The 139,368-nt window shown below is 38.3% G+C and overlaps 16 protein-coding genes and 1 long non-coding RNA gene across 27 annotated transcripts in view; 8 read left to right on the forward strand and 9 right to left on the reverse strand.

Annotated features, from left to right (window-relative positions):
• Nucleotides 1-551, forward strand: part of LOC131324554 (ethylene-responsive transcription factor RAP2-3) — a 2,696-nt gene extending 2,145 nt beyond the window's left edge. The window contains exon 2 of the mRNA XM_058356549.1: nt 1-551. This exon is cut by the window's left edge and continues 113 nt beyond it. Within this exon, the coding sequence (XP_058212532.1) occupies nt 1-444 (444 nt within the window). The 3' untranslated portion in view covers nt 445-551.
• A 9,312-nt stretch (nt 552-9,863) lies between these two features.
• On the forward strand, nt 9,864-12,414 carry LOC131324555 (large ribosomal subunit protein eL19x). Of its 3 annotated transcripts, none has more exons than XM_058356550.1 (4): nt 9,864-10,053; nt 11,400-11,548; nt 11,972-12,018; nt 12,104-12,414. In XM_058356550.1, exons 1-4 carry the CDS (start codon nt 9,945-9,947, stop codon nt 12,126-12,128), a joined length of 330 nt encoding a protein of 109 aa, XP_058212533.1. In that variant the 5' UTR covers nt 9,864-9,944; the 3' UTR covers nt 12,129-12,414. The 3 variants fall into 3 exon arrangements, with proteins under 3 accessions (XP_058212533.1, XP_058212534.1, XP_058212535.1); XM_058356551.1 differs by having other exon boundaries at nt 9,864-10,025; nt 11,402-11,548; XM_058356552.1 differs by lacking the exon at nt 11,972-12,018.
• Nucleotides 12,415-18,859: 6,445 nt separating this feature from the next.
• LOC131324556 (phospholipase D zeta 1) lies at nt 18,860-37,446 on the forward strand. 4 transcript variants are annotated; one of them, XM_058356553.1, is made up of 20 exons: nt 18,860-19,291; nt 22,320-22,421; nt 22,604-22,719; nt 22,821-22,962; nt 23,074-23,244; nt 25,450-25,623; nt 26,687-26,929; nt 27,034-27,150; nt 29,471-29,610; nt 29,721-29,870; nt 30,792-30,948; nt 31,027-31,554; nt 33,037-33,147; nt 34,224-34,370; nt 34,445-34,642; nt 34,812-34,913; nt 35,583-35,714; nt 35,873-35,938; nt 36,423-36,484; nt 36,617-37,446. In XM_058356553.1, exons 1-20 carry the CDS (start codon nt 19,058-19,060, stop codon nt 36,861-36,863), a joined length of 3,339 nt encoding a protein of 1,112 aa, XP_058212536.1. In that variant the 5' UTR covers nt 18,860-19,057; the 3' UTR covers nt 36,864-37,446. The 4 variants fall into 4 exon arrangements, with proteins under 4 accessions (XP_058212536.1, XP_058212539.1, XP_058212538.1 ...); XM_058356556.1 differs by having other exon boundaries at nt 19,277-19,291; nt 22,609-22,719; nt 22,805-22,962; XM_058356555.1 differs by lacking the exon at nt 18,860-19,291 and having other exon boundaries at nt 22,805-22,962.
• Nucleotides 37,447-38,732: 1,286 nt separating this feature from the next.
• On the forward strand, nt 38,733-41,049 carry LOC131324558 (CST complex subunit TEN1). The gene is made up of 4 exons (XM_058356558.1): nt 38,733-38,986; nt 39,734-39,881; nt 40,251-40,401; nt 40,740-41,049. The coding sequence occupies exons 2-4, from the start codon at nt 39,778-39,780 to the stop codon at nt 40,857-40,859; spliced, it is 375 nt and encodes a 124-aa protein (XP_058212541.1). The 5' UTR covers nt 38,733-38,986; nt 39,734-39,777; the 3' UTR covers nt 40,860-41,049.
• A 3,120-nt stretch (nt 41,050-44,169) lies between these two features.
• On the forward strand, nt 44,170-48,640 carry LOC131324559 (probable protein phosphatase 2C 34). 2 transcript variants are annotated; one of them, XM_058356559.1, is made up of 6 exons: nt 44,170-44,317; nt 45,533-45,783; nt 46,267-46,578; nt 47,022-47,139; nt 47,235-47,467; nt 48,134-48,640. In XM_058356559.1, the coding sequence occupies exons 2-6, from the start codon at nt 45,541-45,543 to the stop codon at nt 48,341-48,343; spliced, it is 1,116 nt and encodes a 371-aa protein (XP_058212542.1). In that variant the 5' UTR covers nt 44,170-44,317; nt 45,533-45,540; the 3' UTR covers nt 48,344-48,640. The 2 variants fall into 2 exon arrangements, with proteins under 2 accessions (XP_058212542.1, XP_058212543.1); XM_058356560.1 differs by having other exon boundaries at nt 44,178-44,317; nt 45,536-45,783.
• A 786-nt stretch (nt 48,641-49,426) lies between these two features.
• Nucleotides 49,427-53,792, forward strand: LOC131324560 (uncharacterized). 4 transcript variants are annotated; one of them, XM_058356564.1, is made up of 8 exons: nt 49,427-49,843; nt 50,812-50,942; nt 51,206-51,283; nt 51,370-51,414; nt 51,508-51,552; nt 51,668-51,719; nt 52,400-52,448; nt 52,586-52,679. In XM_058356564.1, the coding sequence occupies exons 1-7, from the start codon at nt 49,540-49,542 to the stop codon at nt 52,417-52,419; spliced, it is 675 nt and encodes a 224-aa protein (XP_058212547.1). In that variant the 5' UTR covers nt 49,427-49,539; the 3' UTR covers nt 52,420-52,448; nt 52,586-52,679. The 4 variants fall into 4 exon arrangements, with proteins under 4 accessions (XP_058212547.1, XP_058212546.1, XP_058212544.1 ...); XM_058356561.1 differs by lacking the exon at nt 52,400-52,448 and adding an exon at nt 53,307-53,792 and having other exon boundaries at nt 49,431-49,843; nt 52,586-52,682; XM_058356565.1 differs by lacking the exons at nt 50,812-50,942; nt 52,400-52,448 and adding an exon at nt 53,307-53,792 and having other exon boundaries at nt 49,662-49,843; nt 52,586-52,682.
• Nucleotides 53,793-57,633: 3,841 nt separating this feature from the next.
• Nucleotides 57,634-63,838, reverse strand: LOC131324561 (uncharacterized). Its single transcript, XM_058356566.1, has 7 exons — nt 63,117-63,838; nt 61,664-61,861; nt 61,292-61,564; nt 60,393-60,495; nt 59,744-59,862; nt 59,463-59,618; nt 57,634-58,479 (listed from the first exon to the last, which is right to left on the reverse strand). Exons 1-7 carry the CDS (start codon nt 63,396-63,398, stop codon nt 57,772-57,774), a joined length of 1,839 nt encoding a protein of 612 aa, XP_058212549.1. The 5' UTR covers nt 63,399-63,838; the 3' UTR covers nt 57,634-57,771.
• Nucleotides 63,839-69,269: 5,431 nt separating this feature from the next.
• On the reverse strand, nt 69,270-76,913 carry LOC131324562 (pumilio homolog 24). Its single transcript, XM_058356567.1, has 17 exons — nt 76,561-76,913; nt 75,839-75,892; nt 75,166-75,227; nt 74,985-75,066; nt 74,772-74,895; nt 74,564-74,647; nt 74,122-74,236; nt 73,527-73,677; nt 73,315-73,428; nt 73,097-73,168; nt 72,410-72,460; nt 72,262-72,312; nt 71,389-71,496; nt 71,111-71,299; nt 70,744-70,818; nt 69,912-70,159; nt 69,270-69,830 (listed from the first exon to the last, which is right to left on the reverse strand). Exons 1-17 carry the CDS (start codon nt 76,846-76,848, stop codon nt 69,677-69,679), a joined length of 2,022 nt encoding a protein of 673 aa, XP_058212550.1. The 5' UTR covers nt 76,849-76,913; the 3' UTR covers nt 69,270-69,676.
• Nucleotides 76,914-84,737: 7,824 nt separating this feature from the next.
• Nucleotides 84,738-86,360, reverse strand: LOC131324563 (early nodule-specific protein 2-like). Its single transcript, XM_058356568.1, has 3 exons — nt 86,161-86,360; nt 85,962-86,046; nt 84,738-85,854 (listed from the first exon to the last, which is right to left on the reverse strand). Exons 1-3 carry the CDS (start codon nt 86,335-86,337, stop codon nt 84,974-84,976), a joined length of 1,143 nt encoding a protein of 380 aa, XP_058212551.1. The 5' UTR covers nt 86,338-86,360; the 3' UTR covers nt 84,738-84,973.
• Nucleotides 86,361-89,030: 2,670 nt separating this feature from the next.
• Nucleotides 89,031-90,723, reverse strand: LOC131324564 (pathogenesis-related protein STH-2-like). The gene is made up of 2 exons (XM_058356569.1): nt 90,258-90,723; nt 89,031-89,495 (listed from the first exon to the last, which is right to left on the reverse strand). The coding sequence occupies exons 1-2, from the start codon at nt 90,439-90,441 to the stop codon at nt 89,197-89,199; spliced, it is 483 nt and encodes a 160-aa protein (XP_058212552.1). The 5' UTR covers nt 90,442-90,723; the 3' UTR covers nt 89,031-89,196.
• A 5,574-nt stretch (nt 90,724-96,297) lies between these two features.
• Nucleotides 96,298-100,161, forward strand: LOC131324565 (uncharacterized). Its single transcript, XM_058356571.1, has 4 exons — nt 96,298-96,436; nt 98,528-98,747; nt 98,877-99,011; nt 99,134-100,161. The coding sequence occupies exons 2-4, from the start codon at nt 98,529-98,531 to the stop codon at nt 99,323-99,325; spliced, it is 546 nt and encodes a 181-aa protein (XP_058212554.1). The 5' UTR covers nt 96,298-96,436; nt 98,528; the 3' UTR covers nt 99,326-100,161.
• A 979-nt stretch (nt 100,162-101,140) lies between these two features.
• On the reverse strand, nt 101,141-103,962 carry LOC131324566 (zingipain-2-like). The gene is made up of 4 exons (XM_058356572.1): nt 103,800-103,962; nt 102,394-102,824; nt 101,439-101,652; nt 101,141-101,322 (listed from the first exon to the last, which is right to left on the reverse strand). The coding sequence occupies exons 1-4, from the start codon at nt 103,879-103,881 to the stop codon at nt 101,300-101,302; spliced, it is 750 nt and encodes a 249-aa protein (XP_058212555.1). The 5' UTR covers nt 103,882-103,962; the 3' UTR covers nt 101,141-101,299.
• Nucleotides 103,963-104,253: 291 nt separating this feature from the next.
• On the forward strand, nt 104,254-110,302 carry LOC131324567 (uncharacterized). Of its 2 annotated transcripts, XR_009199388.1 has the most exons (4): nt 104,254-104,421; nt 104,875-105,400; nt 105,849-109,039; nt 110,013-110,302. It is a non-coding gene; the product is annotated as an uncharacterized LOC131324567 (long non-coding RNA). The 2 variants fall into 2 exon arrangements; XR_009199389.1 differs by having other exon boundaries at nt 104,260-105,120; nt 107,597-109,039.
• Nucleotides 110,303-111,920: 1,618 nt separating this feature from the next.
• LOC131324568 (major allergen Pru ar 1-like) lies at nt 111,921-113,568 on the reverse strand. The gene is made up of 2 exons (XM_058356573.1): nt 113,184-113,568; nt 111,921-112,422 (listed from the first exon to the last, which is right to left on the reverse strand). The coding sequence occupies exons 1-2, from the start codon at nt 113,365-113,367 to the stop codon at nt 112,124-112,126; spliced, it is 483 nt and encodes a 160-aa protein (XP_058212556.1). The 5' UTR covers nt 113,368-113,568; the 3' UTR covers nt 111,921-112,123.
• Nucleotides 113,569-116,491: 2,923 nt separating this feature from the next.
• On the reverse strand, nt 116,492-118,122 carry LOC131324569 (major allergen Pru av 1-like). The gene is made up of 2 exons (XM_058356574.1): nt 117,237-118,122; nt 116,492-117,010 (listed from the first exon to the last, which is right to left on the reverse strand). Exons 1-2 carry the CDS (start codon nt 117,418-117,420, stop codon nt 116,712-116,714), a joined length of 483 nt encoding a protein of 160 aa, XP_058212557.1. The 5' UTR covers nt 117,421-118,122; the 3' UTR covers nt 116,492-116,711.
• A 4,914-nt stretch (nt 118,123-123,036) lies between these two features.
• On the reverse strand, nt 123,037-124,157 carry LOC131324570 (major allergen Pru ar 1-like). Its single transcript, XM_058356575.1, has 2 exons — nt 123,747-124,157; nt 123,037-123,572 (listed from the first exon to the last, which is right to left on the reverse strand). The coding sequence occupies exons 1-2, from the start codon at nt 123,928-123,930 to the stop codon at nt 123,283-123,285; spliced, it is 474 nt and encodes a 157-aa protein (XP_058212558.1). The 5' UTR covers nt 123,931-124,157; the 3' UTR covers nt 123,037-123,282.
• A 5,804-nt stretch (nt 124,158-129,961) lies between these two features.
• Nucleotides 129,962-131,024, reverse strand: LOC131324572 (major allergen Pru ar 1-like). The gene is made up of 2 exons (XM_058356576.1): nt 130,704-131,024; nt 129,962-130,491 (listed from the first exon to the last, which is right to left on the reverse strand). Exons 1-2 carry the CDS (start codon nt 130,885-130,887, stop codon nt 130,202-130,204), a joined length of 474 nt encoding a protein of 157 aa, XP_058212559.1. The 5' UTR covers nt 130,888-131,024; the 3' UTR covers nt 129,962-130,201.
• Nucleotides 131,025-139,368: the final 8,344 nt, after the last annotated feature.

Genomic DNA, 139,368 nt, shown 5'->3' on the forward strand with positions numbered 1-139,368 from the left:
AAGGGAGTTCGAGTCTGGCTCGGAACCTACAACACGGCGGAGGAAGCCGCCCGAGCCTACGACGAAGCCGCCATTCGTATCCGCGGCGACAAGGCCAAGCTCAACTTTGCTCCACCATCACCCCCAACACCGCCGCTATCGCCACCTGCCAAGCGTCGTTGTGTCGTCCCCGACTCGACTCAAGTAGGTACGGAGTCCACCGAGCCGACTCAGGTTATGGGTACTGGTGCACCGGATCAGCAGCTTTACTACCCAAGTCCAGTTCCTGCCATGGCTGATGAACTTGAGTTGAAAGATCAGATTTCCAACTTGGAATCGTTCTTGGGTTTGGAGTCTGAGTTAACTCAGTTTAACGGACTCAGCGAGTCGGAATCCCTTGACTTATGGTTGATGGACGACATCTCAATGACTCAGTATCATCAGACTGGTCGCCAGCTCTACTGAACTTGAAGTAGCCTATGTTTCTAGTGTTTTTCTACTAATGTGTATTTTGTGTTATGAATGCTACATATGCTTTGTTGCATCATATATGAATACAATATTTAAATAAATTTCTGTTTGTGTGCCTGAAATAATCCTTCTGGCCCTTCATCCATGTTCATCCAGAGGTGATTTTTGGATTTTACAATTTTGTTGTTCATCTCAGTAATCGACGGTTTGAATCTTAACTGATCCGAACTGTCTGTGTCGAGATGAACGGCTTGAACGACCGCTTTGCAGGATGCTGCTCTGCACTGCTTTCTGATTGTTGGCCAAACCATAGTTATTGATACCGTTCCGTACCGGCCGGTACATACCGTTTTGACGAAGAACCGGTACCCTAACCCCCCAATTTCGTTCCGGTCCCAATACCGGTCGGTACCGGCCGTTTCGGGAAATACCGGCCGGTATCGGGAGACCGGAAATTCCGGCCGAAATTTTGCAGAGTTTTTTTTTTTTACTTTTTCTGGTCCCAAAAAAAAAAAAAAAAAAAAACTTTTCAGGCCCAAAAAAACTAAAAAAACGTTGTTAAAAATTTTAGCAAAACACAGGCTTAACCATAGTACGTGCGCAAGGCTTAGATCCCGGATTTGCACCCCTCCTGCGCACGAATAACCCGTGACGCGCACCCGGTTAATTGGTTTCGGAATCAATTTTTTCAAATTGCCTTCGGCCACGGCACATTTTCCCGAGCACGCGAGACCTCTTATGGGGTTCTCATTCACAAGTTCACTAGTGTGCAAAGTCATTTAAAGTGGAAAAGAGTTTTGTAACTAAGCAATGTGGGACTAGAGAATTTCTATTAGAAATATTTTATGATGAATTGTATGATATGGGGGATTTTTTTGAATTATAATTATATATAATTATTATATATATTGTAGTTGCGGTAAATTCGAAACGGTACCCGGTACCTGACCGGTACCGGTATGTACCGTACCAATAGAAAAACCGGTACTCTGTCCGAAACGGTATTCAGAACTATGGGCCAAACACCCACAATTGGTTCAAAATCCAAAGGCAAAAATGTTTCGCCCAAACGGGGCCTTAAAATTTCAGTGGCATCCATTGAGGTTGCTTGTCTCTTTTCCTCTCCCCCTCCGTCTACGTGCACAAAGGCCGACATAGATTCGCACGATTTGCGAAAGATTTCAGAACGTACTTTTACCACTTGCATGCATGTTTGAAAAAGGAAAATGCTACGAACACAACAACTCACACAACCGCTGACGTCAGCTCAAAACGACGTCGTTTTGATAATTTAAAAAGAAAAAAAGAAAGAAAGTCGCGGAACAGATCAGTCGCTCTTCCCCTTTTCACGATCAGAATACAGATAAGAGGTGTGAAAGAGGGGCTCCCACCACCACCAGCAGCGACCAACACAACCCGAACCCCATCGCCGGCGACCAACAGCACCACCGGCCTCTGGGTACCCCGGTGCTGTTACCTCCACCACGAAGGTGTTCTCTCTCTCGAGACCGTTGTTACACTTTCTCCAACAAAATCGAATCGAATGAAACTTGAAGAGGTAAAAATCTCGAAATTATAAATCACTCATTTTTTCCTACTAATCTTCCCCATTTTGTGCTTCTTCCTGAGACTTCTTTGATTTTAATACAAATCAGTTTGCCCTAATTTTTCAAAAAAATCCTTTGCTCTGATATTAGGGTTGCTCGAAAATTAGGGTTTTTCTAAAATTAGGGCTTTGAAAACCTGGAAAGGAAATGGATGAAGATATTGTCATATCCTATCTGAAACAAGGACAGAGAAAAAGGGAGGGAGAGAGAGAGAGACCTCGTGGTGGAGGTAACAGCGTCGGGTGTCCAGAAGCCGGTGGTGGTGGCGGTTGCCGGCTATGGGGGAGCGCTGGGGTTGGGTGATGGTCGCTGGTGGTGGTGGTGGTCGGAGCCCGTCTCTTCTTCTCTCGTCTGTATTCTTCTTTTCTCTGGTCTGTATTTTGATCGTGAGAAGGGAGAAAGGGGAAGGGGAGGGGAAAGGGAAAGCACTGTTCCGCGACTTACTTTTTTTTTTTTTTTTAAATTATCAAAACGACGTCTTTTTGAGCTGACGTCAGCATGACGTCAACGGTTGTGTGAGTTGTTGTGTGGGAGTTGTTGTGTTTGTAGCATTTTTGTTTGAAAATTTATGGGGTGGTTTTGGGTACCGTCAAATGTCTTCCAGCTCCCTCTTTACCGTACATCTCAATAGAGTTTGTGTTCGGGCATTACGTGACGCCGGTGCATCAAGTCTGTTGAATAATTTCTCGTTTCTAGTTCTGTTTGACGTGGTTTAGTCACCAATCTTTCTAGCACCGCAACAATCCGACAATCAAACGCATCTATGATGCATTAGTGAATGATTAGTTACTCCTACTGGTAACATTTTTGTCTTGTAATTCAAAGCTAGTGCTGCTACTGGCTGGTGAATATGTCACACACTTGATAGAATGGAGTTAAACAGGACACCATAATCACGCTTTGACGAAGAAGCGGAGAAATTATCAAAGAGCCTAGGTGAGGCGCATCGTCCCAAAATCTATCTGCACCTCATAAATTCGATACATTTTGTGATGAATACAAGGGGCTAACTGTTGGGCAATACTTGTACGAAGGAGCATTGGTTTCCCTTCAAATGGAGAGAAATTGAATGCAAATAGAAGGGAAGTGAGAACGACATGCATGCAAATGAATTCAAGTTTATTATAAACTCTCTTTTTTTTTAAAGGCAAATTATTTTAGTTTATCTTTGAAGATGTTATTATAAAGACTAAAGGAACAAAGATTTGACGGTATCATATCACTAAACATAAAAGACAATCATGTGTCCAAGAATCCGAGACTTAAATCCAAGATTGGCAAGAAGCCAATCAAAGAAGGGAGACTTAGTCAAAAGTCCCTCATATTTTATATTTTTTGAGCTCAAGGACAATCATCTTTTGCAATCAAACATAAGGACAAATGAGCTTATAAAAGTGTCTAAAACTCTAGGGTACTCTATGAAAGTGCCTAAAAACCGTAGAGTACCTTATGAAAGTACCTAAAATCTTTAAGATACCATGTATATGAAAGTGTCTAAAATTCTAAGGTACCTTATGAAAGTGTCTAAACTACTAAAATCTTAAAGTGGGAAAGTGCACTCTAAAACATTATGAAAGTGCCTAAACACGTTTTGGCCCTATGACTAAAAAACTCAAAAAGTTGAAGGACTCTCGCTAAAAACTACTAGTGTCTTTTTCCTAAATAAAAACTATTTTTACTGTTCTTACAGCTAATTTTACATCAAAGAAATATACTTATTGAAACAAACCCAGAACATGGTTTTTTGGGTTCTGGGCTTGGCCCACTAGGTCAAGTTGCGTCGTAGGACCACCCACAGAAAACCATGGCAAATCTAGGTAGATGCAATGCAAAAACAGGGTACTCCGAATTTTAGAGCATCCTTTTAGGAAGCTACTACTAATATACTCACGGAAAATGCTTGGGGCACATATATCCAGTGACTAACTCACACATAAAGGAGTTCAGAGCCATCTCACGTGTCCGTGGATATAATATGCATTGTAGGAGACTTGTGTATCAGACAATTCTGAACGCATCTGTGTGCGACACTCCTATTCGCTATTGTTTCCAACTTGAACAGACAAGAAAAATTACTATTCCCTCAGTACATTTTTAAGTGTCATGCTTCGTAATTTCAACTTATTAAAAAGACATTATCATTATATCTTTCATATCAACTTTTTCCTCCACTTTCTCTACTTACCCATCATCATTACACTTTTACGCACTAACTTTTCAAAATGGAATCTACTTTTAGAGACAAAATAGACAATGCACCAACTTTTACTCGCTAACTTTACAAAATGAACACTTATTAAGGAACAATTCAAAATTAAATACTGAACTCTAAATAAAGGACGGAAGGAGTACTTGTCATCATTAGTTTTGTCGATAAAGACATCATGATCAGATGAAGCAAAATCTAATTTTGCTTCTTATTTAACCTAACAAGTGAAAAATACAGGTGGTCAAATCTGGCAATTGCATATAGTTAATTAATTTTGCTATTAATTAACTTCCACCCACACCAACACCAAATTCGTTGGTTCCACGGTTTTCCATATGGGACACCCTGAGAAGTTTGACAGGTTTTGAAATGCCGTGTGATGAAATTGACTAGGATAAAATATATAACACTTCTTAATTGTCAAAAGGTGAATGAAAGTGAGAAAAAAAGGGGTTGAAAAGTGAAAATGGAACTGAGGACAGAGTCACAGAAAGGGTGGAATATGCATACAAAATAATGAATGCAACCATCTAAATGTTCATGTCTAGGCCCTTATATGGATTTTGTCCCACATTACTTAGTTGGGAAAAGTTTTGGTGAATTATTTATGGGTCTGTTTTATTAGCTTGGCTCTAATAGTCTAATTATAAAGTGTCAAGGCTCTTCGCACCCACCGCTACACACGTATTTAAGGTAGCAGATTGTGACTCTGATATGTGGCGCTTTAACGACACACTTTGCACTTACATTGGTCTATGTGGCGCCTCTTCTTATTGCAGCTTAGCACAAAAGGTGGCCATGACATGGCACATGCGTGGCATTTGAGTCACGGAGGGCATTTTAGAAAGATCGTTGGTTAATTGACGGTTAGGGATTAGTTTTTGTTTTTATTTTTATCCGATTTGGGATTAGTTAACTGTGCATGAGGTGAGCTGTTAGGACAATTGCGATCATGGCCGTCGATCGTCATCTCTAAGACGAAGGTTGAAACCGAATGGGTACGTGTTTTCAACACACTGGTTCATTGAATCTACGCTATACGGATAGAATCCATTGTCAAGATTCAAGAACGACCAGATGCGTATCCCTTCAATTGGGTGCGTAGTTGGCCTATAATTAGACTTTTTTTTACATCAGTCCAATATTTAAACTGATAAATTCGTCACTCTCCATTTCCTGTCTAAAATTCATGCATATAACTTAGAGATGGGCAACGGACACGAGACACGATACGAACCGGATACGAAGTTAGCGGGTTAGGGTTGAACATTTCTGACACGAAACACGAAAATGACACGACTCGAGAACACGTATTCTAAATGGGTTGGGTTCGGATTGAACACGCGAGACACGAAATTGACACGATTAACACGGTTACTAATCTGTGTCACCCATTAACACGAACGTATATACATAATATATGGTATATCTATAATTCTATATAGAGTTAGGCAACAGACACGATAACACGACACAAACTGGACACGAAGTTAACGGGTTAGGGTTGAGCATTTCTGACACGAAACACAAAAATGACACGACTCGAGAAACACGAATTCTAAATGGATTGGGTTCGGGTTGGGTGATTTGTGACATGAACCCGACTAACACGACACGAACACGATCCGACACGACCTGTTACTCAGGTCTAATATAACTTACCCCCCCAAAAAAATAAAAATTCATGCATGTAACTTGTAAGCCGTCCTTACGAAGATTTTGTTAACGTGCAAAAACAAAATCAGAATGGTTCTTAGTTCTTTTACATTTTTTTCGATGGGTATTCTGTCTGTCAGTGTGTGCGCAAACGCAAATACTGTCTTTAAGAAAACGTAACATGATTCATGACGCAAGCTCGTAAATTAAATTATGCACTCAACGAGAGCAGAGAAAGTAATAAATTTTGATGGAGGACCTTCAAGAAAGTTGGGTGGGGTGAGAAAATGACATGAAAGGAAATCGAGTGATGTAATCCATATCATAAGGTACATGAACCAAACTCAGAGAATCCCAAGTGGGGTCCTCTAGAATTTTTCCTCCATGAGAGAGAATTTACTTGTGCTTTAAGATTTGAGAGATACCTCTGATTAGTACTGCTCATCATTTTCCTCCTGATTCGCGGCATCTGACCCCTGCAATCATCGTCAGCGAGGTTATTCGTCTTTTTCGGGGAGTAATCAAATTATTGTGAGCCCAACTTGGCCACTTGGGCTAGCTCGTGTCTCACGATTCCGCGTAGTTTCAGCCATTTATTTCGGTAATTAATTGTTCGAATTTAAAAAAAAAAAACTCTTTCAGCTAATGGTTAAACACTTAAACTCTTCGATTGAAATTTTTTTTAAAATCCGGACCGTCCAAAATATTTTTGAACGCGCACAATTGAGCGCCGTAAAATATATTCACGACTCCACCATAAAAAAGTTCTTTTTCCACTTTTACCTAAGAAGACACAAGTTGAGATATAATAAAGTCTTTAAATTTTGATTTATATTGCCCTTCGCATATCTAACAAATTACGTAAAATACCAACTTATACATACACATTATATACTCAAAAAATGATTTTGGCACTCCAAAATTTATCTTTTTTATGTGCCAAAATTATTTTCCTATATACGTACATATATAGGTCCATCTGATTAACATATTGTATATTACCTATATATACCAATTACTAACATATACTCCTTCCGTCTCCATTTTTTAGTTCCTTTTGAGAGTCTGTGTCACTTTTTAATTAATTACATCTTGCAAAGTATAAATTTTTTAGGTGATTTTGAAAAAATCGCTTGAAAGAGCTCATTAAGATATGTCAAACAAATTTGATATTGCATATAAATATTATTATCAATTAAATACTATAATTAATTTTTTATTCGATTGAGATAGGACGAAAGACAAAATAATAGAAGCAGAATGATTATACATATTGAGTGATTGAAGCGATGGGCTTACGCTGGGCATTAGTTAAAAGCGTTGGAATGGAACTTATCCAAAGTCATGAGTGGAGGCCCAAAGGGTGATGCGAAACAAGATGTTTACAGCCCTTCTGGATGAATTATTTGTTTTGGGTGGATATAAAATGAGGTAGGATTTGCTGGTGAATATGCAATGAGAGATGATATATGTTAAGGAATGTGGCCCCACCACTTAAGAAAAGTGGATTTATAAGGAGGTGTTTGGATGGTTTTTTGAGAAGGAGGATTTGAAGGGTGGATATGATGAGATAAGATGTCAAAAGACTAAATTGCCCCCACTTTATTTTTTAATGCTCAAAACTGATTTATTTCATATTAATTAGAATAAATTGATATTTACCATTAATTTTGGAATAAAATACCTTCAATTTATCTTACAAATGTTTAAACAATATGTGCCACACCAAAATAATTGGACTGTTAGATTACTGAAGATTCTAGGAAGCATTTGGACTATTTAGATTACTAAAGCTCCTAGTATTGCCACACTAAATAATTCCTCCTTTCTTCTTCTTCTTCCTGTAAATCGCTGAATTCATCCAAACCCAAAATCAAAACCCAAATTCGATTCATCACAGCCTAATTCATCCAAACCCTCTCTCTCTCCCTTGACCCAAACGTGTAACAAACGAAAAAAAGGCTAGGGTAGAGAGGTCATTCAACCACCACGCAGAGCTCTGCTTGCTCAACAACACCCCCCACTACTCTTGTCATTCACAAATCCACCTCGATCCCAAGTTCGCAAATTTGGGGGCAAATCCGCCAACAATTTTTGCTTCCCAAGCACCGGATTTACGTGGGGCTGAGACTCTAAATCCGGCTGATTACAAATCCAGCCTCCATCTCCCCCATCCAAATAGGCTGTTAAAGCGATCAATCGAGGAGAGGCTTATGTAGACCATAACTCAATTATTCTTTTTTTTTTTAATTAACTTGGTTTTTATAGATTGTATTTTTGTTCATGTTAAACGTGAATGTAACAGAGCAGCTCACTTGGTGGCACAAAAGCGCGGTTAGGTCAGAAAGTTGGTGAGGGGATTGCCCACAATGGTTATCTGCCCTTGGCAACTGATGATGTTTGTGCTCTTGGCTCTTTAGTTAGCATGGGACGAAATCTCTCTAGTTTTAGTAGATAAAAACGTAGTAATATAGTAATATAACTTACCAAAAAAAAAAAAAAACGTAGTAATATATTCATATTTGTTTACATATGTTATACTCCCTTCATTCCTTTTTGTTTTCTAAATCTTGACCTCAATTCCTATTTGATGGTGCATCTTCACTTCTTTTATTTATTTATTGTATGTTCCAAAGTAAATGTACAATTTTAAAAGTCAACTCAAAAAAGGTTCAAACTTTCCCGCTTTGGCCCATCTTCTTCAAAGTTGAATGCTAGACGGACTTTGCAAATATATGCGCATTCTTACCTCCAATTCGGTGCTAGATATTGCGCCAATAATTAGGAAGGAAATTTTGACTCTTACTACTATTGTTATCAACCGCCTAAATTTTTTGAAGTTTGTGAATTTTTTTTTAATCTGTCTTTTTTTGTTTTGTTTTTTTTGTAATCGAGGAACAACCCTGCAGCTAAATCACTATTGGACCTGACTGCACAATCCAAACCTCGGGGGAGACTAGCACAGCAACCCACCACCACGGCCTTTTAATCTGTCTTGAATTCTTAAGATCAATTACTTTTAAAATTGAGGGGCAATATAGCAAAGTGAAAAATCTATCTAAGTAGTAATAATATTGTCCCCTTCAAAATTTGGATTCCCGAAGCAGAACCAACAAATAGGAATGGAGAGAGTATGAAAAAGCCAACTCATCAAACTCCTACTTTTACACCAATCACTGATTTGCCTCATTATCATATGAGCTCCATCCTTTTGGCAAATCGGTTGTGTGTTATGTTGTAATTTGCAGTGCCTCAGGGGTTTTAGTGCCCTAGTAAGAAACATCAGGGCGGTCAGTGTAACTTTCCGAAAAAAGGCTCATCGGATACATGGCGAAGATTTGGGTTGGGTTTTAACCCGATTCCAGGGCTTGGCCAGTGGGAAGGCCCAAGAGACCACCGCCTTGGGCCACCATATTTTCGGTAAAAAATGAGGCATTCATTCTTAGATAAGTATATATATTTTTTGTTTGCGATTATAATACAAACTCTTTTGGTGGTTCAGTGGTAAAATATTTACCTTCCACATAAGATGTATGGATTCAAATCCTAGTAAGGTATTTTTTTAAATATCTTTTTGCAAACAAAATTTCTTCTATTACACAAATTAGGACTGCGGTGATTCAAACCTGAGTCCATTGAATATTATTGCAACCGCTTTTTAAATATCTTTTTGCAAACAAAATTTCTTCTATCACATAAATTAGGGCTGCGGTGATTCAAACCTGAATCCGCTAAATATTATTGCAACCGCACAAATTATTAAGACCGGAATATTTACCGTATTGAATAGTATAAATGAAAATTATATGTAGATAAGTATTTCTGTTTATTATTTTTAAATTAAAAAATTTATGTAAGATACTATTCCACCACTCACCTAGAACATCCAAATATTTTGGGCCGGCCCTGCCCGCTTCACCTCACCCGATTTGTTGTTTTCTCCCTTCACCGAATGCTATAAAGTCCTCTGCATTTGCTCTCACGAAAAACCCTCTGATTTTGGAGAGAGAGAGAGAGAGGCAATGGTATCGCTGAAGCTTCAGAAGCGGCTGGCAGCCAGCGTCCTCAAGTGCGGCGAGCCGTGCTGGATCTCTCCCGATGAGGTCAACAAAATCTCCTTGGCCAACTCTCGTAAGCTCCTCCCCACTTTCTCTACATATATGTATCTATGTGTTGTACACTAGGTCAAATAATGCGGGTGCAGGAGCGTGAACGTGAAAACGTCTTTCAAACCCCCCACAAATAAATTCGTGAGAGCGGATTGAGAGTGCGACGCGAGTATTGAGAGCGCGAGCGCATGCCATTGTAAAGGTTGTGTGACTAAGGTTGTACATATATAGGGAGTTTGGCTAGTGCTTTATTTGGGCTCCGCTAGTGAACAATGGGATTGGTGTGCCTAAATTGGTCCGGACATCTGAGTTATCATAAAACATAAGAATATATAACATATAAGCACACAAGCACATGCATGTATATGTTTTGTAGATTGTGATAGTATTAATCAGCATGCGTGAGATCAGCTGTTAATGAAATTAGCATTTGCAAAATATACAGATAAAAAACGGATAATTTCTCAGGGTGTATCCTTAGAATGTTCTAGTAAATGTACTTATCAGCTCAACAGTTTAGATCATATATAGGTAATCGAGAAGAATTTTGAGAGGACAAGAAATGGATTAAGCTTTATGGACTTGGGTTTGAGTAGTTTAGTAGATTGATGCATTCTGCTTTGTGATATTAGTTAGTATGCATGAGATGAGTTGTTACAATAGAAACGTGAAAAATCTGGCTAAGTAATAATATTGCCTCCTTAAAAAGTTGGATTCCCGAAGCGGGACCAGCAAATAGAAACGGAGAGAGTATGAAAAAGCCTACTTACACTCCTACTTTTACACCAAACTTATAACTGATTTGCCACATTAGCATTTGAGCTCCATCATTTTGATAATCAAAAACATTCCTTTACATCACCTTGAAAATATTATTCATGCCAAAATTCATAATTATCTGATATCGATAAATGCATGATCAGAACACATTTATTTTCAGTGTGTTAGTAACTTATAAAGTTGTTCTAGTCATACATTTATCAACATCCGATAAACAAGAATGTGGGCATTGTTTTTTTTTGGTTGACATTTTATAGAAAGTGGATGTTTTCGATCATCAAAGTGATGGCTCCCAGCCTCCCATACGCTATGTGGCAAGTTGGTTGTAAGTTTTGTTGTAATTTGCAATACCTCAGGGTTTTAGTGCCCTAGTTAACTGGCCAGAAAAGGCTAATCGGTTACGTGGCAAAGGTTTGGGTAACTTGGTTATCAACTCACCGATTTGTTGGCCAAACAAATTTGAACACAAACTTGTCGACTTGATAATTCGACCCTAAACCAGTACTTTTTTTTGTTTTTTTGGTTTTCATCAATGCTATAAAATCCTCTGCATTTGCTCTCACGAAAAACCCTCTGGTTTTGCAACAGAGAGAGAGAGGGAGAGAGAGAGAGGGCCGATGGTGTCGCAGCGGTTGCTGAAGCTTCAGAAGCGGCTGACGGCAACTGTCCTCAAGTGTGGGAGTGGGAAGGTCTGGCTCGATCCCAATGATGCCAACGAAATATCCATGGCAACTCCAGTAAGCTCCTCCCCTTCTCTAAATATGTATGTATATATGTATATATAGACCACTAGGCACTATCACAAGCATACATATGCTCAGTGAGAACTGCTATTTCATCTTAAGTGTTGATATCTGAATCTATGAATCTGATAAATTGAGGCTTTGAATTTGTGTTGTCTATGTTATTCTGTAGGTAGGAGCTACTTAACTTTCGGTGTTTGGCGCTCCCTATGAACTTTCGGTAGACTGTATGAATACTAAAGAGTAATAGTAGATTAGTTAGCCTTGTGTATTTGTTGGTGCGGTTGAAAGTCCCATCAACTCTGGCATGCATTCTAGAATTTGGACGTGTAAATGTAGTATCTTGTGAAATAATTTGTTGCCAAACATAGGTTTGTACAATGCATGTCCGGCCTTATGATTATTTTGTGGTATCAGGATTCAGGACCTGCAGCCGCAGTTGCTCCTGCACCCCAAGCTTCTGGGTAAAACCATAAAAGTGATTTGTAACTAAACTTATGCATCTCTCGTAATTGAGCATCTTTATCTGAGAAACTTGTTTGTTTGCAGGGGAGCTAATAAAGCGAAGAAGTAACTGTTGAGACACCATGATGAACAGCTGATAGAGATACAATTTTATGCTATTGACCATCATTGTTTGCTTTCAGAGCTGTTATGTTCAACTCTTTCGTGGCCAGAATCTCAAAACTCTATAAGTTCCAGCTTTTGGATCTTGTTTAGTAGCGGGCCAATCATTGAACCAAGTATGTTTTGCTTGGAGTCTTAGGACGAGCCTGTTTTTTGGACAATTAGAAAAAACTCCACTTTTTGGATTCGTTGTTTTCTAGCCACGTCTGAGAATGTTAATTCTAGTCTTTCTAGATATTGTTTTCTAGCCAAGTCATTTTACCCTGTATTGCTGTTACAGAACTGAAATCGATTTAGCTTTTGCCATTTTACTCTTATTCGGATAAGATTGGGAAACTGAAACAATTCTCAGAAAATGCAACTGAAGTCAAGGAGTCTGGTTTCCATAACCCGTGCTCCGATTTTATCCTGGATGGGGAGTTGTTTCTCATGCATGGCTTTCTTTTGATTTGGTCTGCGGAATCTGTTTCTAAAGGGTCATGATATCAGAAACTAATGTCCAAAAGAATTGTGAGCACTTCTTTATGAGAAACATGAAAAGAGTATGCGATGAGCCGGTGCATGGGTATCGAATTCTAAGACGCAATTGACTGTCGTTTGCATATTTTGTTCTCACTTTTGCAGGTTGCTAGATACAATTGCAAATGTTGTAAAGCTACAAACGTTGAACAGGCTGTGCTCATTCGGTTCCTGCTGGTGATTTTTACTACTTGGGTATTCTTTCTGGTTTTGTATCGTGCTAGTATGTGTATCGTGGTTGTCCAGTAGATATGCAATTCCTCCACCCATCTTTGCATTTTGAAATAAGCCAATCAAACGAGCTCTAAAAATAAATAAATGAAGGTGGATCGAAAAGAATGGAATTTCTGGCCTCATATTTACCAACCCCAGGTCGTCGGATGTCAAATTCCTTTGAATTTCGCTAGGTTTTGAAGTGATGCAAATATTTTGAAGCACATTCAGATGCTTCTGTATCATTGTCTATGGCCTACCAGATTGTTATTGTGGTCCAAGAACAAAAGGGCAATGGGTAATGTAATACCCGCCCCGGATATTTTGGTATTTCAATTACTTTTAATTGAACTATATGTTTTGGGGGTTAAAAACCGTAAACAATAGAACTTGTGAGGGTTTTTAGGTGATTTGCGACTAGAACATAAGTTAATAATAGGTCTCGCTTGCACACGATGATCTTTATATAGGTTTACAAGTATCCTGGGTAGATATATTTCTCCCAATTTCTCTTGTTAATTTCTGGCATTTTTACTAAGGGTTCAATAGTGTGTCTATTGTATTATGTTAAATTTTAAGAATTTTCTGAGAAATATGGAAAAAGATAAAAATCGTAAACCAGGCTGTGGTAGGATTCCTGTTTTTGAGCAGACAGCTTACAGGGCTACGTCTTTCATCAATTTTTTTATGGTTAAACGATCCTCCTGATTATGGGTCCTTTTGGGTTTGAAAGATTGATAAATTGGTGATATTTTGACGTTGAAATTACTAAAAAGTATTAAGTATTCGATTTTTTATGAATTTTCGAACACAAACTGTTCTGCTGGAAATTGTGTTGCTCTGCTCAGAATTTCTGAGTTCGGGGGTGATTTTGTCTAGGTTCCTTTGTTGTGAAAAATCAGGAAAAAATCAGGGATGAACTTTGATGAGTGATAATGGTGTGTACCAAATTTAAGGTTTATTAGATGCATATTCTAGGTTTGGCGGAATTTACAAGTTGGTGTGATCCTGCTGGATTTTGTATTTGTGCCTCTGATATGTCTTGGGAAAAACAGTCATATCTTTTAGCTCGGGTATCGAGTTTGCGCACCAATTTTTGATTTGGAAACTAGACTCATATGCCTTTCAGAATATGTAGGGTTTGTGACTTGTTTTGTTATAGGTTAAATCAGTTTTTGGTTTGAAGTTGGTGGACGTGCAAAATCTGTAATCTTAGACAGTTGTGTCAGTAACTTCGGACAAACATAACTTTGTCGTCCGGACACTATGTTGGGCAAAATTTATATCAAAATTCATGTACCGGAAGTGTACTTTCTAACGGTGGTGGTCTCATAAACTAGTTCTAAACCTATTAAATGTTATGATCATTCTAAGACAGATTGGTCGTGGAATATGTTGTCTTTTTGGAGAATTGGGTAGTGTTTGAGTTTCACACTTATCGTGGGATACTTTTAGGTATAAACTTGGACATATTTGTATCCGTTAGACATTGTTTAGCTTCTTATTAGCTTTATAACATTGTGCCAAGTATTCGTTGAATTAGTAACTAATATGAGTTAACTTGTGGCTAGGTAAAGAGCCGGTCATTCGGGAGGTGCCGAAACTTTAGTTTGGCATACTTCGGTCGACACACAGGTGAGTGTGTTTGATATGGTTATGTTCAATAAGGTATTACATGGTGGTGGTTGTGTATCATGCTATTTGGGAGTTAGCTAATGTTATGCATGTTTGTTGGATGTTGATTATACTGCTGAAGGTTTGTGTGTGAGGCACATCATGTCGTAAGCCATGCCGCCTAATTAACGGTAGTTGGGAGCATAATGTGTGGGACACCATTCCTGTGGTATATGGGATTATGGCAGACGTGCCACCGCATATGTTGTGATTATATGTGTGTTGTCTTTTTGAGTACATAAGCTGAAATTGTGTGAACTACGTTCAAGTGAGATATTCCTTCGGGTATTGTAGTATTTTATTGAATGTATTCTATATCTCACACACTCTGGTTTTCCTTTTTGGATTGTCAGGTCACAGGTGGTCGTAGAGTTGGTCCACTACCGGTCGGCATTTTGGGGACACTTAGATTAGTATCGAGTGTTGGTATTTTTGGGTCGAGTTGGTTGTAATGGATCAAACTCTAATTTTTGTTAAACTCATTTTGTGACTAAGGTTGTCAAGTACTTTATGATTTCAAGTTTTTAATTATGTGGAAAACTCTGTTAATGTTTAATTACTTATGTTAGGATAAGAGGCAACAAAGTGTTATGTAAGTTCGTAAAATTGTTGACACATTGTTTATGTTAAAGTTAAGTCTTCCGCTGGGGTTTTACTCTGTTATGTGTATGGTTTATCGTTTAGATTTTGTTCTTTGGTGTGGAATGCCACGTGGTCGTGTCGGTTCGGGCCCACTTCGGGTGTCGTTCCGGGACGGGACGTGACAGGTAAGAGATCCTATAAACGAGACCCAGTGTATGGTATTAGGTTGTGACTTGTGACCCCCCTCCTTAACATGAACAAAATCTCGAACCTGGGGGTCCGTCCAATTTCGGCAATGGACGGTTCAGATTTCATATTTATTTAGCAGAGATGAAATTTGAACCGTCCATTATCGAAATGGGACAAGACATACCCAGGACTCCCGAGTTTCAAAATCTCAAGGAGACAGATCACTTTTATGTTATGTTGTACGATGAATCTTTCAATTCTGATCATTTGATTTAAAGGTGTCTCACTTATTTTTTCCTGGCCACAGTTTAACATTGCGGTTGCGTCCACAGGAGGAAGATACAATGTTCGCCACTTTCCATCCTTTTTACTTGGCCAACAAAAAAAATGTCTGTCTTTTTCCCTTCCTCTCTGGTTTGGACTTTATAAAAGAAGATTTCCTTTTATACAATGCATCCTAAATAGCTGTAGCAAGTAAGACTTTTTAATAGTGTTATTGGGATTGAAATGTTTGTCCTATTTTTGTAAACTAGTAGGTGAACAAAAACGAGAACAGGTTTATAAGCAACTATAAAATTCAAACCCAAGCATCACGCTTGGTCTTTATTGTTGGAAATTTGAATGGATTGGGAGGCCTTTACTAGGGATGGCAATTTGAACCGAACCGATGGGTAACCGAACCGTAACCGAAAATTTTCCCCGAACCATAACCGAAATTTTCCCCGTGGGTTTGGGTATGGTAGAGGCTATGAGATAACCGAACGGGTTCGGTTCGGTTGTGGTTCGTCTGTTACCCGAACCGAACCCCGAACCGAAAATAACCGAAACTTTGAAATTACAAAATTACCCATGTATATATATATATATACATCTACAAGTTTTAGGGTATTTCTCATTTCCAGACCGACGCCTCCATTCCAGAGGCGATTTGAGGAGACCAGAGGTTTCTCTCTCTCTCTCTCTCTCTCTCTCTCTCTCTCTCTCTCTCTCTCTCTCTCTCTCTCCAGAGGTTTCTCTCTCTCTCTCTCTCTCTCTCTCTCTCTCTCTCTATCTATCTATCTATCTATCTCTCTCTCTTACACACACACACACTCGGCGAAGCGTCCATCTCCAGAGCCAGATCCATCACTCCAAGCACCTATTGTCGTTGTCGGGAAATCTAGAGTTCAGAAACAGCAAAAGGGTCTTTGTAATTGACGCATGTAGATGTGTGAGATGGGTTTTTATCTGTTATATCTCTAAAAGCATTTGGTAATTCACATTATGTTTTCGTTGATACACATTATCATGATATGATTTGGATTGACTGTGGCGATTTCTCTCACAAAGGGGCCTCATCTAGGTTTCTCTCTCCCCTGCTCTCCCCTCTTTCTCTCTCTCTTTTCGTCTGGTTCGGTTACCCATTCGGTTCGGAGATTATCCGAAATCCGTTTGGTTCGGGTATGGGTAGCTACTTCTCTCCCCGTTCGGTTATCGGGGCGGATTCGAGGTGGGTAATTATTTCGGGTATCGGGTACGGAAATACCCATATCCGCCCCGAACGCCCCGATTGCCATCCCTAGCCTTTACTTCCCCATATTCATGATGGGGGTTACCTCTATTCATTGTGGGGGTTTTTCTCCCCATTCATTATGCCATTTACTCCACGTATTGAAGGCTGCCAGAATTATTAGGGTCATGCTCTGCCTATAAAAGGAGTTTTTCACAGCATTGTTCAACACAAGTTTTCAGCCAAGAATTCACTAGCATTCTGATATTGTGTGAGAGAGAGACAGACGCAGAGTTAGTTCGCAAAGACGTTCTTCGGTGGTGTTCCGACGTTCGTGGTCCGAGCCGGATCAATCCTGGGAGACAGACGCCGAGTAACCTCAACGCCCTTCGGTAGGCGGTGAATCTGTTTTAAGGACACCGTGTGCAACACGGGTTTCGGTTCACAAATCCATATTCAGTATTTCGGTTCTCATTTCGATTTTGTAGTTTCATTATATTGTATTTCAATTCTTGTGTAAATGCAATAGAATTTGTATTCTGGATTCCCGATTGAAACTTTTGGATAACATTTATATGGATCTATTTGTGAAATGGGTATTTAGACACATATTTTCCGTCCGATGATACACATTCAGGAGTGTGAACGAGCCGAGTAGAACCGAATATTGGCATGTTCGAGCTCGACCAGAATTCGTATGGCTCGAGCTCGGCTCGAGTTCGAATCGAGCTGAAAAATCTCGGCTTGAGCTCGGCTCGCCAAGCATGTACAAAGATCGAGCTCGGCTCGTTAGTATTCGATTTGAAATAAACGAGCCGGCTCGGCTCGAACTCGAGCTCGAATTCGTTAATAGTTCAACCTTAATATTGAACATGCTCGAGCCGAGTTGAGCCGAACCTATATATTTCGAGCCGAGGTGAATCTGTTCGCGAACCTGTTCAAGCCGAGCCCTGTTAAGTTCGAACCCGGCTCGTTTATCAAACGAGCTGCAAAATCGGGCTCAAGCTTGCTCATTTATCTTTCGAACTGAGCCAAACCAAGTCCTTACCGAGCCGAACTCGCGAGCTGCTCAGCTCATTTACAGTCCTATACACATCTAATCGTAGGCTTCTCGACCTCTTTGACTTGGACGTTCATTGACGTGAGAGTGCTTGGTCTAAACATTTGGACGTGAAGGATTAAAAAAAACCATTTGGACGTAGTAAGAGGGACACCTCACTGGCCAAATAAAAATCCACTTTTGATGTGGTTGCCTCCAATCAAGAAAGACCACTATCATATTTTTCTATTCCATGATAGATTAACAAAAAACCAAACCCTTATTAAAATTACATTAACGACGCTCAGGTCCCATTTCGCTAAGCAAAATAGGTACACTTTTTGAATTATAAATATTGTGAAAGAATAATTTATCTCGTAAAATAAAAAATAAATATTTAAAAAATAAAAACGTTAGCAGAATGAGGCCTTATAATCGAATCCCCTTAGAAGATTGATTAACAAAATATGCAAGATCATTTCAAGTTTAAACAGATGCTCTTGTGATACTCGTTAAAAAATTCCAACAAATTCCCCAGACACATTAACTTCCGGATGATCATACATTCTTCTCGAGCCATGGGTTCTAATCGGATTTTTGCTAACTAGTTAAGAGCCACAAACGAACTGAGCAGCTTGACGCTCGTTTAGTAATTGAGTTGCGCTCAAACTCAAGTTTCAGGCTTGTACAGTAAATAAGCCGAGCCCAACACTCTAAAAGCTCGGCTCGAACCAGACTCGACTCGTTTACAAACAAATGAAGTTTGAGTTTTTGGTTCCTTTAGTGTACGAACTAAGTTTAAACACTACAAAACTCGGCTTCTACTCTAACCGGAATTCGTAGCATGTAGCCGTTCAAACCACCAGTCACCGGTTTGACAAAAAAAAGGTTCGCTTCACGGAGGAGCCAAAACACCTGTCCAAAACAAAATCATTTCAATTACGTCTAATTCTTTCTCTCTCTAGAAACCGTCCTCCCTCCCTCTCCCTCTCTCTCTCTCTCTCTCTCTCTCTCTCTGTGTGGATCCAAATTCCGTTGCATATACTACTATATACAAATTCACATACACGCAACCCGCAAATTTAATCATCCCCACACAAAATTGATTACTGTTACATACATATTCATATACATCGTGTATCTTCTCTCGATAGCTCTGTCATCGGGATCGATGGCAGCATCGGAGCAATTAATGACCGCCGGCGGCAGCCACCGGTACATGCAAATGCAGACGACTGATCCGTTGCCGTCGATGACGTCATCCTTCTTGTCGTCAGGTCTCGAGTACACCACTCGTGTTTTCGAGGAGCTGCCCAAGGCCAGAATCATATCCGTCTCTCGCCCCGACGCCGGTGACATCAGCCCCATGCTTCTCACCTACACCATTGAATTCCAATACAGACAGGTATAACATCATGCATATCGTCTCCTATTAGATTGTTAGTCACCGATTCATCAAAAAAGCTTTTTTTTTCTTTCTAATTTTTATAACTCTAGTGTCTGGGCTATTTTACGCGCATCTTGACTAATCGGGGCTCAATCCCACCACCTACTTGCGGAGAGCCCTATTAAAAGCCCTATTAAAGCTGGAGCAATTGCTCTGTATGGACCGGCGCCAAAGGAGTTGATAGCACCGGCGATGTTTTGAATCTGAAATCTTAGGAGAGAGCAAACCCCTAAGTTTCAAGCATTGACCACTAGACTAACCCCTTGGGGTTATTTCATCGAAAAGCTTAAGCCGTTAAAGAGAGGGTAACTTTAGTAGTTGTTGTATTCTTAACATGCCCGTCCCGACTTTCCTCCTAGGAACAATGGGACAGTAGTACCAACACGGGTCGCGGGCCATGGTCATGCCTAAGGTTCCAATAGTAAAAAGATGATCTCAAATAGGATTGGCTACCATGTATTTGAAATCTTTTTACATTAGAGTACTTAATTGGAGTCAAAAGGGAGGTTTTTTTTGAAAGAGAATTCGTCGAGGAGGTTAGTATGGGTTCAATTAGAGATGAACTTCATGGCACGAAGAGTCGTCGAGTGCCACTTTGATAGATAAATAAAGTACCTTTTGATGATGTTTTGTTGTAAAATATGTTATTAAGACGGAATAAATGTTATCTATGCTTCTTTTGTAGCAATTTTGGTTTATTTGTTGTTGTAAATTTTTCATGAACTTTTCGGCAACCTTGAGACTCAAATTGTGGCGTGGTCCCTGTTTCCTCCATAAGCAAGCTAAATACGTGCAAGTATTTAATTATCAGATGGGTGGTGAGGTTCATGTTCTCTCTGTTGCCATAGTCAAACGAAAATATTAAATTAAACTCACAGGTTGCAGAATCCATGCTAATGAAATTTTTAAAACCGGAAGACCGAAACTGAAACTTGAAACAGAAACGTTAAGGAGAATTAGATCGGGGCTTGTGTTTGACACAATCTCCTTAAGATGAAATAAGCCCTCACTACGGTGCTACGAGTTTAACAGGGCCCGTCTCCCAGGATGCAACGATCTCACCTTGTAGAAGCAGCACTATAATCTACAAGTCTGTCGAACCACATTGTGTATTGAAACTCTCTCTCGAAAGGAAAAATATTGCAAAGCAATATGAGGAGTAATGCAATAAGAGGGCAGGAATTTTTTTGGAAGTGTCTTGGAGTAATATGAGGGGTTGTTTAAATAGGCACCAAGTGGCTATTCGAAGAGATGCCAACCAAAGAGACATCACTATTCCAAGTGGTGTCCACCAAAGGGAAACAATTGTCCCAGCCGAAGGGTCACGTTGCTGTGGCAATTCAAAGTTGCAACAAATAGCTTATAATTTATAAACCAACCAACACAAAGATTCAAATCCAAACTAAACTTCTAGAAGGAAATAAATAACTACTTATTCAATAATTAGTTATTAATTCCCCACGAAGTATAAGCCCCGAATATTATGGACCCACTGCCACGATTGTCTGGCCAAGTGCAACAGCTCGCGCGGTGAATCAAACATTTCCAATCACACAAAAAATTTAATTATTTATCCAACATAACCAAACCAAACCGAGCCTTGCCTTATGTCCCAATCACTTGGGGTCGGCTACATGAATCCTTTTCCTCCATTGAGCTCTGTGAAGGGTCACTTGTTCACACAAACCTATTATAATCATATCTTTGTGCACAACATCTAATGTTAATTTAGGTTTACCCCTCCCCGTAGTATTGCTACCCAAAGCTATTATATCCGCTCTTTTAACTATTGCATCTACTGGTCTTCGGTAGACATGCCCAAACCACCTTAGCCTATTTTTCCTCAACTTCTCCTCTATAGGTGCTACACCTATCATCTCATAACCGTTTCATTTCTAATCCTGTCTCGTCTAGTCTTACCACACATCCATCTCATCATTCTCATTTCCGCGACACTCATCTTGCTCACCTGTTGTTTCTTAATAGGCCAACATTCTGTCCCGTAAAGCATCGCTGGTCTTATGGCATAAAACAAACAAATTATAAAACATCTCAAATGGTTTACTTTGGAGACAATTTCCAATTCACCCATAAATATGGTTACACAAACCATTTTTTCCAACACTTTATTATTAGTTATATAACTTATATTCTTAACGTCTCCCAACCTATGTTTTAGAGTTACTTAAGCAAATGATTAAATGGGGATGTGAATTATTATGACTATAAATGAATGGTAATCCATGGGTAGCAAGCTGAAATGGTTGTAAATTTTTAAGTTAAGAACAGAGGATTGAGTTTTTCGGCTATTCAATTAGCGAGGTTGGTATTGCAATAATGGAAAAGTTAGTGATTAAGAAACTGGGGGAAAGAAGGAAATGAAATGAATTTCGAATTACTTTCAATTGATTGTGAGCTAGAGAATTTATTTTATCAGCTGTAAACCTAGAACTGTAAGCCGATTACTCTTTTTTCTTTTAAATAAAAATCACAAGCTGATTACTCTGAACTCTCTTTTCTTTTTGGCCCGGATGTTAGTGGGATTATAGAGGTTTTATTGGATTAATTAAGAATTACCCATAGGAACAGTTTATCCCACATTTGGCAGGGTAATGGGGTGGCAGGAAAGTGCACTATATACCATGAACGTTGAATAACGCGATCCATGGGGAAGTTACATAGAGTGGAGTAGTACTAAAAGCCGGGTGAAAATACAGTTCTTCTTTCTGTTTTCTGCGGTATGCCTGATTACTTGATTGGATAGGTGTTAATTTTGAATGCGTGAAGATCAATGGAATTTAGAGAAGGGGATTTCCATTATCTATCTTGACATTTATGGTTAAACTGTATTACCGTACTAGCCATAAGTTGAGGTGCCATCTTTTTGGTTAATTCTTCGAAGGGTCGGATTAAACGTTTCTTTTTGTGGGATTCAAATTGCTACTTACAAAGTGGACTAATGTTACCTTGTTACTTCATTCACAAGTTCAAGTGGCAGTTAGTGAAGAAAGCTCCACAAGTATTTTATTTGCACTTTGCATTGAAGAAGCGCGCATTTATCGAGGAAATTCAAGAAAAGCAAGAGCAGGTGTGTATCAGTTGACGTGTTAGCAATCTTCTCCCTCTCATAATTGACCTGCAAACTTCTGCGACCTCTGTTGATTTCTATTATTTGATCTCATGCTATCGTGAGTAACTTTAATTATGATACTTGACGTGTTAGCATTGGGGAGTGTCAATACTCTTCTCATTGACTATGTTATTTTTAAGGTTAGAGAATGGCTTCAAAACCTTGGGTTAGGCGATCAAACAGCAGTTGTGCAAGATGACGATGAACCTGAGGATGAGACTGCTCCTTTACATCCGGACGAGATCACTAGAAGCAGGTGACCACTGGACACGTTAGTTCTTAGGATGGATGGGAAGCATGAATATTATCCTTTGCTACTATAATTGTAATAGTTCTTACAGGTGTTTTTTTGTTCAGAGATGTTCCATCAAGTGCTGCTCTGCCTATTATTCGGCCTGCTATTGGAAGGCAGCACTCCATGTCAGATCAAGCAAAGGTTGCAATGCAAGGGTACTTGAATCACTTCCTTAGCAACTTGGATATTGTGAACTCTCGGGAGGTAAGATGGTGGTTCTTATTCATAATTTTCTGTACAGTTTAACCTCAGGTACTTGGCCTTCGTTTCTGTACAATATTTGTACAGTTCACTTGGAGAAATCTTATGTTATAGGTTTGCAAGTTTTTGGAGGTTTCTAAGTTATCCTTCTCATCGGAGTATGGTCCTAAGTTAAAAGAAGAGTATGTATTGGTGAAGCATTTACCACGAATTCCAAGAGATGATGATCATACAAAATGTTGTTCATGTCGTTGGTTCAGTTGCTGTAACGACAACTGGCAAAAGGTAACACTATACTTACATATGAAGATTACCATGCACATTTATGTGGATTTGTTTTTTTTTTTAAATGGATTATTCTAACCTCCGCTCAAAATGGTGTTGGATAATAGGTTAAAAGTGCATTGATATCCGAGAAAGGTGTATTGATATTTGCGAAAGTGTATTAATATCCGTGAGATATGCATTGATATCTGAACTTGTTTGTAATTATTGGCATATTATCTGGGTGGAGGTTAGCAAGACCGTTTTAAAATTAGTATGTTACTTACCGATGTGTACCATCTAATCTGATACTGCTGAGGTTTTTCTTTCAACTAATATTGATAATTGTTTTGTAAATAGGAAGAGGACACTTATTTGTTTCTCGCCTTTACATTTTTCATGCCTGAAAAGGAAGATTAGTTTACTTCTCAATTTGGCACTTTCTGAAATTGGCAGCTTCAATAACTGGAACCATCAATGCTGCACACCCAAAAACTATGATTTGAGCATAATTTAACCTGGTAGACTTTTCTTCTGTTGTCATCTGCTAAATTGTTTCAACTTTAGTACTTTTGTATGTCAGGGATTCTTTAAGCATTGATTGGCATTTTCTGTGCACACATAAACTTCAGCATCATATCAGTTGCAGATAACAGTTTTGCTTTCTTTTGGCCCTGTTGTGGTCTTATGAATGCCTGTTATGTGCCTTAAAAGTATTTTGGGTAAATGGAGATAGGATCTGGTATATTCAGGATAGTAGGATGATGGGGCTTTTACCTGGTTAGCATAATTGGGCAAGAACTTTAAGTCACTGGAAGCAAATTCAAATTGCGTCTTGAGCAAGTGCTTGGTTTTACATTAAGTCACTTTATCTGTGTAGTTGTTTTAACATCTTTTCTGATCTCGAGTTGAAATGCTAGTATCTTATATCGTACATTATTGTAAAATTGAAGTTCATCTTGAAATGAAATTAAAGAAGAAAGAAGCCACAAATGTGTGACCTGGACTCTTCTAAAATGCATGAGGACACTTGACACTTGCTAAGGGCATGGGATATGTGGCCGCCATTTTAGTAGGAGTCAGGACATTCACCCAACAACATTGACAGTGATTCAAGTTTATGCTGCATAAAACTCGCTTGTAATGTATGAAATCCCTCTATGACACCCAATTAATAGAAGAAGAATTACGTTTAGGAATGTGAATATTTTGTTGTGTTCCCTGCTATTGGGCATTGTTAGAATATTGATGAGTATTAGTCTTAGTCAATATTGTTTTGTGTTAGGGGTTCATTAAAACCCTATACACTTTTCTTATCCTTCCAAACAACAGGCATGAAACTTATATGCATCCGATACTTGGACACATACTGACACTCGTATCTGAGTCCATGGAATAGATGTTTAAGATAACATGCTTTTGATGTGAGTATAATCACTCACCACAACATAGTTCCAACTTCTTAACTCTTGTAGCACTCCTTTTGCTCCCTCAGACTATGTCGTGCTTTGAATATTTAGATTTTTGGATCTCACCAAATTGAACTAGATGGTTCTTTGGGAGCGTACTTTGTTGGCTTACAAAAGACTTGGGTCAAATTTTAATAGCGAGGGTTGTTACACTGTCTTGGTTAGAACCCAAACCTTAAAGCCAGCTATTGAATCAAAGATGCCCTCATGCATTGTACTGCACATCACTTTCTTAGCCAGGTGTTTGTGGGGCTCAACTTCGTGTCCTCCCTCACGGGAAGCATGCTCACCTGGAAACACCTGTCTCTTGCAGGCCAGCCCAAAAGCTAGCTGTTTAGGAGAGGGTGTCCTCACGCAGTCGCGCTTATATGCCTCACAATTGTGTTGGTACCCAAGCAATGTGAGGTTTTGCTTCACATGTTTGAACCTATATGTAGTTTATCTTCTTTTAGGTTTAGGTGACTCTGTATATGTTTGAATTCCACAATTGGCAGCTGCAAAGTACTCCCTTGTATTTTAGATGGATGCATACATCTTTTTCATGTGCTAGTGTATTGCTACATGAGTTACTATCCCTGAATATTCTCAGTTGCGTATTCTTTTGTTTCCTTCAAATCCATCATATTGAAGTGAGAGGCATTTGTGTGATATTCTAGGGCATGGGACTGAAGTGGTCCTATATTTAGCTGTCCTGTCGTGGATTATTGTTTGTATACCCAACTTTTGCCAAATAGTTCATCTCTTTTTTCTCTTGCAGGTTTGGGCTGTTCTGAAACCTGGATTTTTGGCCCTGCTAAAAGAACCCTTTGATGCCAAGCCTTTAGATATTATAGTTTTTGATGTACTGCCAGCCTCGGATGGAAATGGAGAGGGCCGAGTGTCATTAGCGACAGAAGTAAAGGAACGTAACCCTTTACGCCATTCCTTCAAAGTACGGTATATCCTTCTTTGCCATACCTTTAAAGTACGGCATCGTTCTTCTTTGTGTGTGAGTGTGTGTGTACACGCAGGTTATTTGTTTTGCTCACGTGATATTCTTTGATTGGGCCAGTCGGTTATGGATCCTTTTGCATAAATTAGCTATTATATGCTCTAACTATAGCTTATAGATATTAGAATCTTGCACATTTACACATGTACTACTGGCATAGGTAGTTTGATACTTGAGCTATTGTTCTCAATACTTGTATATACTTATATAGTTAACTGTCTAAGCTAGAGTGTGATAGACCATGTGATTAAGGTTTTTAGTTGAGGATATAGCATTGGAATGAAAGCGGACTTACATTCTTGTGTTTCTGTTGGTTATAGTCAGGTTACAGGATCCTTCCAGAGGGATATGGACTGGGCTCTGAACTTAAACTTTTCAACTTACAACTTCGACTCTCAATTCTGGATAAAACTAGGGGTTTCTTTCATAATTAAGTGACTTTAAATTTTTTCAATACAATGTCAGCTAGACGCCCTATTAATTAACTCTACCTGGGAGTTTGGACGCATAGGACTAGAACAAATATCTTTGCTGGAGTTCTAATACCTACCTGAGCCCCCCTTTCTGATTGCCCATTACGAAACAGTTGACCTGTATTGGTGGCTGAAAATTTGTTAGCAGTGATTTAATTTTTGCTCTCAACTCCCTCGTCATTTGTGATCTTGCATTTCATAGTAAATTACTTACTCCCTCCGTCCCATATTATTAGTCCCTTTTGTGATTTCCAACTTTTCAAGGGAACCTGCAATTGGTGTACTTGAATGCAGTTTCAAGCATTAATCCGACGATACTCTTGTATTCTCATTTGCAAATATATTTGATAACCCCTTGTGATGGTTATTGGTTATTTTAAGATCCAAGCAATTTTTTAACTTTCAAAAGGACTAATTATTTCCCATATCCCAAAATGGAAGATGACTAACGATAAGGGATGGCGGGAGTACTACTTGTTCAAGTAGCCTGCAAAAGTTCATTGCCTTACCTCAGCGGAAAAATGTAATAGGTATCTTGTGGAGTCCGGAGCATAAAGTTGAGATCCAAGAGCAATGCTAAAGTTAAAGACTGGGTTGCTGCAATTAATGATGCTGGTCTTCGACCTCCTGAGGGGTGGTGTCATCCTCACCGCTTTGGTTCTTTCGCTCCTCCACGGGGCTTGACTGAAGATGGTAGTCAGGCTCAGTGGTTCGTAGATGGTCAAACAGCATTTGAGGCTATTGCTTTGGCAATTGAGGAAGCAAAATCAGAGGTCTATTTCTTGTAGCTTTAGAATTGCCAAAGATACTCTAGTAGACATTAAGCATCTTATGTTATCTGTATAGCATTTGTTGTGTGATTAAAAGTTGAATGCAGATTTTTATTTGTGGCTGGTGGCTGTGCCCAGAACTGTATCTCCGAAGGCCTTTTCATGCTCATGCATCTTCTCGGCTTGATGCCCTACTGGAAGCAAAAGCAAAGGAAGGTGTTCAGGTACCTTAGTTCATGAATATAAAGACGTTTTGTTTTACATTTGATGCTGACATTCTTGTTTACAAAATTGGGTTATGGTATGAGAATTCCACTTCTTACAGTACTGTTGTGAGGAAATCGCTTTGTAAGTGTCGTTTGGCTTCATAAATGAAATTTCCGATGTTCAAAAAAACAATAACCTTACTTAAGAATCTCTTATCGAGATACCTGGCATTAGAATGTCAACTCAACATTGGTATGTTATTATCGACTAATGGCGCATTTAGAATCTCTGTGATACCCCGTCCATATCGAAAGTCGACATGGGTGATTTACTGTATATAGGGAACCATGTAAACTATTTCTAATAACTAGGGCTCCACTTGGGTCATGTGGTTAGGTTCCAACAAGTTACTAGGCCAGTGATCTATGTGGGGCCTTAAAAAGGGTATCAGAGCAACCCCTGTGCAATATCATATGGGCTCGGGCTAGGGAAAAGACTCGTGAAATACCGTAGTGAATATGGCATCGCCGCATCTGGGCTCATGTGGCCATTAGGGAAAGGACTCGTGAAAAATCATGGTGACTCTGGTCACTAGCGATAAGACCCGTGAAATACCATGGGGATAGAAGTGCTCAACCCCTCATGAAGGTGTGAGGCCATAAAGGTGGAGAGATTGTGTTACCCCGTCCCACAATGAATGTCTACATGGTTATATTGAGATTTCAGGGAACCATGCAAACTACTGCTAGTAACTTGAGCTTAAGTATTTTGGGGCATATGGTTAGATTCCAACAAGTTACTGGGCTAGTGGTCCATGTGAGGTGTTACAATCTCAGTATCCAGAAAGCCAACATCAGGATCTCAACTGACACAGAAGTCTAAAAACCAGACATTCTAGTACATACTGTACAATTGTTGGGTTATGGCTTGATTAGCAAATCTTCTCATTGTTCTATCTCTGTCGTCAGCAACATTAGCGATGGAAAAATACAAATGTGGGTGATAATACTTTATTTTGCTCTTTTCAATACCATCACCCTTATTTCCAATGTTGGTGACAATATGTCTTTTAGGGGTTTTTACCTTGACACATCGCCAGCTTTATTTCCATTTGGGGTGACCATTTAATTTTGGGAGCTTTAGCTAGTATCACCCTCTTTGGGAGTCTTCTACCTTTATAGTCATCACCTTCATCTGAAATGTGGATGAAAGATCAGTTTGAAGATCGGTGACATAGTTATTTAAAGTTTCTTCGACTTCGTGAAGTATCACCCTGGTCTGACATATGGTGACAGATAATTATTTTGCAAAATTTTACACGTATCAGTTATCACTCCATCACCCTCATTTAAGTGTGAGTGACAAATCTTGTTTTTCTTTTCATCTTAAGATTCTATTTTCGAACATGTATGACAGTTTTTTTTTTCTTTTCAAATTGCTTTCACTTTTATTGATCATAACCGAAATTTGATTGACAGGATGATAAAAAGAAATATAAGCCACAGTTATTTTGGAAATTTCTCCAGCCTTTATAGAGAATCAGGGTGGCAGATTATTTTTTACACGTTTCATATTAAGATCAATCACTGTCAGTTCAAAGATGGATGGTGTGAAGTTCTTTACACCCTCGCCCTTATTTGAAAGATTGGTTACGTATTTATTTTGAAAATTCCTTCTACCTTGAAAGAGAATCACCTTCATTGGAAATATCGGTGACAAGATACTTTCTTTTGGAAAAAAATCATCTCAACATCCTATTATCCTGATTTCGAAATGGGTGACAGATCATTTTTTTGGCCTTTGTTGACACCATCATCCTCACCCTTATTTGAAATATGGGTGAAAAAATTATTTTAAAAGTTTCAACCAATAATAAGGATATAACTCCCCCGCAACAAAATATGTACATTTTGGGGGTATTTTCTGCTTTAGGTCAATTTGGTTTTTTAGAATTAGAACCTCTGCATGATAAGTAGTTATGGTTGATTTCCTCCTTTTTTTTCCATCTCAATTTGTTTATGAAATAAGAGTTGGCCTTGTCTTAGCGGTCTACAGTTGCTCTGATGCGACTTGAGCATTACTTTTAGAAAAATGTAAACATGAGCCTTTTGTACTGGGCTTCCCTTTATCTCAAGTCACTTCAACATCTTTTTACACCGTAGTGCATGATTTGTTTTTATCTAGCTTCACTTTCTCCAGTACCTTCATATCTGTACTTGATGATGGAACTAATTTCTTCCAGAGAGAATATCTCACTGGCATTGGTTAACCATTTTTTACAGAAACCAAAATCATCCACGTGTATGTATGTTAATTTTAAGCAATTCTTGTTTGCAGATTTACATTCTTCTGTACAAGGAGGTCGCTATTGCCCTGAAAATCAACAGCGTTTATAGTAAGCAAAAGCTTCTTGGCATTCATGAGAATGTCAGAGTACTGCGTTATCCTGACCATTTTTCCAGTGGTGTCTATCTCTGGTACGCAGTTTATACGGAAATCCCCAGATGTTCTCCCTGACGAGGATCTTTCTCTTTTTCAATTGCAACAGCCTTTGCATCTGCTGATAGTATTTTTTCATAACTGATAGGTCCCACCATGAAAAACTTGTCATTGTTGATTACCATGTTTGCTTTATTGGTGGCTTGGATCTGTGCTTTGGGCGTTATGACTCATCTGAACACAAAGTGGGGGATCAGCCTCCTATGGTATGGCCTGGGAAGGACTTCTATAACCCAAGGTATGTTCCATGTCTTTACATCAGGATCCAGTACGAAATGTTTTGTGCACGAAGCCTGCTAACTTTTGCACGTTGTTGCCATGCCAGTTTTTGTGTGTCAATCTGATGACAGACTGTAGTTCTGTACTCTTGAAACATGAATTAACCCCAAGGGGTTGGCCTGGTGGCCGATCCAGGGACTTAGGGGTTTGCTCCCTCCTAAGGTCTTAGGTACGAAACCCCTCAGGTGCTATCAACTCATTTGGGGCCCCTGCTTGTGGGTAGTGAGATTGGTCCCCCAGGATGAGTCAATGTGTGCGTAAGCTAGCCTAGACACCTAAGTTATCAACGAAAGTTCTGTACTCTTCAAGTTCCTTGAACAATTTTGGTCAAAGACAGTTTGGTAAAACTGAAAACAAAGCACAGGAGTTTTTACTGGAGTTTTTCAGTGCTGAAATATTTAAAAGTGCTGTAATTTTTTTTCTAAACAACAAGGTTAACAGTTTTGTTGAGAATAAAGTTGTAAACTACTCTCACCAAGCATTTTGACCTTTCTGTGATAGAGTCAGATTTTGAGGTCATATTTTAGATTTGTCAAATTCTCGTAATTGCAAACCCACTATATACATTTAATTTTAAACAGCTAATTACGACCCAACTGGGCCAGGGATAAATAATTCTAGTAAAGCACATTGCTTGATATACTTGCATCAAAGTTTCATATGTGATAAATTTTTTATGTGAACACGTTTGCCTCTGTTCTGCATGTCTCCTGATCAAATAAGTTGGATCATTCTTTCGTATTGCTGGTGAGCAGTCTCTGCCCTAGTAAAAAGCCTGTAGCTAACATTGCTGGTTTGTCTCTGTGAAGTACCGCTAACAAAAAAGTTTTTGTTTACATGTTTGCAAGTTGGTTAATGGCTTATAATTTCAATTTTCAAGGGAATCTGAACCTAATTCTTGGGAGGATGCAATGAAAGATGAATTGGATCGTCAAAAATATCCACGCATGCCTTGGCATGACGTTCATTGTGCCCTTTGGGGACCACCCTGTCGTGATATTGCCAGACACTTTGTTCAACGCTGGAACTATGCAAAGGTTTGTCTTTACGAACAATATTGCAGTTTTGTTATAGGTTTGGTATTCTAGTAGTCTTAATGATGCATTTTCTTTCAGAGAAACAAAGCTCCGAATGAGCAAGCAATTCCGTTGCTCATGCCTCAGCAACACATGGTTATTCCGCATTACATGAGTGGAAACAGAGAGATGGATGTCCAAACCCATAATGAAGACAATCATAAAGAGATCAAAAGACAGGATTCCTTTTCTTCTCTATCATCTTACCAAGATGTTCCTCTGCTAATGCCTCAAGAGGCCGATGTGCTGGATACTTCCAATGGTGACTCAAAATTAAATGGGTTGGATAAGAATCACAACTTCCATGATCAGCCAAGCAAGGGAAGAAGTCCTTTCTCGTTCCGAAAGCCCAAAATTGAGCGTTTTATGTCAGATATGCCCCTGAAAGGCTTTGTCGATGACCTCGGAACATTGGATTCTGGACGCAAGTTATATTCAGATATTCTGGTGTTGCCTGGCCCTAGAACTTCTGATAAAGAATGGTGGGAGACACAGGAAAGGGGTGATCAGGTTGTCTCTGCTGATGAAACTGGGCAAGTTGGTCCTCGTGTTACATGTCATTGTCAGGTAAGCTGCAAGTCTTAAGTTTCCAGACATTTCCGAAGCTGGTATTGCAAGACTGTGATCCTGCTAGAGACCCTTAGGAAAGCAGGGAACATTACTAGGGTTAGGGTCGGGTATGGGTGGATAAGGTGAACCTCATAAGGTTTGAATTAGGTATGGGGAACATTGACTCCGACTCGTGCTAGACCCTATATTGAACAAAAAAACCTGTGTACCCGTTTTATATTATTTTGTATCATTATCTCTTTATAATTGATGCTACTTAAGTTTGGTTTACTACAGCATGTATGCTTAATTACATTTCAGTAAATAAGAACGTGGTTTCTATCTACTTGGTCCGTCAATTATTAGTCGTAACAACAAATCAGTTGCATGATATACTGGCAAAGACAGCTTGAGGGGTCTCCGACCTTACCGACCCTGATAAGATTGGTTTGGGGCCACTAAGAAGATTGGGTGGGGCGGGGTGAATAGGAAATCCCTATACCCGACCCTAACTTAAGTGGGTCGAGATTGGGACTGGGGATCTCGACCTTACCTAACCTGTTTCCATCCCTTCCTGTGGTTTTGGCATGGATCAATTGTCTCCCTTCTTTTAAACTTTGTAATTTCAACCAGATGAACTTATTTACGAAGTTGGTCAATCCAAACAAGCATTGATACGTTATATATCCCTTTTTTATAAATGTTAAGAGCTTCTAAGTGACTGACCTTCCGGGAAGGGTTGTTTGAAATACAATCTTCCAGGGGTTTTATAAATCACCAGAACCCATTGCAGACGTTGCTTCTGATAATTGGAACCACAATTTGTTCCATTAAGTGCTGTTTTGCATATGAAAAGAGAAAGAAAAGGGAAAACAAACACTCCCACGGGCTTACTGGGATCAAGTCATATGTAGCATGTCATACTTTGACTTTTCTTTTTGTGGTTTTTAATCTTCTGTGCTATATCTCACCATTCTATTATGAACTGCACAGTGGTTACATTGCATTACATATGCATTTAGAGGCCCCTAATATAGGCTTATGATTTTGTTGCTGTGATGGAAAGAACATGATTATGGAGATATTGTTGCCCTTTCTCTGGAACTTTTTGGTGCGATTGCTATAATTTGCTTTTTTCTACTTATTCAAATACTGAACAAAAATGGCAGATTTGTCTTCCACGTTTATTTACCATCTTTCTGTATTTTATGTTCTCTTTGATTTTCCACAGAAAGCTATTTCAAGTACAGATTGTAATAGAATCAAAATAGAAACTTTTTTTAACAGACTTTTTTTACATTTTGTGTGCTATCAGTTTCATTCTCTTGAGGGTATCAGAAACTTTACATGTCTGAGTTTAGGATATTAACAAATTCCATTACAGTAGACAAGCATATTCTCCTGGAAGTTCTTGTTGGGTATACTCAAGCTCCATTTTTTTCTGTTTTTGTTTAGCAGTTTTTATATCATCTTCCATCATCAATGACCTCTCATTTCCAGGTCATAAGGAGTGTCAGCCAATGGTCTGCTGGAACCAGCCAAATTGAAGAGAGCATTCACAATGCTTATTGTTCTCTTATTGAAAAGGCAGAACACTTCATCTATATTGAGGTAAATAATGAGATTAGCTTTCTTTGAACGCAATAGTATTGGTGGATTTTATTTTGTCATGTCAATGGTTAAGCACACTAGAGATAAAGGAACCCAAAGAATTCCACAGAAGTTATACGCTTAATGGAGAAATATGGAATTCAAAATTCCTTCCATTCATGAAAAAAAATGGGGGAACAGCTTGGTTCTGATTATCAACAATTTCTTACATTGGGTTTTGACAATCTGAACACCTTCGGGTTCTGGTCTTTCTTTGAATGGTATGTTCTTCAGTATGCCACCCATGAATTAGGAAGAAGAGACGAAACATTATGTAATCATGCGTGTTATCTCCACGATAACCATGCGCTTTGTCAAGCTTAGTCATATTTTTCACCGATATGGGGACTGTGGTAGAAAAATACTTAAAAAAACATCTGTCAAAAGAATATCAGTTGCTTATTTATTCCCTTACTCAATTAGGTTAATCTTTCTTCTGACTTGCAGCTTGGGTTTTTGTTTCTTAGCCTTTCTCACTTTCTTCTAAAGCCAAACTCATTGTTATCCACTTACAAACGTATAAAGGAACAGTCAATGATCCACTAACGTGGTTGAACCATGTCAGATAGCATATTGCAGTCTTAAGTGTATGGACCTGAAACATGCTGAAAGGTATTTTTGAACTTTTAAGATTCTGTGTAACTGAAAATAGTTAAGTTTAAAGGGATGCGTAATGAGGCAGCTATTAGAATCGCACAAAGGGAAATATTTAGTTCCTGGTTGAAGCTTTAAAATTTAAATTGATTGGTGGAATAGGATAGGGAGATGCGGTAGAGAACATAAAGAAGATTCTGCCTTGAGCTGATTGGTTGCAGAGCTGTTTGTAGTCCATAGTTTGGAAGGACTGCACTCTAGACGATGATAGTTGTCTTCCACAACATTATGATCCATATGGACGCTTTTTTTTATATCCTTTTGAACGGATGGATAAACAATTTCCATTTTCATAATCCAATGTTTTCTGTGTCTTCCAGAAGTTTCAATTAACTTTTCTTGTTTCTGACAATTCGTTGTTTATGCATGGGCCATGTTTCCAGAACCAATTCTTCATATCAGGTCTTTCAGGAGATGATATTATAAGGAACCGTGTACTAGAAGCAATATATAGGCGTGTCATGCGAGCATTCAATGAGAAGAAGTGTTTTAGGGTTGTTATTGTCATACCACTCCTACCAGGCTTCCAGGTAATAACACGTGGTTTTTTTCTTTGAGTCTTAAATGTTAGAAAGGTGTTCATTCTTCATTATATGTTGAACAGGGGGGTGTGGATGACAGTGGTGCTGCGGCTGTGAGAACTATTATGCATTGGCAGTATCGAACAATATGCCGAGGACAGTATTCAATATTGCATAATCTTTCTGATCTTTTGGGGCCAAAGTTGCATGATTACATATCTTTCTATGGCCTTAGAGCTTACGGCAGACTTTTTGAGGGTGGTCCTGTGGCAACCAGTCAGGTAGTGCATTTGCACCTAAATGCTTATGTTTGTTAACACATACTCCTCGTCCTTGGTCAATCACAAAAGCTATGTAGAAGGCTATAAGCATTTCTTTCCTGCAACCGTTGGCTATCCAACTATTTACTACTGAGAACTCATTCCATTTTACACACCTTTGTTCTTGCAGGTTTATGTGCATAGCAAAATCATGATAATTGATGACTGTATATCCTTGATAGGATCAGCTAATATTAATGACAGGAGCTTGCTTGGATCAAGAGATTCTGAGGTATCAACACTCATCTTTGTTGCCCCCCTTTTGGATCCTTTCTTGTTTATAGTGTTGCATTGTTTGGCCTGCTATTTCAGTTGCAGAGCCTGATGCCACCCGATATAGTTAAAGAGTTTGTGAATTTTGCCTGTAGTGGAACACTATGATTTTCATGGAAGTTGATTGCGCAAGGAACTCATATTTTGTTTTCCATTACCCATTGAAACAATACAACTCGAGCTCAGAATTTGAAGGTGGGACAAAGAAACTCCACTTTTGGATTTGTAGTTTTGGGTGGAAAAATAATTTTTGGTTCCTATCATAACTGGGTAATGAATTGATTCCCTTGTTCATTTTCAAAATGGTTGTAGTCTTTTCGTTCACTTGTAATATTATTGGAAGTCAATCAGAAGAGTGGCAAATGTTCAATTCTGTAGGTTTGTTTGAGCAGTTCAGAGTTTACAGATGCTAGATAATCCAATTCTTAATGAGAAGAATCTTGTTTTTATTGCTTATTTCCCAAATGTTTTTTTATCTCAATTTTATCACAACCAATCATATAACCCCCAATTTAAGAGTCCTTACAAACTTCACTTATATCATAATATGCTCTTGAATTTCTATGCTCCAATATCCATCGTTTTCTTTGTAGTACTTAGTTGGAATAAAAAATGTTTGTGGATTCAGATTGGTGTACTTATTGAAGACACAGAATTTGTTGATTCGTGGATGGGAGGGAAGCCTTGGAAAGCAGGAAAATTTGCTTCAAGTCTTCGCCTTGCCCTATGGTCTGAACACCTTGGTCTTTCTGCCGGAGAGGTTTGGACATCTATTAATTCTTTAATACTGGCCTTGGTTCAAATTGTTAAGGAACTGCCCCTGGATTTTTTGGCAGCTTGACCGGAACTGAGTACTCTAGAATGGCATTGTTAACCTTAGTTCTGGGTAAAATTTGAAGTTTTTGCTTTTCTTTTCAGATTAGTCAAATAAAGGACCCCGTGGTTGATTCAACTTACAAAGACATATGGATGGCAACTGCTAAGGTGAGAACGATAAATGCTATCGTGTAGTTACAGACATGCATGTTGAACTTACTATCACATTGTTTTCCTAAGAAAACAGAGACTTTAAAGTTCAAGTTTCTTGAGAATTGGGTGGCTAAAAAGGTTCCTTTTTCGTCACTTTTCTTTCTTTCCATAATTTTTCCGTGTTGTTTAGGGTGGTTTTTGTTACACAGAAGACGATCCAATCTCACTTTTTTAATGTGAGAAATATTAATGTCATGTTTGGATCAAGGATTTGTTAAGGTTTGTAATGATGAAGAATAAAATGTCTGGGATTTCCCCTTACAAATTGAAGGTATGTTTCCCCCACCTTTTGTTTTCCCTCCACAAATCCATGATCCAAACGCAGTCTAAGAGTGGTGAAAACGTATGTTTTAATAGCATGAGTTCAAGGAAGCTTTTCTTCATGTAATTTTCGCCTCTATATTCCTTCTCCAACTGGTTATGCATGTTCTATGGACAGACAAATACCATGATCTACCAAGATGTTTTTTCCTGCCTCCCAAATGATCTAATACATTCCAGGTATAATGCAACTGGCAATTTCCTTTCATGTTTATACTTCCTTACTGACTCGCCACCCCACCCCACCACATACACACAATCCATACACACGCACTAGTTTCTAACTCATCGGCTTCATATGATTACATGCAGAGTCTCACTGAGACAATGCATGACCCAGTGGAAGGAAAAACTTGGCCATACTACCATTGACCTAGGGATAGCCCCAGAGAAACTAGAATCTTATCAAGATGGTAATATCAAGGGCACCAATCCCATGGAGAGATTAGAGTCAATAAAAGGACATCTTGTTTCCTTTCCTTTGGAGTTCATGTGCAAGGAAGATTTACGACCCGTGTTCAACGAAAGCGAGTACTATGCTTCTCAAGTTTTTCATTAGGAACATCTTCAGAGTTACAACAGAAGGCTGCTATGATGAAGGCGGCAGAGCCCCGTTATTGTGTCTAAGGTTGTAGAAGTGGAAGAAGAAAGAGGGAGGAAAGGAAGTCCTTAAAATCGTCATAGAAATGGTGAATATCAGCGAACACCATTTAAGAGACTAATGGACTTGTCAAGCCCTTCAACTCAACGTTGAGAAATCAAATGGGTACGACTCGAATATAATTTTCTTTAAACTATCGATTTTTTAGCTGAAATTTCAGCATCATTGGTTTTGGGGATGCATGTCAGCAGCAGCTTTGGATATTTTTTGTGAGCCAATGTTGCAGCTGATCTAATGGAAGTTCCCTGTAATTTTGGTCGATCATTGTTGTAGTAAAAAAATTCATTTATTCAGTCTTTCACGTATATGAAGATATTACACAACAATTTTGAGCGACCTAACTTTTACGGATGAGGTTGTAAATCAACTTGGGTTCTAATTAAACATTACCAAGTAGGGAAAGGGCATTCAAGGGGGGTTTATAGAAGTTACTTGGCCATATATTGTAATGGAAAGGGCATTGAGAAAGTTGTACTTTTCATTAGTCTCTCGTACTTCAATGGTTTTCCAGTGATGGGGTGTGCGCAGTAGAATGGAAAATCCATCCCTTCTCAAAGTTTGCAAAAGATAATGGAACTGGGGAATGCTAGCAAATTGTTTTACTTTTTAATTTGCTTGACCTGTGTTTGTTCAAATAAGTGATTTGAATTCTGTACGGGCCGGTATGTACCATTTTTTAGCAAACCCAGCACCCTAGAACTGTAACTCCGTTTCTGCTCAAATACTAATCGATTCAATTTTTTCTAAATCTGTTGAATATGGAAAAATAACAGCCACGATAAATTCGGGACAGTATTTAGTATCTTATCAGTAGTGGTACCTAGCACAGTAACAACACACTACTAAGAAACAAGTACTCAAGCTGGTACGATATGTGGAATTTTGGTTCAATACCCGGAATTTTGGTTTAAATTGCTTATTTGATAAGCAAAATCAAGAATAAGCAACCGTGTTTCGTTATCAGATTGTTTATTTGCTTGTTTTTTGTTGCTGAATTTTCTTTAATAAGCAACTAAGCAATCCAAGAACAGCCAAGTGTACCTTGGAAATTACTTCTCCTCCCATGGTAGGTGTCTCTTCGAAAACGACGTGGTTCGAAGAACCTTGCAGGTTGAAAAGGGGAGGTAGCTTGAAACTATTTGACAAAACGAGCATGTTGAGGACGGGAGGTACCATGAAATTGTTTTTCTCGCGGTTTAAATAACCTCAAATGTTGAAATTATTTTTGATAAAACGACTTTATATAACATATCCCTGTCTGTTGAAATTGTTTTGATAAGCGACTTTATTTAACATCTTTGTCTGTTAGAAATTGTTTTCACAAGGGGCTTTCTAAATACAACTGCAAATTTACTGCATACAACCTGTTTCCCTCATGTATGTGTACACTATCGGGCGCAAGATCTTTGATGAGTACTATGATGTCTTTGATATTACAAATCGTTGTAATCATCAAACATGAGGGCGTCGAGCTGACCAAACATGAGACTACCGTTTCAGAAACTTTCTTAAAAAATAAGCAGTTTATTTCATATTTTCAAACTAAAAAATAATGTAAATGAAAAATATTTTTTTAATTTTTTTTATATCGTATAAAAGATCTCATCGAGATCTTTCAAATAAAATTATAAAAGAAAAAATTGATAGTTAAAATAAAATTAAGAACTGTTCATAGGTTAGTTTAACTTTACACCGGTACACTTGCTCTAAGATTCTACACATTGGTGGCACATGTTTGGCACATGCTTTGTAAGCTTCTCTTGGAAGCCGAGAGAGTTCTTTCTTTTTTTGTATCCTGGAAAACCAATAGCATTAGTTCACTCGAGAAAGAAAATTGAAAAAGAAAAACGTGGCTGTGCACTGTGTGTTCGTGTGTTTCGGTGGGAAACGAAAAGGTGTAAGAGCAGATTCTGTTCTCCTGAGTTTGGCAGCTTCTTCGGATCTTTGGGGGCTGATTTGTTCTCAGTTTGGAGCTCTCCATTCCGGCTGTTTGTTGAGGGTTTTTTTTTCCATCTAATTTGGTGAGTTCTTCTCCTCTTGGTTGTTGTATTTGTTGGATACACCTTAGGGTGTTTGTGAGATCTTGTATCTCTTGTAAACCCATTTGTAAGAACCTTTGTCGATAGTGGAATCGGATTCCGGTCCCGTGGACATACCTCACATTTTTTGGGGAACAACGTAAAAATTCCTTGTGTTTGTTTGGTTTGTGATTTGCGCATTTTGGATTTGTTTCGCTGCAGTTTTATTATTTTCTTCGTGATTTACTTGTGGGATCCTTGCATATTTTTCCCAACAAAACTAAGAATTTTAGTGGAGAATTGGATTATGTTTTGTGTTCTAGTGTCAGCTTGTGCAGACATTAGATTAATCCCTACAGTCCCTCCTGCAATCATTTCGCACGCTTAAACATGCAGTGAGATGGTCTGAATATGTATGTTTTTGAAATACACGTACAAGTAGGATCATTTGCAAGTAGTGATGGCAAAACCGTTCAGTTCAAATTGACGAATCCAAACATAACGTAATGATATTGTCGACTTCAACACTATATGCGAATTGATTGTCGTGGCTTATAATTGAATCTTGGCTGTGTGGTAGGTTTTCCTGTTTTGCTAAGGTTTTGTGGTGGTCTATTGATCTTGGGGGAAGGAAGGAGTATGCAGTGCTTGATGTTGATTAGTTTGAGTAGATTATCATCAGTGCATTTGCTTAAGATTGAATGCCAGTTGTTTACTGACTTCTTACAATTCTTGCTTCTTAATTTGTAGGCGAGTTCTTAGCTTGTCGTTATCTGCCTGTTAGTGGCCCTTCAATGGCATCTTCTGCAATAAACTCCGGTGCCTTGGTTGCTTTACAAGAATTAAATTCTGCTTCTCCACACTTTAAGCAAGGGGCTTCTCTTCGAGTTACTGGGAGGTGAGTAATTCATTGCTTCACCACTTCTAGTTCTGTCAAAAGTAGAGATTCTAATGTTTTCGTTCATGTTTCGTTGTCTTTTTGTTAACCGTTGCAATGTTGTTAGTGACATAGGGAAGATTGTAGGCTTTGTAGCTAAGTCAATGTACTCACCAGTCACCAGAGAGATATAGCATGTGCTCATTTGAATGCTACGTACGAGAAGTTAAAAATAAAAAGAAAAAGGAGAAAAACAAAATGGACACACTTGGAATGCTATTTTGGATTCCATGAACTGATTCCATATCTAAGTTTATAGAGACAGCGTGAGTTCGGTATTAGATTTCTATTGCAATTTGAGAAATTTAACTTATCTGATTTTCCCTTCAGGCTGCAAGAGTATTCAGTTGAGAATGCAGCTGCGCTAATTATTGATGGCAGTGGTACCCTCAAAATTGACACCCAGCACCTAAATCTCAATCTTCGGCTCGGATCAATCTACCAGTTCATTGGAGAGCTACTTATTCAACCCAACAATGAGGTAAGAGAAGTCTCTTTTTCCTTCCATATGTTTGCTCACAAGTCACAACCACATAACGAATGGCTTCATAAAGATGGGTATACAGAATATGCTTGGCTGATGTCCATGCTTGACTATTGACCTTCCTTCAAAATAAAGTTTGTCTTCCCTTGTTCATCATGTCTATGGCTTAAATTGCTTGATATGTGAATCCTACCTGTTCATAAAGAGGCGTATGCAGTTTGTTGTAGTTGGTAGAGGTGATAAACGCTGCAGCAAACATAGTTTGTGCATAATCTACACACACTTTCAACAGCACGGGCGTTGGCTTTAAGAATAGTTACTTTTCTGTTCTCCAGGCAATCTTGAAGGCACGAGTGGGTAGAAATGTAGATGGTATCGACCTCAACCTCTACTACCAGTCACTGAAGCTTTTGAGAGAGTTCATGTCTGAACAAATGAGTAGTCGTACATCCTAGCGTGTTTATTTTTGGAAAACGGAGAACCAAGAATTCAGGAAGGTTGAAGTCTTGCAGCCTAGCTTTGCTGTAACAATCATGACTTGATAGTAGGAAAAGTTCGTGGTTTTCGAGGATACTTAAATATCATGTTCAGCAACTGTTGGTTGAAGCAAGAAAATGGAATGAAAATTTGGCGCCCTCTTCTTTCTGTGCTGATCCAGTAAATATTTGTGGTCACTAATTTAGATTGACTGTTTTCATTTTGGGACTTATTTTTCTGTATTGTACACGGTAAGGACTACGATTTATGTTATAAAGGTACATGGAAAAAGTATATCTTTAGGTCTAGGGCCTTGCCCTTGTTTAGGACATGGTTGGATTGACCCATTCATGCCGCCAGCAGCTGTCCATCACAAATTGTGTTGAACCAAACCAGTCCCCAAACAAGTTTGATCTGTTTGCCAAAGGCTGTTGGCATATTTATTCTGGTAATTTAGAGGGTTAATTTATAACTCAGCCATTTCTTTTATGCCTACAATCTAATTTAGCAATGAAAGCCATGCAAAAGTTGGCCATAACACAGTTTAGCTGATTTGAAAATCCTATGGCAGTGATTAATGGCCCAAGTTTGAATAACGAAAGGAAAAGGAAGCAGCCAGAGTTGTGTCCTGCAATTTTTGTGAAAAATGATGGTATCAGCGTGTCTATATTATTTTTATTAGATAGCTTGATATACAACTGGACCTATTTCTACCAACTTAAACTTTTGGGACAATTGATAACTTAAACTTTTAGGTTGAAGCCGTTGTGTTTGTATTTGTTCCCTGCTTGCATTATGCTTCTTCTCTTTGCTTTCTATTGTACTCTTATGAACGGAGGTTCACATCTCCATGTGTAAAATGGGATTGCACATGTAGGAGAAGGGTATTGGATAGCTTGATATGCAATGTTGGGTTCACTTTGTAATAACTTAAGCTTTTTAGACAATTAGTAGCTTAACAGTAGCTGTGTCCCCCCGCTGCTTTGGCAAAAAGGGCTCTCTTGCTGTCATGCTATATCTTCCAACCAACAGCTGTTTGCTAGTTGCAACTCTTTTCTGGAAATCATAAACGGGCATGACAGCTCTTGATCAACTGTCTTTGCCTACTACAATCCCCACAAGGGGGCTTCAATCCATTATAGTTGGTGTAGTATTGCAATTTTGTGTTGATCAATATCTGATCAACATCATGTCTTAACAGCAGATTATGTCTCAACGAGTTCTAAAACTTGAACACAAAGGGCCTGATACGACCATCTAATTGCAACATCTCCTCTCTTTTGTCATTTTAAAGAGCTATTCGAAGTTGGTTCGTGTATAGTTCATTAAAAACACATTTGAGCTAGTAATACCGACTTGAAATTGGGAACAAATTTGCTAGAATTAAACGATAAGAACAACTGAACTGTCACATTCTTGGTAAGCACATCATGATCTCATGATTAGGCAATTCATTTTGTTGTTAACAAGATTAGACAAGGTTTATTGAAACAGGTGCTAACAAGGGGTTTGGCCAAGTGGGCATAAGAAAGCTAATAAATATTTGTCTTTCACAAGGGCGCATGTTTTGAATTCTACGGAGGCCAAACATTCTAAACCTTGGGGCTGTCAGAGGAGTTGCCTGATCGTTAACTTTAGGGTCCCAAAATTAGTCGAGGGCACGCAAGCTTGCCTAGACCTATGGTTAAAAAAAACAGGTGCTAACTATTGGTATTTTTTGGACACATCTATCAGGCAAAATAAGAAATAAGAAAATACCGACCATTAGCCACTAGCAATAAATTAGTGTAATGATGATGAAACATTATGAGTAATCATCAGGCATGCTTATGTATAGTCATAAAGATAATGTATGATATCACAAATAACTACTTTTATAACCAAGTAACATCATACTCCATTTGATTTGAATTAGTTTCTTAGCGGCAAAATATTTTAGTTGACGTGTGCGTAAGTTGATTGAGATACCCGATTATTAAAAAAAAGTGCTCTTATTGCAACATATGAAGGTTGCACAACTTCAAGGGGTTTGTTCAAATGAGCATGAGAAAATAAATAGTAAGTCAGTCTTTGTCTTCCATGAGGTTGCATGTTTGAATTCCATAGAAGCCAAACAATTCAACCCTTGGGGCCATTGGAGGGCTTATTTGGTCGATAACTTCAAGGTCCCAAAATTAGTCTAGGCGTGCACAAGGGTTGCTGTTATTGCAACGCATTGGGCCCTTTGACTCGTGCCAAAAAGATAGAGCCAAAAAATATTTCCATTGCATTACAAGACACTAGTTCCAAGACAATGTGTCAACTTTGGATATATGTTATTCTAGGATTTTGATTAGTAGATGATCAGCATACAATAGTCACCACTAGTATTTGATCTTGTCATTTAACTGCTCATGTCATGTTCACACCTAATTCTCTAAATTAGGTCATTGAGGTATTTAGGTATCGAGGTATAGGGATGGATTTGACTTAAAAAAAAGAAGAAGAATGAATTGTATAATTGGATGGATATTTCCAATTTTGGAAACAAATTTGACCAGTGGCCAATTTTGATTTTTTGGGCTCTACTCTGAAACCACGTTGATTATTTAAATTTTTTATGTTGTAGAGCTCATTGAGAACACCAATATTGGAGGTTCAATTGATTAGGATTCATTTAAACTAATTTCGAAGCACATTTATCTTGAAAAAAAAAAAGTTGGGCACTCTAAATCGAAACTCATTTATGTCATGTTTAACATGCAATGACTATTTGTTTTTCATTATGTAATTAATGTGATTTCCAGTAAAGTTAAGCCTCTCGACAAACTTTACAAAATAAGCGATTCTGATTAGTAATTTGAGCTCACGATGAGGCAAAAAATAACATAAATTAGAACAGTCCAATTTTTCCAATTCTTGAGTGGACGGTCCTAAGATAGCTTAAAAAGATTTTCCAATTTGCAAAACAAAAATTTAAACGATAGTGATTTACGCACTCCCTTTTTTAATAACTGCACTTTTTTGTCTTCTGATGAGAAAATACACACAAGAGTTTCACTAAAAAACAAAAAATTAGTTCTTTTTATTAAAAAATAGTGTGAAAATCATTTTTCAAACTTAAAAAGAATATATTTCGTCCAAAAAATCAAATACTTTCATAAACTAAAACAATTCATTAATACTATCCGAGTAACTTGCAGAAAAAAGTTTGAACTTTTTTCAAGAAAACATATTTTATTTTGAAATTCTTTATTTACGGCCGGATTGTTTTTTTTAGTACTCCATCTTCGTGTATATAAACCCGCACAGCCTGCGAGTTTTTAAGACAAGAATGGAGTGCAAGCTACCTGAGGCTTCTGAGTCCATAAACTTCACTTTTGCCCGCCGGAAAGAGAACATCTCGAATTCCTGGAGTTCAGTAACTCTTTCAACCATCTTGGTCTGAAAAACTAAGGTGTTGTTTTCGCTCCCAAAACTCCTCTTTTTTTTTTTGTTTCATCTAGTTGATCATTATTGCTGGCATGAAAGTTGAGAAGTGAAATTTGACTGTGTTTGTGTTAGCTCTGTACCCAAGTTCTCTTTCTTTCTCAACCCCAAGGGGTTGTCGACTTGCCTCGACGGGGTTTATCACCCAAGGTCGCATGATCGATTTTCCTCGGCAGCGATTTGTCCTTGAGCCACCTCACCTAACGCAAACGCGCGATGGAAGGGGCTGGAGAGATTAGTCTGATTTATCGAGACACTCATCTTCATTACCCAAAAAAAAAAAAAAAGTTCTCTCTCTCATGCAACCAACCAGAGGTTACTATCGTTAGTTTTACTATGTGTAGTTTTTCTTCTGATTTTGGGAGCCGTTGCTAACTAGGGAGAACTATAATTTCTTTTGGGAAATGTTGGTTAAAGTCTTAAGGATATATATGTCCACTGTTGTTCATGAATACAAGAGCTTGTTTGTATTTTTTTTTTTTGAAATATTTGCCAATAGACCAAGCCGGGGGACCAATTCTGCCATCAACTAGTGGCCCCCTATTAAAGTGAGGAGGAGAAAGTTTCGTCTGGACGAACACAATACAGGAATTGAGAGCACGCGGGTGAGAGTTGAACCAGACCAAAGTCTTTCCTGAGGCTCTTGTTGTCAGGTGGCTAAATCCTGGGGGTTGAGCTTGTTTGTGTTAGGAGTTTGCAGAATCTAAAGTGATACAAGTGCAGAAAATAAAGAAATCGAAACCACAAACGCACAAGAACCACATCTATGTGGTTCTTCCAAGTTGGGATGCGTCGAAGGTCCTTTCGGTTATTTCGCTATGATGAAGATGAATACTTAGGATACGTCTGGCCATGTCTCTGTAACATATAGTTGTGGTCATAAGTTTGATCAATTCTGAAGTACCCTTATAACCAGCAACTTGTGCGACTTAGTGTACGTTACTATGATTATGCCTAATCTAGTACAGGTTTTGAAATTTTGAAACTGTTTAATTTATTGGAAAAAATAAAGGATTTGATTTCCATTTACTTCGATTAAATGCCCATACAGTTCTGTGAGAAGGAAAACAAGATTTTCTTTTATAGAACGGAAGAGTCAAGAGATAGAGAATAGACATGTTTTGTTCGAGTGTATTGTAGATTATGTGATACACTTTGTAGTCTGTGGGTGTTATTGAAACAGTAGTCAAGATGGTGCAATTCTCGTCTCTCTTCAATGGTTTGGCAAAAAGTATATCGATTAAGAACGGGAAGAAGGATAGGATTGATGTTGGAAGAGAAGCTGCAGATGTGTTGGCTAAGGAAGCGAGAAAGAATGAATTGATGTTGAGTTCTCCAGGCATTGTGAATGGCGAAGGGTCCAATAATTTTGCCTCAGTTTTCTCTAAAAGGGGGCAGAAAGGAATGAATCAAGATTGCTTTGTTGTTTGGGAGGTAAACCACGTGTTAAGTTTGCAATTAGTTTTTGCATTATAATTCCAAATGAAAACAGATTTTTTTAGGTATTACAGGAGAAGTCCTGACAAAACCCTTGTATGGCTACTTTGATTTCTCGATAAAGAGAAGTATGACCTGCAGTTGTTCGAATACTCATGTAAAGATTCATTGTGAACCTCGACGGGAGCTTCTCCTGGAGAAATAACATGTTGATCTAGTTGTCACCGGAGACTATCTACATCGATTTTCTTATTTCAATAAGCTCCGATTCGTACAATACGACAAAGAAGAGTTTCTTTTCTTTTTTTATATAATATCATTGCAAATCCATGTGGACTAGACCTATTTACCCAGAGTGGTCGGGGATTCTGCTTGTAAATGTGTATAGAGGATTAGAGTCCCCTAAGCATATCTTGAGTTGGCATTTGTACTGGTTGCTTCAATTCTAACTAGAAAATATAAACGGTGGTATTGTGCTAGGAGTTTGGATGCCAAGAAGACATGACCTTTTGTGGGATTTTTGATGGGCATGGACCATGGGGTCATGTGGTTGCCAAACGGGTTAGGAAATTGATGCCATCTTCTTTGCTGTGCAATTGGCAAGAAACTCTTGCGCTAAATCCTCTTGAGCTTTACTCTGAAAAGGACCTGGACAGAAGAAGCCTTCATCAATTTGCCATATGGAAGCAATCTTACTTGAGGACTTTTTCTGCCATCGATCAAGATCTAGAGCAGCATCCAAGTATTGATTCATTTCACAGTGGTACAACAGCTTTGACAATTGTTAGACAGGTAACGATTTTATTGACAATGATAAGTGGCGTAATATTTTTGGACAAGTACGGTAGATGCTAGAGCGGGCAACTTTAATGTTTGGTTGTAGTTTCCAGAATCACCAGTTGCACATATTCAGCTGTTGCACATATTTACTACTGTAATATCTAACTGAAAGTGGCTTTAGAAAATTGGGAAATATCTTTTTAATTTCTTCTCCCAAAATGGGTGGAAGACAAGTTTCACGAACTGTCAGCCAAACAAATTTCTGGAAAGTGGTCTGCATAACTGAGATTGTGGATTACAACCATAAAAATCTTTTTCTTGCAGTTTTGGATACAAAATTATGCTTCGAGTTTTCTGTTACTTGTATTTTCATATTCTTGGTCATTGTATGCGTTCAAGCCAAGATACAATTCTAATACAAGTGTGCTGATGTTTTTGTGATCCATGTTACTTAGGGTGACCTCATTGTTTTAGCTAATATTGGCGATTCTCGGGCTGTTTTGGCAACCATTTCTGATGATGGCATCTTGGTACCAGTTCAGCTTACAGTAGACCTCAAACCCAATTTGCCTCGTAAGAGCTCTCTCTCTCTCTCTTTCTCATTGCAGTGTGCCCGCACATTTCATGCTTTTAATTGTTTGGCTAAGGATTTTACTTCATGCATACAGAGGAGATTGAAAGGATAAAACAACGCAAAGGAAGGATATTATCTTCGGAGGATGAACCGGGTGTATACAGAGTCTGGTTACCAAGTGGGGAAACACCGAGTGGTCCAGGACTAGCAATATCAAGAGCCTTTGGCGACTATTACATCAAGGGCTTTGGCCTTATTTCTGAGCCCGAAGTTACACAAAGACAAATAACATGCAGAGACCAATTCGCTATATTGGCAACTGATGGGGTATGCATTTTTTTCTATTATGATTCGAAAATATAATTGATCACTCAAATATCAAAATGCTACTTTTATAATTGGTTTGCTGCGGTTACTCGGCTAATGAATTTGAGATGATGAGAGAGTATGCTAGGCTTAAAAGAACATATTAATCAAACATCCGGTATTTTTCCATGACTATTTCACAGAGTCATTTAAGTTTTGTGGAGGTACCAACCAAACACTGGTTCCTGACAATCAACAGAAATTTTGAGGAAGAAACCAAGTATATGGAGTGAAGTATTGATACTAGATCCAGCTGATTAATTCAGCGATGCAACACGTCATTGTGCTGACCAATGTTGTTTACGTATGCATCCCACGTTATACTTGAAAGGGTTGGAGGCCCTACACATAACCCATAGAGCTAATGCTTAATGGCTACTGGGATAGTCCCACCTCCAAAATAGTAGTGATATCTTAAAACAGTTCACATGCGCGCGCGCAGAGAGAGAGAGAAATTCATGTTACTAGTTGATGGGACTTTATATGATTTGTTGTATTGATGCTAGCCGTCAAGATATGCAAGGATGGTCTCTAATTGTATGTTTTCGCATTTGTGTTTGTGTCATTTTCTTGGAGGAATGATTGATGTTTTGATATTGGTTATGGACATCATCTTTGGTTATCCAGGTATGGGATGTCATATCCAATCAACAAGCCGTGGAGATAGTCTCCTCGTCGCCCAGAAGGGAAGAATCGGCCGAAAGATTAGTTGCCCATGCAGTTCGTGCGTGGAAACGGAAGAGACCAGGTCTTGCGATGGACGATATATCTGCTATCTGCCTTTTCTTTCACTCTTCTTCACCCTCTCCATCACCCAACCCTATCAAGGTCCCGTAGCAGGCTAGCATGAGAAAAAACTGAGAAAGAAGTGTGGAGTTCACTTATTCTCTCATCGACATTCGTCGTACATTCTGTACATAAAATGAATATTGTTGGGTGACAAGCTTATGGGAGGCCATTCTCCATTTCTGTCTGTATATATATATATTTGTAGGAAACAAGTGAAAATGTCCCAAAAAAGAAAGGATCAATATGTGTTTTGCATCTTCTTGTTGACTTGTGGAGGGTTCCCCACTCTATTATCAATCTGTAATATCATCCATCTCAAATTGCATATCTTTACAAGTAGTATAATTTTGTTTGTCCAAGTTGGCAAGATGGCAATCAGGAGGAAATCTGGAGATTATGGTTGTTTTCATGAGAGAATCCTGGATAGTGGAAAAGTGTGTTTTTTCTTTCTTTCTTTCTTTCCTTTTTCTTTTTTCTTTTTTTTTAAAAAAAAATGTATTTTTTAGTAATAGAATATTGAACCTTTCATTTTCTTTTCTGTTTTCTCTTTTATATGTTGACTAACAAAAAGGAAAATGTGTGAAACCACAGTTTTGCCTGTCCAAACAAAGATTATGGGAAAACATAATTTTTCCGTTGACAACCAATAAGTTATACAGTACTATTTCATATCACATGAGAGACCATCGTAGATTTTGATTTTTCTTTTAACGTGTTATTTTATTCACCCATTCAAAAGAGGATGATCATTTAGTCGTCCAGTGTAGTGTCATTTCGAGTGAGTACGCTAACACTAATGTCTAATGCTATGCTTGGAACTAGGGCCGTAAACGAACCATGAAGCTTGCGAGCTCGGCTCAGTTCGTTTTGAGCTCGAGTTTTTGGCTCGTTTAGTAAACGAACTCGGCTCGTTCGACAAAAGCTCGGCTCGATTAAAGAGGCTCGTTTAGTAAATGGCTAAACTTGGCTCATTATGCGCTCGACTCGTTAAGGTTTGACCCGAGCTCGAACTCAAATTTTTGGCTCACTTGATAAACAAGCTGAACTTGACAAAGCTCGGCTCGTTTACGGCCCTACTTAGAACTCGAGCAAAGTGGGAGAAAAGAAGAACAATGAGTGGAAAATGAGAAATTATACCGTGCACAATTTTAGATTTTTTTATTTTCTCTCATCTTTTTTGAACTGCAAAAAACAAACCCCTCGCCCAGTCGTCTTTTACTTCCACTCTTCTTGTTAAGGAGGAGATGAGTAATACTCCTCTACGAGCATCCTCACTCTATTCTCCACCTGGTCCCACCTATCATCGTCATCACCATCGTAATCATCTTTTCACTCTCTCCTTCCCAATCACTGGTTCAAATCCACACACTTCACTGCACCACCTAGCAACTACTAGTAATAATCCCGATCGCCGGCGAAGTGCCGTCATGTCCTCCGGCGACGGCCTCCGACCTCCGTTTCAACTCAACGACGAGTCCGATTTCGATCGAATCGTCTCTCCCGATGATGGCCTTCTCTCCGTCTGCGGCTTCGGTTCTCTCCTCTCCGGTACGTACTTACGATCATCATCATCATCATAATACGATTAGTTTTATGCTAGTAGAAGTTAATACATACTAGTGCTGATTAATGATAACAAGACTCGAGCAGTGAATTGTTCAAGCTTAAAAATATGTTTAAGCTGGTTTAGGTTATGTAATTTAATGGGGTGAGCCAATTTGAAATGAACTTTAATCGAGTTGAAAACGTGCCTATTAGTTTCAGTTCTTAAACATGACGCAACCTGTAGGACGGCTAAAAGCAAACCAAGCTATTTGAGTTCATTGCTCGTGTTCGTTCATTAAAAAGAGAGAGGAAGGTTTGTTTCATCTTGTTATAAAACAGATCAAGCTTGAACAAATTTTTTTTGAAACTTCATTAAAGTTTCAAACCAAGCTCGAACAAGCCACTTCTTTTGGCTTGATCGGCTCGTGTTCAGCTCAATTAAAGCTCGTCTGTGATCGGGTTGTCTCATAAATAAGCTAAGCTTAAACATTGTTTTTCAAGGTCGTTAAGCTTTCAAAACAAGCCTAGTCAACTGCCTGCTCGGTTCGTTCGGCTCATTTATCACCCCTACAACTCTACTTTAATGAGTTGAATGGTAACTTGGTTTGAAAGCTTAACGAGCTTAAAAAAATGTTAAAGCTTGATTTTGTTATGTAACATGAATGAGTTTTAGCGAGCACGAGCTTGGGCTTGAACAGTTTGGTTAGTTTGGTGCGTTTGTGACCCTATATGTACGCAAACATTAAAGACATCGAAGGAATCACATAGTATAATATCAGAGAGCACAAAGATGTACGTGATTTGGAAGTTTGCTTACGCCTGGAAGAACTATCCACTGTAATTTGTGAAAGGCCAGATATATACTACGTCAGGGATAATATAATGCTATTTCAAAAGTATTTGGATCCTATACAACAGTTTGTAATTTGTGTTTAATTTGAGCTTTGTGTGGTGATTCCTTGTGTGACCAGAGCGGAGTGCGAGAAGCACATTTCCTGATTTGGTCGATTTCAGAGTCGCGAGATTGAACGGATTTCAGCGCGTTTTTGCACATACGGCTCCAATTTTCTTTGAACGTGGCATCGCCAATCCTGAAACAAAGGTTGCTCCCATGGATTTTCTGAAATCAGTGCTAAGCATTCTTGTTTGCTTGCTGAGAACGTGAAAGGGAAGAAAGTTACTTGTCTATAATTCATCATCTTTTGGCTCCGATCCTTTTAAGAGTGAAAATTGTCGTTTCCTTTCCTTTCCTTTCCATGCCATCTTAGCAATTGAATGGACCTTTTCTATTTCGTTACTTGTTTCTACGTAAGAACTTGGATGTAAATGTTTTGATGATGTGCTAACTGTATTTGTATTTTTCAGGAAATTTCAAGCTTGAGCGTGGAGCCATCTGAAGGTGAAACCCTAATTGTTACTGTTTTCAACATCAGAAAGTCAGAGGTATGAGACCTGTTAGTGTGTTTATTTGAAGGCCAGAACCTTAATGATGAATGTATATTGAAATATGAGTTTCTTAACATAGTCAGATTCCTTCTTTTATCGAGAGGGAGCACGAGTTTCGGTTCTTAGCTGTAAGTTGTTCTATTCTTGAGTTGTCAGTTATTCATTTTTTTTTTTACAACATTCATGAATTGCAATCTTAAACATAACTGTTGATTGTGCAGGTCTTACCTGAAACACTTGATGGAAAGCCATTTACTAGTCCAGCAGTTTGTGAAACTGGAACACTTTGCTGTTATTGTTTGATTTTCACTGGAAGTGTTAGTTTTCCTTTTCGTTGTGTGATTCTAAGTCTGACGACTATTGACTTGGCTGTTGCTGTAGGTACTTTGCGCACGTTTTAGCGACGAGGAATATCTCCAAATAAGATGCAAAGGTACTCCATCAGCAAATATCTATTTGGTAGTATTATCACAATGGATTAAGGAGAAATGTTTTTCATCTTACTTTCTACCATCCTATTTGTGTTTTGAACCAGATTGAAAATTAGAAGTACTTTACATGCATGCTTACTCAAATCTCAAGATACTTGAGAGTGCTTGGGAGAAACAAGAATCCAAGCTTTCTATTGCCTGTTTTCTGAGTTATTACTTCAACTTGTTCGATGTGCCCCAGGAAATCATACCGTGAACTGTTGCTAGGAAATGCTGAAAAGTTTGTATCAGTGATTTGTGATGTTAATCTGCTTGTGGCTGCATGCGTATGTATTGGTTTGCCTTGGTAGTACTGGGACTATGGTTTATCGAGGGACATTGAAATAGTATTCAGCTTTTTTTCTCTAACAACATTTTTATTGAGGTTTCCTATCATGAGGCTCAGTTTGGTTTGTTTAATTTCCTATAGTGACTAGACAATGTTGCTCTTATAGTTGTAATGGAAGTATGGCATTCCTGTTTCTCTTCCATTTTGAGGATGGAAGCAATTTTGGCTTTCAACTGTTGGTGGTTCTATGAATTTATGTTTTGGCCATAGACATTAGGAGGGTGCACCACAAAGGGCGATGAACTAATGCACTTTCAAACAATAGAGTATTTTCTTTTGACATTTTACTTTCAGTTACAACTGGATATGAATAACTATTATAATGTACAGGCAAAGGCTCCGAGTAAGCCAGTTCTAAAGATAGAATCATCAAATGTTATCTACACATGTTTCATTGCATTCTATCTGTATGTATCTCATGATTCCCATTGTACTGGAAAAAATATGTGAGGTTCAAGGTATTCTGCTGGCTCTCTGCAGGCAGTCAAGAGGTCTATTTCCGGCGATATGGACGATATAACATTCACAAGATTTGGCGCGATGATATCTTACCTTGCCGTGTTTATCTTCGGCACTGGTAAGTGCTAGTTACCTTTGTCAACATTTTGAGTGAGGGACAGAGAGACAAAATGCAACAGATGACTGTTAGGTGCCTTTATCCTTGTTTCGAGTGAGGTGTATGCAAATGATATGCAACAGATGAGGATATGAAACACAATGGCAGGACTCACTGGTCACTAGAGTGTGCACCATTTCTCGTGTTATTGTGGGCTCACTGCAGTGTCCACAAAAGGCAGGAAATTTTTGTTTGAGCCATTCTTATTCGAGTTAGACTTTGTAGGGTACTTGCTTATAACAGCTGTGGTTTCCAGATTCTATCTTACTTGAATTGTTTCATGATTTGGCTGGATGATTTCAACTATAAGCTGGTAAATATATTGTGGAAACCATATTAGAGTGGTTTCCAAAACCTAAGCGGGTAAACGTTATTGGGGGAGCCACAGTGGAACGATTAGGGGCATTTGCCCCACTGACTGTTCTCAAAGTTTCACTTTCTATCCATAAATTTTACCGAAAATGCAACTTTTTCCCCTCCCTTAGATGAGGAATATAATATGTTTGTGACTTTGTTAAAAGTGCCTCAATGGAATCAAGTGACTATTAGGCTTACATGAACTAACGATGATGGTATATTTTGAAGTGTTTTGGCAGCAAAAAGTCTTGGTGATGCAGCCTACAACAACTTTCTGGATCACACTTTCCTTGGTGACCGTAAAACAACTATACGTGAATACTTCATGACAACAGGTTCAGGCATAATGGAAGAAGACCCTCCAGAACCACTAAAGACTCGGTATGGTGGTTGACGGTGACTAGTCCGCAGAGTGGCTATTTTTGCTGCTGTGACGGCTTGGTTCCGTTTGGGATGCGAAATTGCTCGAAAGTGCAGTATGCTCAAGATCGGGCGAACGATTGGGTGGGAAACTAGAAGATCCAAACTACATTCTTGGTCAACTTCTTCTTCTTTCATTCGCTCTGCCAAGTGGGAGAAATTTACCTTTTGATTAACGGTCTTGCTATTGTCAGCCTATTGGGCTGACGATTAACATACTAGAAAACAAAAAAAATATGTATTTCTGTATACTTTTTACACCTTTAATACGCATTCATACGCTTATTATTATCAGTCCATTAGGCTGGTTTTAGAATTTTTCTTTTCTATATTTGAGTTTGAAATTACATTTTTTTGAAAAAGAAGGTTTTCGGAGAAATCGGAACGGGTTAATCCGATATAAGATGAAATCACATTCAGCGGATGATGTATTATAGACGATGGAAGATTATATATAATCCAATCAAGAATTCTTTATTAGCATTCCAATTCAGTTCTTCCTACCCTGTGCATCATTACGACCATGTTTTACTTCCATTACTCAAAAACCCTAAACAACAATAGAGGTAGAATAATTAAGTCGAATGGGAAAACAACGAAGCTAATTGTGAACTCTTTTATTGGGTCCATGATTACGGCTGCAAGCAAACTTGAGCTCAAGTTTTAGGATTGTTCAGTAAACGAACCGAACTCAATACTCAAAAATTTGACTCGTTTGTATATGCTCGACTCGTTTCAAGAAACGAATCCAACTCAAAGTTTTTTAGGCTTGTTCAGTAAAGTAAATGAGCTGGACTCAATACTCAAAAACTCGACTCATTTAAGACTCGTTCGCGCTCAAATTTTCCGCTCATTTAATAAATAGGGCTCGTTTGCGCTCTCATTCATTAATAGGGGCTCGTTTGTGAACGATAAACATAAATGACCCGCGCTCTCATTAATTAATAGGGGCTAAACAGGGGCTCGTTCGCAATAAACATAAACGCTCTCATTAATTAATAGGGGCTCGTTGGCGAACAATAAACGTAAATTACCCGACCAGCTCGGCTCGTTGGCACCCCTACCCAATAACTAACCTATGAATTAACCGGGCCAAGCCAATGGGCTGTTCCCCTCATTTGTCACAACTAGGGGTGACAAATTGAACCCAAATCTATTAAAAAACCCAAATCCACACTCTAAAAAATAAATCCAACCCAGCCGATTTTAATTGAGTCAAAATGGATCTAATCCATCTAACTCATATTAATTGGATTTTAATTATGTCTTAACAGGTCTACTTAAATGACTCAATAAGTCATGCATATAACCCATCAAAAAAAATCCAGTCTAAATTAGTCGACGCAATTGGCAATCGGTTGGAAGTCTCTCTCTCTCTCTCTCTGATTCCTCTGCCGAGAAGAGAACACAACGAATCTTCAACAATGTAAGAGAAGAGATTCCTAAATCACGAGGCACCGTGAAGTGGTTCCACGACCACAAGGGCTACGGCTTCATCACCCCCGATGACGGCGGCCAGGACCTTTTCGTCCACCACTCCTCCATCCAATCCAACGGCTTCCGCACCCTCCGCGTCGGCCAGCTCGTCGAGTTCCACATCGCCCTCGAACAAGAACGCACCAAGGCCGTCCACGTCACCGGTCCCGACGGATCTCCCATCGACAACAAGACCCCAAACGGCGGTAATAGACGCCTTGATAGTAACAACGGTGGTGCGTTGGGGTGAAAGATTTGGTTGAACCTATCTCTCTCTTTCTGATCAAAAAAAATAAAATAAAAATCTCTCTCTCTCTCTCTCTCTGTTTCCATTTGTATCTAAAAAAAACAAAAAGTAGAACAATTTTGTCAATAGTTGAAACAGAAAGTCTGAGAATCCCGACCGAGGATTCCCGACCGAATTCCCGACGCTGCGCCGGGTCCATTCCGGCCACCGGACGGCTGATCGGAGCCGACCAAAAATTCTATAAAAAAAAACCGAGTGGATTCACGCGAGAATCAACGGCATCCGATATGTATAGATGACCAATCCAAACACTCCATTTGTATACATACAAATGGAGTGTTTGGATTTACAAATGGAGTGTTTGGATCGGTCATCTACACACATTGGATGCCGTTGATTCTCGCGTAGACCCACGAGGTTTTTTTTTTTAGAATTTTTGATCGGCTCCGATCAGCTGTCCGGTGGCCGGAATGGGCCCGGCGCAGTATCGGAAATTCGGTCGGGAATTCGAGATCGGGAACTGTAGTCTTGCTCTAGTTGAAAGAACCAGAAAAATGAAAAAACGCAATGAAATATTGTCTACATGCCTGTCTCTATGGTAATTTTAGTATAAATGGGGTATTTTAGTCATTTAGATTTACCGGGGTAATATAGTCACTTTAGTATAAATTGGTATTTTAGTCATTTTAATATATAATATGTAATTAAATTAATGGACAAATCGAATTTCATTTCAAATAAATAGATCGAATTGAATATAAATAATTAAACTCATAATTAATAAATTCTAAATAAGTTAATGATCCATTAAAAATCTAACCTGCACAACTTACTCATTTTGATTCAAATCTATCCATTTGCCACCCTTAATCACAACTAATACAACTTACTCATTTTGATCCAAATCTATCCATTTGCTGTGCCCTTAATCACAACGAATGAACTCCGAAATGGGCTGGGCATTTTTTTGGCTTTGTGAGTGTTGTTAGTAAACCCCACCTTGCACAGATGAGGCTTCCAAAAATTGACGGGCAAGTCCGCCTAAAAGTAGGGCAGACTCACTCGCCTCATTGGTTTTTGTGTTCGTCATATAACAGGCGTTGGCATGACCAGCCGTCACTATACGTTCATTGACGGGTCACCCCTCACCCAGACAGGACGGGTTACTTCTTCCAGAGATGCTGCAATTATCTAATTATATTCACCCACTAGCCCCTCCATCTTCAACTCCTCCGATGTGGGATTTGAGAACATGCCTTTTTTTTTTTTACTCTTCCTTCAACCGACTCTTATGCTTCTCTGATTCTTCCCTGTTTTAGGTTAGGACATCTCTATTTGGAGTCCCGTGATCCGTCTATTGCCTTCTTCTACCTCGAGTAGTGGGGCGGTATGCGCCTATGGATTTTGAATATTTGTCGGAGGCTCCCGTTGTTGGTTTGGAATCCCTGTGGTCATACTTGGGGGAGGGTAGCTACGCATGGTTGCAGTGTCCTCCGACATTTTACCGAGGAAAAAATAATTGTGCTTGAATTTGGGTTCATGTTTGCTCAATAAATCTCACTTAAGATTGAGTTTTTGCGTACACTGTTGGGCTTGTTTTGAAGCTCGTTAAGCCTTCGAACGGAAGTTTGAACATACTACTAATCAGCTTGTTCAACTTGTAATGTCTAAAAAATTCAAGTTACTTGAGACCAATACGTGATCAGCTCGATGAAAGAAGATTTGAGATCAGTTCACCTGATACAAACTAAGTCAAACTTTGACGATGGGTTAAACTCGTTAAATTTTCAAATCAAACATGAACAATCCACCACTCGTTTTCATTCTATTGGGTGTTGCTTCATTTACCTTTCCACTCGCATTACCTTTGGATCTAAAATTTGAGGAGGAAAAGAAAAACGGAAGTTAAATCCGTTTTTTCATCGCATTTTTCTGGGTTCCTAAAATCAAATTCAATCAATCCAATGGCGCTAGTTGGGTACACTGGATTTGAACGTTCATTTCAATGACTTCAAACACCGCCACCAAGAGAGGAAATGACGTAAATATACAATGAAAATAAAAAATAATTTTTTAAAATTTTTTTTGTAACGTTTAAAAGATCTCAATGAGATCTATCAAACAAGATTCATATTTGTAGAAAAATTATTTGCGTAAACACATGATTTTTAAGCTTGAAATTACTTTCTTTTTCAAAAAAAAGGTAAGAAAGTGGAACGGCCCCTGACCTGATCTTGCTACCCTACCAACCAAGGTTTTAGATCTCAGTATCGGGAAACATATTGACTAATACACAAGTAAATAGCAGTAGAGGAGGGTCCGAAATCCCATTACGTAACAACCTATACAATATGTAACTGCCTTTATTTAAAACTTTGCTACCAACTGAAAAAGAGCTGAAAAGAAAAGACCTACAGAAAATTAGGCACATCATATTACTGAGTAAAATAAACCACTTCGCGATAACATCGACTTTGTTTGAATGATAAATACATCTCTACTAACACAAGGCGTATCCCATACATAAATCAACTATACAACAAAATCATTTCATGTTGTACAACTACAAGCTTCATCCATTTCCAGTTCCCTAATCAATCGTTCCATCGTCCTTTTGTACATAGGCATATAATGATCGTTAATCATTGTTCTCGAAAGTCTGAGTTTACTATACAATTCTCTAGGAGTCTTGTAAATACCAACACTTTCCTCGGCGGAACTGTCGTTACCAGAATCACTAGTATCCGAGATAGGAATAGAAACCATATGCATGATTTTCCCAGGTGGAAAAAATCGGTGGCTCTCTGAAACGTCCGATGAAGAGATAGGCTTCTTGCTTTCCAATGCATTATGGGCAAATGCCTTTTCCTCTTCAGTAATTTCTTTTTCTGCTGCGGCTTCTTCTTCTTCTTCTTCTTCCTTTGCTGTAACATTGGCTTCAAAATTGTCCCCGTTGAGTTCCTTCTCCAGTTCAAGCCATAACTCACTTTCAGCCATATCTTCTTCGTCTAAGTCATCACCATGCCCTGACCCACAAGTCACTGCTCTGGTCATCGTTGGATCGCTAGTTACCACTTCAGTCACGAGAGATTCTGAAGTTCTTTCAACTATAAGAGCCGTACCAGGCGAATCCTCTTCTTTAGGGTTTGATAGAGGTCCCACCGAACGGCGTCGTGCACCTATGCAACTCCATGATGACAGTGATGAGCGGGTCTTTACAACGGCCTGAGCTACATTCCGTGCACGCTTCATCACAACCTGTAATTGACCCAGCAATTGTATGAAAAGTAGAGAGCAAAGTGCATGCAGTTGGCACTTACCAAGGTTGTTCCCTTTATGTTCTTTTTTTTTTTTTTTTAGATTGGAAAATTTGGCAATAATAAGATTGAAAACAAATTTTCAGAAAATTTGCGTCATTGGTGATGGGAATTCATCAATGAGTGCTCAAGCCAAAGGCAGTAACACTGTACAAATGTTGTATTTGGATCTTGGATTTGTGGACAGATTCATGGAGGAAAGAGAAGAGGTAAGGGATTCTGGATCATCTTTTCCTACGGATGAAGTAATCCATTACTTTCTCTTTTCCCTCTGCAAATTCCGCTACAACAACACACCTTAAGTGGGGGGATCAGAACAAAAATTCAGGACCGCTTGTTAATTGTTCAATATTGAAGGATGCAACAGTGTGAAACAGTCCATTAGAAAAAAGTGTGAAACAGTGGAATTTCTCAAAACTAGTCTGCCTCAGGATCAAGTACTTTACTCCAATGAACAGTGGCCAACCAGGAGAAGTGTTGGGGAGGATTTTTTAAGTGAGTACAGCTGGTTGAAGGGAAGTCAAAGCCTTTTGCAAGGGCAGAGCCAGAATCTTCATTCAGGGGACCAAATTGAGAGGACTAGATTTTCATCGACAAAATGCACTCATTGTTATTCTGTATTCTTTGCTTTCTCGTATAGCATTCTGTAAATAGTTGTTTATGTGTTGGGACATTGGGAGAAAATTTCAAGAAGGACAATAAAATTGTGTAAATTGAGGAACAAACCAATCTTATTTAAATTTTGAGAAATCAATTCACTAAATCATACTAAAGCGTACTTAGTAACATATAATTAGTAATTACACCACCTCTTCAAGCATGGACACCTTGAAATTGTGCAAAGGGTTGTATTCTTCATTCGAAACGATTAATCATCACTATCATTCAAAGGACTGTAACCCAACAAAGTTAAGAAGATGTTACCTGAGTACTGCTGGAGACAGGTTGCAAAAGAGCACCAGCAACAGCAACCCTCGGCAGATGAGATCCTAAAGCAGTTGCAGAGCGGTAGACAACATTTAGGACTCTTGTGTGTTCAATTTGATCACGCATATCATTTAACCAAGAAGATGCTGTGACCTGATGACAAAATCTAAAGAATTTGAGAATTCAATAATTAATTTTCCCTTCAGGACTATGATAATCAATAAATGAAAATCTTCCAAGTAAAAAATATCTCATATCAGGAGAAAGGGAGACTGTACCTCAGTCCGAAGATCATCAATAGAAGAAGTTGAGAATGTAGGAACTAGATCAGAGCCATTGATAATTGTGGTGACGAAGTGTTCGCCTGATTCCGCCAAATCCCATGTCATACAGGCAGCTGCAAAGTTCGCAAACGTAGTTAAAAATTCCGGAAGAGCAATAGAGCATCAAGTCATAGAAATGGGAAACCACGTTGACAAAAAGCAAAAGAAGAAGTACATATTAATTTATGATGTAAAAGACTCATGACAAGCTGAAAGACTCTTTGTATTCTCGCATTATATCTCTCTAACGCAAACTGACCTCACACTGACAGTGCTAAATACTCCAAATCTTAAAAAAATCCGAGCAGATGTTCATAATTGAGATCCTCTGTATGAAAAACAGAAAGTAGGGGATGTCCATGATTTAGTTGTAGTAAACCGCTCGAGAGAAAGTGGGATATGATGACCAATCATCATCTCATACTGTATACTTCACCAACATCTTCTTATGGAACATAACAAGTAGATCTACCTGCTTCCATCTTGCAATGATTATGTTATATAGGTATCCAATGCCTGATATACTCCATGAACAAGTGACCAGTTGATTGCGATCTGAGAAGCAAATAACGAAAAGTCGAGCAACAATTTTAACATTACATACCTGGGGCAAATGAGACACAAGTGCTCGAAGAGAACTCTTTCTGCTCTCGAAGAATATATGTCAACAATGCAGCAGTGCCGCCACCCAGAGAATGGCCTACAATCTGTGTTGAATAAGTAAATTTCAATAGCATGTTTGCGGAGGTACAAAGTTATTATACTAAGAACATAGAAAAATCTGAAGGCCTGGAGCTTATAATGATATGGCAGAGCTACAAATCACTGCTATGCATAGAGTACACAAATTTTAGCGATCTCAAGAGTCAATGCAACCAGTAGCAGCAGCAACCAATTCCTATTTGGATGACAACGATAAGCCTCTCCCAAAAAGAGCGAGTAGTGAAACAACTAGATGGTCTGTGACTTTCTAACTCATTTAAAGGAGTATTAATAACGGAAAACAGAACGTCGATATAGCTGGAGCATTCAGATTTGGGAAAGGCTTCTGATGCATATGCAGCCAGTATAACAGCAGACCAGTTACGCACTACGCACCATGCCATGCGGTGCATTGTCATATGAGACAATACAAGTGTAACAAGCATAGCTGAACTGAGGGTGAGGATAGATGAGTGGCAAACAGTGTGCAAAAGAGCTTACATGGGTAATAAATGCTCAAGAATACTGAAAGAAGATCAAAGATTTACTAATGAGAACCCACAAAAAGAGGGCCAGAAATCACCAAGGCAATATACATCAGAAAATGACAGAGGTAAGCTACTAAACTATATCCAAATATGTGATCTAATCATCATCAAAAGCTTAGCCTTAGTCACCAAGTTGGTAAATTGTACTACATTCTCTTGTTCAGACCCTGAATCTATAGTAGAACGAAGAGGAGATCAAGAAGAAGAAGACAACAAGGACAAGAAGAATCAATACTTCAAGAAGAAATAATACCTTAACTTTGTAGTCGGGATATTCATCAAGAGCCTTCAGAAGGCAAGGAGTGCTAAGCTTGGCGATCCAACGAGCAGCAGCAACCATCCCACAGTGCGCGTATCCTAAAACCAGGTTACTTATCCCACCATCATGCAAAACTGAATGGTGAAAAGGGACCACCGCACCTGTAGCTGCAGTGAGTGTATCCTTGATACTATGAGTACCCCGAATCAGCAGAAGAAAACTCCTTGAACTTTTGTCGCACAAAATTGTAAAAGCAGGCTTCAGAAGCTGCAAAAATTAATGAAATGTTCAAAGGATAGTTTACACAAGTAAATAGAATGTGTAGGGTGAAGGTTTTCAAAGAGTCATTCGTAACAATTGGCTTACCCCTGCTTTGGGCTTCTGAAGAAGGACATCTGCCCCAGAGAATCCAGCAGATTCCAAAAATACAGGAAAAGGCTTCTTTGAGAAAAGCATGCAGAATGTTAACAAACTCAAATACTGATTCAAATCAGCAATTATTTCCGGGCCTCTGAGTCTTACTCCCTCATCTCCTGCATATACACTTGCAACTTGTACATTACCCTACAAGAACACCAGAATTAGCAACCTAGAAGTTACCAAATTTACAAAGCCTTGGACCATGTTAGGGCAAAAAAGAAACGAAAAACAACACCATGCATGAACACAAAAGTATGACAAATAGTAATCAGAGAAGGAAACACTGAGAGGTATAAGACTAAAAGCGCAGTGAATTGCAATGTTAGAGATTTCGACAAGCAGCTGCATCAGAAATGAGTAATTCATGCAAAAATAATATTCACACCTATTGTCACACTTTATGGGTTCAACATTCCAGGAGTCATGAAGCACAGTACTAGAAGAGCAGCTCTTTTTTTATCTGATCGGCAATGAAAGAAACGACCATTGGTACATAAAAACAGATTCCAAAACTGAACCTCCTCATGCATAGTATACCAAAATGTGCTGATGTCCAAAAGGCTTGTTCTTTGAGCTACTAGAAAAAAATCTTTACAGAATTCAGCAGAAATGCAAAGGGACACGCAGATTTCTAACTTGAAAATTACTGAGAACTTGCAGAAGTCCAGCCATTTACTGAAAGTATCAGACATGAGTACGTCATGCAGAACTAATGGTAACAGATACAGGTCATTGAATTTGAATCAATTACTTAATGTTATACAGGTGCTCCTAAAAGCTCAAGAATCAAACAGCCCGTTTTTAAGCAGGATAAGTTTTGGAGGGATACGGTGTAAGGGGATAAGAGGTGGAGGGATATCATCACAAGTCACAATGTGTAAGTTCAACTTCAAGTGTCGTGAAGCAAAGTAATCCTTCTTCCTCGGAATCCAGACTTTTAACAACTTCCACTGACAGCTTGCTTGATCAATTAGCAAGGGGATGAGCAGGAAACATAAAAAGGGCAAAATATGACCACAGACAACGAACCAAAAAAAACCACAAAAAACAAAAAGCTCTTTCGGATGCGTAGTTGACACAAATGTGCTTCAGACCAAAAGACCATCTTTGGGCAAGTAAAAACACAAAACTTGCGAAAAAATAATATTTCATGTTAGAAAATTAGAACTAGCAAAAGTCTGACAAATTGCTAACAGTACCAGAACCTGGGAGGGACTAGTCAAGGCGTGCATAAACTGGCCCGGACACCCTCAGTCCTGACCGTCGAAAATGAAAACAGATACCAAAAATGAGCCTTCACATGCATAAAATATTATCCAAATTTGCTGACAAATAGGACGATAGTTAAGCTCGTAAAACCCTACAAAAAATGGAGATGAACGACGAGCATTTTATATACCTGCCGTCGCATGAGGTACTTGATTCCAAAAGCCAAGTCGCCTATGGGCCATTTACCCAACGTCTCCGAATACGTAAACCTAAGCGTCTCGGAGACCATAGCCATCGCCTCGAGCCACGTGGCAGGCGCCTGAGCAGGCCTCCGCGGTACCCTCCTCTTCGATCTCAGGTGCTCGCCGTCTCTTCTTTCCTCTTCTCCCTTAGACGCCGATAACCTACGAATCAGCACGATGTACAGGATCACCGCCGCGCCCGCCGCCGTCGCCATTGCCGCCGCCGCCATCAGATCAGTTTAAAATTCAGTGACGGCGACTTGAAATCATGCAAGTCACGGAGAGATTTGCAGCTGATTTGAGAGATAGTTCGAAGTGAAAGAACTCAAAACCAAAAAGGATGAATGAATAAACTCGTGAAAAAAACCCCCCCAGAGGAATCGAGTAAAATTAGGGGATTTGTTGAATGGAGAATGAGGAAGACAAAATCGTTCTTTGAGAGAAATGTATTACTACTACTACATATACATTCTTTTTGCTTGTATCTGTCAGTCTATGAACATGTTTGCGTGTCTAACGTATAGAGAGAGAGAGAGAGAGAGAGAGAGAGAGAGAGATGCCGCGTCGGAGAAGATGGTGGGAACAAGGAACCGGGAACGGAGGGGAGGTAGAGTGCAAATTACGCTGTTATCCTTGGAGGAGAATCTAATCGAGGGGGGTTACGTTGACGTGATAGTTGAAGGGTCGTACTAAATAACCAGCATAAGCATTTTGTTTTGTTTTTGCCCGCTCTCACGCTACTATCTAAACAGTATTTTTGTTCGGACATACCTACTATTTAAGGCAACTCGTTTCTCTTAATTTTATTGTTTGAATGATATTTTTGATACTTCTAGTAAAAACAAATGTTATTTTAGCATCTATCTAAAGATGAAAAGTATAGCGTGAAATAATCGTTGGTACTGGATGAATGAGTAAACGAAACCTACAGTTTTTTACATTGGTGGTTTATATTTTAAGAAATACCCTTTCAAGATTGTCCTTCGTTGTAGTATGATCAAAAGAAAAATTATTTGTAGTATTTCTTAAATAAAATATAGGTATTGCTCGATAAATTTCAATTAGATTTATCAATCAAGAAGAATTACAGTATTATAAATATTCGTCTTTTAACATGTTATAGATTTAGACATATTTTTGTTGAGATAGTGTAGAATATCCTTGGGACCATGGCTCGTGGGTGGAGTGGAGCATATTGTCAAAAGAAGGCTGGTCTGGGGGAGGGTTGTGGGCAAGAATTGGGGCTGGCGGGACCAGGTGCATTTTGGACTTTTGGGTTACTTAAAACAGAGAGTAGTTGGGTCCTTGTCTTTTTACTGAGGTGGACCCACACGTCGCAATTGCAGGTCAACCACATTGCTGTAAACCACACCACATTGCACACTTGTTATTATTGGGGTGGGGTTGGGCCCATCTCAAAGTGAAGAAGTCCCGAGTGTAGTGAATATGGTCCAGTTCGAGTCCCGTCAATTCTTACCGGGACTAAACATACTCTTAACATCGTACACATTTGTGATATTTTAGTTTCGGCTCCGATATAAGTGTGGTCAGATCTCCTACAAATAGCACTGTGGTGTGATGAGGCCATATTTTCTGTCATAAGTAGACTCCGTTCCAGAAGCCTTCTTAAAAAATAAGCAGCTTATTTCACATTTTTAAACTCAAAAATAAAGTAAATGAAAAAAAATTTTAAATTTTTTTTTGCATTGTATAAAAGATCTCGATGAGATCTTTCAAACAATATTCATATTGCATATTTTTAGATTTCAATAAATCCATAATTTTTTAGCTTGAAATTGCTTTCTTAAAAAATAAGGACTTTTTTTACATTCCGGAACGGAGCCGTAATGGGTTACCAATTACCATACCTGTTCTGTTTTTGTTTTTAAAAAAAATAGTGTATTGCAATTAGGGTTCCGTTTGTTTCGATGTAAGTAAAATATTTTTTCAGAAAATAAATTCTAAATTTTTATTTTTCGGCGTTAGTTGGCATTTGAAAAATACTTTCAAAAAATGGACAAAATAGTGTAGAGAGAGATGGGGCTTAAACGATGGATAAATCTGAGCATATTGAAATTGAACGTGGGTCATGAGTAACAATCGATGAAATTGAGCAGTGAGAATTGCAGTAAAAGGCAGCGGATTCATTTCGGAAAATAACTCACGGAAGATTTGAAATTAAGTCATTTCATCCAATTAATGAAAAATGTTTACATGTAAAATATTTTTCTCATTTTTTACACAATCAAACACCAAAAAATAGATAAAACATTTCACCGAAAAAATATTTTATGTCCAAACAAACAGAGCCTAGATGTTGGGGTTTAGCGCGAGTCCAACCTTCAAATAACTTGTGATTTACACCTTTTAAGCGGGGTAAACTATAAACCAGCAAAAAGTTAAACAGTTCAAATAGATTAAAAAACCTGACGGGTTTTGAAAGCATGTTAAAATAAATTTTTACGTTTAGTAGTTTGGATTTTTCAATCATTATATAAGCTTATCAACCCGAGTAAAGAGATTGTTAGAAATTTAATTTGTTTATGTAACAAAATTGGTGAAGAAGAAGTTTTAAATGGAAGTCGAATAGTAATTCGGTTCGTCCATAAACTCTAGTATTAATTAAAGAAGTAAAGGTATCTGCACCAGACTCTCTATATTTTGGATCAATTTACAGCTTAAAAAATCACTTTATTACTTTAGCTATTCATTTTTAAAATAACTACTGCATCAGATTCTTTACTCTCACTCTTTTCTCAATAAATAATCAAACCCATCTCAATTAAATACTCTCCCTTGCCTCGGAGAGAGAAACAAAAGCAGAAAAAGAATAAAAGTCAGAGAGAGAGAGAGAAAGAGATGGAGTACAGAAAGAGGGATTTGGAAACAATATAAAAATGAGAAGCAAGTGAACAGTTGCTTGGCTGTCCAAACAAACAACTGTAGAAATGTTAGAGTTTTTTCAAAGTAGAGACGAAAGAAGAGAGACTGATGCAAGGGTTTTTGGGTGTTTTTTTTTTCTTTTGGTTCTTTAATTTAGTTTGAAGAGGGGAGTAAAGAGAAGAATGTGGATGCTCTAACCGAAGTCGGTGTCACCATCATAATTAAACTTCGCCTCTTCTTGCTTCATCGTAGGAGTCGGAAGATCTGACAGTAGATACTAGATAGACAAGCCATCGTAGGCAAGTTTCCAAAACTTAAACTCACCACTTACGTCCACTAATACGATGAACACCTTCTTCATAACAGGATATTCACGCCAGCTTGAGCGCATTTATTAGGCCAACAAACTTATGAGAGCTGCTATTCCCGTTTTACCCTCTTCCCCCAGCTCCTTCTTTTTCTTCTTATTTTTCTTCTTCTTCTTCTTCTTTTCTAATTTTCAATTTTTTCTTTATTTTCTTCCTTTCCCATTTTTTCTCCTTTTTTTTTTGTTAACTAAAATTCTATTTTCAATTAACCACCCCAATACCATATTTTAAGACCAATGCTCTGTGCCCAAGCTAACATATTTCTATGCTTTCAAAAATCTATATAAAAAACACAAATATATATAAGTACAACATTAATCAGTTCAACGAGCACCCTAAGACTCCTTATTTAGTTTAGAGCTCTTAGGGTACCCATTGAAAAGTTTTAGAGTCAAAAATTTATTAGAACCATTTAAGATGAAATGATTAAAAAAATAACATCTTTGCACTGATTCAAACGGATTGAAAATTAAAACACTTATTTTTTTAAACCCGTTTAAATATTAAAAAATATAGTTAAAAGTTAATCTGACTATTTTTTTCCTTTTTTCCTATATATATATTAAAAAATATAGTTAAAAAAAGTATTTCAATTTTCAATCCGTTTGAACCGGTGCAAAGATATTAGTTTTCTAAACATTTCATCCTAAATGGTCGTAATAAATTTTAGAATACACTTATTTTTTTAATATATAAATGGTGTAAAAAAATAAGTGTTTTAATTTTTAATCCGTTTGAATCGGTTCAAAGATGTTATTTTTTGATCATTTCATCCTAAATGGTCATAATAAATTTTTGGCTTCAATGCCTTTTAATGGACACCTTAAAAGAGTCTTGAAACTAAATAATGAGTCTTAGGGTGTTTGTTGAAAGACCTTAAACCAAAAAATTCATTATGACCATTCAAAATAAAATAAAAATCTTTGCTCTGAAACGGCAATCCTAAAACGGCAACGTTTTAGTTTAAAAAAAAAATTTCAAAACAATCGATTTGCAATCCTATGAAGCAGAAACGTGATTATGAGAGCCCTAGAGACAAAATTTGATTATGTCTCTTTAGAATAAGATGATCAAAATAATAAGATCTTCACATCCGTTTAAACGGATTAAAAATTGAAGCACTTAATTTTTTAACTATATTTTTTAATATATAAACGGTCTCAAAAAATTAAATGCTTAAATTTTCACTCCATTTGAATCGGTGCAAAGATCTTGTCAATATAATCAAAATAACAAGATCTTTGCACCAACTTAAACGGAGTGAAAATTTGAGCACTTAATTTTTTGAGACCGTTTATATATTAAAAAATATGATTAAAAAATTAAGTGCTTCAATTTTTAATCCGTTTGAACGGGTGTGTAGATATTTTTATTCTGATCATATTATTCTAAAGGGACATAATCAAATTTTGTCCGTAAAGTCTTCATAATTATGTTTCTGCTCCATAAGATTGCAAATTGATGGTTTTGATTTTTTTGTTTAAATTGCCGTTTTGGGGGTGGGGGGGGGGGAGAGCCGGGGGTAATCCGGGAAAAGTGTGGAAAAAATGCTGTGGGGTCGGGGGGGTGGGTGGGGGCGTCAAGGGAGGGGGGAATAGTAATTTACCAAACTTATTAGACCAACCTTTAATAATATTCACTCCTTCTGGCATAGATGTCCTTGGTCTGTCCTTCAGCACATTCTACATCTTGCATTATCCACGGGCAATTTAATTACTAGTTTTTTTGTGCGAATTGGATGTTAACAAGTCATCAAAACCACATTAGTGCAGATAGCATTATTATTATTATTTATAAGGTGGATGTTGAATCTCAAAAAACAAAAAGAAAAAGGAGGTGGTTGTTTTAAGCCAATAAAAGGCTTTGCTATTATTTTTTAAACTTTGCTTTTGTTAATTCATTCCACCCATTCATAGATACGAATCTTTTTTGGTGGACATAGATGTATCTCCAATTTAGTACTCTATCTTCCCTTTAATTCTTTTATTTTTCTTTTGTCGTACATTAAACATTTCATACCACGTACCTAAATACCTTCTCAATTCATTAATGATTGTGTCAACTTCCTCTTCTTAAGGATTGAACCTCATCCCAGTGACTAGGATGTCAACTTCCTCTCCAATTCTCTATTTGAGAGTGCCAAAATAATATATTTAATAACAAAAATAATTTCAAAAGAAAATACTATTCAAGCTAACTCCAACTCAAATACTTTATTTTCCAAAAAAGCTCACCATTTAAGTCATTCAACACTTCCTCTCCAAATTTTAAGTTACTAACGTTTAAAAAAATTCCTATTAGTCATTTTCAATATCGGTACTTTATTTAAAGGCATCGTCTATATCTTATGATACTAATACTAATATTATGAAATCCAAATATAGATTTACCCACTTGTTGAATAAAAAAAATTTCAAAATTGATGACGTGTCACCATCCAAATGATATACACAAGAAGCAACTACAACCCACTAAATTCACGTCCCTATAAACTACGAATTTTAAAACGATACCCTCAACAATTACATTCAACTATTTTCTAATAAATAAAAAAAATTCAAAAAATTGATGACATGTCACCAACCTCCAAATGATTTCCATCTCAAAGAAGAATTCTCACCTACTCCATGCTTTCCCAGGGTTAGATGTTTGTAACTACGACAGGTGTCGAGTACCTCCATGAGGACTCAAACTGAGGACATCTCTCTTACAAGAGAGCAACAAACCAACCGCACGTGGCGTGGCGTTCTATTTATAACCCAAAACACAGGATTATCATCTCCATATCAACGAATTAAAGAAACCTAAGCACCAAACGATTTTCCAGCCATCATGTAAAACACAAGGCAATAAAGAGAAGCAGAAATCATACGTTCATCTCAGTGTAGTATACATGAAATTGCAGCTTTAAGTAAAGTGATAATATTAGATTGTCATTTTGGTAATAATATGCTTCTTCCAAGCTTTTACCTCTATTACAAAATTGAAAGAAGAGCACTCGGTTACACTTCCGGTCCTTCAATAACCCCAAGGCCGCGTTTGGATCAAGGATTGCATAGGGACTCCTAGACAGAAAAGAAAATGGAGGGAAATTTCCGTCACATATTGGACATACGTTTCCCTCATTTTGTTTTCCCTCCGTATTACTTCAGAAAGCTTATCCAAATACAGCCGAAGAGATCAGAGTATGACAAAACAAAGGTGAATCCACCAGGGAGATTGAGATGTTTGATCGACTGAGACGAACATTTTACATGTCACTTGGCTTTAGAGACTTTAACCTGCTTTTCCAACTGCTTGTTCTCTGGTAATTTGAGGATACCACCATCGACTAGAGGCTGTAGTTCTTTTCTAGCCAGCGCTTGTACCGCAGAATCCGAGGACTCCATGAAGGCACATACTACCCTAGAACTATGAACAGAACAAGAATTCCATCAGAAAGCGTGAATAGATCTATCATAATAGGAAAGCAACATATGGAAACAATCTAACCTGTGACCTTGGGCCCATGTTTTACACTTCCCTTTCAAAGCTTTTTTCCATAGGGTGGAAGCAAAGATGGGGCAATCCAAAACTAATCTTCTAATTGTCCTGCTAGAGTGGAAATTCTCAAGTAGATGATCCTCTTCTTCTTCCTCTGAGTTCGGCTGCGCAGCAAGAGATGCTATCGCTTCGTACAAGGCTTCCAACTTTGCATCCAAAACCGGGCGGAGAATGCCACCAGCACCCCCAGTTGCAACCTAAGCGCATTATCGAAGTAACAAAAGTAAGACAATGATCTGAACAGTGGAGAGTTGGGAGTGGCATCAGTAGAAGAGAGTTGAATGCATTGTATCTAAACTCAGAGATGGAAAAATCTATTAGACTTAATCAAGACAAATCGACCATAATATTAGCCCGTCCACAACAAGGGAGGCATGAGCGAAAAGTGAAAAGCTTTGCAAACATAATAATAAACTTCGGAAGAAGCGATTGGTAACCGAGTTGTCTTATTAGGAAAGAGTAAGGCGCTTTTGCTGGTCTACCAGGAGACTGAACTGCTTTCTAAACTCTTTTCTGGAATTGGTAAATAATTCAGATAATCAGGTTGGTATGGGTGGAAAATGGAAATACTACATACTTCTTAAGTACTAGGCTGCATCCATTTGGGCGCTTCTTAATGCGGTCAACTCACTCAAAATGAGATAAAGTGAATCAAACATATCTCCTGTTGCAGCTAATTAATACTTCCTAACAGAAAAGCAACCACAAAAAAACATATCCATGGAAGAATATTTAACTTCAAATTGACATAGAATCCCTTGGTAATACACAAGATTACTACCTCATATATGACCTCTTTGCCAAAATTTGATCTAAGCAATTCTCCTGCACTCTCAATGCATGTATCAATGAGACTCTGCAAGACAGATAAGCATCCAAATTAACCTTACAAATCAATTTTTTTGAGTTCCTTGCCGAATCCAGAATCAGATTCCTAGTCTAATCACGCATTGTTTAGTTGTCATACAGTTCAAAAAGCATTAAACAACAGGTTAGCTGCAAATTCTTTTGAGAAGTGGATTAGTTGCAGATTATTGACAAGAAACATCCTTGATAAAAGATGAAGAATAGCAGAAATAACGCAAACTGCAACTGTGGAGAAAAAGAACATTCGTAAATGTGTGCAAAGGTGCAATGGAGTTACCAACCTCAGCAAGACCACTATTAACCAACAACTCTTGTCTTCGCAAGAAAGGATCCTTTTTCCCGCCCTCATTTGCTCTTTTGTCAGACTCAGTTGTAACATCCTCTGTGTCACTGTTGTCCTCTTCAACATCTTCACCAACCTTTGAAGATTTTTCCAGCTTATCTAAGTCAGAATTTACTTCTAATCCACCCTGATAAAGAGGGAAGAAACTTTCATTAAGTTTCAATGAAGCAGCTGCATTTCTTGACTGGGAAAGTTAAAAAACAGTTTTGCATTTGCCTTGGTACAGAGAGAAGGGATAGATAGATCTAAAGAAGCCAGATCATCAGGACTGAAATAGCGGGGGCAATTGGGATGCAGTAGCTGCAATAATGGACGCCTTCCATTCTGAAATCGACAAAAGGAAACCAGCTAAGAAGAATATTTATTTAAAACCACAAGATAACGAAGAAAGACATGCAACAACGTTCTCTCTAAGACTTTTCACAATAAAGAAGAGCTACCAACGAGTTCAAAAAGAACAGTCTCTAAAGAGCAAGATAGTTATGCAAACATTTTCCATAATTGCATCAATAAGTAGGGAAGGAAATCATAAGTTTGTCATGCATGAAAAGGTAATTCTTCGGTTGACGTCAATGTTGCACGACGCACGGATTCGGGACACTCCAATTGTCAAAAATTGGGGATGCGGACACGGCCGAGAACACGACAATTTTTTTTCCCCTTTTAGGTATCCATACCTATATTGTAACCAAAAAATATTTAGGTTAGAATATGATAGAGACCAGGAAGTAGTACTCCACTGCTCCCACTCCCACGAGCCATAATAACTCCAATAAGGGTCATATATGATCCGTGAGGATGCTGATATATATACAATATATGTCCCTGATATATGTATGTATTGTACAACCTCCACTAAAACCCTTATTATTGTTTATTAACACAACAGTTAGCCCTCTCAAATAAGAAAAAATTCGTATTCCCCCTGATTAATCAGCCTAATTTGCCAATTAATCTTGCCTAGACTATTACTCCCGCCTAGCCAATTAATCCCACCCACCTAAATCATAGGCCAATGTCATGCTCAAAAATACATTGATATTGCTTTGAAATGCCAATGAGGTGGAAAGGGCTAAGAACATTACAAACCTTGTCCAAAACAAGCTCCTTCAAAATTGCTTGAAGCTCCCTAACAACAACCTGTAAATAGGAGAATGTCAGGGGAAAAAAACCCCAATGAAGAGAGATAATCCATCAATAATACAGGCAAACTATCAACAAAGCTTAAGAAACAAACCTTTGCTCCAAGTTTAGTGTCATCAACAATAGAAAGAATGCACACAAGCACCTGAAATGTAAATTGTATAAATGGTAGATCCGAATTTAAATAGGACGCGAAAAGGAGAGCAGCAGAACTATAAAAAGGGCATAATCAACTTAGGCCTGGAATAAAAGAGGCACAGATGAACCATCAGCATATTGGATGCTACGAACGATGAACAAACAACCATGATAGCATCGGGTTAGCAATATTTTAAAGTCTAATTACAGTGTCCCACATCTGAAACTGAAAAATAGATTTGGCACATCTCCAATTGAAGAAAACAACAAGCATCTGAACTTCTTGGATACACAGTAAGGATAAATCTAAGATGACTATTCTCCCTCAATATTACTGAAAGAGGTAGCCAAAGAGAGGGAAAGTACAATAAAACAGGAACCCAAATAATCTTTTAGCCATGACGACAGCGACTGCAGGGGCATTTGTATATTTTCCATGTAAGAGAGGTAAAGCAGACTATGGCCAAGCCCCAAGGAGGTAAAATGGATATTGCCCAAAAAATTACATAGAAAGGTAATCATCCTTGACAGACTGGCACATTACTTTACTTATTTGATACATAATTCAGTATTTAACTTTCCAAACTAAAAGAAACTAAAATGTGCCACAAAGCAGAGTCATTGAAACTTATAAGAACCTTACCATGTTTCCACGTTGATCATTAGCTATCTTGCCCACGAAACCTTTCATCCCTTTGATGAATTTTTTTCTTTCCTGGAACAAGAGAAAACATCATAAGGCAATTTAGGAGTCCACAAATATCGCGAATGATTCCTGCCATTATCCCTCTAGGGAAAAGGTCAAATTGAGGAAAGACAAGTTTCCTTGGATAAGATACAAACATATCAATGTCAACAAACCTTCGCACTCCCATGCTTGATACAAAGCATTGCAATCCTAGACCCCTCCTTGCTATGGACCATTCGAACAAGGAGCGGACCCGACAACTGTTCGATTACATCTGCAGCAGAAGACTTTAAACGAACTTGATTCAGAAACAAGGAGACAAATAAGTGAAAGCCTCCAAAGATCAAAGTTTACTTCCATATTGAATTAGATAAGTATGCCATACCGGGTCAGCAATGCTCAAGTATTCAATCAATGCCTTGTGTATGATAGAGTGATCCACAATTCCTTTCTCCAAAATTGGTTGGATCACAGAGCTCATGTGTCGTAAGACTGAAGTTTTTTGCAGGCCCAGCCTAGAAATCACATCAACTAACCTGGAAATATCATCAACCGTGAATACAAATAAAAATAGCAAAAGACCAACTCATCTTAATAATCATGCATTTATCTCAACCCCACAGTTCAATGTAAACCCACTCCAGAACCAAGACCAGACAAACATTATCCATCCAAATTTCGAAATGGGCCATATCAAGGGTTTCCAATTTTCAGATTGACTCAAAGATATCATGCTCCCGCCAACTCCACTAAAAATGTAGATGGATATCCTTGCATCAACTATCATGTTTGATCTTGTCTCATACCATGTAAGTATGTAACAGAAACGAGGGTGAATGGAAAACACCATGCTTCTTGTGCAACTTAATTGTTCAAGGCTTACTGCCTAACACTGAATATGACAATAAAGAACGTAAAAATTAATAAATGTAAGATTTCCACTTCAAATGACAGAGTATTTATAAACACCAGTCACTTACTTGCTTTCTTTCATAGAAACCAAATCCTTAAACAATTGAAGCTCGGTAGAATACAGTTCCAGCAGAAGAGCTTGTTTTTGAGTTGTGTTCCCCAGCTGATAGGCATGCTCAATAACTGCAACAAGATAACTAGTATAAACCCTAGGTGTTTTAAGCTAAAACTGGCTACAAGACCCAAAAAAGTATCAGTTAAACTTCAGATCCACCGCGTAATCTGTGGTGCCCTGTACAACTACGAGTATAGTCCTCTCAATTCTCAAATGCCTCACACCTAACAGCCTCAAAAAGTACAGAGAGCCAAATATCAGGCTAAGCAGTTTTTGGAGAGAAAAAAGAACTCAACTTAAGATAGGTCAAATACTTTTATCAGCTTATGCCATTTGAAGAGTAGGTACAAAATCCCAACACAAGTATTACTAATGCCAAAATACATTTTGCATACCAACAGAGCCAACCATATGTCGAAGAAGAGCAGCAACATGCCCATGGAGGAAGGAAATAAACTCTGCCAACTGTTTCTTTGAGGCTGCAAACAGAACGAAAATTACTTAAGTGTAACCTTGACTATAGTAATTATGTCTTAGAGCAACGTCTATGACATATGAACACCTCTCATTAAACTTCGGATACATAACTAAAATGAATCATACCATTGTCTAGCATCTTCTTTACTAGATGGACTGCATAAGTATTGCACGCAAGAGTGATAAAATGTGGGCGAAGCTCCTCATATACAGCATCTCGTTCAGCTTGTGAACAGTTCTTAACACAAGTCTAAGGTCGAAAATCATTTTACTACAGGTTAATGCAATCAATGAAAACTTTATATCAGTATGACATCAGAACGGTCAAGGATAAATCACCTGCAGAACACGAGAAGAAACATGAGAGCTTGCGATTTCGTGAATCTTCCCCTTCATCTTCCGTAAAGCTTCGCTCACCAACCTTAACAAAAAATTTAAACGAGTTAATCTTTTATAAACTAGTTTTAAACCCTATCAAATGGTTATGATAAAACATGTAATATTTATTGCAAAAACACACTTGGATCTATCTTGTTTGGCAATATTACGTTGCCTCATCTTTTCCCACAGTGATGCAAGCTCCTAGTGAAAAGGCAAAAGAAATTGACTTAGACAAAGGCACTCAGCCACATCACAAAAATTTCTAAACATGTCAGCGAATAAAAACCAAGCTTTATATGGACTGGTATATAATGGCACGAAGAGGCTCAATTTCCAGGACCTAATTTACCAATGCGATAAATAATACCCAATGTAAACCAAAAATCAACAGAAATATGCAGGATTGGACTGTTTCCACATTCAAAGCCACGGAGAAAAACTTATTGTTGAAGCAAAAATGTTACAGAATAAACCCAAATTGCACACATGAAATCATTCCTTCTGGTTTTCACGTAATATCTGTTGTTGCACAGAGTAATATCTATTGTTGCACGGAGACATTTGCATACATGAAATCATTCCTTCCGGGTTTCAAGTATCTCATAAAATATTGCATCCAAGAGTAGAGAGAGGTTACCATTCATCCTTTGGGAGCCAATCTTATATCATTGCCCAAAAACACCAGGTACCACAACCATATGTTCTTCAAAACACTACTAGGATATACTACTGCTCCTTACACATAACAGAACTAAAAATGTAAAAATTCTGCTGAACAAAGATGAAACATTAATGAACTAAATGTTACATACTTGTTCAAGGGTGTAATGCGGCTTTCTCTTCTTCTTCCTAGCTTCTGCTAGTTCCTGCAAAACAATCCACAAACGGAACAAAATGAAAATGCAATGCTAAATATATGCTTCACATACGCTCTCCATTCGTTCATTTCCATCAGAACCACCTCAAAAAGTTTACAAAGTCAATAATACCAGAGAACATTAATATCAACACAAAAACAACCCAGCAAAAGCAACCAAAAAATAAAGATTCTCCTGGCTTTGGAATAGAAGTGTAGTAAGCATCAAGCGAATTGCATCTTGACAGCTAAATCGCTAATTATGAATGAATTCCAGGCAGGGCCGGCTCTGGGTGTTTGGAAGCACCATGCGAACTTTTTAAACGGCCCCCATATAATTCACAAATTAAATATTTTTATAAGATAAAATCACACTTTTAAGACAATCCTTGCAATATTCAAAACCATCAGTAAAAAAATACTTGAGAATCATTTCATCAGTTAGAAAGGCATCACTATTTTCGTACTTTTAGTAGTAACCAAACTCTTATGGAGTACTACTAATTTCGTGTACAGACATAAATTAAAAGTACAAAATTTGTTAGGCACGGAAATTAGGTAAAATTGAGTACTAATTATTCAATGCCCCTTGGGACACAGGGGCCTTCCCAGGCTCCTTCTCCACCATACATTATCCCATCATTTTATCAAGTATATACGTGGGAAGAAAGATTTGACCTTTGCTTGTAAACGGAGCTCACGCTTGGTTTTGGGCACCGTTTTCTCCCCATGGGTGTCCGATTTCCCAAACTTCGACTTGAACTTGAGAGGTTGTTGTTGTTGTGATTGTCGTTTGGTCGATTTGAAAGGTTTATTTGCACCTTTGTTCGGGTGACTCGACGAGGGTAACTTCACTTTCTTCGGGTTCGACGGTTTCTCCCCCTTGCTACTATCTGTAGCTGATGAAGAGGTTAGCGGCCTCTTTCTCTTCTTCGATTCGTTGCTTCCTTCTCCCTTCGCCGCCATTGCCGAGGATGTTACTGCTCTCCTGCGCTTTGATCTCTCTCTGCCTCTTGGGGTTTTTGTGAGGGTTTGGCTGTGGATTGAGAACGGTGAGACTGAGAGTTGGTCGTGGGCCTCGTTTTTTTTAAGCCTGTGGACTGGATTGGGATTGGTCGTGGACCTCGTTTTTGTTACCGGGCCGGGCCGGTCCTCTCTAACTCCGACAAATCCCACGCGGTCCCAGCCCAATTAGTTAAGCAAAACCCATGTTCCACGCGGTCCTGTCCATATATTTTGCCCAAAAATACCCTTAGAACACGTGCGTTTGATACGCCCCACTCACACACATTAATGTTTGGGAAAATGATGGCTTATGACGTGTTTTGATAATTAATACCCGTTAAAAATATATTGAGAATATTTATTAATGTTGAAAATGTTCTTGGTGAGTATTAATTATCAAAATACGTCATTAGCCGTCATTTTCCCTTAATGTTTCACGCGGACCCTGAAATTTTTCTTAAACTTGAGGTGCTTGTTTCGGCTCAATAAGTCAAATGATTTATTTTTTTGACTTTATGCAATTTTTTTCCGTATTTGTTAATTTTGTGTCAAACTTTTGTGACTTATTAATTCGTCTTTTAGAGAGAAATCGGAAAAGTCAAAAAATATTAATTGAAACTCATAATTTTTTTAAAAAGACAAATAAATCAAAAAATTTGACGCAAAATAAATAGGCCAAAACTGTAGTGCATAATTTTTTTGTACCATATGCAACGTGTAAGGCTTTTATGCACGAGAGTTTTGGTACAAACAAAAACAATTTTGACATTATCATTTCTCAATAAATAAACGTATAACAAATGTGTGGTAGAGAAGAGTTTAGGGCACCGCCACGTGGTGCCTAAGGGCATAAAATAATTACTTCATCAGTAGGGTAAGGAGTGCACCGACATACCATTTCGGATTTGTCGTTATCAAATACTTTATACTTCTCAAATGATGTGTCATGCATCTACCACGAAAATTTAGACATAAAAATAGATCAACATAACTTCTAAGGCAATTTTCAAGAAACAAATCATAAGATTCAAGATCTCTTTAACAATCAGAGTAGCCTCAAAGTGACCTGAGAGTCGATGATCAAACTAACACACCTGAGAGTCATTAAAAAAGTTCAACAAAAAAAAAAAAAACGAAGCTATTACTGGACGAGATCGATCAGGGAAATGACCAAGAGGGACCCGAACACCGGGTACAACTTGGAACATCCGGAACAAGGCAGTATTTGGATCCGTGCGGGAGAAGATTATGGGTGTCCCGATTTGTTGTTGGTAAGAGACGTATCGGTTAGTACAATACGAGATTGATTGCAATTAGAATTAGGAGCTAGGGGATTCTGTGACTAACCGCTTTGACGGAGTGCCCTTACTAGGTCTGAACTCGATGATGGAATGGTTGGGCAAATGATAACTTTCAATTTCACTTCAAGTTCTGTTTTCAATATCCTTAGGATTAGAACCTAAATTAATACAAATTATATTTAGCTGTGTTAAATAGTTGAGGTGTTATTAAATTTTTACTTTTGCCCTGTAAAATCGATACTGATGGAACCTCAATCAAAGAGTTAGCCTAATGGTCAAGACTAGAACTTAGGAATTCGCTCCCTTAAAAGGTCTCGAGTTTGAAATCTCTCTCAATGCTTTCAACTCTTTTGGAGCAAGTCTATACAAAGCAAGAATTTTGGCTTTAGTTGGGACTCCTACAAGTGAGCGGTGGGATTAGTTCCAAAATTAGTTGAAATGCGCTTAAGACTTAATCTAGCCCGGACGGACTGAACACCTGAGTTAGCAAAACTATGGATAAGGATGTGTAAACGAATGTGTCACAACAGATAAAAGGATAGTAAGCGAAAGTAAAGCTTCTTGTGTAGCATTATTTATTTGATGCATGAGCTTACAATGGTACAAACTAAGAGTCGGACCAGCTATGTAGTTTCTTCCACTCTGACTTATCACCACTGATATAGAAACCGTCAGGTTCCGCACATCAATAGCAAATGCACGCATTATCAGTCGAAAGTCTACAATATTGGCGCACGCTCCCATCGTATACATTAAAAGATTTGTCTTTGGATTGCCAGTAGAAGTGACAGGAGTAGAGAGCACTTCCGGAGGCACTGGCCCCAAATGTCCAGTTAAGTTCTTGGCCTTTTTTGAGCGTATGATTTCCAGCATCAATATCATTGGATTTGGATACGCAACTAACTTGTAACGGTTCAGGAATATCAGGCATGTCGCTGATTAAATCCACCTGGTTCTTGGGAACGGAAACAAGCTGTTGTTCGACGTCGCAAAAGGCACCCGAAACAAAGAAAAATGTTAGGATGAGTAACTGAAGAAGAAAAGAAGCCATTGTTCCGCTCAAAGAGTAGATGTGATCGATACTGTTGGAGTAGTGATATGTGATACTGTTGGAGTGTTGCAAATTGTTGCTTCTCCTTGGACACCTTATATATATATAGTCATAAAAAGCTAACAAAACCTTTGGATGTATGCAGTGAAAGTAAATATGATTTTTGGCAATCAATGAAAGTAAATACTAGTATGATTTTGGCAATCTATGAAGATTATGTATCTTTAATTGCCTGAGCTGTCAACAATGGGAAAGTCTAGTGACGCTATATTTTTACTCCCTAGACACAAGTGTAGTGGGCTTCATACATACTGCTATTAGTCTGTTTGTGTGGAGCCACCACACTTTTGTCTATGCAGTATAAAATACGGTGTCAGTTACAATGCTCGTTAACAACATAATGGCATAAGTACATTCTACTTCTTCTCTTTTTTGACGTACAAATTGGTATATATATAGTATAACAAGAAGAAGAGTCCTATAATTTGCGTGTATGTTGATTAGTTTTTGCAAGTAACAGCACTAGAAACGTACACTTATAATTTTCCGAAGCTCTCTCCTACATTTCTTTGCTTATTGTAATCCGTTCATCCTTTGTTTAAGTTTCCTCTACAAGTTCTTTAATTTGATGCAAAGAAATTGAAAAAAAAATTATGCAGGGAAGTAGGTAAAATTTTTTCATAAAAAAGTTTTCAGGCACTTCTTTTCGTAGGGACCACTTAAAAAAAGGACGAAGGGAGTGCTCAATTTTATTTTTCGCATCAGTATTGCATGAAGTTTTCCTTTACTGATAAAAAAAAAATGCTGCATTTTCTACACTCAGCTAATTACGTACAAAAAAAGTTAGGGAACAATGAAAAAACCATGAGTGCAATTTTCCAGTTAAAAAACACAGTAGACAACTAACACGAAACATAAATGAGTTCTGATCCGTTAAACTTTCACATTAAAACGATACCTGGGTTGCGTTCCGCCGAGTATTTTTTGAGTTTTTTGTTTTGTTTTATTTTGTCCTTATTCAATTTTTTTTCGCATTTGTTAGTTTTGCGCTTCACTTTTTTGGTTTTCCAAATCGAAAAAGCTAAAAATTATGACTTTTACCCTAATTTTATTTGGAAATATCTAAGATAAGTCTTTTTATCTTAGATATTTCAAAAAATATCGGGATAAAAATCATAATTTTTTACTTTTCGATTCGTCTTGGTAAGACGAATTGGAAAACCAAGAAAATGAGGCGTAAAACTAACAAATGGGATTTTTTTTAATAAAAACAAAACAAGAAAAAGCCAAAAAAACAAAAACAAAAGTAGATTATCAATACCGCTTAAGATCTTCGCAAACTTCCTCCCTTTGGTGAAGTAATTTCAATCCGAGCTCCTGGAATTGGAATAAATTCGCCAGTGTATCACGAAAAAGTGACCCTGCTCATTTATAGGTTTTGGATTCTAATCATTATTTTATTTTTCTCCAATTATTATTTTCATTTTTCTTTCTATCTTTCTCAAATTATTATCTCTATTTTCAATCATTACTCTATTTCTTTCTACACTCATTACCTATAAATCCAAATCCAAAATTCCAAAACGAATTGGATCCAGTGATCTTCTCTATTCAAGGTGGCTCACGTACATTTTTTTTCTCTCTTTCTCTCTCTTAACTTGAATTGCATGATCCGACCCGTCAATCTTTGTGTGTTGTGCATTTTTGTTACTTGACCAACCATCGAACCGTTTAAAATATGGCTGGGATTGTGCACCCATACATTACAAGTCCGCTAGACTCAATTTTTACCTTTATTCAATTTTTTTCGCATTTATTAGTTTTGCGGCACACAACTATAACACTACTTAAGGCCCCGTACCGGAACGCAAATTGAGCACTTATTTTTTAAGAAGGTAATTTCAAGTTCAAAAATAATGTGTTTGCGCAAATAATTTTTTTAGCAATATAGATTTTGTTTGATAGATCTTATCGAGATCTTTTATACGATGCAAAAAAATAAAAAAACCTATTTTTTATTTACATTATTTTTGAGTTTTTTTTATCCGCATTATTTTTTAGTTTAAAAATATAAAATAAGTACTTATTTTTTAAAAAGGTATTCTGGAACGGAACCTGCTCCCTAAATTCACTTCCCTCAAATTACAGTTTACACCCTGACCTCACACCCTACGATTTAACCCGCCACAACGGAACGGAGTAACCATTGTGAAAACAAAAGAGGCGCTCTAACCTCTAATTCCCAACCCCAACGGTAATTACTGTTAGATTCTGGAATACACTCTCCCGCTGCGGCGCCGCCGCTCGTCGCCGGAACGCACGCTTTATCCTGCTGTCCACTGCGAGCGCTTCGACGCAACTTTTCAAAGTTCCAACTTCCAAGATTTCAATGAATATCCAAATATTATATAGCCCTCTTGACTTGTTCGCTATCAGTTGCGGAGATGGCGGACTTAGAGGTAACGCAAAGATTCCCTTTTTCCAGCCTTAGTAATGAGAATTCGAGTGATGACTGAAACCCCCCCGGTTAGTTGCAGTTTTGTTGGTATTTCTCCATGCTTTCATTCTTGATCGTCCGTGCTTCCAATTCCGAAATTAGGAGCTGCATGTCTTTAGTTCGTGATAATCTGTTTAATTGCGTCCCATACTCCTATGCTGGCCTTTTTGGGAATTTTTTATTGCAAGTTTACTGTAACAACAATGTTTGGTTTTGAGAATTTTTTTGTGTGGTAATGAGTGGAGTGAAAAGAGATAGATAGAGAAATTTATTGGGAACCGTGCAGAGAGAGGAAAAAGTTTTTCTCAAAACTTGTAAAAGAACAAAGTAGTTAGGAGTAATCATTGCCACATGATGCCTTAGCCTTTCTCCACCATACATTGTGGTGGAGTTTATACACTTTCTGTTGGGTCCCACCACTGTAGTGGAGAAAGGGCTTGTGGCACCACGTGGCAGTACCCCAAGGGCATAGAATAATTTTCCGTAACCCTTAGCATTATTCATGAAAGTACTGTCTACGTATGAAGTTACACGCTTATTTGGTTATGGGTTTTATGCTTTTTAGCTCTGAATAAAGTGTATATAACCGAATGTAGATAATCTTTTGGAGGTCTAGGCATATTTTTTAAAGTGATAGTCATAATTTTCTGGCTAATGTTAGATTTGGGTCACCGTAAAGGGCTGGGTCTAGATGAATTCGAGATAGGGTGTTTTGATCGATGGTTTGGTAAACTAGTGTTGGGAGTCTGATCCGCCAACGCGTAGGCCCAATCCATTGGAGAGTATCCACGGAGTTCGCACCACATTGCCTAGACCCAATATACATAGAATGACCCATAAAGTGGTGATTCATCCAAATGTATATTAAGGTCCAACCCTCTTTCTATTTATCCGATGTGGGACTCAATCTTTCACACATGTTACATATGCAGGTTGACACATAGAGATTTTCGAATGCATTCCAAGAGAACATCATCAGTTATGAATCTTATGATAGAATGTTCCCTTGTAATCAAAAGTACACATAGACTCACTCTGCAGTTGATGTCAATATTCAAACCATTTATCATATCATATGATTGGTTTTAATGGTTATAGGTTCACTTATGTGCAACCGAGTTTTTTGTTTTCCCTCTATGTAATGATTCAATTATGTGCACGTACAAGAGACTTTGCTAGAGCCTGGAAGATAAACTTGCACTTAATTGTGGCACTTCATCATCTTGCCTTTGACTTCTTGTCAGACATTAGTAATAATGTTGTGTTCTGATTATCCTTCAAGCTTACCAGGTCCAAAGGAGAATCTGTTGAGTCTCAATTGCAGTCGTTGGGTCCTTTGCGACTATTTGGTAAACATACCAAATTCCTTTTTCCCAAACAGGTTTGAATTTCTGATTTGGGAAATTGTTGTTATTTATTCTGTATTATTCTTTGCGTAGATTGACAATGCTTTTCAGGACTGAAGTCATAGCTTTCCGCATGATCACCAGATGGAAGTCAAGTTGTTGTCGATGAACTTCTTCATGGTGAAGAAGACAAAGGTTCCCAACAAGTAGTCGTGAATATGCTGATTACGTTTTTTCCCATCTAGTAAGAGGCGATTATTTATTTGTTGATCGAATATCCCTTTGAGCGTCAGTCACTCTGTAGATGCTTCCCTGTTGGTACTAGAAAGTGCTTCAGTGAAAATAATAGACACACATGTACAGATACAGTTCTAGAAATGACACATTCCATTGCATCATCTATTCATATTAATCTGGTTTGAATCATTTGATGGAGATATTTGTGATGAGCTTTTATGATTAAGCGTAGGAATATTAGGATTTTTTTTTTTGGCATCTCATTACCGACCTGATTGTCTGGAAACTTACTTTACTACATGGCTTTTATTCTATCCCCCTTTTTGCATCTAATAATTTCCAGAAGCTCTGATGTATAAGACATTATGATTACTAAGATAGTTCTATCGTTTATGTTGTTGGGCTTCGGCTGTGTTTACGGGTAGTTTCTGCAGAACTTGTCCTGATTGCTTTTAACTCTTAAAATGCTTCCATGGGTTTAACAATTCTAAATCCGAGTTACCGTGCTCTCAACCCCTTTCCCTCCGCTCCGCCCAGCCCAGCATATAGCAACCCTTTACAATCATACATTCCATTTTATTAATTTCATCTTGTAGATAAAGCTCTGACGGAATACCATTCGTTGGGTTTACTCAAGTGCGTAATAATCAGAATGTCTCATTTTAAGCTCTTGAAACATCTGAATAATGACCTCATTCTGTAACGTGTAAGATGGATCGTAGTACCATCAAAAGCAGTCTAAATCTGATCATAGTGCGTCTCCAAGTTCTAGATTGTGATCTTGCCAAGTCTCTGTGTTTGGCGGATACTGCATTCTGCATTGGCCCTGAATGAATATTTTGGGCCTTTCCTGGATTGAATTTGCACGTTCGTATCTCGGAGATGTGTGCAACCTCTACTCTAGGAACTTAGTTGTTTGTTTGCAGCTCATATTTTGCATCCATAAATTCCTCTACAGATTCTTGATCCATACACAACCTAGCTGATTTTGGAGGGAAATGCATTGGAGGGGACTTTGTATTGTTATTCCCATTTCTGGCCAACTTCAAGGAACTTTAAAATGGGAATAATTTGTTTGACATTAACGTAATTTTCCTTGTCCTGTTTCAAGCTTAGAAGCTCCCAATGGACTTGAAAACCCTACAGGGGCCACAATGCAAATCACAGATGTCCAAGAGTGTTTTCAACGATCTGGATTTAAAATAAACTCTTCTAGCGAAGAGTTTATTTTTAAATCCGGACCATTGAAAGCACGTTTGGATGGCTGTGATGTGCACTACGATGATCTGCCTTGCAGGATCCCGGGTCCGCTCCCAAGGTATGTTACACAGATATGCAGTCTAGAAAACGATAATATATTTTTTAATGAAAGGCGTGTAAAGCTTTTCTAGAATAAATTATCTTTGTAGTATGCTTGCTTTCACAAGAAATGAACACACGGAATTTGTATTAGCCTCAATAGTAGTGGAATGTAGGATATATTCTTCCCACACTTACAAGCTTGGCATCTGATTCTTCACTCTGCACTCTCATAGGCTCATTTGAAAATATCATTGCCAACAAACACTATGATGATTTTACTTCTTATTCTACAAAATTGCATTTGGGTAAGTCTTTAGGTGCTCCTTTTTTCATGTAGGCGTCTCCGTTTCTTCTAGACTATTCTACACGCATTTGGATTTTCGTCGCTGAATACCGAACTGATATTTCCATTTCCACCGTTGTTGGTATTGTCAAAGTCATCCCTGTAGCGCTCTGGTCTACTATAATGCATCTCCCGTGGTGGTGACCTGATATGTTCGTATTCTGTAACATAAGGTGATGGCCTGTATGTATTGTAGCTGTGGGTGACACTAGGAGATGGCCTATATGTGTTGTGGGTGTGGGTAACGTAAGGAGATGGCCTGTATGTGTTGTAGCTAAGAGTGACATTAGGAGACGGCCTATATGTGTCGTAGCTGGGAGTCACATAGACGGGTGCAAATGTGGGTTCATGGACGGGTGGGGGTGGAGTTGGGGGTGGTGGTTGTTCTTGTCGAAACCCTGGGCCATTTTGGTAATTGTTCCAGGGTCCACCATAACTATTAGCATAGTTATGGCCATAACTGTGACCATAGCCATGTCGATACCCATAATCAGGTGGGTGGTGATATATCACATGAACCTCTTCCACATCTTTTGGTCTTGAGGGTTGTCCTGGGTGGCTTGCAGAGGCATCATTGGCAGCATTTGGTGGTGGGTATTCCTGTGGTGGTGGCGGGTCTCTTGGTGGGTCTGCTGATGGGGTTGCTTCTTCTGGTGGAGCTTCTGCTGGAGGTGGTGGATTTGCCGGGTCAGGAGGTGGTTGTTGTTCTGGTGGCTGATCTGGTGGTGGTGGGTCGGTTGGCTGAGGTTGCTGGTCCGACGGTTCTGAATGGGAACAGATAGTGGCAGTTTTCCTCGTCTTCTTAATGGCCTTGATTATTTTTTCAGGATCTGCCCACCCGATTATTGTCAACTTTTGTTGTGGAACGTCGATGTAAATATCATATATCCCTGAAGAAAGTTATGGCAGCAAAACCAAATTAACAAACTTACGAGAAAAGAACAGGAAAGGGGGATCAAATTGAAGTAATTTGGGATTCGAGTCGCTCATCACTTACCATTTATGCCATGCAGAGCCTTCTTGATCTTCTGCACGCACCCGTTACAGTCCATCCGAACCTGTATCTCTGTGACTCTAGGTTTCTGCAATTTTCAAGAAAATTGAATGCTTAGAAATGATTTTTTAGCTAGTGAATGGTTAGAGATATTATGTAGATGAAACCTGAAATTTTGAATAATGCTAGTTTTGATACCTACCTCCAATTCTGGAACCATGAATGAAGAAGAAGAGGAGAGAAATAGAGAAACCCCTAGAAACAGATGTTTTACTATGGGGATGGAGAGAGAGGGTGAAGAGTGGGAATGGAGAATCAATACATGGGTTTTATATGCAAATGGGGAAGGAATATTTAAAAGGAAGAGGTTGTGGGACATGTAAGGAATCTCTTTTGAGAGAGAGAGAGAGAGAGAGAGAGAGAGAGAGAGAGAGAGTGTGTTGTTATTATAGATTGGTATTCAGAAGTCAGTGTCTATGGGTAAAGTAAAGATGAGGGAGGGAGGGTGTGTTCAAGAGAAAAAAAGGCTGGTGTTTTTGTTTGGACCCTTGAATGTTGAGGCCAAAGGGAATTTGCTTTGTTGTGGATGGCTTTCTGTGTGCAGTTATGATATCCAAAACCGACCAAGAAAAAAGAATATGAGAGAGAGAGAGAGAGAGAGAGAGAGAGAGAGATGATAAGTAAATCATTCATGGCTCAATGGTCAAACACAATCAAAGTAGCTTTATGAGGATATCCACGCTTTAGGAATCCTTTCCTTACAAGAAAGAGATCACTGAAAGAAATTTCCAATAGCCAAAAAATGTGCAGTGTGTTTTTTCTTTGCCAATTATTGATGTACAAAAAGAGTTCCAAAGCACAATTCCACCTTCCCTTTTTATCATAGAGGTTGATAGAAACCAGATTCCCTTGTTCAGCTGGAGGTATTTTAGCATTAATGCTTCTGGTTAAGGACAACCTTGGTTGAGTCCATATGTTTCTGGGACCGCCGTTACTATTTTATTTGACCATGCATTTTCTGTACCGATGCTTATTTTCATAGTTTATTATCGAGATTACATCATTGAGCCACCAAACAAATTCCCTAGGACTGCTATAACTCACATAATCCAGAGTCATAGACGACGGAAAATATGAAGGTGCTCCCAAGCGACCCTGGGATCAAATGGAGGTCATTACCATACAATACCCGAACTGATTCTTTCATATTCTCTATGCTTTGCTGGAGAAGACGGTTAGGATCACTTACTTGAAACACAGAGCCTGAGCGGTGAACAGCTTTGACCTTCTTTTGGCCCTCTTTCTGTACTATTTCTTACATATTTCAAAAGTTATTCTCTTTCTTACTTTGTGTGTAGACATATTAAATTTGTTTCCCTGCATAGACATATTAAATCACTGAGACGAAAATCAGTACTGCATCAACACTTTGTATCCTGATGTAAATCGTTCTTTCAAATATTGCATTGCCATCCTAGCAAGAATTCGCATACAATCCATAGGAAGAGACTTTTAGTTTGGGAAAAGGATTCATGTAGCTGATCCCAAGTGATTGGGACATAAGGCTCGGTTTGATTTGGTTTATGTTATGCTTATTGGAGTATGACTTTGGACTGCATATGAAAACATATTCTTTTGCCAAACAAGTCAAATTCGACTCGACAATGATTGGTTCCTGAGATTCTACCAAACAATTCCTTGATGCGTTTATCTTTAGGTGCCCGCATGTCTTTGCAACTTTTGGAAAACATTGCATTAGTTGTGGAGGCAATTCATGGCAGATATTTTGCAGACTAAAAAGTTCTGTATTTGTAACATTAGGCAGGACTGAAATAGTTGGCTCTAATTATTATCTGTTTGGCAGGCATCTTATACTCTTTGTTTCCTTGACTTGATTTGCATGGACTGAAAGATCTGTATAGATACTTTAATCAAATTACGATTAGTGGGTTTAAACCTTGAGTTAGAAGAGTGGAAATTGTCTCATCTAGAAAGTGTTTGCTTCAATTTTGCAAACAGAAGATATTGCGAGTGGACTCAGGTCAAGGTTGAGGAACTCTGCAGAACAGTTCTTAATGTGAGATATGTCAAGCTCTGTTACTGAACTGGCTGAGGGTAATGGAGTGAATTGTTGCCTGAGATTTTTTCTTTTCTAACCATGCTTTACGATACGTTTAGGCCCCTATAATAGATTTGGATAAAGTTGAAACCCATATGTTCAATCGAATATAGCACTAATCATAATTTGGTATTGTTGTTTCATACTACACGAGAAACAATAAGGGTCTTTTGCGACGAAGATTTCCCGTTTCCTTGCAGGGAAAGTAGGGAGAAAGATCGTCAAACGCATAGATGTCACCTTTTATTTTGGGTTGTTCGTACATGGTAGTTTGTACATGGTTGTTGCTTTCATTCGTCCTATAGTCGTGTAATCTATAAAAACCACTGCCATTTTGGGGCAACTTCTGTTCTCTTTTCGTCACCCATGAAGATTTTGCCTTTGCATCTTGAAACCATCAAGACTACTGCATTCCAGGTGATACTGTAGTGGAATTGGAAAGGGAAGGGGGGCAATAGAGAGCTGAACTGATCTTTTGAATTTTGTCTAGGGGATGTCAATTTTCTGGGGGGAATATACAGGCTGGCTGGATGCCTTGTGGCTGTACATGTCTTTGCTTGGATGCTTCATGCCTCGTGTCGCATTCCCGGAAAAGAAAAGGAAAAGCAAAATTGTCTCAGCGCTACATAATCAGCTACATTATTGTTTCGGTTAAATATCATAGGACTAATAAGAAAAATAGAAAGTATAAAAATGCGGTAAAGAAGAGAGAGACATTCGGTGGATAAGTGCTGAAAATTTTCTAGCACAACTTGTGGTTCAAGTCTCCTTAGCTGCTTGGTGAGGTTAGATCGACTTTTTACTCCTTAGGGCACGCGATGGGACCTGAGGTTAAATCTATTTGCAATCCAGTCGTCTACCGAGAAAACGGAATCCTCCTTTCATTTCTGTTTGCATTAGGAAGATTGCAAAAGCAGAAGACAATTTGGCCCAAAGTAAAACAATTTTGGATATCTGAGAAATTGTTTCAGTGCTATTAGCTCTGTCTTATTTTTTTTTTAAGGAGTTCAGAAAGAAGAACTTCATCCAATTTCAACATCAAATTTGGTCACACAATCACAAAGAAAACTCTCGCCCTGTCGCTATCTGGTAAATATATAGGCAAGGAACTAGAACAGGCTAAGCATAGACATGAGGATTCTCCAGAAGATAGGCTTCAACAACTCTGTAAATCCCCATGGCGCTGTCCTTTCCGGACTTGATTTCTTCTTCCTTGACCTCGGCCTCACCAATGGTGGTGTATTTGCTTGTCATCTTACAAATACAACCTCCACTGCCAGCTGCTTCAAATCTCACATCGTAATCAATAGATTCGAGCTTGTCACCAACCGGGCCACCCTCAATCATGGTGTACTTGCACACAAAGTTCTCTCTGTCGAGCTCATCAATCCGGTGCTTCACATACTTGAAGTGGCTAGCTGCACAACAAATCATACACAAAGTTGTTCTAAGTACGTATTAGTAGTGAATCATGTCCCTGGAGAATTAGATCCTAGTTCCTCTTTCTGAAAAATGTATATGTTCCTTGTCTTGTTATTTTCTCCTCTATGTGACAAGGCACGCTGTAAATTCTAGATGGAAAATTTCGTTAAAAAAGTTCTGGTTCGGAAAATCTTGAGGATATGCTTTGATAACGAGAAAAGTTTCTATATGTGCGAATGAATCGGCCAAATAACAAGCTTCCGATAAAAGCGAGCACTGAGCAGTTCTCGTATGATTGGTGTTAGAATAACTTTATGCTTGTAGGCATATATGGTGTCACTCTCCGGTTCTATTTCCTAGCTACCTTAGTAAGAAAAGGGATTCCAGGAAGCAAAGTGAAAGGAATGGCGGGACTATCGAGCAGAGCCAAAAAAATAGGCAGCGTCGTTAAAGTACAAGGTCAAAAAGTGAAGCATCATTCGTTTGGTTAGCCGTTGAGGACTCGACTGAAGAGTACCATATAACGTGTCACCAAATTCTCTCCTCTCTGGGACAAGGGTGCACATTAATTTTTCGACAGTAGATCCCATGCTACACATAATCAGGACTAGCCTGGAAAGTTGTTTTTCGGAAAATGTCATGTCGCTCGTCTCGAGCTCTGCCCTCCAAGAGCCACGGGCATGTCAAAATTTCGGGACAGAGGATTCTGTGCTACATAATTAGTACGGGATGGGAGCATTATATAGGTTTCTGCTTACCTTCACTGAAGTTGACCTGTTCAATGCTTCCTGCGCCTCCATCTCCTTCGATTACTTCGACGCTTTTTATGAATTGTGGCAAGAGCTTTGGGATTAGGTTGCTGGAGTCCAAGATCAAGGCCTTGAACATGCGAGCTGGTGCAATTGGGCACGCGAACTCCTGGGTAAAACACGTGACGCCCATATTTTATTTTTACGGTAAAATTTTTTCTGAAACAAGAACGGATCCACCGGAAAGCTTGTTTATGGAGATGAGAGCTACCACTTGCACTTATATATTAGTTGAAGAGAGCATGAGATTTGGAAAATACGTATAAGAGAAGCAAAACAAATGATGTACAAGGTTTGAATACTGTGGTCATATGTATGACTTGTTCCTACTCTTTTGCCTTTTGATCTGATTTTTTCCAGTTCAAAAGTCCTATTCAAAAAGAGAAGATTTTGATCCACATGGGCGGCTTTTGGCTGGTTGGAAAATAAACTTGAGAATCAAGATTGTACCATAAATCCTTCTTGGTTCATTATAGCAAAAACATGGTTTGTTGTGAACTTGTGATGGATTTTGAAGCTCTATAGCCATTAGGTGATGGAGTTAGCAGGCTATTATGCTTTCACTGTTGGGTGTGATTCGGTTTGGTTTGTGTTTCGTTGACTCTTACAGTAATTGGTGATGTAAACCTAGTTTATTGATCTTTGCTATACTAAAAAAACCGATGTAACTTTTGTACTTTCTTCACTGGATACGTTATGAAAGCTGATGTGAGCCTGGATGTACCAATTGCCCATCTTGAAAACTATGTAAAATATTTGTCTTTCATTCTTTATTTCTAGCTTGATTGTTCTTCGTGCATTGTATGTTGTAGTTCGCTTGATTTCTCAATAACCACATTTTTTTTGCATTTTAAAACGGTAATTCATGTAGCTCAAATCAGGCCAACACTATGTTGTCGTCATTGCATTAGATCATGTTCCATATTTCTATCCTTTTCCGATTCGTCTTGTCGAAACGAATGATTAATCCTAAAAATTACAATGAAAAGCTGGATAAAATTTATGAAAAATTTCCGATTTATCTTGTTGAGACGAACGATTAACTCCAAAAATTACAACAAAAAGCTAAAAGAAAAGTTACGAAAAATAAAATAAAAATTAAAATAAATTTCAGACTTATAAGTTTACAAGAATCCAATACAGAAGAAGGCATAAAGTTCGACACAAAAATTGGTCCAAGGGAAAGGAGAGAAAAAGGAAAGTTGGCTTATAAAAGTCTGCATAAAAAGTAGGCTGTGCGATGAATACCAGACTGGCCCACTTGGGTTGGAAAGTACTCCATATGCATTTGCTTCGGCAATTTCCCAGCGATGCTTGAAGAGAATTTTCTGTCCCAAAGTGACAAAAAAGGTCTACTTATGGGAGAAACCGAAGAAGGATAAGCTTTGGTTGGGCCTCCCAAAAAAAGGTTAAACCCAAGTGTGTATATATATATCCGGCTCTTATGAGAACCACCTCATTTTAATAAAATGCGGACCTTCCTTTTCCGATCGAATTTCGATAATCCGAGCAGCTCAATGTGTTCAGAACGTGATTTAAAAGGTACCCGCGAGAAATCGGCAAAAAAAATGATCGGGAAGGATTTCATCCGAGCAGTTTTTGTTTATTTTTTTTATCGAACGGTTCAAATATAAACTGCTCAGATGAAGCCCTTCCCAATCAATTTTTTTGCTAATTTCTTGCGAGTACCCTTAAAATCACGTTTTGAACACATTGAGCTGCTCGAATCATCGAAATTCGATCGGAAAATGGGAGAAATGAGGAGGTCCGCATTTTAACTAAAATGCAAACTCCCTCATTTGAGACTGACTGTGTGTGTGTGTATATATATATATATATATATATATATATATATACACACACACACACACACTAGTGTTAGCTCGTGCCTACGGCACTACACATTCCAGTTGGAAGGGGATGACAGTTATGTGATTTAGATGAAAATCATGGGCACTTAATCGGGAAGTGGGAGGATGCACTACAGCCTTTGGATCAAATAAATTTAAGCCGTTCTAACAACTTGTCCCCACACCCTTTTGTTTTATAATAGAGATATATATATATATACGGGGCGGTTCCGGAGACACCCAAAAAACACATAAAAAAACACCTCATAGTTCCCGATCAAATTTTGATGATCCGAGCCGCTCAATGTGATCAGAATGTGATTTTAAGGGTACTAATGAGAAATCAGCAAAAAAATTGACCGGAAAGGGCTTGATCTGAACAGTTTCGAACAGTTTTTTATTGAACGGTTCAAATAAAAACTGCTCAAATCAAGCCTTTTCCGGTCATTTTTTTTGCTAATTACTCGCGAACACCCTTAAAATCACATTCTGCACACATTGAATGGTTTGGATCATAAAAATTTGATCGGGAACTATGAGATTTAGATTTGGGGTGTTTTTTTAGGTATTTTTTTGGGTGTTCCTTGAACCGTCCCGATATATATATATATATATATATATTAAATCTAAGTTTTCTCTATAAAAAAAATGTCAAATACAAATTTTGTAATGGTAAATCTTTTGTAATAGAATTTTTTTGTCAACCAACCTTTGTATAAAAAATATAGAGTGGGCTTCATTAAAGAAATTCGTTTTCGGCGCCAGAAAGTTATGAACCGGCTCTAAACTTATGAAAACCGTCAGTTTTGTTGTTCAAGCTTGCCTAATGAAATATGGTCGACAAAGAGAGATTTATACTACGAGAAATTGACATAAGATGATGTTAAAATGGTGCTTCTGAAGGAGGGAAATATAGGGACACGATGTAAAGTTGCATTTTGAAAAATATGATGTTCGATACTTATGGTTGTCCAATCAAAATGATTTTTTCATCATTCATCTATTCAGTGATATTTAGGGCCGGAGTGTTTCTAGTAGCGAATAAATTGTTGAGAAAGAATTTTTTGCAATCAAATTGTTAGGTGTTTCCAGTAGAGTGAAAGTTGTTGAGAAATGTCAAGTTATTTCCGGTATTGAATAAGTTGTAGATGGTATGTGAGTGAAAAAGTTATTGAGAAAGAAATTATTATTGATAGTTGTTAGTTAGTGTGAACAACAAGTTAAAATGTCAAAACTTGTTGATTAATATGAACGAGATGGTAAAATGACCTAAGTTTTTTTTCAAAAAAATTAGTGGAAACATGGCCTCACGAGAGGATGAGTAAGGGGTGTTTCCATTAATCAACAAGTTGAAGACTACAGATTTTTTATTTTGTCCTTATTTAACAAAATTTTGTGTCAAATTTTTAGAAATTATTGTTTCGTCTCAACGGAGAAATCAGAAAAGTAAAAAGTTATAAGCTTTTACTCAAGTACTCTCTATTTTTGTGAAATATCAAAAAAAAAAAAAACTGATCTCCCAAAAAAATTTGGATAAAAGTAAAAAAAAATTTTTATTATTTTTTATTTTGCTCGTTAAGATGAACTAATAATACAGAAAAAATTGGTGCAAAATTAACTAACAAACATTAAATTTTTTGACTGGGAAAATTATTCTGAAAGCGGGGATAATTATAAAAAGGGAAATTTATAGAAATGGTCTTCCTAGTTTTATCCGAGTCTCATTTTCGTCCTTTAAATATCAATTGCAACTCTTTTGACCTTCAAGTTTAGTTTTCGTATCAAGTTGGTCCAATTGACAACATCTGTCAGCCAAATTGGACGGAAAAAATCAGATTGAGGGCAGACATTATCAATTGGACCAACTTGGTACGAACTGTAACGTCCAAACTGCGATCAATCTAATTTTTTTCGTCCATTTTTATCTGATAGAAGTTATCAATTGGACCGATTTGGTACAAAAACAAAACTTGAAAGTCAAAAGAGTTGCAATTGATACTTGAAAGACGAAAATGAGACTCGGATGAAACTAGGAGGATCATTTCTATAAATTTCCCTTATAAAAAACCCTCTCCTCAACTATGTGTTTTTTGGAATCCAAGACACATGTGAGGTGTTTGATACGCTACTTTTTAGTTTTTCATTTTCAGCTTTTTGTCGCCTTTTTGGATTATAGTCAAAATGTATTTTGAGTATGGTAAGAGCGCTTGGGAGATATGTGCAGAATGTATTTTAGAATAGTAACAGTGTTTGGTAGATAAATAATGAAAATGAATTACGGGTTGATTTTTTACCAGGTTGCCCTTAGTTATCTTGTCTTTCCTGTTGCACCTTCTAACCCTAGGAGTCTGTCTTTCTCTCTCATCATTTTCCATCTCGAATGCTCGCGTGCCTATTTGAGATCAGTGGTAAAAATCGTATACATCTAAAATCCAAAAGCCACCCCATAAGAAAATCCAGTTTAAGAAAGACCAATTTGTTCGAAATCGGAAACCCCCAATTCATAGCTGGGTCATTAGAGAATTCTAGTGAGAGGGTACAAGAAGAGTTGAGTCATCATCAACATGCAATTGATAATTTTGGTCACTAGAATTTGGGTGAATCCTGATTTTCGATGGCAAGATTTGGGGTGGTTGATTGTCGATTGGTGGTGGGTCTGGTGGCGATGCTAGGTGGAACGGTGGTCTGGTGGCACGCATCTTGACCATTCAAAAGTGTTTTGGACAGTCTAAATCTGTTTGGACTTGAGGGAGTGTTTTGGTTATTTTACACTAAAAAATTACCCAAACAGATTTGGACCGTCTAAAATGCATTTGGACGGCCGAGATGGTGCTCGGCACCACGTGGCCCATGCCCACCCGGCATTGAAAAACTTCTCTCTCTGTATTGCTCTCTCTCTGGTGTCAGTAGAGGCAGATAGGTGTGAGGAGAGAGATAAGATGTGAGGTTAAAACTGGAAAATACAAGAGTAGTGTTAGGATATTTTGATAATTGACCACAAAATGGAAAAATGACACAATGCAAAAAGGACCTCTTAGCCTCTTTTTGACTTCTGTCCTCCAAACCAAAAATTGGAGAATGTGTCCTCTGAGTTTTAAAGGGAACAGCCAAACAGCTACAACTCAAAAAGGAGAAGTTGAAAATGGAAGGCGACCAAACATGAACTAATGTCCGTTCGGATTTTAGATTTGAATTTATAAGTAATGAATATAGAGAAAAATAGAATAATGATTGTAAATAGATGTAATAATTAGAAAGAGATAGAAATAAAAAAATAGAATAACGATTAGAGAAAAATAAGATACTATTAATAATTAGAATCCAAAATCCTAACCCAAAACGAATGGGTCCGGAAGTCCAAAAAAATGTACTCCCGTTGGATGAGGGAGAGGATCCCGTCTATTTTTTTTTTTTCCGAAATGCTACGGGTACATACAATCTGTGCACAGATTTTGTGATAGGGCCCACCACGGGTCCACACAAATGATCCGAGCGGTTCATAAATGAAAAACATTTTTTCAAGAGTTCCTGTAAAAAATTAGCTCAATTCAATATCTATAGGTGCTTGATCTGACAATCTAACTTTTCATTACCCGAAAATCTGAATGAAAATTTAGATGATTGGATCGAGCATTTATAGGTATTAGATTGAGCTGATTTTTTACGGGAACTCTTAAAAAAATATTTTACATTTAATGAACGGCTCGGATTATTTGTGTGGGACCCGTGATGGATCCCACCATAAAATATGTGCACAATCTGTGCACAGATTGTCTGTACCAGTAGCATGGTTCTTTTTTTTTCCAACCACCAGTTTTGAATAATTTATTGGTTTTTCCCAGGCTCACAACATGATCGGAGCTGTTTATTTTTTATATATTGTTGAGAACATTAACTCTGTCAAAAATCATGTTTGATTGTTTATCGTTTGATATGATTTCGTAATGCATTAGTTTTGTAAGAATTGTAACCCATTTGACACACTTTTCTGAAGATCAATGCATTTTGATATCATGTCAAACAATATCCGCTTAACATGATTTTTATCATGATCAATATTATCAACTAGCTCTAAAAATTGAACAGTTCTGATTATTGTTATGGGTCCAACAAGGGCCCAATAATGTTCTAAACTGCACTGCACTGCACTGGACTGGACTTGTTGGAAGCAAATTGGACGGGATGCCCCCGACGGGGGAGGCTGGATGTGCATTACTTCACCGATCAGAGTCGGGTGGACCGGTGGAGTCGTAGACGAACCATCCCCGAAAATCACAGGTACCCCTCTCTCTCTCTCTCTCTCTCTCTCTCTCTCTCTCTATATATATATATATATATATATATATATATATATATATTTGTGTGTGTGTTCTTCATCTCTCTCTATCACGGCGCCCACGCTATTGATTCTTCGTTCTCTTCATAGATCTACTATGTCGTCACTCGTTCGTACCCCGCTGCATCTCCTTACGCGTCTTAACTCTTGCCCTCTCCCCTCAGAATCTATTTTTCAATTGTTTAAATTTCAAAAAAAAAAATTGATAGTACATGCTTCTTCTTTCTTTCTTAATTTTTTTTCCCCCTCTGTGATGATTTTTTGGGGGTAAGTAAATTTTTTTGTAACCATCACAAGAAAGCTCAACAAACCTAGGGCATACCCGAATTGGGTGATGGTGCCGTGCTACGCGCTTCCAAGCCGTCGAATCGTGCATCCGACTGGTCGGATCTCGTCTCGGCTATGAATGGCTCTCGATTGTTGGTTGCCGAGATGAGATCCGAGCTGATCCGACGGCTCGGAGGGCTCTTAATAGTTGGTTGTCGAGACGCGACCATGATGTTCGGGCCTCTTATGGATGCCCTTCACTCCACTCTGCATCCTTTCCTTTATGAATGCCTTTCCTTTCGACCTCTGAAAGCCAGTCTTCCACTTGGCCAGCCAAGATAGACGAGAGAAGACTACTATGAAAAAGACAATAGTTGGACAGTTACTCAACATAGAAAGACAACAAGGCAGGCACAACGAGGGTGGGCGGAACGATCAGGCTTCCGCGTAGCATCAGGGACAGCGAGAAGTTTACCCGAAGTCCGGGCATACCCATAGGCAAAACACAATCAAACTATAGAGCATCTCCAGCCTTTTGCCCAAAATTTAACCCAAATTTGAATAAAAAATTGTGCAAAAACTCTATTTGGGTGGGGCATCTCTAATGGAAAAACCCAATCTCTACCCCAAAAAAGGCTTTCAATGGCAAAATGGTAAATAAGCGGGATAAAGTTGAACCTTAGAAAGAAGGGTAAAGGAAATGGATCAAGGCTTGGATTTTCCCATAAGGGGGGTAGAGAAATGGGCAGAACTCATTTTGGGTAGAGAAATGGCTATGCCATTGGAGATGAGTTTTTGCTTTTAACTTCTACTCTGCTAAACATCTCCTAACTTCTACTGAAAATACAAGGAGCAATATTCCAATTTCTACACAACATATTATGCTCATCAGAATAAAGCACTTTGTACCTAGAACAGACCCTACCTCTAAGCAACAATGGCTCTCACAAACCAACTCAGAATTACTGCATTTCTGGGAAAATATCCTATCATTCCGTTCAAGCCAAATATATGGTATAAAGCAGTAGCAACCGAGAGCTTATACAAAGAAGAAGTGAATCCCTAATAGCCCAATCCAGCTCATTATCCCAGCAGTTAGGACACCTTTGAGTCAGATTTCTACCCAGCAAATCATCTCAAATACATTTCGAGTTAAAAAATTTGTTGTCATTTAACGGAGCTATATTGTGAATAACCTTTGGGCTTGACTTGGTCAAATAATGAAATGGATAGACATGCATAGAAAATGGTTTTTGTGGAAGAGGTGCACGTGAACTTTTGGATGTGTGTGTGTGCTGGTGGCTTGACTGGCATATCACATATGTGTAGATATATGTCTCTTGTTATCTAGGAAGAGACAAGAAAGTAAAGAAAACAGAGAAAAGGAGAATTATTAGGAGTAAAAGGAGAATTTCTTAGATTTCTTGGAATGAGTCAGCTTTGTAGTATAAATAAGAAGAGATTGACAGAGAGCAGAAAAAGAAAAGAAGTTCCCGGAAGAGGAACTGGCTGGTTATATTCTGCGGAGGAGAGCAAATTAAAAGGAGAAGGGTATGTGGAGGTGTATTTGTAAAATTATGTAAATGTTTAAGGAAGTGGGTTCAATAATTGTTTGGTGATTATGTAGAGTTGGTGGCGTACAACAATCAATTTTGTTTATGTTTTGGAAGAGGTGCTTGAGGATCGGGTTACACATCTAGTACTTGTGTACTCGTTTTAACATGATTCATCAGCTGCTTCTATTGATCTCCTTCCGTTTTGATTAGGATGTCTGATTTTCTTGAACCGGGTCAAACTGCAACTGGGACGAATGATGAAGAAGTCAGACGTACGGAAGTTAACTTTGGAAAAGATCTATTAGGGGAGGAGAGAAAGAAGAACGAACAGAAGGAGAATTATGATCCACCACCACCACAGCACCATACTTGGTGCTATCTTACATCCACGCAACTGCAGGATTACAACAAGAGGTTTGAAGAGAGTGGGGTACGTGAATGTATACATATATTTTGATGTAGAAAAAGGAAGAAAAGAATGTGTGCATACCTTAACACATGTTGAAGGATTCTCTATTCTTTGATAGCATAGCATGGCTTTGCTTTTATATATCCGCAGGGGTACGATGTTGGGGATGTTCCGTATGATGCTGTCGATATTCCTATTAAACCAGTTTGCCTGGACAGCCCGAAGCTATTGGAGAGGATGGAAAAGTACTCAAACTTAGCTCTTGAAGAGCACAACAGACATAACGTATGTGTGTGTGTGTGTGCTTTTGTTGGATCATTAAATCTTTCCATAATTCCATCCTCACCTCTGCGATCAACTCCTCTTTCTATGTATTGGGTCTTACTACTTCTTTCTTGAAATTGTAGGATACAAAGTACGAGTTTGTGAAGGTCCTCAAGGCAACCTTCAGTACAGGTGGTGCTCGGCGCTACTTCATTACATTTCAGATCAAGGATATGGCTGATCCTGGTTCTCCCACTCTCAACTCATACCGAGCCAGAGTGTACGATGGTTTTAAGAGTGAAACAATCGTCGAGTTCTGCGCACCTGAACCATAATCCTATCTACTCCATGGTACTTTTTCCCCTCTATGCACCTTTCGTGAGAGGAAAATCAGTTGAAGCCTACGTGCATTTTGTTTGTTGGTGACATTGTTTATTGCTTGTTTGAACACTTCAGGTTTATGGGCAATGTTGTTTGTACCATATGATATTAATAGATATGAAAGGCATTTGTTCGTTCCTCTAAAAGTTGAATTGTTCTCGGAGCTGAGTGGTTAAAAGATTATATGCAACGAAATTGTGGAATAATATTGTAACTTTCGCAACTTTTTAGGGCTAAACAATGCAATTAGGACATGTTATGCACATGATGTTTGTTAACCTTTCATTCTTGTGCTGTTTTCAGGTTAGCGCACATTAGCTATATGCTCATGGAGGCTTTGAGGTTTATTCTGATTTTATTTGGTCAAATATAAAGTCTGAGTTTCTTTACTTTTTGGTTTTAAAATGCTACCATTGTTAAGTTTAGGGTGGTTGGTGCTTCCAAACTAATGGTTTAACTATCAATATGACAGGACCATTATCTTCTGTTCATCAAGTACGAGAGCGAAATTTGACGTTTTATAGTGAGCATATAAATGGGCTATTTGTCTATGCGTTCCTTGGCTATTGTGAACTCTATATTTTCTCGCGCATTAGAAATGGTTTCTTGTGAAGACTGGTTATTTGGATGAAGGCTAAGTTTGGTATCAAAATCTACATGGTGGAGGAGTTTAAGGTGTATCTTGATGGGTTTCGAAGGACAAAATTATGACTTTGTAATATTTTTGGGTGGGTGGCTCCCAACTCTTTGTCGGAGGACTACTGTTTATATGTAAGTTTCTGTTCCTGGATGAGCAGACCTGTTGCTTATCCTGCTCTCTTTTCCCTCTCCCCTCGATGTATCCCTGTCGAGCTTTTATAAAATCTTCTTTTACTGAGAAAAAAAAAGGCTAGTTACATAGAACATTTTGTCACATACTGAAGAACATGACCGTTCGTGCTGTCCTATAAAACAATGGACCATAAATTATCAAAATAGTTCTCACATTTGTCTTGGCTTACCAGAGAAGTATGATGAACATGCATTTGAGGTGAATGTGGATTACTTTTATGGGTTGAAACAAACATGCTGATAAAGGGCTTGAACCAATTTTCGATCAATTACATGACAAAAAAATGAACGAAGAATTGATAAGCCCTTACCGATATTTGGATGAGCTTATTTTCTTACAGGGATTCCTAATTAAAATGTTTCAAACAAATTTAGTGCCTCTGATCATTAGTGTTAAGCTATAATCGATGTTCGACTGAGCTTATATGCCAAAACAACATTGTTTCATCTCACAATACCGGTTCCTCTGTACCAATGTTTTTCTCCTTTTCCCATGGATCCATGTGTTTTGAGCTGTTCATCCGTGTCTTAAAATTTTTCAGTGTTCTAAAAGTTGTCATGTGATCTAACGGTTAAAGATACATGAACAGAGGTATAGAGGATTTGATTCTGAACTCTAGTGCTCCAAGCCTCCCAAATCATACATTTTCCAAATGCGTCTTGACATTCTCAAACACCATGGTTGATAAATAACTATCCAAACACGTGTGATATTACAACATCCCACACAATACACAACGGCCTGTTAAAGCCTATGTAGTAACATATTCGATCATTGCAATTAAACGCGTTGCCTGTGGTTCCAAATCCACAGATAACAAGAGGATGTAGTTCTAATACTGTGGTTTATTTAAGTAACAAACTCATGCATAAATCCGTTCACATTCTTGAAAGTGGAATGGGCATTAGCAAAATCTAAGTCGCAACAACATAAAACATTCTTGAAAGTGGAATGGGCATTAGCAACATACAAATTGCAACAACAGAAAATGAGTTCCCCTCTCAAGGTACCAGGACATACAAGTTACCAGAACAAGTCCGTCAACCACAAAAATAGAAAAGAAGATCCATTTGAGCTCTTCATCTTGCGATTCTCCTCATGCGCTCCCCTCTCTAGGTTCTACAAAATGAAATATACCTTATGAGTCAGAAAATTTGTGGTTAGTTGCATTCAAATGAATAAATAAAATGATATACATATATACAGTACGTGCATGTACATGTATATATATTTACCCTGAATGGAGATACCCTCCAGGTCTGGATAGACAAAATAGATGAAGAGATGTGCTGAGACTTTGGCAATTCCATTATCCCCCCATTCAGGTCCCCAGGTATTCTGGATCCAATAATAATCTTGACAGTTTTCAGTTCCATATCCAAAAATGACAACTGCATGCCCCCCAGCAGTTTTTGCATCATCTTCATCTTTGGCTCCTTGATAAACACCCTTAAAAGAAAGAAAAGACAGGAGTTAAAACATTTTTTCACTCCATCGAATTTGTTAAGAGCCTTTGTAGACACCAAATTCAATAAACTTGACAATCTCGATCTATTGCCAGAACATTTATGGACCAAGCTTCCAAATAAATTGTGGTAAAATCCTGTCTCTCTCCCCCAAATTCTCCACCTCCCTCACTGCTAAATTCTTCCCTTCCCCCCGCGTCAGCACCACCACGTCCTTTCTCTTATCAAACCAGATCACAGTTGGAGAAAAGGAACCCCAATCAAGAAATTGAAAACATAACCGTAATAGCCGGACTCTCAAAAACAGCGAATGAATTGCCAATTGAGTATCTAAGCTAGAAATTAAATAGAACAATCTAAACCATAAAACAAGCGAATATGAAGATATTAGTTACAAACAATTTTTGTTTTGAAAACATTAGGTGCATATACAAATACATACATTTTATGCGGTAAAGGAAAAAATGGTTCTAACAGTGAGGGTGGTGGTGTAATGGTGCCCGTATACTAATTGGTCGAAGATAGGGGATGCAAAAGGGGGGATTGGCTGTGGCTTACTCTATAGTTTTGTGTGCGTGTGTGTTGTGGACAGGGAAGTAGAGTGGAGTAGGACAGAGGATCCGAAGCCAATGCAAGTAATACACAGTAGTTCCTTTAAAATCAACACTAAGTATCATATCATTTGAAATATTATATCTGTAAGGACATGATGTTACAACTTTACCTCCCTATGTGGACCGAGAGATTCATATGCTGTTAAAACCCCGACAATCGGCTGTTCGCGAATGATGGGCTGAATATCGAAATCCGGGGAATCCGTCCCTGGCTGCCTTCTCCTCTTAACCGTATAGTCCTGAAACCTAATACGAGGGGAATCAGGTGGAGTTGGTGTCGAAGTTCGTTGGCCGCAATAGGGGTGGTTAGCCTCCACTGCAACTCCACGCTGCTTGATGTACTTGAAGTAAATTTCGGGGGGAGATCCGCGAAAGCCACCCTCGCCTGGTACTGCTCTATAACAATCATGTGGGAATGCTTCTTGTGTCTTGTCGATAAGCTCTTGCACGCTCGGGCGCCTAGCGGGATTGTGCGGCCCTCCAAACTTCATTTGCACCGTGGCACTCAAGCATTGACCAGTTGCCACAGCTGAACAACTCCCTGAAAAGGAGACCAAAGAACAGAGGCGACTACAATAAATTTTGCTAAATTCATGAGATTCTAAAGAGAAATGAATTATAGATGTGTCTTTAACTCTCAACAAAAATACAAGTTCACCACATTACTGCACAAAGTATCTGGATTAGAACCTTTAATTGGCTTTCCAATTCATGGGTCCGTCTCTCAACCCAATCAGCGCCTCTGTAGATGTATATACATGTACGTACATCGACCGGTTGACTCATGGATCACTTACAGATGGGTTCTAAGTTATTTAGCCAAGAAAATTTCTCACATGGATCCACACCAATCCGAGTCAGTCAACTTAAATTTAAGCATGTTTTCAAAAGCTTAAGCGAAAAATCACCTCAATCCGATACCTATAGCTATAAGTGCTCGATCCAATCATGTTTGCTTGTACAGACTTTTGTTTTAGCCCCAGTTTTAGACCAGTAAGAGCATCTCCAGCCTTGACCCATTTTAAGACTCAAATTTAAAAATGAGGCAAAAATCATACAAATTTCTCTCCAATCTTTGACCCAAACCCTTCCTCATTTTGGGTTTTACCCATTTTTTTGTCCAAAGCTGAGACAACTTTTGCCTTGACCCATTTCTCCAACGGCTAGTTAGAGAGAGAGAGAAAGAGGGAGATGTATAAAATTTGGGTTTGATGGTTGGAGATGTGTCTACTCAAAATGGATTTTTACCCAAAATTTGATTCAAATTTGAGGAAAAATATGGGTGAAGGCTAGAGATGCTCTAACTCGTACTGACGTGGGATTAGAGATCTCATGAACAACAGAGAGAGAACCGAGAACAAGACAATGAACTTCCATAGTTCCATTACATCATCTCTCTAGTTCTGTTCGATTCTCTCAAATTCTCATGATTGTTTTTTTCCTGGTGTGCATGTCCACCATGATTGCTTTGTTAAGGTCAAAAAATATTCAAAGCCAATACCATAGCTATACTTACCAATGCCACCTTGGTTTATTGGCTGCGGAATGATTTCTCGGGGATGAGCAAAGTCCTTGTTCTCCATCTCGACCGTCTCCATGCTGCTTTACTTGCACTTTCTTCTCTTTTGGAAATGTAGGAGCAACAACAACTGAGAAGCAACAAGAAGAGGAAGAGGAAATGAAAACTCAGTTGTGCGGATTGTGTCGGATTTAGGAAATGAAAACTCAGTTGTGCGGATTGTGTCTGATGATTTAGTGACTTCCTTTTCTCCGCTAGTTGGGCAAACAGAACTGTTTTATATCGCTACCGTTAGATCTTTTATTTTTAATCTGGTCCATTGAAATAGAAAGCATCTCCCTGTCCTTTGTGAATTGGTAGGTAGGAGACATCGCGACCGTTAGATCTTTTTCATTGGTTATATATATATCTCGCGACCGTTAGATCTTTTTCTTTGGTTATATATATATATATTAATCGGGTCCATCGGTGAAGGAATCGCTTCAGAACCATCTGTGAAACCATCGCTTCAGGGTTCACTCACCCATCGCACGTCCTCGTCCAGTTCGACGAGCACTCCAACAACTCGTTTAACCCAACAACGACGCCAGCTCCTTCAAATTTCTACTGCTGGTGCGGGGTATTAATCGGTTACTTCTTGCTTTTTGTTTCGCTTTTGGTGGTGATAAAAAGGGTTTGTTGTTTTAGGGGTTTCATTGTGAGGTTTTGTTTCTTCTGGAGTAACATGAATACTCAATTTCAGTTCCTCATTGACTGACTGTTTTTTTGTTGAAGTTTTCTTCTCCGGACTTAGATTTTTGGTTCCTTTGGTCGAAGATCTTAATGCTGAAACTTCAAGCCTTTCCAATTTTGAGATTTTAGGATTTAGGGTTTTCGGCAGGCTTTCAAATTTGGTTCAACGAAACGGTGATGTTTTTTGGTTGATTGAGCTTCTGTTAGGCCTAGTTTCACAAATGTGCTAAAACTACTTTTTTGCCTTCACAGAATTTCACAAAATACAAGGAGGAAAAAAATACGTTTAATACTTTTAACACATTTGAGAAAATAGGCCTAACTACTGTTGTTCTTTTAGGATAATTCTTGAAGTCAATGGAAGGGATAACGGAATGGTGCTGATTCATGGAGGTTTTAAATCGATGAGATGAGAACTAGACTAGCAAGGGATTTTTTTTTGATAACCGGATCTCTGGGCCAGTTTGTGCTTATCTCGACTAATTGTAGAGTCCTAAAGTTAAAGCCCAGGTAAACCCTACTGTGACCCCAAGCTAGACTAGCAAGGGACTCGCCGCCGCTATACTGGCACCAAGTTCACGCCGAGGTATCTAGACTTGTGTTTCGTACTTACTTCCAAAAAAATGTGTTTAGGGTATTTCAGTATTTTAGTTCTTGATTTGTAATTGACTCATGATTTGAATTTCAAAAGTAGGGTTTTGAGACTTTGTTTCTGAGGCTTTTTGGGCTTTTTTGTTTGTTTTTGGTTCTGAGTATTTTATTTGGTGACAAATTGCAATCCTAATGTAGGGCTACAGACTTTCTTTGTGCGGATATTTTGGTTTAATTGATTATGTTTCTTCAGAAAATCAAACAGAGTATGAACTGTCTCTGTTTCTACTGTGGGAAAATTTCTTTTATATCCCTTCGACTTTGACTTTGACCAAAAATTTATTTTGGTCTTTCACCTTCAATTTCCGCATAAAAATACTTCGACTTTCCAATTTTTTTCAATATCATCCTTTAGAAGGAATCCGTTTTCTTTGAGTCCTGCTATAGGGACCGACGGCCACGTCGGGCTGCCTCCGGCCATCGGACGGCCGATCCAAGCCGTCCAAAAATTCTAAAAAAAAAAAACGAGGGGGCTAACGTGAGAATCAACGGCATCCGATGTGTATAGGGTGCTTGATCTAAACACAATATTTTCGTGTATATATGTATATATCCCTAAAGGATGACATTGAAAAAAATTGAAAAGTTGAAGTATTTTTATGCTGAAATTGAAAAGTGAAGGACCAAAATGAATTTTTGATCAAAGTCGAAGGGATATAAGAGAAATTTTCTCTTCTACTATTGTTCCTTGGTATTATGTTGGGTAAACATTGGAGAAGATGGTGGGTGTTGGTTCTTGTTTATTTTTTATGAAATCCACCAGCAACAAACCTATCAGCAGGGTCGGCCCAGGCACAAGGCCCAAGACGCTTGGGCCTTGGGCATTTCAAAAATTCCAAATTTTAGGGACACTCTAATATTTTTACTATTTGAATTTGGATAGAACTTTTTTTAAGCCCAATAGAATGAAAAAAATGCCCAATTGATACTTTTGCTTCTAGAAATGCACCACGAGTATATTCAAGTGATACTCATGCGTTTTTGAGATAATATGTAGCCTATTTGGAGACTTTGTATTTTGTGTTCGTATGTAATAGTTAGTAAAACTTTATATTGGTTTGGCTTTCTTGTATTGTGATTGTTGTTGTAAAAATTGTTAACTATTAACTCTTTAAGGACACATTTTTTTATTAGGCCTTAGGCACTTAAAACCCTTGGGCCGACCCTGCCAAAGATGACTAAGAAGATCGTTGTTTAGTGGTCTACCTTGATGTTGGAACACCCTATTAGACTATCATGATAACCTAAACTATATAGCTAGAAGAGGGTTTGTATTTCTTGACGAACATCGAATTTGATGTTGATTTTGTGACCTAAGTCTATCTCTCACTCTCCACCACCGTTTAAGATTTCTCTTTTATCTCCCAAAACCACCATCCCCACCACCTTCTGCACCACTTAGAGCATTTCCAATCCTTACCAATTTTACTATCCATACCCAAAATTTGAGTAAAAAACCTAAAAACTCATCTCCAATCTCATACCCATTTGCCTACCCATTTTGAGTTTTACTCATTTTCTTACCCAAATTTAGGGAGACTTAAACTCATACCCATTTTTTTCAAATCTTCTTTTCACTCTCATTAATTACAAGTGTGCCACTCACTAATTACAAGTATGCCATTACATAATAGATTTGCATAAAAATATGGGTTTAGCATTGTTGATACCTTACCCAAATCAAGTGTCTAAGAGCATCTTTAGTCCTCACCAATATTTTTTCTCAAATTTGAGTCAAATTTTGGGTAAAAATCTATTTTGGATAGACACATCTCCAACCATCAAATTCAAATTTTACACATCTCCCTCTTTCTCTCTCTCTTTAACTAGCCATTGTAGAAATGGGTCAAGGCAAAAGTTGTCTTAGATTTGGGCAAAAAAATGGGTAAAATCCAAAATGGGGAAGGATTTGGGTCAAAGATTGGAAAGAGATTATTGTGATTTTTGTACCATTTTTAAATTTAAGTATTAAAATGGGTCAAGGCTGGAGATGCTCTAACCTAAATCTCTGCCCACAAATTTTACACATCTCCCTCTTTCTCTCTCTCTTTAACTAGCCATTGTAGAAATGGGTCAAGGCAAAAGTTGTCTTAGATTTGGGCAAAAAAATGGGTAAAATCCAAAATGGGGAAGGATTTGGGTCAAAGATTGGAAAAAAATTATTGTGATTTTTGTACCATTTTTAAATTTAAGTATTAAAATGGGTCAAGGCTGGAGATGCTTTAACCTAAATCTCTGCCCACATTTGGGTGAAAAAATGGGTAAGGATTGGAAATGATCTTACCGCCCCCACTCATTTGCCTCCACCCCACTCCCGACCATCGGCACCACCCAGTGCCACCTCTGGGCTACTTCTTTCGTGCTCCAAATCCTCTCATCTGTTTCTCTCTTCTTCTGTCTCTCATCTTCAGATCTGCGTCTCTTCCCACTCCTCTACCTTGCTCGTGACAGTTTATTGCCCGATCCAATAATCCCAGGGGTTTACGCCGGTGGACGGCGGCAAAGCGCTCATGCCACATTCTACGCAGGCAGTAACCACTGGTAGACTGGGGAGGTATTATTTGGCCTCAACTAATTCTAACCTAATTTGTTTGTAATCTCAACTACTTGTGAAGCCCTTGTGCCTCGTTGAGATGTGTGGTTCAATCATGCTTGTAAAGTGCAGTTTAGTAAAGTTTTTCCAAGATTGAAAATTTTCAAATAGTGTACTGGTTTGGGCTAGGGGTACTTTGTTTAACCAACATTTGCATCTTATACTTGAAAATTTAACAAATGGAGAACAATTTGGTTTTTACTGACTCAAGAAGATGAATGGCCTGTTGCAAAATCCCTGAATTATCCTAGGAAATATCTCTAATTGGTTGCACTTTTCCTCTATTTATCATTTCAGGATAGGAAGTATTCTCGATGTTCCCTGCCAACTCTGATCATAATTTGTTTGTGGTTTTCTCTGTATTGGGTTGATTTCTTTTTTGGTTATACTTGTGCAATCAATATACTCGTGAATATTAGGTGACTAGGTATGATTGAGTATTTGAGTTAACCAGCTTGCTCATGTTCCATAGAGCTTGTTCTTGGTCTTGACAGATGAGATCTCCAGCCCTCTAGTCTGCTTTAGGTAGGAAGGCAGTTGGGCGCAGTATTAATACTGGAAATTATGGAAGGATTTGGTATTGATGGATCAAAAGAAAGAAGGATTTGGTGTCGGCCGATAATATATCCAAGGAGTAACTTACATGAAGTTGCTTTTTGGCAGCCCAAAGGTACAATGGCAAACAACTTTCCATGGCATGAAACATGGTACTAAAGCTGTTGTTGCATTTCTTTCTCCAGATTTTGTTTTCTTTTCGAGTTTGATCTCGTGCATGTGATGCTGAATGGGATAACTTCCCATTAGGTGGCACGTTGAATCATCTGCTAGAATCTTATGTGCAATATTTTTACATCATTAGCATAAATTGGACTACCGATGGAGTAGTATTGAATGGCTATGTCCAACCTTATCAAACGCAGTCTAGAACTAAAAATCCCCAAGCTGCTCGAGGCTGTAGTGAAACAAATCATCGGGACCAAGCCAATTTTGAAATTCTACAACTCCTCTCCCTAATATACATGGAGTTCAAGATGTGTTTGAGGGCGCCCGACATGATTTTTTGTATGTTTAATTGAATATATTACCTCAATGTGACAATTTGTCAATTTGGATTGTGTTGCATTTTGCTGCCGTGTCATTGTAAATGTTCCAGGTCAGACTTGCTCTCAGAATCTCAGTGAATCTAATACACCATTGAAACACAAACACAAGCTATTCCAGATGCTAGAACATATCTGTTGACATTGAAGGAGATAGTCAGGTACATGCATTATGTTCTCCCACCTATTTAATTTGGTTTCCACCTTTCAATTTTGACTCTTGCTTTGATGTCTATTTCTTCGGCTCTTCTCCAACTTGACATCTGAGATACTTGTATGCACTGAAGCTGTGAACCAAACATTCAGTTTTGATGCTCAACATGATACACATACAAAACCAGCTTTTGTCTAGATAAAGAATTCCTGTACTAAATTTGTGGTACCCAAAGTCTCTGCCACATATGGGATGTTACAGGCCTAGGGCGTGTGAACTTTCCGTTCTTTTCATTCAAGTTGTCGACACGGACAGCTACATACGGGATGTTAGAAGGCAGAGTATTCCAATTGGGTCTTAGACACGGACATGACACCGGCATTCTGACATTGAAATTTTTAAAAATTGGAGGACACGGCATGTTGGGCGACACATTTTAGAAAATATTTTTTAAGTACTATATGAATAAAGGTTACAAAAATATTGATCTAATTGTGAATATGTAACACCATGTATACCTTAATGCTATGTTTGGTTTGGTTTTTAAAAAATAGTAGGGGTAATAAGTGGAGAGAGAAATGTTGGAAGTAGAGGGAATTTTTTGAAAAATTCTTTTTGAAAAGTAAAGAGATTAAAATCATTCACAAAGAGTATTTCTACAAAAAATCATTTCTTAGGTGTCTTTTAATCAATAAAACATCATTTGTCACACAGAGAATAAGACTTCCCTTAGTTTTTAATTAAAGTTTGCGTGTTCCTGCAGTGTAACGAAAACGTTGAACAAAAATAGGACACTATGGATTGAAGTGTTGGGCTCGTTTCCGGAAAGTGTCGGTGTCCATTAAAGTTACGTGACCTTCGCAGAAGTGTCCGGGCTACATAGTATAGGGGTATATTTGGATGACTGATAATTACTGATATCGCATGCCAAAGCCTTACCAAGCATAATACGCTGACACTTTTGGCTACTTTTGTTGCAGGGAGATACCGTCAGTGCAGTTGATTGTCTCTGACAGAAGAAGAAAGCTGAACTTCCTCAGTAGAGAAGCTGGGAGATGAGGGCTATAGTTGGCGCTTTGCCAATTGAGAAAATTTTCTTGCTTTATTACTCCAGTAGAGACTCAAGTCTTCTGATGAAATGGCTTGTGTGCGTTTTCCTTTATATGTTTTTGACACATTCGACATCTCCTGTCATGCACCACTACATTGCTTTTGTTTTAACTATAAACTTCTTCAGACAGTTTAATGAACATTGCGCAAATGGAACTAATTGCTGTGAGCCTGTGATTCAGTTGCACTGCCATGACCATGATGTGGATGTTACCTATTTTAATACTTGCATGTAAATCAAGATTTTATTTGTTATTCGTTAATCCTAATTTACTTTATCTTAGAGGGCTTGGAAAGGGAGATGGGTGCTTACGTAAATCAAGATTGATGGTGCGACTTTGTATACACTTTTCGGATGCATTTAGTGTACAGTTGGGGAAAAAAAGCAGCGATGGTATGCACCCAATTGGGAGGCCTAGCTTTCCAAGTCTTCGAACTAGAATGTTGCAAACCAAATTTAGACAACTTATCCACCTCTATGTTAGCTGAACGTTGGACAAACTGAATTCTACACTGGCCCAAATGCTGCGCCAATTGCTTGGTATCTTCCACAATTACCTCCACATCAACCGGACACCGCTCCTTCTTGTTCATAAAACTTGCTATCTGCTGCGAATCCCCTTCCACTATAATATCATTCAACCCCAAGTCCACTGCGAATTCCAATGCTGCAAGCCACGCCTCAGCTTCCGCACAGAGAGCCGACCTCACTGGACCCAAATGAACAGCCCCGGCTACCAAGAAAGTCCCTGCCGCATGCTGAAGTACCATTCCTACTGTCAAAAGCTAGAGTAAATTCCGACGCGTCCTTTTCTGCCATCAACACCGCGCTCTGGGCCTCAACCGACCACCCATCAAATAGTCTCTCATTGTGACATTTCCAAATTCGCCGCAAAATTAACATCGCCAAAATGATGAACTGCTTGTTTTCCTCTCGATTCCACCTTTCAATCAGTATATCAAACCAAACCAACAGCGATTCATTGCCGTTAAAGGATGGGACGGACCAAATTGGAGACATCCTCCACATAATCTGAGCAAGGCGACACTCCAGAATAATACGGGGAAATGTTTCACAATCCTTACCACAATTCATACATAACATCTCATTGGTGACTTTTCTCCTAAACTGATTCTCTCGAATTGGAAGAATTCCATGAATACATTTCCAAACAAAGTGCTTTACCTTGTTAGGAATAGGTAAAGACCATACCTTGTTCCAAATCTTCTTGTCTGCTTCCTTTGAACTTGACTCACCACTCAAAGGTCCTCGTCTCCTCGATTCCCACCTCGGCGCTTGAGCATAAGTGCCGTCTCAAAACCCGATTTAACTGTACAAACCCCGTTGTTCGTGTGGTGGTGTTTCAGGAGATGGAAAGTAAGGATTTAACAATTGATCATTCCCTAAGAAAATTCGGTGCAGAATATTTATGTGCATCGCCTGATCTTTTTATACATCGACCCATTAGCGAACTCAGCCACTATTCTCATTCCTAACTGCACAAGTACAAGATTTCCAATTCAGACCTTGATTTCACAAATATACCAGTACCATCTTTAGGCTAGTGAGCTCAAAGTACAAGTTCGTTTCTAATCCCCTGAAAATACCCCAAACCGAAAGAACAAGATTCATTTATCACAAGAAAGTAAACATCATACTATCAGATATTACGCTTGAAGAACTTCCCATCTATGAATCAGAGGCCCCTATTGCCTTCACACAAGAAATCTTTTACATACTTGATGATCATTGATCTAACTCCAATATAGAAAGACGCTGAAAACAAGATCCATTCGTTCTTTCTTGGCTTATAAAACTTTTATCTGCATTTGAATCGTACTGAAAGGTCCATTATAGACAAGAAGTCGTTGAAAACCAAGCCCGGACACTTGAGTTATCAAAGAAATCGTTGAAACACAATGAAATTCTCTCTCAATGTATACAATAAGAAGAACTATTTCCAAATACAAGTAAAGTTTTTCATTCATAGGCATGGGGGTGTGCCAAGAGATAGGCTTCAACAACTTCATACATTCCAATGGCTCTGTCTTTCCCATGCTCAATATCTTCCTCTTTGATCTCCACGTCCGGTTTGGTTTTGTACTCGCTCGTCATCTTACAGACACATCCGGTGTATCCGTATGGCTCGAACTTGACGTCGTAACTGATGGATTCGATCGTCTCCATCAAGCCTTCGACTTCGATGAAGGTGTACTTGCATGTGAATTTCTCCTTGTCCAGCTCGTCTATCCGAAGTTTCACATATTTCAGAGGGCTAGCTGCGTTCACAGATCAAACCAAAACATTCTTGTTATGGTTATGTTTTAGTCACTGGATTAGAAACATATACGCGTCTGTTTCATTGCGGTTTTTAGAATCAGTTTTGCTGAATACTTTACAAAAAACTTCTTTGTTTGTCGATCTTCGAAACTCCTTTCATGGGAATTTTTGAGAGAGCAAGGAAATTAAAGAACACATTTTGAGAAAGCATTAAAAAGATTCTTTCAAATTTCCTGTTAAAAGATAGATAAGATATGTAAACCAATCCAATTATGCATCATGCTATCTAATTAGAAACTGGAATATCTTCTTAACGTCAGATTTGAAGTTTTCATTTTCCAGAATGATCCGTATCCAAATACAGAATCAAAGCATACCAAACCGAACCTTGTATCCCAATCAATTGAGGTCAGTTACATGAATCCTATTTTTTTATTAAGCTCTGTTCAGGGCTACCGGTTCACTGTCTGTATCCAAATCCAATTTTCAATTGAAAAATTACATGTGACAAAAGTTGGTTCTACGATGATTTTGATTATGATTCAGAATCTATAATCCACAATTCAGAATTTCTAATCATAAAAAAGGTCCCTCCAAAACACCACTTCATGGTTAAAATTAGGATCCACAACAGACTCGAAGAATTGCAGAGATGATTGTTTTTGGTTCCAGAAACAGTTTTCTGAAAACAAAAAAACCATTAAACCTAACTGATTCTCAAGCAACAACAAAAGAACAGAGGCTATAAGCTTAGTTTTACCTTCAGTGAAATTCATCTGCTTGATGCTTCCAGCCTCGCCATTTCCTTCAACCAAATCAATGCTCTTTATTGATGAAAACATGAGTTTTGGACACAGGTTGTGGGAATCAAGGATCAAGGCCCTGAACATCCTGCTTGGAGTCACTTTGGTTTTGAAAGATTGACTGATTTTGACTACACCCATGTTTTCCTTATTCCAAAAGAATTGCAGAAATGGTGGGATGAGGTGAAGAGGAAGAAGAAGAAGGGTTTGGTTTCTTTGGTGTGGGGTAGTTTGAGAGGGTATTAAAGGTCATGACTTTGGACTGTTTATTTAAGTATATATTTATGCAATGAGGAAAGAGATGGAGAGTTGGTACTTCTAGAAGGGAGTATTGTTCGCATCGTATTCGTATCGGATACTAATATTTTTCGAGTACTTGTACCTTTGTACTTGATGCTTCTCATACTATACTTGAATTAATTTTCTTTGAAGTTTAGAAGTACCATATATTTTAGGGTTGTGATTAAATTTATTTTTAATTCCCTCCCTTCGTGAACATAGTATGACTAATAAATTTATAAGACTTCTTCTTCACAAACGTATCTTGACTATATTCAAATATATTATTTTCAAATTTTTTTAACTTGTTATATCCGTATTCGTGTTGTAGCTATATTTTTTTTTTCATTTTTTTTTGCAATGTAGACATAATTGTATACTTGTTGATTTACTGGGCTGGCATTCAAAGGTCTACATTGGAGTCATTGGACCATCATCTGGAAGTGGGAATCAAATACAATTTTGACTAATTCAACACGTGAAGGAGAGTTCTTTTCAGAGGAAGGTGGTAACATGGAAAATCCATGCTCTTCAATTTTTAGTGGTGTGTGGGTATTCTAATTTTTTTGAATTAGTTGGCCTGCAATATTTCTTATGATATATTCTAGACTCCACCTTTTGATTTATTTTTCATTCTTGGACATTAGCTTAGGCATAAGACTCTTTGTAAACAAAAGGAAGACAAAGAAAATAACATGTGGATCCCAATTCTTTTTATAACTTAGGTATCCGGGTCCGGGGACGAATCCCACAGTCTACCAGCACAAGCTTCAATTAAAATCAGAACAAAACTTTGTATAAATTAATCCCAAAATAGTTAACTTAAAATCTTAGGAGAGAGCAAACCGTTAAGCCTTAGGCCTTGATCATTAAGTCAAGCCCTTGGGTTAACATGTGGATTTTAATTGCTGAGGAAAAATTCATGCACCCAATGGTCACGATAATGGGAAACTTTTTTATTCAAAGTTGTGGGGACCCAATTGAATGAAAGAAAAGTCCAACTTGGCCTAACAAGGATCAGTACAATGCGTTTCCTACCCCACACTCTCTGGGGAGGATAGAAAAACGAGTGCCCCAGTAAAAAGAATTTGGGCCGGTCAACAGGCCTTGGCCTTGATATTTTGGAGACGGAAGACGTGTTTTATTTTAAGTTACTATCTACATTCCAAAATTTTTGGTCTTTTTTAATATTCGCATCGTTTTTTATACTCTTATATTTCTCATTTTATGATATTTTTTATAATTTTAAAAATTTTTTATTATAAATTTAATCGAGAATTATCAAACAAGATTCATATTATATATTTTTAGAGATTCATATTATAAGATATAAGAGTTTAAAAAATAGTACAAATATCAAAAAAGTCTAAAAATTTTAGGATAGAGAAAGTAAAATCTTGGGGATTAAAATAATAAAATGGCGGCCGTCTTTTGGACTTTAGTTTAGGACCGACTCTGCAGGTCAAACCAAGAGTAGTTTAGAGCTGATAGTTTTCTAATAAAAATTAGGGACTTGCCTAGTTGGAGGACCCATATTTTAATACTACTATGTAGGTCCATTTGGATGGGTACCCAGAACAACTTCTTCCACTTTTTTTTTTTAGGAATAGCCACCGGTCAAGTGATTTCCGACCTCATTCACGAAAGTATTCATCTGACACTTTTAACGAATGAAAAAAAAAAAAAACCATGTGGACAGTCTCCCTTATTTTCCCCTAAAATGCTAAATTATTCTTATATCTAATTTGCTCAACTGATATCTTCCTTTAACGGGAAACATGTGAAGCACAGATACTTTTGTACCATAGTCGCACTCGTACCCTATTTGCATCGATTCATGGATATATTTAAAAATAATTTTCTTTAGTTTTGAATTATGACTTGGATACGTTTTAAATACTCTGGGTCACATATTTGAACTTTCATAAATTAAGATTGTGGCACTTCTTTGCATGAGATTAGAGTAAAACTATTCGGAATAAACGGATTATCGATTCCTACTGTTTTACTTAATTTTTAAAGAAAGATTTTAGTGGGATTTCAACAATTAAACAAGTGAAGGAGCAAACTTGCATCCGATACATACATAATAAAACTAAAAAGATTTCTCACCCTCGTGGTAATTGTGAATAGTACAATGCCAAAAAAAATACTACGTATAAAGATACATATCAAATTAATAACCTATTCTAGCCGTATCGTACCCATATCCTATATTAGAAAACTGGATTGGTTTTCAACGAATTGGGGGATGGTGCTGTGCATTGGTGTGCGTAGCACCGTGCTGCGCACCTCCGAGCCGTCGGATCGTGCATCCAACGGCTCGGATCTCATTTCGGCAATGAATGGCTCTCGATCGTTAGTTGCTGAGATAAGATCCGAACCGTCGGATCACCTCAGTGCAGAGCACCAACCCAAAGTCTGTTTTCAACATTGTCCCTTGTTCTCTAAGGCTTGACCGAACCCGGGGTTCATGTTGTCCTTCGAGTGTTGGGTCCATCTGGGCTGTCCGTGCTTGGCAATGGAGAGTCGTCGGCTGAGATGAAATTTGAGTTGTTCATTGCCGAGCACAGACGGCCCAGATGGTCCAACACGCATGCTCCCGGCTTGACCGCCCCTGGTTTTTTCGGTAAAAGAAGATAGAGTAAGTGCGATAGAAAGTCAAATATGAGCAAAGTTTCTGGTGCCAGAGCTACCAAACTTCAATTTCCAAAATCTGAAAATCATTCCAATGTCAAATCTCTTGAAATGCCAATTCTGGGCACTGCTTTACCATGTGCACTTATGTAACAGACATTCGACTATTTGAGGCGAACCCCATCCGGATTATTTATGCTCGGCAATGGACAACTTAGATTTCATCTTGGTCAAATCAATCTTAACTGTCCATCCGTTCATTGTTGAGATGAAATCTGAGCCGTTCATTGCCGAGTATAGATGGCCTGGATGAGCCAACACGCAAGCGACGACATGCTCCCCGGCCCAGTTCATTTGAGGCATATTTCATAAGATCCAAACGGCTTTTTATTACAGCCAAACATTACACACAACTCTCTAGATTATTACCCAAATACATTTATTTATCAAGCCAAAAGTGTTGCATTTCGCCAGCAAGCTGACACACTTGAGCCACATTTAGTAACACGAAACAAAAGAGTAGGAAATAATTTGCCTCCATATAGCAGAAAAATCTGCAATCGATCGAATCAAACATAGGTGTCGGGGTTCGCTATGAGATAAGCTTCCACGGCCTTGAAAATGCCCGACGCCTGCGCTTTCCCGGCCTTGATTTCCTCCTCTTTGATCTCAACGCCTGGTTTGGTATGGTACGTGCTAATGTTCTTACCAATGCACCCACCATTGGGAGATGGCTCGAGCTTCACCTCATAAGAAATGGACTCAAGCTTATCCATCAAAGCATCGCCTTCAATCAACGTATATGCGTAAGTCAACTTTTCCTTGTCCAATGCATCGATCTTGTGCTTCACGTATTTGAAATGACTTCCTGCATTGATAAAATGAAATAAACACAAATCTGAGTTATGTTTCTACACATACATTAAATTGCATTCTCTATGTGGTCTAAAAATACGGACCAAGATAAGTTATCAGAATACGAAACGGGTGGTCTAGGTACTGTGATCTGGACCACCCATTTTGAATCCAGAAATACGTTTCTTGGTTTGAATTCTAACAAATGCTGAGGAAAATTTTCTAGTAAAGTTGCTGGCCTTCCGCAAAGTTCATTTGCTTGATGCTGCCAGGGCCTCCATCTCCTTCGATTGTTTCGATGTTTTTAATGGCTTGGGGGGCAATTTTGGGCATTAGGTTGTCGGCATCGAGGATCAGAGCCTTGAAGAGCCTTGCTGCTGGGATTGGGCTGGAGATATCTTCAGTGACTGTGACAACACCCATGATCTACTTGTAGTATTTGACAAATGGACAGAAAGAGAGAGGAGAGGTGATGTAATGGAATGGTTGGAAATGGAGAAGAAGAGAGGTGGGTTTTTATAGATTGGCAAATGTAGTTGGGTGAATGAGTGTTTACCATCACTAGAGCACAATGTAGGAAGGCTCAACCATTACATCTTCAAAGCTAGGTTTTTTAAGGCTGTTATTGATTAGTGAATCTATGGGCAATTATGTCATCTCATGACGAACATTGCCTTTCTGCTACGCAAAAAAATGTGGAGGAGGGGGCGAACGGCATAGTAACTCAAACACGCGTAGGAATTGATGAAAGGATTTAGTCATCTGTCATCCATAAGTTTCTACCACCCCACCAAGGCACGAGTAGGACAAAGCCTCTCTCACGTCACATCTAGTTGACATGAGTATCATGGACTCAGTTGGGCTTCGATTTCCCGTGTTTTCAACATACTTCTGATATTGGTTCTTTATCCATGCTTCCTAATAGCATAATCTCATGAATTATAAAGGAAAAAACTACTCTTGCTAAGGAGTTGGAATAAGCAGTGTCATTTAGTGGACTTGATTAAAATCAATCAATTGATACATAAAGAACAAGGGAAAAATACTTAATACAAGAGAGACCCATATTGTTTGACAAAAAAGAATATGTGTTATGGAAAAGGTATGGGCATGCAAATATGTGACAACTTTTCTAGCCAATCTTTGATTCTTTATTAAGGGCGGTTGGAACCATACTGCCCTCAACCAACAAATTTGACAAAATTGAAAGCATTAATTTATGCATGTACCAGACACCTTAAGTGCTGAAAAAATCTGATATTCAATATTTATCACAAACAGAAGGGAGGACAAAAAAACAAAAACAAAAACGCACCAATCTCTTAGGGGACAACATGAGTGTTGGCCCCATTCGGGTCGTCCATGCTTGGCTATGGATGGCTCAGATTTCACCTCGGCTGGACGGCTAAGATTTGTTCGGCCGAGATAAAATCTAAGCCGTCCATTGCCAAGCTTGGACAGCTTGGATGGGGCCAACACCCATGCTATCCCCTAAGGGACTGCAGGGCCCTACATTTCCTAAAAAACAGGAAAATCCATGTGCCCCATTGTTGTGGCATTAAACTTGTAGTAATAATTCACAACTACAACAAACAAGTTCTTCCGGTTCTACTCAGAGTAAAATCTATAATCTAAAGCAAAATCTAAAAGTATAAGATAAAATTTGTTCCCACGGCTATCGCAAACACCTTCAATTGTTACTAGTAATTGTGATAGATAAACAATGAATTGCTCTGAATGGTAAAATGCAACTAGCCTCTTAAATGGCCGGGAAATGTGGTGGTGATCATGATTAATTCCCCAAGGCTACTAGACCCACAACATCAATTACAGTCTAGAAGATCCTAGTAGTGCAAAGCCTATGGAGCATGCATTTTTCCGACTGGATTTGGGCCAATTTCAGTACCAAGGTGATATGGGCAAGTTTGTTATTTGGTGATCCTAGGCTTTACCCAAAATCGCCTTGAATTAGGGTTGAACCCAAGATAATCAGGTCGCTCCTAATGGTGTTAAATAAAGTGTTCAAGTTCATCAATTAACTTCTTTGATGATAAAAGTTTTTTAATTAACGGGTTTGGCGAAGTAGGAATGAGAAAAGCAATGCTCCCTCCGTACGCATTTGTTGGTCCACTGTGCCATTTTTTATTACTTACATCTTCTAAACATTCAAACTCTTGGGGTTACTAGAAGGTTTGCCCAATTATTAACTTCATGATTCCGGAATTAGTCAGGTGCGCATAAGCTGAAAACAACATTCAGTCACTGATCAGAGTAGTATTTACTTGATTGATCCTGGGTGTCCTTTTGTTATTTACTCCTCCCTTTCTTCTCAAGTCAAACAAGAGGAGTGAAATATTTTTGTTTCTCTTCCTTTTCTTCCCTCAAGGTCCAAACAGACCCTTATTACAATGTACCCTGTTGTGTACAGATGGGAAGTGGATACCCTTGCTTAAGTATAGGCTTATTTTCATGCAGAAAATTAAATCAGCCGTGCTATGAGTACATATTTGGGATCCGTTTTGGGTTTCAGAAAAATGATTCGAACCGCTTATTTTGTTCAAAATATGTTTAGGATTCCTGTAAAATATCAGCTCATTTGAAAATCGGTAAAAACTTTTACGAAATAGCTAACTTTGTTTCACAATTAGGGCAAATTTTGAACAAAATAAATGGCTTGAATCATCTTTGTGAGATCCAAAATAGGTCCCAAAGATGTATGTATGTGGGGCAATGTACCCCATGCATGGGCTTCAGGTTGGTGCTGTGTAGCACCGTGCTGCGTACCTCCAAGTTGTCGGATTGTGCATCCGATGACTCGGATCTCATCTCAGCAACCAACGATCAAGAGTCGTTCATTGCTGAGATGAGATCCGAACAGTCGAATGCATGATTCGACGGATCAAAAGTGTGCAGCACGGTACTGCGCATACCACTGCACAACACCCTCCCCAATTCCCCATGCATGTACCCGTATTCTTTTTTGAGAGGATATGCCCCTTTTCTTGCAGAAAAATCTTGGGAGAATATGCCCCTTTTCTCGACTAGACTTGACTCGCTTTTTATTTATTATTTATTTTATTATTATAGGAAAACAACATCCCATTAGATAAATAAACATATTACACACTTGACTTGACTCGCTTTTAAGTCATGGATTTATTTAATGACTCTCATCTACCAACCCAATTACTCTTTTCTATTATAGAACTGGATCCTCTCCGGTTCTATAAATAAAATGAATGGATCAGTTTCGGCTCGTTTCAAACCTTTTTTGGGAGCCAATAATCTAAACTAGTCATTTTTTAGAATACGACGAGAACAAATACCAGGCCGAAATCAAGTTAATCCAATACCATTTGGGACGATTTCAAAATGAATTTATTTGAGCTAAATAGGTTTAATGGGTTTTGATCTAACGGTTTCCTCTTTTTTGGCAAGATAAATGTATTTTCAAACAATATAAAATGGTATCCAATGAACTTAATTTTTAGTGTGAAATATGTACTCAACGATTCAAAAAAGCAAACGGCTTAAATCATTGACTCGGGCTTGGAAAAGGCCCAAATCGGACCAAAACTTGACCGTCGAGTCCATTTATAGAACCGGGAAGATCCAATTCCTTCTACTTCTATTGTATATATACTTCAAGAAACGGAAAAAAATGGAAGCTTTTGCGTCGGTAGAAGCTGTGAACCGAACGGGGTGTTTGTTGTCTGTTTTTCCGCCCAGAAGGTAGTTTTACGCGAGTTGTCCGATTTTCTAGTCCAAGGTGATGGGCTAACATGTTTGGCAGAATTTTGTTATCGGGTGGTGTCATATTCGAACCCATTTCAGCATATTTCTAAATCAAAAGGAAACTAAATTTCCTCTCACCTTTTGATGCTTTGAATTAGCTATGTTGATGTGACTCATTCATTTTGTCATAGTCTCGACTCTTGACTTTGTTAATAGATTGGCCAATCTTGGACGAGTAGTTTTCCTGTTTTCCTTAACGTATAAGAACGGAAATCATCACCTTACTAAAATTTTGTATTCGCCGTCGCGAGGAGGCATTTACCGCTGGACTTGTGTGCAAGTCCTCCTGCGAGAACCCCACATTCGCGAACATTCACGGCTAGATTTTGAACAAAATGGCCAGGCAAAGAATATTGTTTTCCTATGTCAATTCGTTAGTCACGAACTCGTCTGTTTAAGAGATTAAATTGTTAGAGCAGCACTATGCAAGTTGCTAGTGTGTGGCCAGTGGCCGGCCCAACCGTGCAAGTAATTTAACTATTAGAACATTCACAATGTAATAATCAAAACTAAAAAGTTGTTAAAGTTAGCAATGTTTGTTCAAAAAAGTGCTCACATTGTAATAACCAAACTTAATAACCTCTTAGCAACTCATCAAATTTTGGTCTTTGAATAATCAAATCTAATGTGGTCCCCACATTTTCTCAATCAAATACATCCATCATTACATAAAACCATTCTCTCTCTCTCTCTACAATGTTTCCAGAAAATTATTTCAAAAACTGTTTTTTTAAGAAACTTAAAAAAAAAAACAGTATTTACAAAAAACTTTTTTTTTTAAAAGTGTTTTTACACAAAAACTATTTTTTTTTTAAAAACAGTATCTGAAAGTTTTTCAAAATTTTTTTTTTAAAACTGTTTTCTTTTTGAAAAAAACTATTTTCAAATTTTTTTTTCACTAAACTATTTTCTTAAAAAATTGTTATTTTTTTCAAAAAGAGTATTCAAATTATTGTCAAAATTTTTAGTTTTTAGATTTTTTTTAGTTTAAAAAGGTGATGTGGCAAGTTTTGGTTATCCAATTTTGATTATTACATTGTGGACCTTTACATTGTTAACCTTAGCAATGTCTTAAATGGATAATCAAAAGATGATGTGGCAACTTTTGGTTATCCAATTTTAATTATTACATTGCGGATGCTCTTAGGTAGGCCATGAGATTCATGTCCGTGTTAAGTTAGTGCGATCGCCAACTTAAGTGAACGATTAAGATGTCGGATGGATAAGTTCTTTAACTAATCTTATCCTCAGCAGCCCAATAGGTAAGTCCTTTAGTTTTTTGATGATGACTGACAATAATATCCCACATGGGATCCTGTTTCTAGTCAAATATGGCTGCTATCAAAAAATCTTGAATTATTGTGGGAAAAGCTGTAAAGGCTACAAGATATGAGTAGTGAATAACAGATCTTCGAAATGTCTACTGGGTGAGATGTAAGAAAAATGAAATATAGAAGTGTCGCTTATCTTAGTGTAGTGAGGCTAATTCGCGTACGATAAACGTCTCGAATCAATCTAACTAGCGGTTCTTTGCCTATAATTCAAACACACGGGCAGCATAGAATTTGGTGTCTCCCTTTTTTGGAGGCTATGTACTAAATTTTACCATATCGCTGTTTTCCCGTGCAATATTACCATATTGGTGGTTTTAAATTCCTTTTCCCTGTTTTTGTATTTGGTTCCTCTTTCCTTTCCATCTTCATTTAAATGCTTCTATTGAAATTCCGAACCATCGAGTGTCTAACACCTTAAAACATATGAGAGTTACTATAAAACTTTCATGGCCATACTTTGTGTAGGTATAGCAGTGAAGAATGATTGCTCTCTATCTCCCCTGGATAAACTTGCAATTCATGCATTTTTGGCACAAATTGTTGAGAACAGTTCTAAATCAGGTCCAATGAGAACAACTCAAGTTAAATTCACACCTGGCTAAACTTGAACCAGAGCTGAACACAAGACTAGACACTACTTGCTTGGGGAATCTTTAGCTCAGAGTAAAAATGTTGGCAATTTGGCCATCTACATTAATTACTATCTGATTTGCTTATGACATTTTTTTTTTAAATTTCTTGACGCGGATATATGTTGATTGGGTCCAAAATAAATAGATCACATTGAACCTTTTCTACTTATTTTCATATTTTCAAACCAGTATTTGACAAAGGTAAGTATGATCTCAAAGTTCAATCAGTGCAGGCTGTGCAGCCCCAAAGAAAAAGATTCATACATGCTTCAGGATGATTCAACAAAAAGCTGAAAATACGTTTATTTTGTACGTCCCGAAATACAACTCTGGATGAAAGACAACAACATTATACAGTCTTTCTTATTGACTGAAGTGCAAAAAACACACAACACAACCGAAAAATCACACCTTGTACTGAAGGCACTTCCTTCTCAAGAAAAACAAGAAAAGAAAAGGCACACCCATAGTACGTAGTACATATCTCAAGTTCTCAACTTGGAATCCGAGAACTAAGCATTAGTTTAGCAATCGGGATGTGCCAAGATGTAGGCCTCAACAGCCTTGAAGATGCTTGAAGCCTTCTCTTTGCCAGCCTTGATTTCCTCTTCTGTGACCTTGTTATCACCTTTGGGGCAGTAGATGCTCCTGTTCTTGCAGATGGATCCTCCATCGGGAGAGGCTACGATCTTGATGTGGTAAGAGATTGACTCGAAACCGTCCAAAGCATCACCTTCGATGATGCTGTAACTGTATGTATAGTTCTCTTTGTCGAGAGCATCAACCTTGTGTTTCACACACTTGTGTTGGCTACCTGCATATTGGAGATTTAAAACGCAGCTTCGTTAATACAATATCGATTGTTCCAAATTGGAGCTTCCTGATTACTTGCATCTTAGTAAATTCAAAAGATCATATATGCCCGAACATATAACATAAAGAATCAACAAAATTTGGTCATGAGAAAGAACAGAGTGAGTGAACAAACCTTCGCCGAAAGTGGTGAGCTTGATGGTTCCAGCTCCGCCATCTCCTTGGAGGGTTTCCACACTCTTGATGGCCTGTGGGAGGACCTTGGGGATGAGGGTGTCGCCGTCAAGGACAAAGGCCTTGAACATCTTGGCGGGCGGGATTGAGGAAGTGACCTCCATATCGTAAGTGATGGGAGCCATGATGATGATGATCGGAATGGACTTAAAAGGCAGAAATGAAGAAGAAGGATTAGTTTGTAGGTGGAGAAGAGCTTGGTGTGAGGGAAATGGGAGAACAAGAGGAGGTATTTATAGAGTTAATGCTCCCTTCGGTGGCTCTGTAGACTATTCAAAGAAATAAATACCAAGAATATTAAAGAAAATTCGTACAGAGAGAATATTTGAATTCAAAACATCATAGGGTGGTCAGAGTGGCTGTTAAGAAAAGACTCAAACAAAAATAAGGTACTTGAATAAAGTTTTCTGACCCGATAGAAAAAATAGTATGTAATTTATAAGAGAGAAACTTATTCACGGCTGACATCGACAGCTGCTGTCGCTCAAGTTATCATAAGAAGCATGAATTCGCGTTGAAGGCAGGAGGTTTTTTTTTCTTTTTGTGCTGCGCGAATGCAACCTCTAGCAGCAGGTGCCTTTGATAAAGATAAAACGAGAACCCAATATTTTGGCTTCAACTCGCTTGAATAAAAGGTGTGAAATCGTGGAAACACTTTACGGGTCGGACATATTTCTTGCATCTCCGAGGACCAGCTGTGAATAAGTTTCTACAGCAGCAACCAATCGCGACCGTCTCCGGATTTTAGTGAAACCTTTCCAGATCGAGAAGAGTTTAACTCTTCATCGGAAAAGTTTCATTAACATCCGAACCATCCAAAACACTTTTGGACGGTCACGATTGGCTTCATAAACAACTTATTCACTGCTCCCTCGTTAAAAAGAATTTTTCAATTTAAAAACCCCTCGACATCACCTTTTGTATGATATTTGCTCGTGTTCTTGCAACTGGATCCCCCATTGGGATTTGGGAGAAGCAGAGATATATTGATTTCGTAAGAGTCTTATTAAGAGATCGATTCGATACACCCATAATTTAAAGCATCTCCTTCAAAATTACACCGGAATATTTGGTTCAATGTTAATTTCTTAATCCTTAAATCATCTCCTTAAAAGCTTAAACTGTTAAAGCATGAACGAGTCACTCTTGTGTGACTGGATGCTTATTTGTAAGTGGGCTAAATGCATGCACGCATTTTAATTTTATGCAGGTTGCGAGATTCATGTCCATGTCACCAACTCAAAGTGGAGTAAAAGATTAAGATCCAAAAATGAAAATAAAAATCGATAAGAATAGATTAAGGATCTGCTTGGAACTTATAGAAATGAAAGAAAAATATATTGTGCCCAAAGCTTAGTTTTCCTATTTTTCTCACTTTCTTTCCAAACCAAGTAATGGGAGGGATTTTTTTTTTTTTAAATTTTCTTTCCTTTTCTTTCTTTTCCCTAACATTCAAACAAACAAATGAGAAAATCTTGTTTACAGAACGGCTGTAAACAAGTGTTTACGGAGCTCAATCTCAGCCGTCTAAATGTGTATTGGACGATCCGAATTAACGACAAACTATTAAGGGTAAGAAATATTTATTACCAGTCAAAGATTAAAAACGTATCTCAACCGTTGATTGCCGAAACGGAAGACTGAGATCTCTCAGCTCTGTAAAGAGCAGCTGCTCCGTAAATAAGTTTTTCTCAACTCTAGATGTTAGACATATAAGTTATTAAATTTCTGACAGATTAGTTATTTAACTAATTTTATGACAGATAAGTTTTTTTACTAATTCTTTCCTCAACATTCCAATGGTGAGTCATTTCTTTTTATCATAACTAATAATAATCGACATGGGTTCCCATGTCTTGTCCAAGATGGCTGCTTTTCAGCTACCCACTAGTGGGTTTCTATTGTTGTTTAGCTATAAAGAAAATTAAATGGGAAAGGCTATGATACATACCCATGTTAAAGAGGAAAGGTTAGTGGGTGTATCATATGCATTCAAAAAATGCTTTGATTCATAGAAAAAATGTTATGAATCATATTGCTAAAACGTTGCAATTTAAGTATCAAAGTTATGAGACGCACCAAAATGATATGATTCTAGTGAAAATGTGATGAATCATAAACGTTAGCATGAGTTATATTACTGAAAAAGTTATAATTTTTTAGTATAAAAATTACAAGATGCAACCAAAATGTTATGAATCTTGGTGAAATATTATGAATACTATTATTGAAGATTCGAGTTTTTAGAACAAAAGTTATGAAATACACCAAAATATTAGGGAGTGCAATATGAACCATATAATAGTTGCATATTGTATATACTTTTAAAGGGTGTGTATTGTAGACTTTTCCAAAGAAATTATTACTAATATTGGGAATTGTGGAACAAAATGTCCACCGCTCCCCCACTGCTCTCAATCGGTCTGGATTTAAAAACCTCTTCTAGGGAAGAGTTTAAAATCTGGACTATTGATTGTCGAGACGGACGGTGAGCCGTTGATCGATGAATGTTGAGCGGTGAAACAGAGGGGTGAGCGTAGCACCGCTAATCGAGGAAAGCTGTGTAAGGGCTAGAAGAAAAGAGTTGTAACGAATGCGAGACACAAACGCATTCACAAACACAAAAGCTATGTTACCCACAAGCACATCAACCTTGACTGCTCACCTAGTTTTAACTCATTGACGTCCCTGGCGGCTACAGATCTTGTAAATGTCTTCTAGATGACATTGAAATATATAGTACAAAGGAAAAATCTCCTGTACACACTCTTGTTTGGAGTGTACTTAGTATGAAGTATATAACTGTGAGGGTGTCTGTGGGCACGCGCCCCGAAAATTCTATTTGTAAAATCGGGCGCGGCCTCTTTTGTTGGAAGAGCGCGGCGAAACGCCTCGATTCGGAGTCGCCACTTGGGTTTTAGCGGTGAAAGCACCCAAGGAACCGAACTCGAAAACGTTTGCCACGTTTGTTTGATTTTGAAAAGGCATAGACCGGTCCGTCGTCACCTTCGATATCTGAGGTTCGGGAACCATGTTACGAGAGGGGAAGGGTTTTATGGCACCCCTCTCGCCCAATCCGGAGATCGGTCTCTACTCGGGCATTTTGTAAAAGCGCTTGCATTTCTCTCTCATTTGATCATTTTTTAGCCAGTTAGGGCGGGGGAACAGATAATGGGGATTAAAGCATTATAACAAGTTGTGATTTATGTGGCAAAATGTTTATGAATGACTTGATTGCAATGCTAAATATAGATTGAGAACAAGCACTGAGCAAACTGGACAAATTGCAATACGCTGCCCCGCAGGGGCGTGAGCAAGTTCTACCAGCATGCACTGGCCGAGCCACTGCATGTTGATTTGATTGGCGCACGCCACAGGGAGACTGGCGTACTCCGCTCATCTAGTTTCACAGTCCTTGTTTGCAACCCTCTGGGCTCTGGAAAAGGACCAGCGCACACCCAGGACAAACCATGCAGTTAAATAAACAGGATATATATATTTACAGACAGATGAGACGGCTTGAAGCCATGAAAAATAGAAAAGAAACCCCCTAAATAGAGTGGGGACAGGAAGGAGGCCAAGACTAAGCTAAGATGCAAGGGCCAGCCACTGGATCCTAGCTTTAACTGCCGTACGCCAGTCATGGACTGCCGTACGCCCGTTTGACCCTAATCCAGTGCTTGGTTTTTGCATCATCTGGGCTCCGGAACATGACCAGAAGGATCCCAGAGGCCTTTTGAATAAACAAAGAGCAGGCAATAACCTTTACGTCTAAACAGTTCTAAGCATACAAAAAGCAATAAACCGGTTGTTTAGCATGCAAGGGTGATTGACAGAAAGATAAAACAAAAGAAATGACGATCCATGATCCCCACGCCAGTTGTGCTCGTACTGCCATGACTGGCGTACGGCATGTGGAAACTGGCGTGCGCCAAGTATCGTCGCATACGATTGTTGTATTTTTACCAGTTCAAGGCCAGGACTGGAATTGTTTACCAACCTGGGCCTTGCTGGTTCCCCTCAGGAGTCGAAAACAGAAAAGAACGTAAAGGTGATATACCTTTTGGGTGTTGAAGTTTGAAGGTAGTTTGGAGCCTAAAGGTTGAAGATGGATGTTGTATGGTGACTGGATATCAGTGGGGGTGTATGGAAGTAGGCTTCTTCCCTTTCTCTTTCAATGGAAGAAGAAGAAAAAGCAAGAAGAGAGGAAAGGGGAGCTTTTGCTTCTTGATGATGCTAACCCTTTGTGAACTTGGTAACCCTTTGCAAGAGTGTGAGAGGGGAGTATATATAGAGGGGGAGTGACTGAGATCAGTTTGATCTAGGGCCTTGTTTGGCTGGTTGGAGGAGGAAGGGAGCCTCCCATGCATTTAATGCATGTGACTTGCCTTGATGGGGGTTGTAGGAAAGAGAGGGAACGGGCCTGGACGATATAATCATCAGGGGCTACTGTGGCCGACGTCAGGGTGGCACAAAAGTCCCGCCCAAGTGGCTGAATAAAGTTGATTTGACTGGAATTGACTGGCGTGCGCCACATATGAACCTGCGTGCGCCAATTATAACTGGGTCAACGGTCGATGACCGACACGTGGCAGATGACTGGCGTGCGCCAAGAGATCAATAGCGTAAGCCAGTTTGGGTTTTGCTGGGGCTGTTTGGCTCTGGTTTTGAAGGGTTTGAAGGGGGGTTTGAAAGAGGTTCAGGACGCTCAAAGCTCAAACACCATCGTCATCCTCAGACTGCTTTCGACCAAAATCATCATTGGGGAAATAAAAGATCGACAAATAACGTTATCTGGACAGTCCAGAATGGGGTGTCTACAGTGTCTTCATTTCAATAACTAGTTTTTGGAGTTTAATTCTTCCAAGACCGTGTAACAATATCGTACGCCCTTAAGAATTTTTGTAGCTGCTTTGATGAATTCGTGTGGCCCTTTTGTGGTAGTTTGTTTTATGAACTTTTGTGGCTCAAGATATGAATTTTGTGGTAGCGACAGGAGGCTATTTTGTGGATGATAAGTTTGGATTAAACCTAACTACCTTGCTTGGGTTGCTTTGGCTTATTATATATGGCAAGAGAGGAACTGCATAGTTTTTCAAGAGATCTGGCTTCTCTGCAGACCGTTCATATTGACAATTAGTGATTCAGATTTATTGAATATTTTTACCGGTAAAAGTATAATCTTGCCTGTAAGAATATCAATACAAATCTGGACGATTAAAAACAATATCCGACGGTTGCGATTATTTGGACTGCACCTCTGCAATCCAAACCTTGACAGTAGACAAGCCATTTCCTTTTTCAAGGTGTTCGAACGCCTTTTGCGACTATTTTAGACAAGATTTGTTTTGTTGTTCATGTTAGAAGTTCTCAATTTGGGTCTGTCAAGGGAAACCCTCTCAACTCCAGGGTTTTTTGCCTTTGCAAAATTAATTCCGCATAGGGTTTTTTTTTATTGCCTAGCTGAATTCTGTTCTTGGAAAGAAAAGCTCATACAATCGGGCGAAAGAAAAAAAAAAATAAGAAGAGAAAAGTTCATGTACACTGGCAGAGTTTGGTTCTCCTTTTTTTGGAGGCTATGTAATAAATTTCCATACCCCAGTTGCCCCTGTACAACAGTCCAATATTCTACTTTTAATTAATTTTTCCTTTCCCTCCATCTTCATCTAAATGCTGTTTACTAGTATTAAACTTTCATAGCCATACTTTATAGTAATGGCAGTGAAGAATGAGTAGTGCTCTGTATTTCCTCTAGATAAACTTACGGTTCATGTATTTTTTTGGCACAGTTTCAGAAACAGGATCTATGGTTACATGGAACTGTTGAGAACAGTCCTAGATATTGTCCAGAAGCAAACTACGGCCGCGGTTAAACTCAAACCCGATTGAGCTATCCAGAGGGCCAACAAGACTATATATACACTGCTTGCTTTGTGAGTCTTTTACTCTACTGATACTGGCAATATGGCCATCTACATAGATATCTATCTGCCATATTGTTTATAATTGCAAGATACAGAGATGCAGATGGGGTCCTAATTAATAGATGACATCGAACCTCTTTCTACTTGATTTTACTCTTGTCGAAGCAGTAGTTGACACAAGCTAAGTATGATCTCAAGTTTCAACCAGTGCAGCCCCTTAGATTAAGGAGGATTCCACAAAAAAAGATCAACACCACATTAATTGATAACTTTCGGAAATACAACTCTGGATGAAAGACAACATTACACAGTATTCCTTATTGACTGAAAGTGGCAAACAACACACAACCAAAAACCACACCTTGTACTAAAGGCACTTTCTCTGAAGGAAAAAAGGAAAAAAAAAGGCACTCCGATAGTAATACATGTCTCAAGTTCTCAACTTGGAATCCGAGAACTAAGCATTAGTAGTTTAGCAATCGGGATTTGCCAAGAGGTGGGCCTCGACAGCCTTGAAGATGCTTGAAGCCTTATCTTTGCCAGACTTGATTTCCTCTTCTGTGACCTTGTTATCACCTTTGGGGCAGTAGATGCTCCTGTTCTTGCAGATGGATCCTCCATCGGGAGAGGGTACGATCTTGATGTGGTAAGAGATTGACTCGAAACCGTCCAAAGCATCACCTTCGATGATGCTGTAACTGTATGTGAAGTTCTCTTTGTCGACGGCATCAACCTTGTGTTTCACACACTTGTGTTTGCTACCTGCACATTGGAGATTGAAAATGCAGCTTTGTTAATACAATGTCGTTCCAAATTGCCTATCAAAAAAAATATCGTTCCAAATTGAAGCCATTTGATTACTTGCATCTTAGTAAATTCAATCTTTATATATACCCAAATATGTAACATAAAGAAGCAACAAAAGTAGCTTGGTCATGCATAACACGGTCATAACAAAGACAGAATAAACTGACCTTCGCCGAAAGTGGTGAGCTTGATGGTTCCAGCTCCGCCATCTCCTTGGATGGTTTCCACACTCTTGATGGCCTGTGGGAGGACCTTGGGGATGAGGGTGTCACCATCAAGGACAAAGGCCTTGAACATCTTAGCGGGTGGGATTGAGGAAGTGACCTCCATATCGTAAGTGATGGCACCCATGATGATGATCTGTAAGAACTTAGAAGGCAGAAAATGAAGAAGAAGAAGAGTAGGAAGGATTAATTTGTAGGTGGAGAAGAGCTTGGTGTGAGGGAAATGGGAGAACAAGAGGAAGTATTTATAGGGGTTAGCTCCCTTTGTTGGCTGTGGACTATTCAGTTTCTAACAAATAACAAGATTAAAGAAAATTCGAACAGACGGATCATTTGAATTCAAAACATCATCAGTGGGCGGTGGTCAGAGTAGCTGTTTAAGAAAAAAATCACAGGAATAAAGTATTCTGACCCGAAAAGAGAAATGGTTTTTCCAATGTTTATTTCTTGATCGTTTAGCCATATACTATGTAAAAGCTTAAACTGTTAAAGCACGAACAAGTCGCTCATGTGTGGCCTGATGCTTCTTATAGAAGCGGGCCAACGGCTTGCACATATTTTAATTTTAGGTAACTATAATGAAATTAAATTCTCTCCACCGGTGGTGGAAAATCTTACTTTTCCAGATTTTCTACCACCACATTTTTCCGTTCTACCGTGTATTTATTATTGATTTGAACCGTTCATCTTATAGACCCCACATAGTAGTGTATTAATTCAAAAAATAAACTTGATCGGACATTGATAGGAGTATCAAAAATTGAATTTTGCTTTGTAAAATGGATAGTTTATCTTTATTATTATTGACAGAAATTAGATCTTCCATTTTATAAACCAAAATTCAAATTTTGATATATCTTTCGACTCCCGATCATGCTGATTTTTTGCATAGCAATACTACATTGCGAGTCTTAAAATATGAACGGTGATCACAACAATAGATACTCGGTTCGACCCATAATAGGCGGTGGTGGAAAAGTGAGGTTTTACACCGGCCGTGGATAGAATTTATTTTCAATGGTAATCACCAATTCAAGTAAAAGATCAAGATCTCCGCCCAAAAAAAAAAAAAAAAAAAAACTGATAAGAACAGGATACGATGTTAGACAGATACGTTATTTAACTAATTTTATGACAGATACGTTATTTAACAAACTGTTAAATTTTAGGACAGAGAAGTTATTTAACTGATATTATCCTCAGCATTCCCGTGGTGAGTCATTTGTTTTTTTATATAACCAATAAAATAATAATACACACATGGGACTCTATTTCTTGTCCAATATGACTGCTTTTCAGCTATCAACAATTGGGTTCGTTGTTGTTTAGCTATCAAGAAATTTCAAGTATTGCTGATATTTTAAAAAGAGAAACTTATTCACGGAGCCTCACAGAGTGACGCAATCACAGTCGTTCATTCGTACAATCAATGGTTGGGATTCGTTTTCAATTTTGACCAGTAAAAAATATTTTTATCGGCCAGAATTGGTTTTCAATATGGACCGTCCGTCCAAAAACACTTTGGCCTCGCACGATTGGGCTCCGTAATTCACACGGAGCCGTCCGTAAAAATAATTTTCTGTTTTAAAAATAGTGAAAGCTGTGAAGGCTAGAAGAGGAGTACAAAAACACATTTAATGCTATATAACCCCACAAACACATCAATCTTAGCTTGACTGCTCAACTAGCTTATCTCATTCATCCTTGGCGGCCACAGATCTTGGAAATGCCTTCTAGAAGAGATTTTATGACACTGAAACATACATGGCCGCCTCCAGATCAAAAAGAAAGAAAGAAACATACATGCTACTTGTTGGGAAAATGGAATTTTTGATACGAGATTTTTGGGATTTTGGCCCCAAAATTAAAGTGGGATTCCCATACTGCGTGAGGTGGGCCCAAGTTCATTTAGATTCTCCTAAACAAGGTGTTTAAGCCGGTGAAAGAATTAACAAATTCCATTCAGAAAGCGTGCGTGTTATGGGGCTTTGGGCTTCGACACATAAACTGTACATGTGCTGCCGCTTGCTCGGGCGGGACTGTGGACTTCGGCTGTCTTGGGCCTAGCTCATTCCGTCTTATCCTTTTACAGCCCAGAAGCTTAAGTGGAGTGGGCTTGGGAATACTTGGATCTGACCCATTTGGTGGTCCAACAGCTGAACAAATGCGAGACTCTTTAGATTTCTCAGCAATAAGTTGTGCAGCTGGGTGGGAGGGAGTGCGTACGAAACATTTTTCAGTTCGATGGGCAGTCCAGAGCGGTGCATTTGAGGTTGAGTTACTGCCAAGCTACCCTGAGAGACCAACGCCAACAAATCCTCCAAAACCTCTGATGAGGTGGCGGAAATGTCTTCAGGGCCCCGTGTGATACGCAAGCCTCGGTTGGTTGGTGTTTTTGATCTATTTACAGCTTCTGTCTTATTGCTTAATTCAATTTCTAACTGTCGTTAATTTCCAGTCTTGTAAATCAATTATAAAACCAGATTGGGTTTTATTTCCTCGATTGGTTTCGTAAAACGCCACTTACGTTGGTGTAGCTAGGGACAGGAGGCTAACTTGTGGATGATAGGTCTGGATTCAACAACCTAACTACCTTACTTTGGCTGCTGTGGTTTACTATATATGGCAAAAGAGGAACTGCAGAGTTTTTCAAGGCATTCAAAATTGGCCTTTTGCCACTGCTTTCGACAAGATTTGTTTCGATGTTAAGAAGTTTTCAATTTGGGTCTGTCAAGGAAACCCGCCTTAACTCCAATGATTTGTAGCCTTTGGAAAAATTCCCCATTTGTAGACTAGCCGATCGAATTATGTTCTTCAAAAGAAAAACTCATTTAAACTTCCAATTTTTGGCAGAGTTTCTTACTTACCATCATCCTTGTCACAATACTGTGAACGATCGAAATAGGATTTATGGCAACATGAACCATTGAGAACAGTTAAAGATCGGGTCCAAGGCGAACTACCACAGTTAAACTCAAGCCCGAGCTATCCAGATGGGCGCAACAAGACTATACATTACTTGCCTGGCGAGTCTTGTGCTCAAATTAATGAAGTAATATTGGCAATATGACCATCTAGGTACATGCATTCCTATCTTATTTGCAACTGTCATTTTTTAATTACTGCTTGATATAGCTTTGCAGATGGGGTCCTATTTAATACTGCGAAAAAATATAGGTACCGACCAAACCGTAGGGGAATTGTACCAACGGCCGCGCTGGGCCGTCTCCGGCTACCTGACGGCCAATTTGAGCCGTCCAAAAATTCTTAAAAAAAAACCAAAGACATATACACAAAAAATTGGGTGTTTAGATCAAGAACCCCTACACACATTGGATGCTATTGATTCTCACGTAGGTCCCCTTGGTTTTTTTTTTTTATAGAATTTTTGGACGGCTCGGATCGGTCGTCCAGTGGCCGGAGACGGCCCAACGCGGCCGTTGGTATGATTTCCCTACGGGTTTCGTAGGTACCTGTAGCATTACTCTTAATACCGTAGATGACATTGAACATCTACTTATTTCTTATCTTGTCAAAGCTGTATTTGACACAAGCTAAGTACGAAAATGTGCTTTAACATCAACGGCTTCAACGATCTTTAAGTTGGTATACTTTCGACCAACTTTTTGTAAACCTAAGTCTATTATTTTCATTGTTTGATTCCACAAAATTGTAGTACTTTGAATACCCTCTTTATCTATATGAAATAGGTCTGGATCAGATTTAAAATTAATGTGATTCAAAGATTTTCCCAAAAAAATTTATTTTTCGACATTTTGTGGGTAAGATTATCATATCTTTTCAAGTGTAAATATTTTCTGGGTCAAAATAATTTGGTTAGAAATTAGGCTTAACAAGCTTTTCAATAGTTCAAACCGTGTAAAAATTAGAGTTCGATAGTGTCCGTAAAAAAAAACTGCAAAGTTTGGTCGATTTCCAAATTTGAAGGATGTGCCCGGGCGCCTAGGGTGCATGGAGTTGCATCTGGGGCAATAAAGCTCAACATTTGGTCAAACATTATGAGTTCTTTCCGGATACTCCCGAACTCCGATTTTTGCAAGGTTTGAACCTATACAAAGCTTGTGGAGTCAACTTTCCAACCCAAGTAGTTTCAATCTAAAATTATTTGAACACGAAAAAATATGACCAATTTACTTTCAGTGAATCGAAAAAAAATCATTTTGGTAAAATGCTCGCATCATTCTCATTTTAGATGGGATAAATACCTATTATATATCGATAGAGATCGAGGATTTTCAAAGTACTAAAAGATTGTGGAATCTAATCATGAAAATAATAAAGTTTAGTTATGTATGACAAAAGTGTCTTTTAACATCAAAGGCTTCGACGATCTTTGAGTTGGTCTACTTTCGACCAAATTTTCGTAAGCCAAATTCTAAAATTTTAATTGTTCAACTCCACCATCTTGTAGTACTTTTAATACCCTCTTTATCGATATGAAATAGGTTTGGATTTGATTTAAAATTAATGTGATTCAAGGATTTTTTCGAAATATTTTATATTTCGACATAGTGAAGGTTAAATTATCATTAATTTTTGGGCCAAACTAATTTGATTAGAAATTAGGCTTGACAAGCTTCCAAACATTTCAAACCAAGTAAAAATCGGAGTTCGATAGTGTCCGTAACAAGAACGCCAAGTTTGGTCAATTTCAAAATTTGAAGGATGTGCCTGGGGCGCAATAAAGATCAACATTTGGTCAAACTTTATGGGTTTTTCCCGGACACTCTCGAACTCCGATATTTGCAAGGTTTCAACCGATAGAAAACTTGTGGAGTCAACTTTCCAACCCAAGTAGTTTGAATCTAAAATTATTTGAACACGAAAAAATATGACCAATTTACTCTCAGTGAGTCGAAAAAAAATCATTTCGGTAAAATGCTTGCATCATTTTCGTTTTTGATAAGCCCTAAATAGTGTAAATAATGGGGCTTATCTATCCCGTTTTTCTACTCTTGCAAGCGCTTTTTACTTATTTCTATTTGATTTTGCGCGCAAGTTGTGTTTTTGTTGAAAAGTAGGTAATCGGAGCGAAAAGGACGTTTCCAAGGCTCCCAATAATCCCCGGAGGAATCCGGAAGCATTCGAGTACATGTGGCACATTAGGAATCGCTCCCCGAGTCTCAAACGAAGTGATCAAAGCATGAAAGAAAAGTTCGGGGCTCTCAAAGACCGAAAGAAAGAAGAAAACAGCAAAAACCAGCCAGAGAAACACGGGGTATCAATACCCCCAACACTGGGTATCAATACCAAGAAGCATGCTGTCCAGAGAGGACAGAGGTATCGATACCTCTTTTAGAGGTATCAATACCCGGTGTCTGCGCGCGAACTTTTTAATGGCATTTTTGTAATTATTCTGTAAAGGGGGTATATATACCAACTTAAGCCCGATTTCAGGGCATTCAAGACCTGCATTTTCTCTCTCTACCTCCATTAAAGCTTTTGCTCCCACTTCTCTCCTCATTCATGCTTTGAGGAGGGATTTTAGGTACGATCCGTTTGGTTTCGAAGCATTTCGCCTTCATTAAAGTTGTAAGGAATCTTCTCCTCTTCGAGGATCTTGTGTTTATTTCGCATTTAATCCATGTTTAGTATTTTCCTTATCTTTACCCTTGCTCATTACATGTCTCCTTTCATTATGTGTGAGTAGTGTAGCAAGGCTAGGTTGTGAGATGGTTAGCATCCCGTAGCCATGGGTATTTCTTGTTCTTCTTTTGTAAATCTTCATTTTCGAGCTTAAGCATGTATTAGGGTTCATTTTATGTATCAAAACTTAGAGGTGTTAATCTCTTTGATCAAATGTAGGCAATGGTTACACTTCTTGTCACATTTGATGCTTGGAGCTATGTCCCTCCATGTGTTTGTTTAAATGTCTCAAAAGAACCTTAGACATGCTTAGCACCCTTGTAAAAAGAGAAGAATAAGATTACCTTTGTGTTATGGGTGTTGATTATCCCTAAACCTAGCTTTTAGTTTAAATCTCCAGTTAAAAAGCCGTAGTTAGGTTAAGTAGCCATTCACCTAAAATTCTCAGTTGGCCGTCTCAACGCCAAAGTTTGGTTGGCGGTCCTAACGCCAAAATTCTCTATGCAAGCTAATCTCTGAACCAAGTTATGGATGCGCTCCCTGTGGATTCGACCCCGGACTTCCGGGTATTATTATGCTTTCAACCGACCTAGCCCTACGCTTGGGGTATTCTTATTGCAACACACATTAAGGTCGCAAGCAGTTTTTAATAGGAAACATACCTATTATATATCGATAAAGAGAATTTTCAAAGTACTAAAAATAGTGGAATCTGATAAAGAAATTAAAAGTTTAGTTATGTATGAAAAAGTGTGTTTTAACATGAATGACTTTGACGATCTTTGAGTGGGTCTACTTCAGACCAACTTTTCGTAAGCCAAATTCTATTATTTTCATTGTTCGATTCCACCATCTTGTAGTACTTTGAATACCCTCTTTATCGATATGAAGTATGTCTAGATCCGATTTAAAATTAGTGTGATTCAAGGATTTTTCCTAAATATTTAATTTTTCGACATAGTGAAGGTAAGATTATCATATCTTTTGATGTGCAAAAATTTTGACGGCCAAACTAATTTGATTAGAAATTAGGCTTGACAAGCTTCTAAACAGTTCAAACCACGTAAAAATCGGAGTCCGTAACAAGAACGCCAAGTTTGGTCGATTTCCAAACTTGAAGTATGCGCCCTGGTGCATGGGATTGCGCCTGGGGCGCAATAAAGCTCAACATTTGGTCAAACTTTATGGGTTCGTCCCGCACACTTCCGAACTCCGAAATTTGCTAGGTTTCATTGATAGAAAGCTTGTGGAGTCAACTTTCAAATCCAAGTAGTTTGAATCTAAAATTATTTGAATACGAAAAAATATGACCAATTTACTCCCAGTGAGTCGAAAAAAATCATTTCTGTAAAATGCTCGCATTATTCTCATTTTTAGTGGGATAAATACCTATTATATATCGACAAAGAGGATTTTCAAAGTACTAAAAGATAGTGGAATCTGATCGTGAAATAAAAAAGTTTAGTAATGTATGACAATACTGTGTTTTACCATTAATGGCTTGGACGATCTTTGAGTTGGTCTACTTCCGACCAACTTTTCATTAGCCAAATTCTATAATTTTCATGGTTCAATTCCACCATCTCGTAGTACTATTAATACCCTCTTTATCGATACGAAATAGGTCTGGATCCGATTTAAAATTATTCTAATTCAAAGATTTTCCCGAAATATTTTATTTTTCGACATAGTGAAGGTAAGATTATCATATCTTTTGATGTGTAAATACTTTTTGGGCCAAACTAATTTTGTTAGGAATTAGGCTTGACAAGCTTCTAAATAGTTCAAACCAAGTAAAAATCAGAGTTCGATAGAGTCCGTAAAAAGAACGCAAAGTTTGGTCGATTTATAAATTTGAAGGATGCGCCCGGGCGCATGGGATTGCGCCTGGTGTGCATGTATTTGCGTCTGGGGAGCAATAAAGCTCAACATTTGGTCAAATTTTACGGGTTCGTCTCGGACACACCCGAACTCCGATTTTTGCAAGGTTTGTACCGATAGAAAGCATGTGGAGTCAACTTTCCTACCCAAGTAGTTTGAATCTTAAATTATTTGAACACGAGAAAATATGAATAATTTACTCCCAGCGAGTCGAAAAAAATCATTACGGTCGCATCATTCTCATTTAAAATGGGATAAATACCTATAATATATCGATAAAGAGGATTTTCAAAGTACTAAAATATAGTGGAATCTGATCATGAAAATAAAAAAGTTTAGTAATGTATGACAAAAGTGTGTTTTGACATTAATAGCTTCGACGATCTTTGAGTTGGTCTACTTCCGACAAACTTTTCGTTGGCCAAATTCTATAATTTTCATGGTTCAATTTCACCACCTTGTAGTACTTTTAATACCCACTTTATCGATAATATATAGGTCTGGATCCGATTTAAAATTATTGTGATTTGAGGATTTTCCCGAAATATTTTATTTTTTGACAGTGAAGGTAAAATTACCATATATTTTGATGTGTAAATACTTTTTGGGCCAAACTAATTTGGTTATAAATTAGGCTTGAAAAGCTTCTAAACAGTTCAACCAAAGTATAAATCAGAGTTCGATAGAGTCCGTAAAAAGAACGCAAAGTGTGCTCGATTTCCAAATTTGAAGGATGCGCCCGGGCGCATGGGATTGCGCCTGGGGTGCATGCATTTGCGTTAGGGGCGCAATAAAGCTCAACATTCGTCCCGAACACATCCGAACTCCGATTTTTGCAAGGTCTGAACCGTTAGAAAGCTTGTGGAGTCAACTTTCCAACCCAAGTAGTTTGAATCAAAAATAATTTACTCGCAGTGAGTCGAAAAAAAATCTTTTCAGTAAAATGGTCGCATTATTCTAATTTTAAATGGGATAAATACCTATTATAAATCGATAAAGAGAATTTTCAAAGTACTAAAAGATAGTAGAATCTGATCTTGAAAATAATAAAGTTTAGCTAAGTATGAAAAAGTGTGTTTTAACGTCAATGGCTTCGACGATCTTTGAGTGGGTCTAATTT

The sequence above is a fragment of the Rhododendron vialii genome, chromosome 4a (assembly GCF_030253575.1).
Source record: "Rhododendron vialii isolate Sample 1 chromosome 4a, ASM3025357v1".
NCBI classification, from domain to species: Eukaryota; Viridiplantae; Streptophyta; class Magnoliopsida; order Ericales; family Ericaceae; genus Rhododendron; species Rhododendron vialii.

Bases quoted from the DNA above. Each gene is read 5' to 3' on its own strand.
- LOC131324566 (XM_058356572.1), bottom strand. From the start codon at position 103,881: ATGGAGACGGTCGAGATGGAGAACAAGGACTTTGCTCATCCCCGAGAA. The intron at 102,825-103,799 runs GTAAGTATAGCT...TCTCCTTTTCAG, and splicing joins AATAAACCAAGGTGGCATTG to GGAGTTGTTCAGCTGTGGCA. The intron at 101,323-101,438 runs GTAAATATATAT...TTCATTTTGTAG, and splicing joins GGAGGGTATCTCCATTCAGG to AACCTAGAGAGGGGAGCGCA.
- LOC131324556 (XM_058356553.1), top strand. From the start codon at position 19,058: ATGGCAGCATCGGAGCAATTAATGACCGCCGGCGGCAGCCACCGGTAC. The intron at 22,422-22,603 runs GTGTGTATCAGT...GTTATTTTTAAG, and splicing joins TTCAAGAAAAGCAAGAGCAG to GTTAGAGAATGGCTTCAAAA. The intron at 35,715-35,872 runs GTTTGGACATCT...TTTTCTTTTCAG, and splicing joins TTGGTCTTTCTGCCGGAGAG to ATTAGTCAAATAAAGGACCC.
- LOC131324564 (XM_058356569.1), bottom strand. From the start codon at position 90,441: ATGGGCGTCACGTGTTTTACCCAGGAGTTCGCGTGCCCAATTGCACCA. The intron at 89,496-90,257 runs GTAAGCAGAAAC...TTTGTTGTGCAG, and splicing joins ACAGGTCAACTTCAGTGAAG to CTAGCCACTTCAAGTATGTG.
- LOC131324561 (XM_058356566.1), bottom strand. From the start codon at position 63,398: ATGGCGGCGGCGGCAATGGCGACGGCGGCGGGCGCGGCGGTGATCCTG. The intron at 61,565-61,663 runs GTAAGCCAATTG...TAATTTTTGCAG, and splicing joins TTCAGAAGCCCAAAGCAGGG to CTTCTGAAGCCTGCTTTTAC. The intron at 60,496-61,291 runs GTATTATTTCTT...TATTCAACACAG, and splicing joins ATCCCGACTACAAAGTTAAG to ATTGTAGGCCATTCTCTGGG.
- LOC131324572 (XM_058356576.1), bottom strand. From the start codon at position 130,887: ATGGGTGCCATCACTTACGATATGGAGGTCACTTCCTCAATCCCACCC. The intron at 130,492-130,703 runs GTCAGTTTATTC...TCCAATGTGCAG, and splicing joins GCTCACCACTTTCGGCGAAG to GTAGCAAACACAAGTGTGTG.
- LOC131324560 (XM_058356561.1), top strand. From the start codon at position 49,540: ATGAGTAATACTCCTCTACGAGCATCCTCACTCTATTCTCCACCTGGT. The intron at 49,844-50,811 runs GTACGTACTTAC...TTGTGTGACCAG, and splicing joins CTTCGGTTCTCTCCTCTCCG to AGCGGAGTGCGAGAAGCACA. The intron at 51,720-52,585 runs GTACTCCATCAG...GGCTCTCTGCAG, and splicing joins TCTCCAAATAAGATGCAAAG to GCAGTCAAGAGGTCTATTTC.
- LOC131324562 (XM_058356567.1), bottom strand. From the start codon at position 76,848: ATGGCGGCGAAGGGAGAAGGAAGCAACGAATCGAAGAAGAGAAAGAGG. The intron at 72,461-73,096 runs GTAAGGTTCTTA...TTTACATTTCAG, and splicing joins ATGATCAACGTGGAAACATG to GTGCTTGTGTGCATTCTTTC. The intron at 70,819-71,110 runs GTTGGTAACTCC...TCTGTCTTGCAG, and splicing joins TTAATAGTGGTCTTGCTGAG to AGTCTCATTGATACATGCAT.
- LOC131324570 (XM_058356575.1), bottom strand. From the start codon at position 123,930: ATGGCTCCCATCACTTACGATATGGAGGTCACTTCCTCAATCCCGCCC. The intron at 123,573-123,746 runs GTTTGTTCACTC...TCCAATATGCAG, and splicing joins GCTCACCACTTTCGGCGAAG to GTAGCCAACACAAGTGTGTG.
- LOC131324569 (XM_058356574.1), bottom strand. From the start codon at position 117,420: ATGGGTGTTGTCACAGTCACTGAAGATATCTCCAGCCCAATCCCAGCA. The intron at 117,011-117,236 runs GCCAGCAACTTT...TTATCAATGCAG, and splicing joins GCAAATGAACTTTGCGGAAG to GAAGTCATTTCAAATACGTG.
- LOC131324559 (XM_058356559.1), top strand. From the start codon at position 45,541: ATGGTGCAATTCTCGTCTCTCTTCAATGGTTTGGCAAAAAGTATATCG. The intron at 46,579-47,021 runs GTAACGATTTTA...CATGTTACTTAG, and splicing joins CTTTGACAATTGTTAGACAG to GGTGACCTCATTGTTTTAGC. The intron at 47,140-47,234 runs GTAAGAGCTCTC...TCATGCATACAG, and splicing joins CCTCAAACCCAATTTGCCTC to AGGAGATTGAAAGGATAAAA.
- LOC131324568 (XM_058356573.1), bottom strand. From the start codon at position 113,367: ATGGGTGTAGTCAAAATCAGTCAATCTTTCAAAACCAAAGTGACTCCA. The intron at 112,423-113,183 runs GTAAAACTAAGC...CTGTGAACGCAG, and splicing joins GCAGATGAATTTCACTGAAG to CTAGCCCTCTGAAATATGTG.
- LOC131324555 (XM_058356550.1), top strand. From the start codon at position 9,945: ATGGTATCGCTGAAGCTTCAGAAGCGGCTGGCAGCCAGCGTCCTCAAG. The intron at 10,054-11,399 runs GTAAGCTCCTCC...GTTTTGCAACAG, and splicing joins AATCTCCTTGGCCAACTCTC to AGAGAGAGAGGGAGAGAGAG. The intron at 11,549-11,971 runs GTAAGCTCCTCC...TTGTGGTATCAG, and splicing joins AAATATCCATGGCAACTCCA to GATTCAGGACCTGCAGCCGC.
- LOC131324565 (XM_058356571.1), top strand. From the start codon at position 98,529: ATGTCTGATTTTCTTGAACCGGGTCAAACTGCAACTGGGACGAATGAT. The intron at 98,748-98,876 runs GTACGTGAATGT...ATATATCCGCAG, and splicing joins AGAGGTTTGAAGAGAGTGGG to GGGTACGATGTTGGGGATGT. The intron at 99,012-99,133 runs GTATGTGTGTGT...TTGAAATTGTAG, and splicing joins AAGAGCACAACAGACATAAC to GATACAAAGTACGAGTTTGT.
- LOC131324558 (XM_058356558.1), top strand. From the start codon at position 39,778: ATGGCATCTTCTGCAATAAACTCCGGTGCCTTGGTTGCTTTACAAGAA. The intron at 39,882-40,250 runs GTGAGTAATTCA...TTTTCCCTTCAG, and splicing joins TCTCTTCGAGTTACTGGGAG to GCTGCAAGAGTATTCAGTTG. The intron at 40,402-40,739 runs GTAAGAGAAGTC...TCTGTTCTCCAG, and splicing joins TTATTCAACCCAACAATGAG to GCAATCTTGAAGGCACGAGT.
- LOC131324563 (XM_058356568.1), bottom strand. From the start codon at position 86,337: ATGTCCCACAACCTCTTCCTTTTAAATATTCCTTCCCCATTTGCATAT. The intron at 86,047-86,160 runs GTAGGTATCAAA...TGAAAATTGCAG, and splicing joins TCATGGTTCCAGAATTGGAG to AAACCTAGAGTCACAGAGAT. The intron at 85,855-85,961 runs GTAAGTGATGAG...AACTTTCTTCAG, and splicing joins GGCTCTGCATGGCATAAATG to GGATATATGATATTTACATC.